The sequence below is a fragment of the Sorex fumeus genome, unplaced genomic scaffold (assembly GCF_029834395.1).
Source record: "Sorex fumeus unplaced genomic scaffold, SorFum_2.1 ptg000001l, whole genome shotgun sequence".
Classification (NCBI taxonomy): Eukaryota; Metazoa; Chordata; class Mammalia; order Eulipotyphla; family Soricidae; genus Sorex; species Sorex fumeus.
Genome location: NW_026606058.1, coordinates 9,835,875 through 9,980,053, shown reverse-complemented (window position 1 = coordinate 9,980,053; position 144,179 = coordinate 9,835,875). Strand labels below are relative to the sequence as shown.

General features: G+C 46.3%; 1 protein-coding gene across 1 annotated transcript; it reads left to right on the top strand.

The window, feature by feature from the left end:
• Positions 1-66,011: 66,011 nt before the first annotated feature.
• On the top strand, positions 66,012-133,048 carry LOC130032178 (tensin-3-like). Its single transcript, XM_056123862.1, has 6 exons — positions 66,012-66,022; positions 123,126-123,178; positions 124,607-124,778; positions 126,157-126,207; positions 131,398-131,441; positions 132,957-133,048. The coding sequence occupies exons 3-6, from the start codon at positions 124,629-124,631 to the stop codon at positions 132,988-132,990; spliced, it is 279 nt and encodes a 92-aa protein (XP_055979837.1). The 5' UTR covers positions 66,012-66,022; positions 123,126-123,178; positions 124,607-124,628; the 3' UTR covers positions 132,991-133,048.
• Positions 133,049-144,179: the final 11,131 nt, after the last annotated feature.

The window sequence follows — 144,179 nt, the reverse complement described above, 5'->3', positions numbered from 1 at the left end:
GCAGAGCATATGCTCTATTTCTTTGAACCATCACCCAGTTGGAAAATGTGTTCCAAGAGTCAGCCGGTGATGAGGAAAACTCTTTCTGTGGAATACTCCCAATGGCACCAATGATGTGCTCCTTTTAGTCACAGTCACCGTTCCGTGGAAGAGTTACCTGGTCCCATCACTTCCTCTATGTTCACTTGCTGTTGGTTTCGTTCCCTTACCAGAACATTTGTCTCTTGACTAGGTGGTTCGACAGGAACAGGTAGTTGTCATCTGGACCTGATCATTACCTGACTGTGCAAGTTAGGATTTTTGCCTCTATTTTCATAATTGGGCATTGAGACTCAGCAGGCTTGGGCGATTGCCTCTGTCGTGGGGCTGATTAGGACATAGGTGTGGAAGGTGCAGAGCCCGTGTCTATTGTTCGCCCATAGAAAGTGAATGTCCTCTAGGTCACTGGAAGCCTGGGCTGGAAACCTGGGACTTTTTGGCAAGTCCAGGTTCCTCCAGAATCTCTTTGCCAGCCGTGATAACCCCTTTTTATTTATTTATTTAACTTATTTTTGCTTTTTGGGTCACACCCAGCGATGCTCAGGGGTTACTCCTGGCTCTGCACTCAGGAATTACTCCTGGCGGTGCTCAGGGACCAGATGGGTTGCTGGGAATCGAACCCAGGTCGGCCGCGTGCAAGGCAAACACCCTACCTGCTGTACTATCGCTCTAACCCCGATCACCCCTTTTTAGGCTGCCTGAGAGGACTTCGGCTCCAGCTGGTGACACTTCCAGCCCCAGCTGCTTCCTTAGTGGCAGATTTGGGCCTTTCTTTTCTCTTCTTCCTTCCTCCTTCTGCTCTAATTATGGCCTGTGGAAAGCTGCCCTTCCTCTTCCTCTTCTCTGGGGAGAGATAATAGCACTCTTTCTCCCATTGCAGGAGAGACTCCCTTTCTCCCTTTGTTTCAAGCTTTGGAAGGTATCTGTAGGAATCCTCTCTCCAGCTTCCCACCCCACAAACACCCTTACTGCCATAGCACCCCGCACCCCCCTTTCACTGCATCTCTGTGGTCACCTAGTACATCTTTTTAAAAACTAGGCTCGGATCACACCCAGCAGCGCCCAGAAAACTGTGTGTGGTGCTGGACATCGAACTGACTGTGTGCACGGCAAACACCCTGCCTCCTGACCGACCGGGTGCATCTTGAGTATACATTTTCTGGAACTGGTTGTGCACAGTGAAAAGCAATTCTTCAGGTTTTTGAACGCACAAAAATGAAAGCCTTGCAGCAGAGTAAGCAGGCGAAGTCCCTGGAGAGTGACTGAACCACAGACTCTGTGATAGACGCCTGAAGTTGCTTTGCTTTTCCTGTTGAGGCTGCTGTGGGGAGCTGGTTATTTCACACTGGAGGGTTCAGGAATCTGATCTCTCCCCATTAACCCTGGAACACAGCTGCAATGTGTTGCTTCGCACTCATTGTGGAGCTGAATGTACAGGGAGCAGGGGAGCAGGCCTGCATCTGGCCCCGTAAGTCACCCTGGGGCCAGCCTGGCCATTAGCCGGGGTGTCTGTGTTCTGTACACATTCCTCCCTGCTCCAGAACAAAAGGGCTCCTTTGACTTGGTCCCGGCCTTCCTCTCTGCTCGTAATCCATCACCTTTCTCAGAGCTTTCTTGAGTAGCTAACCCCTCACCACTGGTGATTTTGGACGCAGATCAAAGGTGGAGTTCAGCCAGTGTACTGGGAGGAGAAAGAATGCTGGTGGCCACAGACCTGGGGTGAAACTGCCCTTTGTTGCGACTGTCCCCTGGGTTCCCTACCACAGCCTGGAGTCGTCTCTATCTGATGGAGTCTGTCCAGCTCCCCTTGGATTGAATTTGATTCATTTGCTGCTATTCTAGGTGCAGAACTTGCATAACTTCCCAGTCCTGAAAGTTCTGATTCCCCTTTGGGGATGCAGGTGTGATAAACCTGAGGACTTGGTGGATCGGTCTTGAGTTAGTTCCATACGGACGGGTGTGTTTCCAAGGGACAGCATCCATACTTGTGGCCTCTCTCCACTGGAGTGGCAGCGAGGCTGGAGGGGTGGCTGGCCTAGAGGTTTGCGGTGATTAGGAATGTAGCTTTTTCCTCCTGTGCTTGGAGGGGACTGGTATTTGTCATGTCTCAGCCTAGGAAGTAGTAGAAATTTCCCAAGTAATGGACATGTCTTCTTAGATGATTTTTGACTCTTTTTCTATTTTCAAAATATATATATATATATTTTTTTGTTCTGTTGCTTAAACTTAAACTTAAACTCTTTGTATATAAGTGCATCCAATTTCTGGCACTTTTTGGTCCCTGGAGCGCAGCTCGGAGCAGCCCCAGAGCACTAAACTGGGAATAGCCCCTGAACATCCCTGTGTCTGGCTCCAAAACAAACCAAAGAATTATTTAATGTAATGTGTGCTCATTGTAAACTTGAAAGGGTAAATTTTTCTGACATTCCCACCTCAGGGAAGTCCTCGGGGTTCTGTTTTTGAGACCATATAGATAATTATGTGTCCTGCATTTCGGCATCAGCATGGCAGGAGAAGCGTCTGCTCATCTGTAATAACGTTGCACACACACAGTGCTGCTGGCAGTGCGTTCCTGAGTGTGTGGACCAGTGGTGATGCACGTGAGAGGCCGTGTCCTCCGAACACGCTCGCCTCTGTGCGTTCTGGCTCAGAGATCACTGGGCAAGATCCAGGCTCGTCATGTCCTGGAAGTTACTTATGAGATGGTTCAAGATCAAAGAACACAAGCTTCTTTATTTTGATTATTGTGGTAACATTTGTGTAACTTCAAATTGATCATTGTAAGCATGTACAGTTAAGCATAAAGGACATCACATGCTGTACGGGCATCACCGCCGTCTCTATACAGAACTCTTTCAAAGATTCTTTTTATTCGAGCACTGTGACTCAGCACTCATCCTCCTCCAGTGGCAGTTTCCCTCCCACCCCAGTCTATTTCCTTTTTTTTTAATTTTTTTTTTCAGTCCGCACTCTGCAGTGCTCAAGGCTTACTCCTGGCTCTGCACTCAGAGGTCCGATGGGAGCCCCTGTGGGGTTTTGAGGATTGAACCCCGGTCAGCAGCGTGCAAGGCCAGCCCTTCCACACTGTGTTGTCTCTCCAGTCCAGCCTGCTTCCTTGGCAGCTGCAGCTTTGTTGTTGCAGCTTATGCCTCATGCTTGCAGTGTTGTTTCGGCCTGGGTGCCCCACATGACGGATGTGCCCTTGAAGTCTGCACCCTCTGACTCCCTTCCTCCCCTCAGTTTCTCTCCTTCTTCCCCTCCCTAGATTCTGGGATGAGTGGTGTTCAAGGTACCCTCCCTTTAATGCCTTGCATTCCCTTCTCCTGTTATTGTAGATATTGCGGATAAGTGAGATCATCCTATGTACAAAGGACTCACTCGCAAAACTGAAGACTGTCTTCCCATTAAATCCTCACTCCCCATTCCTGTTCTCTCACAATCACAATCACGACCATCCTGTTGTTCATCGATTGCCTCGAGCAGGCACCAGTAACATCTCCTTCATCCTAACCCTGAGATTCTAAAAAGTGCCACATTCAAGGCTCTTTCAGGGTTAGGAGAATGAGACCCATCACAGTGATGGGTCCTATTCTCTCAGCCCTGGAAATCATCATCCTACTTTATGCTTTTGACTCATATAGAAACATACTCTTAAGTGGATGATAAGTGTGCGCATGTGTGTGTATGTGTGTATGCATGCATGTGTGTATGCGTGTGTGTGTACTTTTTTCTTCATTGGGGGGCCTCCCAACAGTGTTCAGGGATCCTGGGGCCACTCCTGCATTACTCTGATCCAGATGTGAAGCTGCTTGGGCCCTAGTGCTAGGGACCACCCCAGAGTTACCCAGACAGTGCTTGGGGTTCCCAGGGCTTTAATTTCTCTACTGTCTCTCCAACCCAGGAATGTGATTTTTTTTTTCCTTTTGGTGATTGACTCATTCATTTGTGTTGTAGCACATGTCAGAATTTTCTTTCAAGACTTAACTTTCAACTTCTCAAAATTGAACTTCCAACTTTAACGTCTGAATTCTGTTGTTGGGAAAGATCTCATTTCGTTTGCTCACGTTTGCACTGACGGGGATTTGTGCTGCATTGATCTTTTGGACATAGTGAATAATGTGACTCTGACCAAGGATTTGCAAATGTACCTATTTAAGGCCTTGCTTTCATTTTTGTGCATATTTACCCAGAAGTAAGCAGTGACTTTTTGAAGTCCCTTAATATATGTGGCAAATTGCATTGGAGGGCCAGTTTGTTCATTGGATCTTCTTGATATCCGTCAGTATTGCTGAACACGAGATGGGATGTGCCCAAGGGGTAAAGCATCCTGGCCTGCAGGGAAGGAAGAGGGAGGCTTCTCACCGAGCTATTCTGACAGATTGTGTAAACTTAGTGATTAATGGAATGAGAAAGCAGGAAGAATGTCTTTTATTACCATATATATATATACATACATACATATATATATATCTTGGGGGTTGGTTGGCTTTATTTTCAATTGAAAGGGTCTGATTTTGTTTCTGGAGAATGGTTTTAATTTGGATAAACGGTTCAGTCTGGGAACCACATGCCAGAGCTCATGATCTATGAGTGTAATTACTCAGGATTTCCTCGGCTGCTTTTTTGGAGGAAGCAACAGCGACCAGTCCCTGCTTCGGTTTTGACTATGAAGCTGCAGTGCCCAGAATGGAGGCAGCATTTCTGATTAGTACCTGGAGCCTGTAGGGCCAGTGGAGATCTAGAAAACAAGAGGCACAGCTTCACAGACAAGGATTGATTTTTACTCTTTAAAAATGTGCTCACAATTTCAAGTCAGCAATGCCAACAAGAAGGCCCTCCAACCTGGAACCACTGAATTAGGACTGGCATTGTTCCCAATGTGGGCATTTGCAGAATTGACTAGGTTTGTCCGGTCACGAGGGTCCAGAGTAGGGGGCTGCTCCTTGCAGGAAGGGCCTGTAGGACTTCTTTTGAAGGGAATGTTGGGCAGATGGCATGAAGGAGGACGTTCTGGGCTCCATAAGAAGAGTCAGGTTGGGGGCAATGAGGACACACAGGGCAGGAATTGCGTGGTGTGTTCCTGGAACAGTAAAGGGACTCAGGAAGGTGGAGGGCATAAGACACAGGCTAGGAAACTCCATCCTTTATTTATTTATTTATTTATTTATTTAATTTTATTTTTTAAAAAATTTTTATTAGTGAAACCCCATGAGGTACAGTTGTAGACTTACAAACTTTTGTGCTTGGGTTTCAGTTATACAATGATCGAGTACCCATCCCTCCACCAGTGCCCATTCTCCATCATTTACATTTTTTTTGTAATTTTTGTTAGTGCAACACCATGAGGTACAGTTGTAGATTTACACATTTTTGTGCTTGGGTTTCAATTGTACAATGATCAAACACCCATCCTTCCACCAGTGCCCATTTTCCACCACCACGGGTCCCAGTATCCCTCCCCCGCCCCCCCCATCCCACCCTGCCTCTGTGGCAGGGTATTCCCTTTTGTTCTCTCTCTCATTTTGGGTGTTGTGGTTTGCAAAAGAGGTATTGGAAACTCCATCCTTTAGATCTGTCTTAAAGTCTGAATTTTCAAGCTGTTTGAACACTGGGAGTAGCAAATTTACTTAGTGACTTGATCGGATTGGTTGGGAGCTCTAGGCAGGTGTTTGCTTTTGGGCCACAGTGGCAGTACTCGGAGCTTATTCCTGACTCTGTGCTCAGGGATCAGCCTTGGTTGCACTCAGGGGACCAGTAAGCGGGACTGAGGATTGAACCCAGGTCAGCTGAGTGCTAGGCAAACACTGTATCTGCAGTACTACTGCTCTGGAGTAAAACATTTTTACTTTCATTTCTGTTTGGTTTTGGGGCCACATCCAGCTGTGTTCAGGGATTACTCTTGGTTCTGTGCTCAGGAATCACTCCTGGTGGGCTCGGGAGACCAGAAATGAAACTAGGTTGGCTGCAGATAAGGCACAGGCCTTCCCCTCTGTATCGCTCCAGTCCTGAGCAAGTGTGTTCGGAGCAGGCAAGGGAGTATATACAGTCTGTAAAAGCGTGTCAGGAGCACTCACAGAGGAGTGAGGTTGACAGCAGGTGCAGATGAGTTGTGAACCTGGACTGTACTTCAGTCACTTTGTCATTGTGGTAAAGACCCTGCAGCCCCATGAGAGACGCCGCGCGGGGGCTTGGGCCTGGCCTGGAGATGCAGCGTGGTCACTGTGTGGAGGTGTGAGGGAGAGCTGGCCAAGACCCCAGCCACTGGAGCCCCAGCATATGTGGCGTAGAAAATGCTACTCGCATCTCTGGAGCTACCCTGCTGGCAGCTGCCCGTGGTGCCTCTCACTCTTCGCTTGCTGCTCACACGTGAGACCATAATTTTAACCAGATTCCATGATGGAAAATTCAGGTGAAGTGAACTTGCACCAGCAGAGCAGATTTGTTTTGCCTTTTCCCTTGCCCCCTTCTGCTTAGGGAGTCGTCCAGCATTCGGTCATCTTTAAGAAGCTAATGCGATTCTTCTTGGCACTTGGTTTATTGCTAGTGACTTTTTTTTTTCATTGCTCCCACAGTGTGAGTGTTTGTGAATGATCGCCCATTCTCACACTAACACGCATGGTTATATTCCTCTTTTGGATGGGGTTTTTGTGAAATGCGTTAGAATAGTGTATGTGTGATTCTCATGCTGATTGATTCCTCAGATCTCTACCCTATGGAATGCAGTGTCCATGTGTTTGCATCTTTACTATTATAACTGCAACAACCTTTGTGTGTGCGGAAGGGAGGGTGCCAGAGCATGTGCTCAGAGCCTCACACTTGCAAGACAACTGCTCTATGGCCAAGGACCAGGATGCTAGCACAGTGGACAGGGCACTTGCCTTGTAGGCCACTGACCTGAATTTGGTCCTTGCCACCCCATATGGTCCCCCAAGCCTTATAGGAGTGATCTCTGAGCACAGTGTCAGGAGTCAGCCCTGAGTACCTCCAGCTGGACCCAAAAGCCAAAACCCCAAACCAGACAGTCAGGAGTGTTGTATGGTCAAGCTACATCCCTGATGGTGATAACCTCTTCTTATTTGAGGGGAATTGCCAGGCCCTCAGTGTGCATTCAGTCACTGGGCAGGCTGTTTTTATTTCTGGGCCACACCTGATATGCTCAGGGGTTACTTCTGGCTCTGTAACCCTCTGGGTATCATTGTATTACTATCACTGTCATCCCGTTGTTTGTCGATTTACTTGAGCAGGCGCCAGTAATGTCTCTATTTGTCCCAACCCTGAGATTTTAGCAGCCTCTCCTTACTTGACTTCCCCAACGATTGGAGGCTCTTTCAGGGTGAGGAGAATGAGACCTGTTATAGTTACTGGTTTTGGCTTATTGAATACGCCAGGGGGAGCTTGCCAGGTTCTGCCCCTGCGGAAGGGATATTCTTGGTAGCTTGCCGGGCTCTCTGAGAGGTATATATGTATATATATTTCTCTCTATGATTCGTTGCCTACTGTCATCAAACATGGTGTGGAAATTATGGAAAATGGGTAGGAAGTGTCTTATGATGTGTCACGCGGTCCGGAAAGGGGCCTGGAGTGTGGAGGATGTTGGGTAAGTGGAGATCGGCTGACGAAGCTGGGTCCCTTGGGGCGGGGAGGGCTCTCGCCTGCCCCCATCTGGGGCGTCCCAAGTGAAAACAGCCTGGTGCAAAGTCCCTCTGGGTACAATTCTGGAATTGCTCCTGGTGGTCTTTGTGGGGGAACATATGGATGCCAGAGATCACTCCTGGATCCGCTGTGTGCAAGGCAAGTGCCCTACCCACTGTACCGTCTCTTCGGTCTGGGACAGGCTATTTGTGATCAAGTGGTCAGAAAATTATTCAGTGACTCCCCTCAGCTCCTTCTCACTGATTCAATCTGGGTTTGTTTGATTTTACATGTGGCACATGGAGAGATTTCAGCAGTAACACGGTTCCTGCAGTGACACAATTCCGCTCTGTCCTGAGGGTCAGACCTGCTTTGTGAGAGCTGGTGGTTTGTGCCATAGTAGGTCTTCACCAACCGCTCTGGCTCTTCTTCGTCAGTCTCCCTGAGTCACCTCAGATAAGAGCCACCTAGCGAGTGGGCGGGCTGATTACTGATGGGCCTGCATATTCCAGACTCAGCTCTGTGGGCATTTGTGATCATAAGTCCTACCAGGATCAAGTTAGGTCTCGTCAGGATGCAGTTCAATTCTGCCAACCAGCACCAGTTCTCATGGAATCTGGATGGTCTGAACTTTTGGCTCTCAGTTCCAAGATGTGCTGACCCATGGACTGGAGCAAATGAGGCATTAGGGGTGGCTGGGTTCTGTCTTATGGTTTTCCTTTACCTCTTGGGTCATCGTCTTCCATCTGTGTGTACAGGTTCTGGCTTTCCGTTTGCTCTGGATTTCATCCTGGCCTGTGCTTGGACACACCGGCGTTGAGGCCATAAGCTCTCTGTATCCAGTTGTGCCAGGTGGTGTTGAAATTTCAGGGCCGTGACTGAGTGCTGTTGAGATCATACGGCTTTGCCAGTTTACCTGTTAACTCAGATTTTGGGTGCCTAATTCCACCTCTGCCACTGAGTGACACTGAGACAGTTCCTATGCGTCTCTGTCTGAAGTGTTGTCAACTCCAGGATTAATGCGGAGGACTTCACTGGGTCACTTGTGTACCCTGTGACACCCAGTACTTCAGGTCTTCTTGGTGTCATGATCTCCTCAGCCTTTTCTATCCAGGCTAGCCTCACACTTGCAGATGTTTCAGGAAGAAAGGGGGTGGGCCTGTCCCTGGACCTCTCAAGAGCATCACTGGAACCAAACAATCATAGGCTCTTTGAGGTCTAGTCAGTCTTGTCCTTAACCTTTAGGGACTGGGTCATGTATATTTAGTTCTTTTTATCCAAAGCTTACTAAAATTTGAGCTCTTCCAAGGACAGGAACCAAGGCTGCTGCTTGTATTTGTGCCTGATAAGAGCTTTGGAAGGAGCTTCGTCCATTTAGTTTTGTGGCCTTGGGCAAGGCATTACATCACAGCAGCCCCCATTCTGCTCTTTGGAAAGTGGGAGGGCTGGACCCCTGATCAAAGCCCTGTCTGGAGTGTTTCTCATTGAGGAGACAATTCCACACCACATGGAAACATTATAGAAGTTGATTATTTACTAGAAGGGAGGGAGAGCTTGTACATTTTCCCAGGGTTTCACCAACTGTTTTAGCCTGGGGGCTGGGGGGCAGCGGGTGGGTACTGGAGAGGAAAGCCTCTGTTTCCTTCTTTCTTGGTGTTTGGCTTTGCAAATTCTGTTACTTTCATAGGAAGGCAGTTTACACTTGTCTTACAGAATTGAGAAGCTAACGCGCTGTTATTTTCTTGGAAAATATCCAAGTTTCAAGTTGTCATATTACTGAGAGTAGATGGGAAATGCCTGCTCAGAACCCACGTGGCTCCTGCTAAGAGTTGCACATACAAAGCCTTTACTTTATTATTCCTGTAACTCAAAAGAACATTTTTGGACTTAGCATGTTCTGGGGTTTTCTTAAAATCCCCTGCAGAATGGTAGGAATTATTTACATGAGCTAGCAATGTGTAATCACTTGTCTAATATTTAAATGAAGGTTCAGTTCTTATAAAAATGTTGGACTTCCAGCAGATTCTTGTTGGGACAAGACTCAGCTTTCTCACTTCATTTCTGCTAGGGTTTCCCAGATAATGCTGACCAATTCCTTGTTTGGGGTGACTGAATACATTTAAAGTATGAGCCAAACATTGGAGAGCTGTTTTTATCTGGTCTGTAGTACCTTTAGACCTTGAAGTCTGCAGCTCCTTGATCTCAAGTTGTTCTGCAGCTCATCCATTCTGCCCCAGAGAGGCGCCTGGGGTGGGCCAGTTGGCATCTGGTCTTGGTGCTTGGTGGGGACAGTGCACTGGAGTCTCTCATCACTTGCCTGTTTCCTACCTTCAGGCTCTGTTACCTGCCAAGTGAATGAGCTGTGGGGACCTGTCAGGTCATAAACCAAACCTCGGGCTCATTGCCTGAATGGAAGGTACAGCCCTGAGGGAGGAGGAGGCAGGCGAAGGGGCAGGAACTGACATTAATTATTGACCATGGGAGAGGCCCCAGCAGAGGGAGATTCCTTTGTTCACTTTTTTTCAGTCATTGCTTTCAACAGTTTGAGTGCTGACTGTGTCCCAAATAGTTAGCCTTCGAATCAGAAGGGACTGGGATACTACCTGTGAGTCCTTTTCCTTCTAGGACATGCAAGAAAGGGGTTCCAGCAGCCTTTCTCTGTCCTTGGGCACCTGGTGTTGCCATCTTCCTTCTCACGGGACTCCCACTGAAGATGCTAGTTTCTGACTGGCCTGCCTTCTCTTCAAGCAGTAACACCCCCATCCCTCTCTGAGACTTGTTGCAGACAGTAATGGGACATGGAGCCCTAGGAGGAACAAACATGCAGCTGGAAGTAGGACCTGAGGCCCTGCTGATGCCCTGAGCTTCTCTCTATTGGGCTGTGAAGAGCTTAACTGCTAAGTCACCCTTGGGTGTGATGGAGACTGTCTTGCGATAACTGGGGACCCCAAGAACTGAGCGTTGACTGTGTTTTAGTGTAAAATGAAAATGAAATATCAATGATAGTTATTGTACTTAAGAAAACACTTTACAAATGTTGATTTCAATTAATTTCTCTTTTGTGTTTTGCTTTTGGGCTTCCATTCATCTGTCATTGTTGATTCTATATCTTAGCTATTGTACTGAGTGAAGCAGTGAATAATGGTGTGCGCATATCCTTTTGAGAGAGTGTTTTATGGTCTGGAGGTAAATTCCCCCAAAGTGGGTCATGTGGTAGTTCATTTCCAAGTTTCCTGAGAACTCTCCATACTGTTTTCCACAGGGGTTATAGCAGACAACATGGGAACATCAGCAGTGGATGAGAGGTCCAGAAAAGACATTTTAAAAAACAGTTTTGGGATAATTGGAACATTTCCAGCTATGTTGAAAGACTAGTGTAAAGATTGCTTATGTAACAATTGCTTATATTATTGCAATAGTATAACGATTGCTTAAATCATCTAGATTTGTGGGGGGTTTTAGCCATTTCATCACATTTATTTGATCTTTCTCTGTGTAAGTTGAGAATAAGTTGTACATAGTACATGCTTGGAGAGTCACTTACAAATGCTTTAGTTAGCATTTTCTAAGAATGAGAACATTTTCCTACATCCCTCAATCTCAAAGCCATGAGCACAATAAGAAATTTAATATTGATTGAGTGAGATTAGGTAGTAAGTCCAATCCTTACTGTAATGCTCCAGTTGGCCCCTGCGATATTCTGGTTTATAAGAAATGTGTATCGAGCCATTCAGTTAATTAAAATGTATTCTTAAAGATATTTGTTTATTGTCCATAAAGATATTTGATTTTGTCAGTTCCTGGCCAGTGGCTTTCAAAACACTTGCAACCTCCTGACTGCGGTGACCTCTGCCTGAAGGGAGCAGGACGGGACAGCAGAGTGGGTCATTTGGTGAATGGTCTTGCATATGTAATGAGTGCGCAATAAAAACTCAGGGAGATACATTTCAGAGAGTTTATGGATTGGTGACTTTGTGGGATTTGGCCAAAAATGGTGTGCTGAGTTCTATGGAAACTTTGTGCCCTTTCCGCAGAATTCTTTTATGCGGCTGTTCTGTTAACAATGAACCAGTGATCTAGAAAATGTTCTCTAGAATTCGGAGCGATGCTAACATGGTTACATCCGAGGAGAGGCTCCTATCTGTGGCTCGTAGGTTAGAAGTAGGGGGATAGCCTGAGCTTTCCTGAAGGAGAGGGTGGTTTTAGGAGACTGATCCCCTTACCTGTGGAATCTGGTGATAGTATTTTAATTGAGTTGAATTGCTGGTTGGTGTGTGGAATTGTCAAACACTCATGTGGGAATTAGATCCAAGAATCCTTTTCAACTCCCAAAGTGATTTCTTGTGATGCCTGGATAGTCTCCAAAGTCATAATAGTTTACTCGTTGTGTGGATTACCACATCCTTCATATTCTAAATGTTGGGACAAGTGCTCTGTTTTCTTTGTGTTAATCTTTTTTTTTTTATCATTAGGAAAACATGATAAACCTTTTTTGGATGGATTTTCAGATAGCACTGTAGCACTGTTGTCCCATTGTTCATTGATTTGCATGAGCGGGCACCAGTAACATCTCCATTGTGAGACTTGTTACTGTTACTGTTTTTGACATATCGAATATGCCACAGGGAGCTTGCCAGGCTCTGCCGTAGTGGGCGGGATACTCTCAGTAGCTTGCCAGGCTCTCCGAGAGGGACGGAGGAATTGGACCCGGGTCAGCCACGTGAAAGGCAAACGCCCTACTTGCTACGCTATCTCTTCAGCTCAGATTTTCAGATAGTTAAAAGAAATAACAGAGATTCTTTGCATCCTTGACCCAGTTTCTTTCTATGGAATTATCTTGAAAAATTATGGAATAAATGACAACCATGGTGTCACCATTGATGGAGTCAAGATCCAGAACATTCCACTCTGCCCTCACCCCTTAACCTTATCTGTTCTAGACCTCTCTGTTCTACATCTCTATAGTTTTGTTATTTACAGAATAAATATGAATTGAAGCATAATTCCTTGGAGATCCATCAGGATTGTTTCTGTACTAGTTGTCCTTTTCCTTACTTGATAACTGCTATTTCAGAGTGTGGATGGAACATATATCCAATTCCACAGAATATTATACACACATATGCATATATATACATACATATGTTTGGTTTTTGGGGCCACACCTGGGCATGCTCAAGAGTCACTCCTGGTTCTGCAGTCAGGAATTACTCCTGGCCTTCCTCATGGGACCATTTGGGATGCTGGATTGAACCTGGGTCAGTGACATGCCAGGCAAATGTCCTATTGCTCTGGCCCCTGGAATATCATTTGTCTACTTCTTTGAAAGACATCTTTATTGTCTTCAGTTCATGGTATGTCTCTCTAATAGTTTGTATCTTCCTTGATATCTTTCATCAACACTGTGTAGTTTCAGCATATAACTTCTGCATATGTTGAGTTAGATTCAAGTTGTTTGTTTTGTGTTTTTTTTTTTCCCCTAGAGCAGGGGCCGTATCTAGTGGTGTGTGACTCTGAAACAGTTGATTCGCCTCCCTGGGGTGTGTTTTCTGTAAGGAGGGAAAGCAGCTTGTCAGGTCTGTGGAGATGGTTTTGGTCTTTGAAGATCTAGAAACAGAGAGGAGAATAAATCTGGAGCTGACTCAGAGAAGTTGGTTCTCTCGGGGCACATCCATAGTCTTGTTAGTCTTTTTGCTGTCTGTGCTTTTGTCCTGGGCTGGGAACATGAGCGGCAGCACATAGGAGCCTTGGCACATCTGGACGGATGCCTTTCGACAGCAGATGTAAATGTGCTTGCTAAGTTCCTCCTTGAAATCTCCAAATCCACGGAATTTTAATTGTTTTCATAGTTTATACCCGGCCAAGTTCCTAAAATTATTGTAAGACCTTGCAGAATTATACATAACAGGAACAAATATTTAAAAGAATGCATGACACAGGGAAAGTCAGCCTGGACATCTCAGTGGCGTGTCAGAAAGTCTGAGGGAGCACATGATTTGACTGTGAGCTTCCTGGCAGCCAATGTGAGAAGGGAAATTTATTTTCAACTGTTTTTATGGTCTTCATGGAATAAAAACAAATTTAAACATAAACAGAAATGAACAAATAATGCCACAGAACATAGATATTAGTCTGGATCCTGAGAGAAGGGGCACTATAGAGACTCTGGGTTTTAACCACATCCCGCAGCTGACATGCTAGCAAAGTGGAATTCAGTTATCTCTTAATACCCTAGGTGCTGACCAAGAAATGCATCCTGCTCTAAGCACCCTGGATACAGGGAATTGTACTAGAATGCTGGGGGTCCTGACATGACACAAGAAGGAACTAGGATTCTCAGGGCCCATTTGGTTCTATGGGGTTCCCCTCTGTGCTTGCTCATTCTGCTTCCCCAGAGGAATGAACAGTGCTATTTATTTGTTTTTAAATTTTATGTATGCATGAGTGTATTGAGTTTTGGGTTTTGGGGGACAGCACCCAGTGGTTCTCAGTAGCCATTTCTGGCTCTGAACTCAGGAGTGTCCCCTGGTGGTGTTCTGGGGACCATCTGTCCAAACCCGACTAGCAAATCTTTTTGTACTCTTCACTCTGTGTGTCTTGTCATCTTTCTCTGAATCATGTTAGGGTAATGAATGGCTTCCTAAAGCCTGTGTTTTCAGAGCCAGGAGCTGCAGTCATGTACATAGATGTTCATTGTGTGTGTGAAGTGGAAGAGAATTCCAAATGCCTTTACAATGATAGTTTACTTGGACATAAGAGCAGTAGCAGTGTAAAAATTTGTTCCCCTTGAGAACTTTATTTTGGTAGACCTACATTTCACCTTAACTTGAAAATGTCGTGTCTATGTTGTGTCTAAGTAGAGATAGGCTTTGAGCACCAGGAAGCACTGCTTCCTACTTGGGGTTCACAGTCTCCTTTGGAGGTGCTGTGAGTGTTTCAGTGCTGCAATTTGTGTTAATTAAGCCACATTCAGGAGTGAGGCACTGACAGTGTATGTGCTGGCACTAAGAAACCAAATATGTAGTAGTGTGAATTATGGCTCTCCAAGATATTTCTGAGTTACTTTCATTAGATAATCGGCCCATTGCTTCCAAACTTGAGGACCAGCGTTTTCAACATGGAATCTCTCATGTTGAAGATGTGGGAGGGCATTGTAGAAGCCCAAACAGGATGAAGATCGGATGGGGGTGGGGGCATCCTTCTGAGACTGCACGATGTGATATGGGGGCAAGTTAGAGGTAATGCCCTTGACATTGACAAAGGCCCTGGGCAATAAAGCAGTAGGGTTGTTCTCTTCCAGAACATATGGAGATTACTTCTCTGTTGTGAACCTTTCCCCTGCTCCTGGCTGGCAGGAGACATCCTGCCTTTTGGTGTCCACTCTCTGCGAGAGCACCTGGCAGCCTGGGGTCCCAGCTGAGCAGCTGCTTCAGCTTCCTGCTAGAGTGTGCCCGAGGGCCAATTCTGCTGCCTTCCGAGGTTATGAAACATCTGAACGGGTCTCCAGGCCTTTTCCAGTGCTTCTCAGAGTGGGCTGGACTGCCTGCCTCCAGGGGTCAAAAGGGGTCAGTAGCAAGTAGCCTTGGGTGCAGTTGGAGGACCTCTTCTGTTTGTACATTGGTGAGTACCTTTTATTTTTCTGAAAAAGTGGGTAGTAGCTGAATGAATTTAGGAACCTCTGGGGTGGGGTGGTTGAGTAATGTGCTCTGTATATATATATATATATATATATTTTTTTTTTTTGGAAGGGTTTGCTCATCCTGGGACCTGCCTGAAGCGGGTCCTGGTTTCTGTCCCCCTGCACCTTCCACAGGCCCCTGCTGGGAAGTGTCTGCAGTTTGTCCTGTGCTCTGGTTGATGATAGGCTTTTAGAGGTCCAGCAAAGCCTCTTCCGCTGTTCCTGGACACAAACCTCAGCCCTGTGAGGAGACGTGCTTGGCCAGAGCCTGGTGTTTTTGCTGGGGTGCACGGGGAGCGCCTTGTTGGGGTGCTGAGTGGGCACTGAAGAACACAGGGTGCTGACAGCGGAGCCAGGGCCCTGCCCACCCTGCCTGCTTTGTATCTGGAGGGGGAGTTGCAGCGGGCGGGCCCTTTGAAGTCTGGGCTGATGGACAGTTCTGGAGAGGGGGGTCACCCTGACCTAGGAGTGCCTCAGCCAGGGTGGAGGATCCTCTTTGGAGTATCTGTGGGCCTGAAAGGAGGTGTGCCGAGCAGTAGCTTTGCTTTTTGCCGGAGGCTAAGAAGAGCGGAGAAACTGCGCAGAGGAAGCATTCCTGGGGCGGGGCCTGATTGTGGCCTCATCTTGTGTCAACACCACAACAAATTCCCTTTCTGCTTTTATGTCAGAATCTACATGAGGCTGGGGAAATGGAAGCTCTTCTTCGACCTTGTTGGTTGGGAGTATGTCCCATGAGCTGGGAGGCACTGGAAGGCCAGTTTAGCTCTGCTTGCTATGGTCGCCCCGGGGTGGGGGAGGAAGGGACAGATATCCTGAGGCATCTGCTTGCTCCCACCTCCCACAGGGAGTCCCCCTCTCCCCCCCCATACAACATGCTCCAGTCTGTAGAATTTCTCTGGAGGTTTCCTGATAATAACCTTTTTGCAGTGGAAGTGGACCCTTAGCTCACGACTTCTTAGCATTTAAGTAGAATCATTTTTTCACTGGGACATCACGACTTCTTAGCATTTGAGTAGAATCATATTTTCATTGGGGCATTTTCCCAGGGACTTTCGGGCCATCCACAGCCCTGGTAGAAGCTATGGCGACTCACCTCACTCTTGGTGCTGGTTAAGATGGTATGGCTCGAGGTTGAGTGCAGGTATGTGGCTCACTGCTGGTGGGAGCCTGCTGGTGACACTTGTGACATCTGGCACCACAGTACAAGTGTGCCTCTCCCAGTGCATGTGAGCCAGGTGTGTGAACACCACAGCTGAATGTGTGCTCCTAAATTATGCAATCACAACAAAGAAACTGGAGAAGGTTGTTTCTATTCCCCACCACCCGCAATAGCTCCAGTTAACTGAACAAAGAAATGAACCATTGCTTTAAAAAATGAACTAGGATTAGAATATCAGTGCCCTAAAAGTTGTTAGTACATTTGTGTAAAACCCTTTAGTTATTTCTATATGTAAGAGTTTTACTTGGTTGCTTATTGAAATTTTGCTGGCTGTAACTGCCTAAAGATTTGAGAAAGTTGTGGAAAGTGTCCCACGTTTTGGGTCACTGAGTGGATATTCTTTTTCTGTATTTGGAAGATTAAATGAGAGAAGACTTTGGGAAAGGAAGGTAGAGAATTTGGTTAAAATGGAGAAAAAGTTTTTCTGTTTTTCTTTTTCCTTTTTTTTTTTTTTTTGTTTTTGGGCCACACCTGAAGGTGCTCAGGGCTTACTCTGTGATCAAGGATCACTCCTAGCGGGGGACCATATGTGGTGCTGGGGATTGAACCTGGCTCAGCTCTGTTAGCAAGAGCCTTCCTTGCTGTACTATTCATCTTGACCCAAACAGTCTCTTTTGTGGACTCAGGAAAGGCAGAAGCCAGAGCAGCGAGCACTGTCTGAGGGCCTTCAGGCTTGTTGAGGGAGATGAGGAAAGAGGAAGGGCTGAGGAGGGCTTTCCTCAGCATCCTGACTGGTACAGTCCCAGCTGGAGATGGTTTGGAAAGAAATTTCCAAATTTATTTGACTCATTGCCTCCCACTTCAGAGAAACAAAACGAACAAACAAAAACCAAAACCAAATACTCATAGCTTCTGCGGAAATCTACCCCCTTTAAAATCAAACACAGAAAGGGCCCATCACCAAAAGCACAATGGAGAAAAGACACTTGCACCCCATGCTCCCAGCAGCACGATCCACATAGCCAAAATCTGGAAACAACCCATGTCCAAGACACAGTGGAATATTAGTCGGCCATAAGATAAAGGCATGCAGTTTGCTGCCTCAAGGAGGGCCCTGGAGAGGAACATGTGAGTGGTTAGTGAGAGGGAGAGACCAACACAGAACGATCTCTCATATCAGGGTACAAGATAACATAGTGGGGGAATAATAATACCCAGAGACAATGGAGAGGAAGGATAGGAGAGCTGGTCTTCAGAAGCCAACAGGCCACCTGGGGGGCTGGGGGATGGGAGGGGGAGGGTGGGCAACAGCTATGGAGGAAGGAAGCCTTCAGCTGGGAGGAGGAGGTGGTGCCAAAAGGTGGGAAAGGTGAAGTGTCAGGTAGGAAACCCAATCAGCACAGTGCAAAACCCTCTTATAGACCCTCTTAAGATCCCCGGAGGATGGGAGAGTTACTAGCGGAGGGAAGTGGGCACTGGGGAAGGTATTGGTGTTGAAACATTGTATGTCTGAAACCCTGTTATAAATAACTTTGTATTTTTAGGACGATTCAATAAAAACACTTTTAAAAAAGGAAGTGCCCCCCTTTCCACCCCAAGCTCCTGCCGACCCTCTGGGTCAGTCCAGCTCTCCCGCAGGGAGCTGAGCCTCTTGGATAAGGACAGGCCTTCCCAGATTTTGTTTGTTCGTTTGTTTTTGAGTCACACCTGGCCTGACTCCCTGCTCTAGGCTCAGGGATCTCTCAACCAGGCTGGGGGGACCGTAAGTGTTGCCAGTGATCAAACCCAGGCACACCCACGGAACTCTCTCTCCAGCTGGCCTCCGCCCTATTTGTTTCAGTGAGCATGCTTCCTCTCCTACTCTTAGGAGCTCTTGTGGGGGAGTCCCACAGGGGGGCACTTTCCAAGCCGGGTCTCAGGCACTACTTCCCCCGAGCTAATCTCTGCATCTTGGGGAGGCCCCAGATGTTTGAGGCAGGGGAGGTGACCTTCATTCCAGCTCTGCAGGGAGGTGTGGGGACATCTGCACTGGCCTCCCTTTGGAAGCCTCCCCACATGCCCGCCTGGTGATTCTGTGTTAAGAGCCTTAAGAGATTTTTTTTTCTTTTTGGGTCACACCCGGAGATGCACAGGGGTTACTCCTGGCTCTGCACTCAGGAGTTACTCCTGGCGGTGCTCAGGGGACCACATGGGATGCTGGGAATCGAACCCAGGTGGGCAGCGTGCAAGGCAAACGCCCTACGCCCTATCTGTCGTGCTATTGCTCCAGCCCCCTTAAGAGATATTTTGACTGAGAAGGAAAACTTGTTTGTAGCAGGGACCAAATGTTGGGGGGTGGAGGGTGGGAGGGATACTGGGATCATTGGTGGTGGAGAATGGGCACTGGTGGAGGGATGGGTACGCGATCATTGTATAACTGAAAGCCAGGCACAAAAATTTGTAGGTCTACAACTGTACCTCATGGTGTCTCACTAATAAACATTAAAAAAAAAAATTCAAACTGATGAATTAAAACATAAAAAAAAATTTAAAAAGCCAAACAAAGGACAGTTGAAATAATAGTTTTGGTTCTCCCGGCTTACACAGACTAGCCCTGTGGTAACCCCAGTGCTTCAGGAGGGCTAGGACAGAACTTTTATCATTGTTGGGGTGACTGAAGAGCAGGAGGACCTCATCAGAACAGTCAGCTTCTATTTTACTAGAACAGTAAAGAACGTGTTTTGATTAAAGTGTTGAAGTATATTCTTTGGTAGGTGTTTTTTTGTTTGTTTCTGGGTTACTTCCTGCTGCTCAGGACTTACTGCTGACTGTCTCAGGGGTCAAACCTGTCAGGCTCCGGGACCATATGGGGTGCCACGGAGTGAATTTGGGTTGGTTGTGTGCAGGCCAGGACAATAGCCGCTGGACTACCTCTCCAGCTCCCACACATGCAGTGCAGTTTGGACAGTGCGTGGACACAGGCACACTGTGAGTGAATCCGTGTGGACGGACGCCTGAGTGTGCACGGGTCACGGCGCTTCCCAGTGGAGACAGAGCAGGTCAGTGTCTGTATTGCTGTAGTTCATTTCCCTCCAGAGTGTTGTTTCTCCAATCACTTGTAAGAACGCAAAACTATTTCCCTGTTGGGCGAGATTCTAGTGGATGAGCTGGCCTGTGAAAACATCTTTAAGCAATCCTTTTATTTGTCAAATCCCTGTTATTTTGCTCGAATCTGTCTTGCAGTCAAAATAGCCTCCAGGGGAAAATAATGCAGAAGTAAATGGATTAGATGTGTCAGAAGAAGCATGAGGGGTTGGCGGTTATGCAAACAAATAAGCAAGAGTAACAGCCTATTAAATGCTAATAAGGCTTATTTAAATGTTTCCTTTAAAAAAATTATAAAAATGCCCCAGCAACTTGAAATGGCTGTGCGGAGGAAAGAAATTTCTCCACACCACCCATTGTCTGTCTGGACTAAGAAGCAGTGTCAAATTCCTCTGGAAACTCCAGAACATAACCATTCGTGTTTTTCTCCTTTTCACATGCCTTAGTAGAAACCATTCTTTGTTATTAGGGGGTCTCTGCAGGTGTAAGGATTAATGGTGCGATAATGTTGCCATTGTATAGATTTGCTGACTGGCTCATTTTGTTATGTCTGTGGGAAGCATTCCTTGTACCAGGTGCCGGTGACGGGGCATCGCTTGGTTCATTCACATCTACTTCCCGATGGCTGGACATACTGCCCCATCGTATTCCACAGTCTCACCATCCTGCATGGACCCTCTGTCCTAGCCCATCCAGATTGTAATTCCCAGGTATGGGGTGTCTAATGAGAGCATTAATTTTTTAAAACTTAGTAAACTGTGATTTGCTGAATTACCGATAGTTAAATCTTAGGCATGACATTCAATATTTCAACACCAGTCCCACCATCAGTCTCCACTTATCTCCACAAGTGTTCCCAAACTCCACCCCCCCCCCCCCGCCACCCCCCAGCTCCCCTTGGCACATTGGCATGACAGGCATATTTTGAAGATCTGTGATTGTAGTTTTGACCTCTTGGTTTGGTGTTGTTGAGTCTGTGGGTGTGTAGCAGTACCCCTCTCCCACACCACCCCCAGGAGGCCCGAGGCCCCAACCCTGATCCCCTCTTACTTCTTTTTCTCATCTTCCTTCCTCTACAGTTTCGTTCCTTCTCTGTCCTTTTCTTTTCCACTGATACTCAAGAATCAAGGGTGATCCAGTCCTCCCTTCTCTACATTTCCTCAAGTTACAAAGCTGAGGAATAGTCTATATATAATATTCTAGTTGTAAAACTGTCAGTTCTCTTTCCCAGGTATTTTCCCTAAGTTTCTGAGTGTGATGCTAGTCACCTCCCTTCTGGTGGGTCCCATCTCCACCCTCCATCCTTTGTCTCCAGCCTTCTGCTCCCACTAAACTCTCTGTTGACCCTTCTGTGCTGCTCCTCCCTTAATCCCACTCTGCTTTTGTCCTGGGGCAGTCAGAGGAAATGGTTTCCCTCTGTTTTTGCTATTTTGGACCACACCTGGTGGTGCTCAGAGGCTATTCCTGTTGGTACCTGGGCAACTGTATGGAGTATGGGGGATATGAACTCGGGTCAGCCTGGGAAGGCAAATGCATTTAACTTCTGTGCTGTCTCTTCAGCCCAGGACGCTTGGCTGGGAATGCGACTAAGTGATAGAGTACCTGCCTTGCTTGTGTGAGGCCCTGGGCACAAGGCCCTCCCCAAATATTATAAACCATGGCACTCCTTGCTCAAAACCTTCTTGCCATCAGAAAGAGAAGTGGGACACTGTTATGAGACATCTCCTCACGAGGGACCTTGGCTAGGGGCCTGGAACTTTTGTGAGTCCCTGGGGTTTTCACAGTCTTTGGAAGACCGAGCCCTTGTGTCTCGTTGGCTGAGCTTTTGCACTCCTGGACTGGGAATCAGGCCGAAAGTCCATCTCAGTCATACCTTGCCAGCGGCTTTGGGGTGATCTGATGTCTTGTGGGCAAGGAAAGATCAGCTGGAAATGATGGAAGCTTGGGACTGTTGGGCAACTTTCCAAAGTCATTGTATTTTCCATGCCAGCGAATACTGATCTGATTATTATTTTAATAACTGCCTGGTATGTATTATACATTCCTTTGTAAGAAAATTACCTGAGCTGGATATTAAAATACTCCACTTTTTCCTGATGTTTCGTAGTTCTCTGAAGATCTCCTCTGTTGAAATATCCCTTTGCACAAATGTTTCTTGGTTTACATACTTGTTTTTCATATAATATGCTATCTTCTGCCTCTTGTTCATGACTCGTCCCTCTTGTCCCTGTTGTCCCTGAGCTGGGGTCCCTGAGGTCTGGTTGCTGCTGGCACCAGTTAACACCAAGCTTCTGCACATCCTTAGCCTCCTGTGGGCATCACCTGCCAGGGTGCCCTGGGTGGCACCCTGGTGCTTATTTGGTTCTTCATTTTCCTTTGAGTTCAGTGAAGGGGTGAATTTTCACTACAGGATACATGATAAGGATTGTCCAGAGAACCAATGGCAGAGGGAGCACTGGGTGCCTCAGAGCTTGGTGTCAGGCGGTAGCATGCCTCGTTTCTGTGCTTGTAAGAGGACTCGCGGAGAATTGTACTGGAGTTTTGGGGTGAAACACATCCAAGTAGAGGGCTGTACTATTCAATTGTGAAGAGCCTTGAAGGGTCGAGGAAGCAGTTTCACTCACTCACTCACTCACTCACTCACTCACTCACTCTTTTTTTTTAATTTTTATTAGTGAAACACCATGAGGTACAGTTGTAGACTTAGAAATTTTTATACTTGGGTTTCAGTTATACAATGATCCAGTACCTATCCCTCCACCCGTGCCCATTCTTCATCATTTACATTTTTTAAAAAAAAAATTTTGTTAGTGAAACACCATGAGGTACAGTTGTAGATTTACAAATTTTGTGCTTGGGTTTCAATTGTACAATGATCAAACACCCATCCCTCCACCAGTGCCCATTTTTCACCACCACGGGTCCCAGTATCCCTCCCACCTCCTCCCAGGATGGGAGAAGCATGCTGAAAGAGAGAACCAAAGGGAATACTCATTCATTCTTTCACTCTTCATTCACTGACTCATTCATTCTTTCACTCTTCATTCGACTCACTCATTTTTTTCACTCTGCCCATTCTTAGCACTGGTTTAGTCCTGGGGATCCCTTATGTGTCAGGTACGCTGGGTTCGTGACCTCTTGGAGGTGACTTTCCAGGCTGGGGGCTGAGCAATCGATAAGGAGATCTAGCAGTGGTAAAGTACTGGAGGAGAGCAAGGTACCAAAGTGACCACGTGCTGATGGAGATGGTGGGGATCTTCCAAAGGGCATCCTGCAGAGCCTCCCTTGACATCTTGACAGAAATGTAGAGGAAGAGAGAGAGAGGGCAAGTCTCCCAAGAGTTTCAAATGAGGGAACAGTATGTGCAGATGTCCTGGGGCAGCAGTCAGGCTGGGAGAGGCCAGCTGGTCCCAGGTGCAGGGGGGCTGCTCTAACATGCTTGGAGCAAGGAGAGAGTCTGATTCTTTTGTTGTTCTTTCAACACGACACCTGAGTGCTGAGGGACCAGGCAGTGCCAGGGTTCAACCAGGGCTCACCCTCCGGCCGCTGAGCTCTCTCCCTATCTCTGGGCCTCTGTGCTGTCATGTTTTCATGCTTGTGTGAAGTGCCGTGTCCAGCCTGTGGGTGCAGAGGCGGCTGTAGTGGTCCGGGATCAGGGTGGTTCAGTGGAGAGTAGGGAAGAGTCTGGGTGGGGTTTGCTTAGCAGGGCTTGCAGAGAGAGGGGACTGGAGGAGAGCACATTTGGGAAAGGTCCCTGTGCTCTGACTTGCAGGCCTGAGTGACTGATACTTGGAAGCTCTCTGGTCTAGGTGTGGATCAGGAGAGCCTGGGACTCAGTAAGCGAGAAGGGAACAGAGGGGACAGTGGAAGTAGTGTGCATAGGAGAGAACCTAGTGCCCAGGAGACACAGGCCATGGGGAATGTTGATAGTTGCTAGTTCTGCAATGCGTGCGTTATGGGCAGTTGACATTGTGTCTAGCCACCCCTTGAAGGAGTTTTCCTGTGTGTGTGGCAGGGGGTTCGGGGTGGGGGGTGGGAGAGGGGCAGCAGGAAGTGGCCAGTAGTGGGGAGAGGTGGGTGGACAGAGATGGAATGTCTTGCAGTCCTAATCTGGGGAGAAAAACAGGCGAATCTTAACTGGAGAAGAACAAGAGCTGGTTGGGGCGAGTTTGGGGAACTCAGGGCAGGGCCGGGCTGCTGCAGGGTTGTGCCCTCAGCTGCCCCGCGTGCTTCATGGCACTCTCATGCACAGACACCTCTGTACCCCTGGGTGTCCCTGTGGATGCAGTGGGTGCCTGCGCCCACCTGGGGGAGAGTGACCCTGGCTTGCGCCCGAACCTTGCCTTCCCGACTCAAACATGGTGTGTAGTGGAATCATCTGGTGCCTGTGGCCCAGGCTTGTGTCTCCCACAGCGCCTGCTCACGGGCCTCTCTGAGCATCCGTGTGCACCCACTTCCCAGTACTCGGAGGTTTCAGCTGAAGCAGCGGTGCCAGGCTTCCCTGAGCCCTGGGGGTGAGAGATGGCCTGTTCACCGGGTCCCTTCCCCCTCCACCTAAGTGGTTCTCTCTCGATTCCAGTCCAGTGTAGGTGTTTGAGCGACCCCACCCTCCACTCTGACCGCTTTCCCACTCCCATCTGTCCTTTTCAGCAAGCCCGTCACAACCAGGGGAAGCCCTCAGCCCTCTCAGGACATCTGCATCCTCTTCGCAGCCCCCTCCCCACTGACAAACCTTTCACTTCCTGCTTTAGATGGAACGGAGAACTGAGTCAGTTAAGGATCGCCCTCTCTCCCTCTCTCTCCCCACTGCGGGTCTGCCTTCTGGGTCCTGATCTCATCCTTCTGCCCCCTCCCCCACCCTGTCCCTGCCCCTCAGTCACTGGAGGGCAAGACCGGCTCTGTGAATCATCAGTCACCAGTGAGAAATCAAGGTCAGCAGATAGAGGCCTGCTTGGGGCGATTGCAGGGCGAGGCAGGGTCAGCCTCCCGACAGCACTGCTCAGTCTATTGACTCGCTGTTATGCATTCCAGCAGTGCCATGTCAGTGGACACCGGGAAGCTGAGTGCTCCGTCGGCGCTGAGAGTCTGAATAGAGGTCAGAGACACATGGCTAGCAGCAGGGGCCCGCAGGACTTCATCTGCCCTTGGTGGGGTGACTGCTTTGGTTTTGGACTCTGCTTGAGAAACCTCAGTCCAGAGTGGATGGGAACTGGGGAAGCTTCAAACAAAACAAAGAAGGGGGCCCTAGAGATAGTACAGAGGGTGGGGCACTTGTCTTACACGTAGCAGAACTGGATTCAATCCCAGGCACTCCACATAGCCCTCTAAATCCTGCTAGGAGTGATTCCTTAGTGCTGAGTCAGGAGTTAAGTTCTGAGCACCACAGGGTGTGGCCCCAAAACAAACCAAGCAAAACCAAAATAAAAATTAAAAAAGAAGAGGATTTTCAAAAGTGTTATAGATATGTTTCACATATACTTAAGTTTTAAGTTATGATTAAGCTGATTGAATTGGACATGAACTCCACATTGCTTTTTTTCAGTATGCTAATTTTATTTTATTATTATATGATTCACCGTGAGATACGGTTACAAAGCTTTCACATTTGAGCTTCGGTCATACACTCATCAAATACTCATTCCTTCACCAGTGCACATTTTCCACCACCAAAATCCCTAGTATTTCCTAACCCCAGCCCCCTTCCAACCCTTCCCCTGCCTGTGTTGCAGACAGTTTCCCTCATACCCTCTCTCTACTTTGGATACTTGCTATATTTTAACGCCAGTCACACCAACACTCAAACCTGCCGAAAAGGCAATGCTAGACGATTTGTTCTGTATTGCTTGTTATGGATTGAGTATGATGTCCAGGAGATAATGTGTCGTTCTCTTCCAGGAGCTTTAGTTTATAGTCTCTGGGTCTTGGTCGTTGATGAGATTACATGGTTGGGGCCAGTTTGTGGATGTGACTGCCAAGCTACTGGAAAACTGGGGAGCTGGGGAGGAGGACCAGTCCCGATCCGAGCAGGCCTCGAGATCCGTCACAGGTTCCTGCATATCTGGGTTTTTCTGCTGGTCTGCTCTCTGGTGAGTTTCATCCCATCTTGGGTGAGGATCATCCGAGCGTGTAGAGAGTGGCCTTGGGCATGGCAGCAGTTGGGTTTTGGAGATTTTCGGCTCACAGGGTTCTGTTTGGGGCAGGGAGGGAAACTCAACTCTCCCTCCTCCTAGGTGTCCCCGTGAAGACAGCCTGATGGGGGGTCAGGACGTTCTGTGGCGCTATCTTCTGGGAGCTTTAGTTTATAGTCCCTGAGTCTTGGTGTTGTCCTGATCCAAGTGGGCCTGGAGCTCTCAGTCACGGGTTCCCGTCTACCTCTGTGCTACTGTCCCTAACTGTGTCTTTTGATCTCTTTCGAGATTTTTGGGTTCCTGAAATAAGGCCAATAAATGAGCTTATATAGCTGAGCCGGAGGTGGTTTGTGGGTGTGTCTCCCACATACCTAACTTTTGGCTGTTTAATTTCTTAAACTTGGTGTCTGGCCAAAGGCATAGCAGCAATTTTGGGGTATCTGGAAATCTGAAGGCACCATCAGGCTGCTGATGCACTCGCCCCACAGGTACAGGTTGACCAGCTGGTGGCACCATACCCCCTTAATTTTTATTGTAGCACTGTAGCATTGTCCTCCCATTGTTCATCGATTTGCTCGAGTGGGCACCAGTAACATCTTCATTGTGACTTTTTACTGTTTTTGGCATATCAAATACACCACGGGTAGCTTGCCAGGCCTTGCCATGTAGGTGGGATACTCTCAGTAGCTTGCTGGGCTCTCCAAGAGGGATGGAGGAATTGAACCCGGGTTGGCAGCATGCAAGGCAAACACCCTACCCACTGTGCTACCACTCCAACAAACAAACAAACAAACAAACACTGTCCTCCTATTGTTCATCGACTTGCTCGAGTGGGCCCAGTAACGTCTCTATTTTGAGACTTGTTACTGTGTTTGGCATACTGAATACGTCACGGGTAGCTTGCCCGGCTTTACCATGCAAGCAAGATATTCTCGGTATCTTGCTGGGCTCTTTGAGAGGGGTGGAAGAATTGAACCCAGCTCGGCCGGGCTGGCTGCGTACAAGGCAAATGCCTACCACTGTGCTACCACTGTGCTACCACTCTGGCCCCAGCGCACACAAATATATATAAAACAAATTGAAAGAAGGGATACCACAAATATGGTTGTTTGAGTGTGGCCTAAACATCCCCCCCCCCCCCCCCCAAATAAAACAAATAGGCCTATTTTGGCAAAGTATTTAGTAAAGCTACTTTGAGGTGTGGTGGAAGTCTCAAAATTTTGCATCTGTCACAAGTTTGGATACTTGGAGCCAGAGAAATAGGACATCAGGTAAGGAACATGGCTGCAGGTGGCTGACTGGGATCCTGAACCACATATGGTCCCTGAAAACCATCAGGGGTGATCCTTGAGCACGGAGCCAACAGCAGGCCCTGAGCACAGTCACGTTTGACGTTGTTTATTTGTTTATTTTGTTGTTTGTTTGCTTAATTTTATTATTATTTAAAAATTTTATTTGGACTCTGGGCTGGTGTGATAGCACAGCGGTAGGGCGTTTGCCTTGCACGAAGCCAGCCCAGCTGAGCTGGGTTTGATTCCTCTGCCCGTCTCGGAGAGCCCGGCAAGCTGGCAAGCTACCAAGTGTATCTCGCCCACACGGCAAAGCCTGGCAAGCTCCCCGTGACGTATTCGATATGCCAAACCCAAACACAGTAACAAGTCTCAAAATGGTGACGTTAGTAGGTCCGCTTGAGCAAATCGATGAACAACAGGAGGACAGTGCTATAGTGCTACTTTGACTCTACATTCAGTGATGCTCAGGGCTTATTCCTGGCTCAGGGATCACTCCTGACAGGGATTGGGGAACCATTTTGGATGTTGGGGATAGAACCTGGGTCTGCCACGTGTGAGGCAAGTGCCCCACCCACTATACTATCACTCCGGCTCCATTAATCTGAATTAAAAAAAGTCATTTGGGGATACCTCTCATGATGTTGTGGGTCCAGCGATGCCCAGGGGCTATGAGAGCCACATCTGGTGTATGGGAGGGGCACGTGTGGTGCTGGAAGCAAGCGTGGGGTCTTGTACTTACATGGCTCATACTCTAGCACTTGACCCTCATCCTTGGTCCTCAGCCTGAGGTTTGAAAATTTTGAAAGTAACAGGACTGACCTGGAAAGTGTGGGGCAGACTTGGTCTGTTGCGATTTCCCTATTCTGACAGCACTGGTTCTGGCAGCTGGAGTGGCCAATGTCTCCAGTGGGGCGGAGCCGAGAGTCCAGTCTGGTGCTGATGCAGCACACCTGGCGTGCACATCCAGCGTGGGTCGCGGCACCCTCAGGGCCTCTGTGCATGGTAGAAGGTCCAAATTCTCAGAATCTGTGCATGGAAGACCGGGGGACTGTTGTAGAGATGCAGGTGCGGGCTGGCCTCTCAGCTGTCAGAGGCTGATTTTAGAGGGTCCTAGTGATTTTTCTCTTCTTGTTGACAGACTGACCATGGTGGAGTGTTTCCAATAAAGCTGCACACAGGAAGCAGGGAGCCCTCTGTGCGCAGTGTTGGGGCCTTTGCATCCATTTGCCCATCTGGGCGCCCTGGTTCAGCCTTGGGGGTGGTGCTCCAGGATGGATTGTTAACAGTGTGCCTGTTCCCATGTCCTCGCCCTCAAGCCTTCTGGAATGTGCTGCAGATGAGACTTGTGGGGAATCTAGAGGAGGGCTGCGTTCCTTGATGTGTCCGACTGGGGCAAAGGCTGGGGACCCTGCAGGTGGGGACGCGAGTGCTGTGCTGGGTCTGAGGCCCCGTCCAGTTCCAGGTGTGGCTCAGTGTTACATGTTCTGGTCAGAGCGGAAGGCAAGGACTGGGGCTCAGTACGAGACCTGAGAAGGTGCCCTTTGGTGACAGACGGCGGCTGGCAGTGTGGCTGTTTTCCCATCTGTTCTTGCTTTTGGTCCTAAAGTCCACTTGAGGACAGATCGCAGAGGATGTGTCTGGTCCTGTGAATTCCAGGGATGCTGGGTCCTGTGTTCTTGTGCTTGGCGACCAGCCTCGGCCCCTGTACTAACACCCAGACCAGGGAAAATGCTGCCACTTGCAGGAGACCTGTGGCTTAGAGTCTGGCACTTACTGACCTCTGCAGGGACGTGGAGAAGTGGTGCTCATGGCGCATGGGCCAGCACTGGGCGCTGGTTAGACCAGTTCATGCCACTGACTGAGTCCTAACGGCATTGCCCTGTGTTCTGCATCCTGGGCAGCAGAATCCGTGCTGTATTCTAGGTCTTGTGGCTTTCTGGGTAAAGGAGGTGTCTTGGGACCAGCCTCGGCCAGTCCAAAGCTGGTAAAGCTGGAAAAGCACAAATTGGAGGTCAGTTTTGTAAAAGTTTTCTTATGGACCAGCAGTTCAAAGCTGGTGAAGAAATGGTTGGTGATGAGGCTTGGGGGCTGGGGCCAGGGAGGGGGACAAGGCAGGGTAGAGCATAGCCCCACTCCCTCAGTAAGACAAAGGCTGCGAGCTTCTGCCCGTTTCCCTGTTTTCTCACTGATGAGGATAGGCTTCAGCTGCTGTCTGCTCCTCTGAAGTACAGACTGTGGCTCTGCTCCTGCTCGTACCCTGAGGTGCTCAGGATCAGGGAGAAGTGCTGGCAGAGACGGGGGACAGGGGAGCAGAGAGCCCAGGCTGGTGTCTGAGTGTGTCCTTCCCCTCGGGTCCTCTCACTGTGGAGAAGACGTGGTTTCCATGAACTAGTCTCACTCCTGTACTCTCTGCTGTCTGTCCTACTCCCATCTGGAAGCATGAGATCATACAGGCTTGGGGTCCACACTGATCCCGGTAGAGCTTGCGTGAGTGTCATAGACAAGAGCATCTCATGGCAGTGGCAATAGCATGGCGGGAGGTCTTGTTGCCCTTTGGCCAGAAGCCAGGACAGAGCCCACCCAGCTCAGGGGCTAGGAGCTTTGTTCACAGGATGTTAGTATCTTCTGTCTGAGAAACAGAGGCCGTCTCTCCTGGCCCTCATCTGGCCTTTCACTCTGACCTTTACTGTTGCTCATCTCTGGGTGTTGGGAAAAAATATGTTGGTTTTTTGAGCAGGAAAGTGGGAAAAGCACAAATTGGAGGTCAGGTTTGTAAAAGTATATTTCTGTAAATAAAGCATTTTTTTCTCTTTTTGGGTCATACCCGGAATTATACAGGGGTTACTCCTGGCTCATGCACTCAGGAATTACTCCTGGCGGTGCTCGGGGGACCATATGGGATGCTGGGAATCGAACCCGGGTTGGCCACATGCAAGGCAAACACCCTACCCGCTGTGCTATTGTTCCAGCCCCAAAAATTATTATTTTTTTAAAATTGAATCACTGTGAGAACAGTTACAAAGCTTTCAGGTTTAAGTCTCGGTCATACAATGATCAAACACCCATCCCTTCATCAGTGCACATGTTCTACCACCGAGAACCCCAGTAAACCCCCCAACCCCACCTTTCCCCTGCCTGTGTGGCATATGATTTTAACCTTACTCTCTCTTTATTTGATTACATTCAATTTTTCAAGACCCACTATTATTATTTGGAATTTTCCCCCAACCTGCCGAAGAGACATCATTAGATAATTTGTTTTCTATTGCTGATTATGAAGAGAATATGATGTTCAGCCACACGGTTTTGGATTTTTGTTATTTTAGTAATTAAGTCCAGAGGAATTGCGGCCAAAAGCCGCTGGGTTCCAAGATTGGTTTGTGTGCTTCTGAGATCATGGCTGTATAGGAGGGGAGGAGCCGAGCCATTTGTGGGTAGCAACTCTGTAAAGAAAGCATTTTTCTCTGTACTTTTTGAAGTCAGGGAGGGCCAAGGAAATAAAGAGGAGACTTGAAGGGGATGTGGGAAAAATAATGATTTTCTCAGCATCGGCAAAAAGGTCTGCTAGGAAGATCAGGGCATGGTCTGTGTGTGCGTGAACAGGTCTGTGTGTGTGCCTGATGTTGGGAGTGAAACCCAGGACCTCTGGCTTCACTGCTGGGTCCTCAGTGTGACAGTCGTGGCATGAGGCCTCGGCTGGTGAGGCCTTCCAGGTCTCTCCACTCTGAAGCGGACTGCCTTGAATCTGGACTTTGAATGCATTGGATTACACTGGCTAGTCAAGACATGCTCTGCTTGAATCTGGGGAGAAGTATGCACTGGTAGGTTCTTGTCGTGAAGCTAGTTCTGCGGAAAGAGTTGGAGTTGTTCTTGTTGCAGTGATCACCTGCTTCCCCAGATTGCCAATCTCTAGCTCTCTCTGCCAGCACTGTCATCCTCTTGCTGCATTGCTGAGAGCAGGCCTTGGCACCTGGACCTTCAGGGCTTCCTCTGGGGATGGAGTGAGGAAGTGCCAAAATGTGGCAAGTGTTGTGGGCCTCCCCTTGGGCTGAGTCAGCAGGGGAAGGGAGGAGGTCTAGAGGGAGGATTTGCCCAAGGTCTGTGCTTGAGCATGGGCCAAGTTGAAGTCCAGCCCCAGCTTAAGAACCAGTATCTGGGCCCCAGAGTCCAGAGTGACTGGATAAAGGGGTAAGTCAGGTTTAGAGATTTCCCAAGATGCTGATGCCAAGAACATTTTTAACAATAAAATATTTTTCATTATCTGAGACAAAATGCTTTTGAAAGTGCTTTTAGGTGACAAAAAGCTCTCTGACTTTTGTTCTTTTGTTTCCAGAACCATTGACAAATGTGACCATCCTGCCATGGTCCTTTTGCATTTTTAGTGGGGGGTGGAGGTGAAGAGACAGGAGTCATCTGGTTGACCCCACCACAGAAGTGGGGCTGAGGGGCAGAGGTAGCACTGAGGAGCCTTGGAGACATGCTGGGCGCATGGGTTTGGATTCCGAGGCATTCACTGTGGTCAGGCATCCCCTGGGGATGACTAAGTGGTGAATCTTTGTAGAAACAAGGAGAAGAGCTGTGCCTTTGCTGAGAAGGTCCCTGTGAGGTCGCTGTCGTGGAGACCCCCTGGCTGGTGTGGCAGGGCTGTTGAAACACTAGAGAGATCACAGTACGATTTTCCCCCTTTCCTGGGGTGTGAGAGACTGCTGAGAAGTGTTCAGGGGGCCTGTGGGTCAGTCTTGGCCAGCAGTTTGGATGTCTCAGTAGTAAGGTCTGAAAATGCTCCTGAGTCCTGCGGTCTGAGGGACCACTTGGGACATCCTGGTGGTGCTTGGAGGTCATGAGGGCTATGACCTTGCTTGTGCTTGGGGGGTGTCATGCAGTGTCAGGGATCAACCTGGTGTTCTGTGTGTACAGAGCATACACCCCGGAGTTTTGCTTTCCCCTGGTCCCTCTTTCTTCTTTTGTCATAAATAGGAGGAAGTGCTTTGAGTCTCCAGAAAGGTGGGTTAGTGCCGTCCCCAGCAAGTTCCCATATGGACGCCATAGCTGCTATGTCCCTCAGAGTCCCTATTCCCCAGGGCTGGAAGCAGATGTTGTGCAGCCAACTCATTGTGTTCACTTGTTTATTGGTGGCAGTAAGATTCATGGGATCATCGACTGACCATTCATTCAATGGGCTAAGCTAATATTTTCATGATTTTCCTATGTTCAAGTTTTCCTAGGATTTTCCAAGGGCATCCTCTTTGGGTCGCCTCCAGCATCATAAAACAAGGTCATTGATTGTGTGGGCATCCCCTTATTTTCTAACTCCCCTCAAGAAAAAGATACTGCAGCAGGCTCCTTTCACTCTCTCCTGAAGTTGGCCTGTCTCTGAGGGATCCTGTACTGAGCCAGCTTTCAGGACTGAGAGGTGGGTGCTGGATGAGACCACAGCTGTGGACCCTCCCTTGCAGAGCTGGGAGAGTGCTTGTGATGAGAATGTGTAGACACATATGTACATCTATTTCCAGTTGCTCCTAAGTCCCATTTGTTGGGAACCATGAATGATACCAACATCTTGGATTTATTCTCTCATTATGGCATTTACTATCATTTCTATCCTTCCTTCTCTGATCTGGAGAAGGTGGCTCCTGTAATGTTATTCTAGGTGCTCCCTGGGTCCTTCCCACTGCAGCGACTAGTCTCCTTCACATTTAACACGAGGCCATCAACCAGCATTTTTGTTCTGATTCCAGGTCCACACCACAGACTATCTTACAGGGCTTCCAGAGGGACTCAGGGGCCCATGTTTTCAAGATGCAGATTTTTCTCACCTCTGGAGGTGCCCACTCCTGTGGGGGTCAAGCCCTGTTTTGCTATGAGAATATCCTTCCACTCGACTTCCCAGGATCATTCCCCCTGTATTTCAGGCCATGGCCCTCAATTAACTGCCTCCCATGTAACAATGACACACTTTGTCCTACACTGAAGCACCTTGCACCTTGCTTCGGGCTTGTAGCTATATTCCTGTCTTAGAAGCATCTACCTCTGTTCCAGGTTACGGCCCATCACCTTCATTCTCTGGCATTCCCTTGCAGTGCCCTGTGTGGATATTTCCACCGTCAGGAGTAAAGGGTGATTGTTTCTCACTTGACTCCTTGTAGAGCCGGTCCATAGACGTTTATCACTATTTCTGCAGAGATGAGTGAGCATCAGAGCCATGAACATTGGGGGAGCAGCTTCCTGTGGAAGAGCTGTAAGGCCCCCCAATCCCTCCCGAGCCCTTGGATCTTGCTGTTAAAGCACGCAGCACTGTGCTGCACTTGACCGTAGTTCAGTGTTAGGGTCTGCCCCAGCCTAGGGACACAGCCTCCAAGAGTGGTCCTAGAACTTTCCCTACCAGTCCGAACTCTGGTGCCCGTCAAATCCATCCTCCACAGGAGGAGCCTGGACTTAGTCTTGGACACCCCAGGCAGCCAGAGGTCAGTGAGGAGCAGGAGGTTTGCTGCCTGATGAGGTACAGGTCAGGCTGACAGTGTAGTTCCAGGGCAAGTCCAGCAAAGGGGACTTTCTGCACTGAAGCACTTCCTCGACTCATTTCTGCCCTCAGTTCTGGATTCTTCAGGGTCCTGCACTCGCATTCATGCTGTAGCTTGGTTCTGAGAGGGTAAGAGTGACTGTAAATTGACAGCATGGCTTTAGAGGAGAGTGCTTTCGTGTCCATCTTAGCAAGGCTTCGGGGGTTGAGGCCTTGCATGTATTGGTGAGCACACTACAGAGTCCATTCCACGCTCATGAGGTCGCTCCTGGTGTGGAGTGAGTAACAGACTGGAAGAGTCTTCAGCAGAGTCCAGAAAGGCTACAGTGTGTGAAGCATCTCCCAGTCCTGTGGAGAAACCCTTGGTGAAGTCCTGTGCAATGGCCAGAGGACACACATGGTGTGTGAACTGTAAGCAGGGCACTCTGGAAAAGTGAGTTTTCTTTTTTTGTTTTTCGTGTGTGTGTGTGTGTGTGTGTGTGTGTGTGTGTTTGTGCGGAGCACCCTGTGATGCTCAGGGGCTATTCCTGGTTTTGAGATCAGGAAGTACTCATGGTTGCACTCAGGGGACTATTTGGGGTGCCAGGGATCAAATCCAGATTGGCTGCGTTCAAGGCAAGCACCTTACCCACTATCTCTCGAGTGCCTGGAAAGCTTGGTTTTCATGGTTTAGCCCACAGTCTGGTATTCTGGACTTTGGTTTCAGTCACTTTGAGACTGTGGCCACTAATGGTGATCTGGCTTGTTATTATCTGAGAAGTATAAAGTGCCATGTGACCTATTATTAGACATATAGTGTGGGAATTTTCCATGTGATATGACTTCTAAGAAGAAGAGATAAAACTGTCTTCCTGTCTGGGAGCCATTGGGATTTAGCCTGTACTCATAACTGTTGTTTTGGGCAATCCCCATCAGAATGCAGAACCTGGTTCTAAAGTTCAGGGAGTGAACTTTGGGGCTTCCGTGTTCTCCCTTGGGTTTCGGATCCCTTCACTCTGGTCCCTTGGGCTAACCTGGTAGCAGATTCAGATGATTTGTGACAAAAATGTTTGTAGTGTGTGCCTTTGAGGGGGCTCACATGTCTTCATGAAGACACTGCTAGCGCTGAGTCATGTTACATGCCAGGGAACCAGAAATGAATGTGATAGATATTTTTCCTCAGTGATCAATCACACCATAACATGGGGTAGTTAAGTAGTGTGTGCTTGAATATGAGTACGTAGAAATAAGCACAGATATTTTGGGAAAAAAAAAAAACAAAATTAAAATTTGAATAGACTACAGAAAAAGTGAGTAATGATGAGAATGAATAATGATCTAATTTTGGGAGCAGAGGAAACAAGATCTGCCCACATGGCGTTTTCCTGGCTTCTTTGTGGCTGAAAGTTGAAGAACAGCTTTCTTTTTTCACTGTAGAAACGGAAAGTTGTCTGTTGAGTGCCAGTGAGAGGTTAATGCTGATGTGGAGTCAGTGACTGGAATCTGCACATGTGTTAGCCATAAAGGCTCTGCCCCAGCCCACCCAGACTGCTCCCCGGAGCTTCCTGGCCTAAGACATTTTAGTTGCATGTGGAGTTGCAGATCTGAAGTCAGTGTTGAATAGCTCTGGGTGTGGGGTGGGTTACAGGGCTTTTAGATCACCCTTGGACTGGGCACCCAGGAGGTCAGGCCGCTAAGAGTGCTCAATGAGCCAGCCCAACGGTGGAGGCTCCTGATACTCTCAGTTCCCTTCAGGGGTTCCCTTTGTAGCACCCCACAGAAGGAAGAGGTGCCTAGCCCAACATGATCAAGGCTGCCTTTCCTTCCTGTCTCTAGTTAGAGCGGCAAGTATGCCTCCTGGTGGAGAAGGTCAGGCTGCTGCCCCGAGAGGGTAGCTGCGGCCACTCAGGTTTGTGCCTTTGGCAGCAGGGGCAAAGGGTTCTTCAGACTTCCCTCTCTGCAAGCCCCAGCTATCAGCATCCTGTGACCCTTCGCCTCTCCTGCCTGGAGCTTTTTCTTCTTGTTTGGCTTCCCCAAGTTGGTCAGTTTCACCTCCTACACGCAGGCTTCCCCTAGGTTGGTCAGTTTCACCTCCTACACGCAGGCTTCCCCTAGGTTGGTCAGTTTCACCTCCTACACGCAGGCTTCCCCTAGGTTGGTCAGTTTCACCTCCTACACGCAGGCTTCCCCTAGGTTGGTCAGTTTCACCTCCTACTCGCAGGCTTCCCCTAGGTTGGTCAGTTTCACCTCCTACCCCAGGCTTCCCCTAGGTTGGTCAGTTTCACCTCCTACCGCAGGCTTCCCCTAGGTTGGTCAGTTTCACCTCCTACTCGCAGGCTTCCCCTAGGTTGGTCAGTTTCACCTCCTACCCCAGGCTTCCCCTAGGTTGGTCAGTTTCACCTCCTACACGGAGGCTTCCCCTAGGTTGGTCAGTTTCACCTCCTACACGGAGGCTTCCCGGTTCCTCCTAGAATTGCAGACTCTTGGAGGGAACCGGGACTCCAAAACAGTATGTGATGTCCTGTGCAGGGAACAGGACGCCCCTGAGGGAAATGGGTATGCAGGTCCTCACTGGCAGGTGTGAAAGGTTCTCAGCTACAATTTGTCTTGGAACCTCTTCATCCCCATCTCCCTCTGTTTTAGAGGCAAATGGAAGGAGAGCTTTCACTGTTCTTTCCTGTGGAACCCATCTGCGCCAGACCAGGTAGATACCTGGGGTATTGGCCAGTCTGGCTGCTTTTGATTTCCAGCCTCTGTCTGTATTTTGCAGCAGTCTCAGCCACAGGTCTGGGTAAGCCAGTTGGCTGAAGGCGGCAGGAGGTCTGCCCCCATCCCCCTGCACCCCTCCCCCTGCCCAAGGAGGCGTTTCTCCGCTTCCCTGTGGTATGGGGCGGGGAGGAAGGGCTAATGCATGTCAGATGGGGGGACCAGGGGTGCCCTGGGCTGCTGCTTGGCTTTTGTTCTTGCATGGACTTCTGAGGGCAGAGTGCACGTCCTTTGGTCCTCCCGGGTGGACGCAAGGGCCTGGGCATCCTTGCCCAGGGTCACGGCAGAGGAGGCTGCGCCCACGTCTCTGCCCTTGCTGCCGGTGGCCATGCGGCCGCCTGGAGGGTGCACGCTCGGGACTTCCGCACACCGCCACCGCCCACAGGTAAGTGGGTGCTGGATTCCGAGCCCAGGGTGGGTGCTAGGGCAGCACAGGGTGTCTGTGTGCAGGGGCGCCCGGGTCTGAGCTCGCTAGTGCTCCCTACACATGTGTGCTCCCTGCTCCCGACACGTGTGTGCCCTGTGCTTGTGCTCCCTACACATGTGTGGGCTCCTTGCTCCCTACATGTGTGTGCCCCATGCTTGTGCTCCCTACACGTGTGTGTGCTCCCTGCTCGTGCCCCAGGGTCCCTGCGCTCGCTCTTGTTCACACAGGCCCTTGCGTCTGGATGTGCGCGTTCTTTGTTTCGGGCAGTTTATTTTTGTTTTGTGCCAGACCCAGAGGTGCTTGGGGGACCCAGTGGGAAGCCCGGCTTGGCCTATGCCAGGCTAGTGCCCTGCCCACCGCTCTATCTCGGGCACTATTTGTGCACTGTTTGCGTGAGGATCCTAGTGCCTGCTCTTTGCACCATGTGTGCTCGCTGTGGAGGGTAGGGGCAAGTGGGGGGGGGGGGCCAAGGGGAGGCCATGGCTCAGGCTTGGCTTCTAGTGGAGCTATCTCCTGCATGAGCTGGGCATGTTCCCCGCATGGAAGGAGCACATTGTCCTTCCACAGGCTTGCTGAGAAATTCACTTCATTCAGAGGAACAGAGTTAGCGGGTGCTGTGAGAGGGCATGTTGGGCGAAGGCATGCTGCGCGAGGGTGTGCTGTTGTGAGAGGGTGTTCTGGGTGAAGGTGTGCTGTGAGAGGGCGTGTTGTGCTGTGAGAGGGCATGTTGTGAGAGGGTTGCTGTGTGAGGGTGTGCTGTGAGAGGGCGTGCTGGGTGAAGGTTGCTGTGAGAGGGTTGCTGTGAGAGGTTCGTGAGAGGGCTACTGTGAGAGGGTGTGTTGTGAGAGGGTTGCTGTGAGAGGGGTGCTGTGAGAGGGGTGCTGTGAGAGGGATGCTGGGTGAGGGTGTGTTGTGAGAGGGTGTGCTGTGTGAGGGTGTGCTGTGAGGAGAGGGTGTGCTATGAGAGGGTGTGCTGTGTGAGGGTGTGCTGTGAGGAGAGGGTGTGCTGTGAGAGGGTGTGCTGTGAGAGGGTTGCTCTGAGAGGGTGTGTTGTGAGAGTGTTGCTGTGAAAGGATTGCTGTTGAGAGGGCTACTGTGAGAGGGTGAGCTGTGCGGGTATGCTGTGAGAGAGTTTCTGTGAGAAGGTGTGTTGTGAGAGGGTTGCTGTGAGAGGACTACTATGAGAGGGTATGCTGTGAGAGGGTTTCTGTGAGGTGTGTTGTGAGAGGGTGTGTTGTGAGAGGGTGTGTTGTGAGAGGGTTGCTGTGAGAGGACTACTATGAGAGGGTATGCTGTGAGAGGGTTGCTGTGAGAGGGTGTGCTATGTGAGGGTTTGCTGTGGGAGGGTGTGCTGTGAGAAGGTGTGCAGGGTGAGGATGTGCTGACATCCTCACCCAGGATGTGAACAGCACAAGTTCACAGGTCACAGTACAGACTGTGCCCCTGGGAGTGCCTTTCCGAGTTTGAATGAAACTCAGCAGAATCTAGAGGTCGGTTGTTTCCCTTTATTTGAGTCTAATCATCAGGCATTTATCCCGTTCCTTTCTGGGGATATTTTTCAGGTCTGAGGAGAGAGAAATATTAGCTGCTTTACTCATTTTGAGTTGCAGTGTGTTCTGCTATTTAGTCTCACAGCCTAACGTGGTTTCTGGAAAGCTCTGAACTGTTGTGTCAGGGATGGCCTCACGACTGGGCTTGTTTTGGGCAGGAGAATCTTGTGGTATCACAGGGGAATGGGGCTATTTAACTCCAAAGGCTCGTTTGTTTGCTCAGACTGCCTCTTCGAAGGCTGCTGAAGGTTCCCTCTGGTGGGTAGTATACACTTGCCTGGATTTTCTCCCCCAGAGGAGCACAGAGCCTGGATTGTGCTGATGTAGCTGCTGCCTTTGTGTGGGCAAGTGTTTTTGCTACTGCAGCAAACAGCCTAGAGAACTAACAGAGAGGTCTGTGCAGTTGCATTTCCACAGAGCTGAGCCCAAGGCTGCCCTTTGGCTCTCTTGGGGAGCCCTTCCTTGCTCATAGATTTTTTCTTTCTCTCTGAAAGAACCCTCACAGTCAAGACCGGTGCTAATGACCGTGCACCCCTCAGGGAGTCCTTGTGGAACCAGCAGCTCTGTTCTCTGCTGCTAACAATTAAATGCAATTTAGATTCCTGGCTGAGCCCGAGGAACACTGCAGCCGCTCGGCTCCCCTCCCCCACGCCTAGGCCACCTCTCAGGGAGAACTGAAAGCGCAGACCCAGGTGGAAAGGAAGGCGGGCTAATCCTGCCTCAGTTCACAGTGGAGACGTTATGTACAGATGCAGTGCGAGCAGATGTTATTACACTATCTGAAATGAATTCCTCTGGACTGCAGCAACCTCTCCACCACCCCTCTGCTCTTTCCTCCCGCCAGTCTAGCTGTGGCTACGGGCAAGACAAAACACAGAACACAGCGCCTCTTTCTCCTGGCTGGAATCGAGATATTTGTAAGAGATACCAGGCCCCAGTACCCTGGATTCACAGATCGCAGCCGTTTGTTCAGATATTGAGAGTTCACTGTTTGCTCTACTCCAGGCGCTTTGCAGGGATGCCGAGGGCCCCAGGGAAAGACGCTTACGTCTTTCCCTGTGGAAAATTGCAGTCGAACATGGGAGAGAAAGCTTATAGACAAATAACTACAAAAGAGGGTGAGCGAGGTCTCTGTCAGCTGGGGGTTAGAGAGGATTGTGTGTCAGGCACACACACAATCCTCTGTCTGAAAGTCTGAAAGTCTGAGGTGGGCAGAGACTGGATCTGAACGCTTACTCCGGATCTGCTCACTGTGTGACCCTGTTTGGAGCAGTGGTGGTCCTGATTTTTTTTTTAAATTTTATTGAATCACTGTGAGATAGTTACAAGCTTTCATGTTTGGGTTACAATCTCACAATGATCAAACACCCATTCCTCCACCAGTGCACATTCCCCACCTCCAATATCCCCCGTATACCCCCCCCACCCTTTCAAACCCTCCCCCTGCCTCCATGGCAGACAATATTCCCCATACTCTCTACTTTTGGGTATTATGGTTTGCAATACAGACACTGAGAGGTTTGGTCCTTTATCTGCTTTCTGCACACATCTCCCATCCCGACCGGTTCCTCAAGCCATCATTTTCTTCGTGATCTCTTCTCTGTTCCAGCTGCCTTCTACCCTTTGCTCATGAGGCAGGCTTCCAGCTATGGAGCAATCTTCCTGTCCCATGTATCTACTATCCTTAGATGTCAGCCTCATGTTTTGTTGTTTTATACTCCACAAATGAATGCAGTCCTTCTATGTCTGTCCCTCTCTGACTCATTTCACTTAGCATGATACTCTCCATGTCTATCCATTTATGCGCAAAGTTTATAACTTCATCTCTCCTGACAGCTGCATAGTATTCCATTGTGTAGATGTACCAAAGTTTCTTTAACCAGTCATCTGTTGTAGGGCACTTGGGTTGTTTCCAGATTTTAGCTATTGTGAAGAGTGCTGCAATGAACATATAGGTACAGATGTCATTTCCACTGTGCTTTTTTGCATCCTCGGGGTATATTCCTAGAAGTGGTATTGTGGGGGGTCTATGGAAGTTCAATTTCTAGCTGTTGAAGAAATGTCCATATTGTTTTCCAGAAAGGCTGGACTAGTGGTCATTCCCATCAACAGTGAAAGAGTGTCCCTTTTTCCCCACATCCACACCAGCACTGCTTGCTTTTGTTCTTTTGAATGTGTGCCAGTCTCTGGTGTGAGATATCTCATTTTTTTTTAAAGTTTTATTAGTGAAACACCATGAGGTACAGTTGTAGACTTACAAATTTTTGTGCTTGGGTTTCAGTTATACAATGATCGAGTACCCATCCCTCCACCAGTGCCCATTCTCCACCACCACTAATCCCAGTATCCCTCCCATCCCCCATTCCCCCATCCCATCAAAAATGGAGTGACAAAATGAACAGAAACTTTCTCAAAGAAGATATCTCATTGTTGTTTTGATTTGCATCTTCCTGATGGCTAGCGACGTGGAGCATTTTTTCATGTGCCTATTGGCCATTTGTATTTCTTTTTTTGAGGAAACGTCTATTCATTTTTTCTCCCCCCCCATTTTTTTTCTTTTTGAGTCACACCCGGCGATGCTCAGGGGTTACTCCTGGTTTTGCACTCAGGAATCACTCCTGGAGGTGCTTGGGGGACCATATGGGATGCTGGGAATCGAACTCAGGTCGGCCGTGTGCAAGGCAAATGCCCTACCTGCTGTGCTATTGCTCCAGCCCCCTCCTCATTTTTTGATGGAGTGGTCCTGCTTGTGTGGAGGACCCTGCTAATATTGTGAGCTTCACTGTAGTCCCCACTCCTCTTTTTGCAGGCATTGAATATAGAATCCCCACTATCAAAATACGTGCAGTTGCTCTGCAAAATACCAAACACGAATGAATGAATAAAGCATATAACAACAGTGCCTTTCATGCATATAAAATCATTTATTATGTAGTGGTGGCCCAGCTGCATATTCAAGTCATTGGGGGTACTTTGAGAAAAAAATGTCTGGCTCCACCTCCAGATAATCTGATTCAATACGTTTTGGATAGAACTGTTTTAAAAATTCTGCTCAAATGATTCTCATAGATTACCAGTGTTTGCAGCTGGTATGTGGTAGAACATTGGTTGATTTATAATAGCTCCTTTTTTGGTTTGCTTTGTTTTGGGGCGACAGCTGGCACTACTCAGGGCTTGCCCCTGCACTCAGGAATCATTCCAGGTAATGCTTGAGGGACCCTACTCCCATATGCTGGGGATTGAACCCAGGTTGGCTGCAAGAAAGGCAACCTTACCCACTGGACCCACCTTACCCACTGTGGGTTCTCTCCTGTTCCATGTAATAGCTCCTTTAATAGGCTGGAGGGGTAAAGTTTTTGTTTTATTGTTTTAAATTTCTTTGGAGAGTGACTGATTTTCTCAATAGCACATACAGAGCTCCTTCAGGTTGGTGGGCTTTGATCCACTGCAGAATGCTTTCTTCATCTGATTGACAGGAGACATGTGACTAAGAGACAAGACAATTGTAGGTCTGCTGAGGCACTTGAAATGGGCAGGAAGGACATGATCATTTTAATAGAAAACTACAAGTTGCTAGCATCCCAGAACGATTAGTTTGTGTAAAGCTTTCAAAGTGGGAATGTCATAACAGGTTCTTTTTCAGAATCAGGTCTGCTAATTCCTGCCTATCAGTAGTTCCTTCTGGAGAGACTTGTAAAGGCTGCCTGGGGATGAAAGCCATGACTGATTCTTTATAGCTATTGTAGGTGAGGGAATAAGGAGCATACATATATGCTGTCTTTGATAGATCTCAGGGAAAAATTGGCTTTGTTGAAAATTAGAGCTTAATGTGTATTTTCAAAACCCTGTGCTTGTTAAAAGGATCTGGTTGCAACTAGTTTGGTGTCTTTACACTAAAGGCGTATATAATGAACAAGTATTAAATTTCACAGTTAAGCATATGCAGACATTGCCAGTTGTTTTGGTAATCCTAAATATCTAAATTTTGCAAATTAAAAAAAGCCCGCAAATTAAAAAAAGATATTGTTGAGATTGTATAGGGAAGAATTGCATCTTAATTATATTAAATCTACCAATACATGGACATGATCTCTCTCTCTATTAGTTCTTAATCTCTTCACACAATGTTTTTAGGTCTTGCTAGATTTTTTTTTTAACATAGCATTTTGTGTGCTATTGTAAATGGCAATCCTATAGGATTTTAACTTGTAAATGCTTATGTAAAAATGAAGTTTTCATATTGATCTTGTGCCCACTTCGCAAAGCTTATTTATTCTAGGTGCATTCAAAATAGTCTTTTGAAATTTATTGGGTCAGTGTGAATTACAAAGTTATTCATTATGTTGGGTTGATAGTACAGCAGAGAGGGCATTTGCCTTGCAGTTGGCCCACCCAGGTTCTATCCTTGTCATCCCTTATGGTCCCCAAAGCACCCCTAGGAGTAATTCCTGAGTGCAGAGCCAGGAGTTACCCCTGAGTTATCACTGGGTGTGGCCCCAAAACCAAACTAAACAAAATTAAAGTTATTTATGATTGAATTTCAGGCATACAGTGTTCAAGCATGATTTCCTTCCCCGTGTCTACTTCCATGTCTCCAGTTTGCTTCCGCCTTCAGAGTCTGCCTCTATGGCAGGCACTTTTTCCTTTTAGGTTTTGTGTTTTGCTGAAAGGGAATCATGCATGCCTTCGTTTGGTACCCGTTCTTGACAAGAGTGACCACTTTCCCCTATCATTGTCACAGTGGTCCTATCCTAAGCCCCTTACCCCGCTATGGCATGTTTCTTACTAACGACCAATTCTCTAGCCCTTCATTTCTATTGTCTTTGAACATTAATCTCCTATTGTGTTTCTTTATTTCTTGCAAATAAGTTAGATCATTCTGTGCCCTTCCTCTGACTCATTTCACTTAGCATGATACTCTTCAGGCCCATCCACATAGGAGCAGATTTCACGATTTCATCTTTTCTAGTAACTGTAGGATTCCATTGTGCATATGTATTACAGCTTCTTAACCCAGTCATCTGTTCTGGGGCGCTTGGGTTATTTCCAGAATATGGCTATTGTGAATAGTGCTGCATGATCATAGTAGCGCAGATGTCTTTCCTGCATTGTGTTTTTGTGCCCTCGAGATATATTCCAAGGAGCGAAATTGCTGGGTCATATGGAATCTCAATTGCTATTTTTTTGAGGATGGTCCATATTGTTTCCCAAAGAGGCTGGACCATTCGACCTCCCCACGAGCAGTTTCACCTCTTTAGTTAAGAAGATTCCTAGGTACTTGATGTTCGGAGGCCAAGTTGTGGATGGGATTGTATTTTTGATATCGTTCTTCTATTTTATCTTTTGCATATAAAATAGATGTATGTAAACTATTTATATTACACTTCTCCACATAGAAAATCATGTCATTACTAACAAGTCAGTTTTACTTCCTCCTTTCCCAATTGGATGCTTTTTATGCTATTTTCTTATTAAAATGACAATGTTAAGCAGAAATGTTGTTTTAGATATATCCTTGTCCTGTTGCTGAAGTTAACAAGAAAGTAGTTAGTTTTATTAAGCATGTAAGATTTTGCTGTAAAATTTACATGGATGTTTATCTAGCTGAAGAAGTCTTATTCTCTTTCTCTTTGAGGTTTTTAGAAAAAATAAGGAATATGGAAAAAATTAGAAGTAAGGAATCATAGAGGTATTCTTATCCCCCTCCCCCCGCTGCTTTGATATCATTATTCTTCATTTTTAATATATAATGTTTTAAAAAATGTTTCATACATTTTATGTGTTTTTTAGATTTCAGATATGAAGATAATTCTTTTCCCTCCATCTTGTTCAGAAGTGGAAGTTCCTAAAGATAAAAGTCTATTCCATAGTTTAACATTGTTTTATTTATTTTAAGTGCTATATTACCAATATCTTTCCATGGTTATTTCATTATTACTAGATATGTCTTGTCTTTAATATAGGCCTTCGGACAGAAAAATGTAAAATATGAAGCACACAGATTAATGATTTTAAATAGGTATACCTCCTGGGTAACTCCATTCAGCAAATTGCCTTCATCCCAGAAAGTTTTCTCATGCCCTTTCAGCCAGCCAGTTAGTCTCGAGAGGTAACTCTTATTTACCCTGAAACACAGAGCTGTCAGCTCACTCAGCCCTGTGCTGTGAAGGAAATCATTCACTGTGTGCTCTGGAGTCTGACTTCTTCGCTCAGCGTGACGATGCGTTTGATGTTCACCCTTATCATTACCAGTAGCTCGCTCTCTGTACCCCTTAACAGTATTCCATTGTATGAATGCCATGGGTCGGTCACTCGGTCTTCTGATGGAGGGTTCTTTCCTGTTTGGAATGCTCTGCATGAGGTGGTTGTGACTATCGTTATACAAGTCCTTCGTGGACTTTATCTTTAGGGATGTAAATGCTGATTTTATGTGCATGTGTATGCATGTATTTCATATATATGTTTGGTCATAGACAAAATGTAAGAAATTGTCAAACCATTTTTCAGTGTAGTTTTACCATTTCCTGGTAGAGCCTGGCAAGCTCCCCATGGCATATTTGATATGCCAAAAACAGTGACAATAATGGGTCTCATTTCTATAACTCTGAAAGAGCGTTCAATACAACACCGTTGGGAAGGAAGAGTAAGGAGAGGCTGCTAAAATCTCAGGGCTGGGATGAATGGAGACATTACTGGTGCCTGCTCAATCTATGATGGGATGACAATGATACAGTGACAGTTTTACCATTTGTTTCACATTCTTGGTAACATTTCACCTTCTGAATTTAACTCTTTTGTTGGTATGTTATGGGCTCACTGAATCTATATGGGTATGTTATAGAAATCTGTTATTCACTGTCACATATTTGCAAATAGGTATATTGATGGGATATTTATTTCCTTTCTAAGGCAATCTGAAATTTTACAAGATTGTCACATATGATTGAGTCTTAACTCTACAAACATTAGTCGGGTAGATGAATGGCTCATTTCCGAGTTATAATGTGTATAGGAACGTAAAGGCCCTCCCGTTGATCATCGATTTGCTTGAGCGGGCCCAGTAACGTCTCCATTGGAGACTTTGTTGTTACTGTGTTTGGCATATCGAATACGTCACGGGGAGCTTGCCAGGCTCTGTCGTGCGGGCGAGATACTCTCGGTAGCTTGCCGGGGTCTCCGAGAGGGGCGGAGGAATCGAACTCGGGTTGGCCATGTTGGCTGCGTGCAAGGCAAACGCCCTACCGCTGTGCTATCGCTCTGGCCTAATGTGTATAATTTGATGCTATTCCAGACTTAAGGACCATACATCTTATCCTGGGGTCTACAGTGAACTACCCCTCTGTTCAGAGTACTCATGGCTCAGGGGACTGAGGAGCCAGGAGCATCAGAATTACAGTAATTCTGTTCACTTAGTCATTTCGTTCAGAGGAAAAGCACTAGACTCCTGGGAGTGGTGGGGGTACTTTGGTCATAGACAGAAGTGGTGCCTATTGGTTTCCAATCTGGAATGAATCCATCATCCTGTGAGGCTCCTGCTGCTGCCACCCTGGCCATGTGACCCTGGGCCAGTCTCAGCTCCTGTGTAGGCTGTGGCATGGAGAACACCAAAAGGGTGCCCTGGACTCTTCTGCAGTCCCAGTGCTCCTGGCTTCTCCTAGGTTTGTGTGACCTACTTCCTATTGTAGGTCTTCACAACTCTGCTAGGTTTCTTATCTCTTGAAAGAGAAAAGGAAGAAACAACTACTGAATTAAAGTGCTAATGATTTTTTTTATTTTATGTTTTTCAGTCAGAAGAATTTACTTCAAGTGTGCACAGCTTTAAGAATAAGACTTCTAAAAAATCCAAAGTTTGTGGGATTTGCAAGCAAATTATTGATGGTCAAGGGATTTCATGTCCAGGTGAGTCCATTTTGATCATTTCTTACCTCATTGAAGTAGAAGCAAGCAAGCTAACAAACAGAAACCAAAATTAAAAAAATCACGGAATTCCCCTCCTCAGGCTGTGTTTATCCCTTACTGGGCTCACTGGGCAGACACGACTGTATTTACACAGAATGTGACCCTGAGGAATTTGTTCCAGAAAGAGCAGTTACTCAATTACACGGGAGAGCAAGTGCCAGTTTATGACTTACCTCGTTGTCGGCACTGTGGTGAACACAGGTGGTTCACTCTTTCGTTCTGACCTCTTTCCAGTTTGCAGGAGAGAATTCTTTACCTCTTTCACAATTAGTGCTCGAAGTGTTCATGCCCCTACGTCTCTAGTTGGGCACCACCTCTGCTAGTAACCAGTCAAAAGCTTCACTGTTTGATTCCTGAACTCCTGGTAATTTATGCATCGTCACCTGTTAGAACTCTCCCTTGTCAGGCTGCTGTGATGGTTACTCTTTCTGATGCATGGGCCATTCTCATGGGGTTAGATCCATGCCCTGAACTGGCTGCTCCACACATAAGCAGGTCATGGGTATTGGCCACGATGGCTTAGCTGTCATCCAGTGGAAGGACTGCTTGGACGACAGCTTTGTCCCCAAGGCTGACAAAGGGTCGCGATGCATAATAATTTTGTTGGAAGAGTCATCTTTCCTTGTCTTTTCTATAAGTGAAGCTTGACTTGACTGCTTCTTTCAGTTTCTTCCGATCACTCACTAGTCTAGTTTCCATCGAAAATCCTTTCACAGATCCTACCCAGTTCATGCGTAGATGAGCTAATGGATGGCCTGGACAGGAGCGTGTGGCACTCAGTTGGTGTTGAGAATTGTGAGGTACGGGGGGATTTGGCCCCAAGGTCAAAGATTCAGAGTCAGATCAGGTGTCAGAAGAAATGGGAGATGTGTCAGAAGAAATGACTGGAAAGGAAATGATCGAAACAGCGTCATAGAATGTGCAAAGGTGAAACTGTAAGAGAGAAGACAAGGGAAATCAGAGCTGAGAAAAGGAACAAAAGGTGGCAAGATAGAAAATGGAATGGAGGATTTTTTTTCGGTAAGAAATATTTGACAATGGTTTTATTGATTCAGTTACCCAAATGCAAGGTAAGCGCTAGTTGGAAGAAAAAGATGTGCGAGATGAATCCTGTTTCTGCAGCATTACAGGCTTTCCTGTGAGAACTCTGAGTTGTGGGTACTGACTGGCCACTCCTGTGCTGGAGGGAAGCACTCTGTCTTTATGACCATCACACTCCACAAGTTGAAGATTTAGAGTAGATGGGCCTGTCAGATCTTATGTTTTCTAGTGCTTCATGCCTCGTGCTCTGTGTGAACCTCAGGAAGTACGGGACACAAAGCAGTGAGTATGGCTTTGGGAAGACCTCTGCTTGACCTCTGGCTCCTGTATTGGGTCGCTGGTTAATAGGGATATGTAGGGGCGGGCGCTCTGAGGAAAGAGTAGGGAGAAGCGGACGAGATCCTTGGAGCCCATCTCTGACTTGGTAGTGAGTGTAGAACGTTAAAGAAAAGGTTCCATCTGACAAGCAAGAAAATGGTGACCTGAATTCTGAGACTCCCGGAGACTTTTGGAAGAATAGCAGTTCTCTGACTACTCTAATAATGTCCGGGTTTCAGAGCCAGACACTAGGTAATTTCTTCTGTGGCAGGAAAGTTCTTAGCATTGATTTTGGAAATCCCCTAGTGACAAGAAGAGCTGATGTAAGGAATGCAGATGCTCACGTGGAGACACTGCACAGGCAGGAGGGTCTGTGGTGCTGAATCTGGAGAAATGCAGAAGCGCAGTAACTGGGTGCTGGGTCAGGTCTGGGCCGGGGACAGACAGGCTCCTGGCAGGAGTCTCCAGCGGAGTCAGCTCAGAGCAATGCACTGTTGACTTTTCTATTTGACACTTTGCCAGTGTTCATTTTTGTAAGTTGGTGGATCAAAGTGGCATCTATGCCTTTATTACCGTTTTCATTCATTGGTTAGCATGGACGTGGTGCATCTAAGAAATCCCAAAAGTGATATCTTTGGCATTTATTTCTGTAATCTGAAAATTACAGAATTTTTGATTTCTAGAAATTTTATATATATATGTATATATACATACATATATATATATATCTCGGAGAGCCTGGCAAGCTACCAAGAGTATCTCGCCCGTACGGAAGAGCCTGGCAAGCTACCTGTGATGTATTCAATATGCCAAACACAATGGAGACGTTACTGAACCCACTCGAGCAAATTGATGAACATGGGAGGACAGCGCTACAGTGCCATCTATATATACATGTATGTATATATACACATATACGGATATATACACACACACATATATACACATACATATGCACACACAAACATACGCACACATATGTGTATAATACATACGCACATATATGTATATATACACATATATACATATATACACACACACACACACACATATATATCACTGTCCTCCCATTGTTCATCAATTTTCTCGAGCGGGCCCAGTAACGTCTCCATCTTGAGACTTGTTGTTACTGTGTTTGGCATATTGAATACGTCAGGCGTAGCTTGACAGGCTCTGCCGTGCAGGCGAGATACTCTCGGTAGCTTGCCGGGCTCTCCGAGAGGGGCGGAGGAATCGAACTCGGGTCGGCCATGTTGGCTGCGTGCAAGGCAAACGCCCTACCGCTGTGCTATCGCTCCAGCCCATATATTTATATATATATATATAACATATATATATATGGTTTTCTTACTCCTGGCTCAGTGCTCACGGATCACTCCTGGCAGGTGTGGGGGACAATATGGAGTGCTGGGAATCAAACTTGGGTTGGCTGTGTTCAAGACATGTGCACTACCCATTATATTATGGCCCCACTCCTCTAAATATATACCTTTTTTTTGTAGGGATGGGTGAGGTTTGAGCTTTGCCTGTCACACTGGGACTTACTCCTGGCTCTGAACTCTGGAGACTCAGGACCCTATGTGATACTGAGGATTGGAACTGAGTTTGCCACATACAAAGCAAGTGCTTTACCAGCTGTACTATCTGTCGGGCCCTGTAAATATGTCATTAATTTGTTAGGATTAAGTTTCATCAATTTTTTTTTAATGTAGGAGTACTGCTATTTATTCAGCCACTGATTAGCTGATTAAATTGGGCATGGACTCCATAATTTTCATCAATTTTGATGAGTTTTGGCATACAGAAAATGTCAGTCTTTCCTACCAGATGTTATGCTCTCGACCATTGCTTATCTAATTTTTTTGTGTCATGTTTTCATACAGAAGTTTTAAAGGTTAGGCTTGTTCAATCTACCCAGCGTTCCATTTAGCTTTTGATTTTGCTCCTTATTTAAGATTGTCTTTCCAGGGGGCTGAAAAGATACTATGATGGGTGCCATACTATCCCATACTATGGTGGGTGCCATACTATAGGTGTGCTCGTCTTGCAGGTGCCCAACTCAGGTTCTATCCCTGACACCTCCTATGATTCCCTGAACACCTCCAGGAGCAATCCTCAAGTACAGAGTCAGTAGTAAGCCCAGAGCACTGCCAGGTGTGACCCAAAAATAAGAGCCACCCCCCAAAAAAAGTGGGATTGCCATTCTAAAACTGGCTAAGTACCAGTAAAGTGGACCTGTAACTCACACCGTGCACAAAATTAACTCCGAGTAGGATCAAACTGAAAAATTCTGCACGATGGGAGAAATTATTACTAAAATAAAATGATACTGTATTGAATGGGAGAAAATATTTGCATGTCATACATCTGATAAAGCACTAATATTCAAGCTATAGAAAGAATGTACAGAACTCAGCTATGGTAAATAGCTTTATCAAATAGAAGGGAAATACGGAGGAGCTGCCTCTCAGAAGGAAAGATCCCCAGAGGGCCATAGGCACACGTGAAAACACTCTCTATCACTGCTACTGGAGACATGCAGATGCAAACGATAATCAGGTCACTTCACACCAGAGAGAATGACATCTATTGAAAAATGCCAGAAAACAAGTGTTCATGGGGATGTGGGGAAAAAGAACAGTGCCTGCTTTTGCTGGAAATGTAAAGCCAGTTCAGCCTCTATGTAAAACAGTGTGGAGACTTCTCAAAAAATAAAGAATAAAACTCCTGTATGATCCAGCATCTGTCTCAAGAACACAGAATCACTGATGCAAAGAGCTAAATGTAAGTTATGTTGCACGACTTAATAACAGATAGTATCTGTCTGTTTTCACTCGGGGCGCCCAAGAGTGGGGTGGGTGAGAGCCCTCCCCGTCCCAAGGGACCCAGCTCCAGCAGCTGACCTCCACTACCCAACCACCGCCACGCTCCTTTTCGGACTGCATCTCATAAGATACTTCCTACCCATTTTTCATAATTACCACACCATATTTGATGGGGTTCAGACAGTAGGCAATAAATCATAGAGAGAAATATATAAATATATGCCGCTTGGAGAGCCCAGCAAGCTGCCGAGAGTCTCTCCCCCTCACGGCAAAGCCTGGCAAGCTCCCCGTGATGTATTCGATATGCTAAATACAGTAACAACAAGCCTCACAATGGAGATGTTACTGGGTCCGCTCGAGCAAATCAATGAACAATGGGAGGACAGTGCTACAGTGCTTTTTTTTTTTTTTTTTGGTCGTATTCAGCAGCATTTAGGGCTTACTCCTGCTGGTGCTCCGGGGACCAAATGGAATGCCAGGGTTAGCCTGGATTAGGTACGTGCAAGGCAGTTACCTTAACTACAGTATTATCTCTCCAGCCCCTCTACCAATATTTTTTTTATACTCTACTTATACAATCTGGTTGGTTCTTAATCATGCTTAGAGGAATAAATCAGAAAGGCAAAGACAAACACTGGATAGTCTCACTTCTATGTAGTATATAAAGAAAAACGTAACGGGACAGTGGCCAGTGAAGCAAATTCTGACACCCCCACCACAGAGCTGAGGTTACCGTGGGCTGGGCATGCAGTTCATCAGAGGAGTGCTTGCCTTGTATGTGTGAAGTCCTGGATTTGACCCTCGAATTGAAAACAAGTTCCCCAAAGCCAACCTTCCCCCAAAATGAGGTTATCAAAGAGGAGAGGAAGTAGAAGGTAGTGTTACGTAGACAGTGATGGAGGGATCATCTTGGCACTTTGGTGGTGTTATGATGTAATAACATTTTACCCCCATAACATATAAAAATTTACACTCCTGTAAATCAAATTTACTTAAATAAATAATATAACCACGGAATATGTAATTTTTTTCTCCATGCTCATAAAAAATTGGTGATATTTCATTCAATTATTAGTTTCTGCTTTTTTATTCAGATCTCATTTGTAGCTAATTCATATGGAATTCATGTTGTTTTATAAATGAGCTAGTTTTCTCTCCTTTCCTCCCTCCTTCCCTCTCTTCCCGTTGGTATGCAGGGGTTATTTCTGCAGTGCTCAGGGCACCATGTGGTACTGGCAATTGAATCTGGACCTTCCACATGCGAAGTTCTCCAGCTCTTGGAGATTTCTCTCATCCCCTAGCCTTTCCTCTATTGACTGAGTACTGACAAAGTCTGTTTCCTATGCCAAGTATACAGTAGTGGGTGAGCTATTATATATCCGTCTTAGATTTTGTGCAGTATAGGTCTTCTTTTTATCTTTTATTTATTTATTTATTTATTTATTTTTTGATGCACTTCCTAACATCTGGTAGTGCTCAGGGATCACTCCTGGTGGACTGGAATTGGATGCCTGGGATCGAATCCAGGTCTGCTGCATGCCAGGCCAGTGCCCTGTCACCGTTACCCTAATACATGGTTTTATATCCTTTCTCTGTACCTTGTCATTACATGCTAGCAGTTAGGTATAAGAATATTAGAAATACTGATTTCTTTCAGTAGCTATCCGATATTTTATTTGTGAATATATACTTTCTTTTTTAATGCTTCAGTAACTTCCTCATGGCAAAAGGGAATCTTTGATGTCACTGTATTTTACTCCTCATTACCTGCGTAAGGAAAGTGACTCTGAGATGTCTGTAGGCTGCTGTCCTAAGCTCAGCGGCTCTGTTGATGATTTCAGCAAGAGCAAATGGAACTCTGGCTCTGAAGGGCAAAGGGGAATAGGTCATGAGGCAAGTTTTTTTTTTGCTTTTAAGAAAAGGTACATATTTGCCTTTATGAGTCATGAGATTCTTTTCACATAAAAAAGTGAAAATGACCAGACGTTAGGGACATTACTATGAATGTAACTATGTGGCACACAATTTTATACCATTTAAATTTAAAACCACCAACAGTGATTTTAGGAAGCAGAACCTCCTTTATTATTATTATTATTATTAGGAAGCAGAACCTCCTTTATTATTATTATCATCATCATCATCATCAAATAAATAATACAATAAAACCAAGCTCCCAGAAGACCTCTTACTGTCTAGTTCTCGCTCTCAGAGAACCCGGCAGGCTATGTAGAGCATCCTGTCCGCATATATGCCTGACTGGGAACACCTGTAAAGGTGATTAGAGGCTGCCCCAAAAGCCTCCATCCCTCTCGGAGAGCCCGGCAAGCTACTGAGTGTATCCTGCCCGCATGGCAGAGCCTGGCAAGCTACCCGTGGCGTACTTGATATGCCAAAAACAGTAATAATGATGGTCCTCATTCCCCTGGCCCCGAAAGATCCTCCAATATGCCATCGGGCTACACTAGCACGTGGCAGGGACAAATGGAGACGTTACTGGTGCCCACTCGAGCAAATGGATGAACAACTGGATGATAGTGATAGTGATTATTCATAAGTATTTTTTGGGAGGGGGGCTTTTTTGGATCACACCCAGCAGTGCACAGGGGTCACTCCTGCCTATGCACTCAGGAATCACTCTTGGCAGTGCTTGGGGGACCTTATGGGATGCTGGGGATTGAACCTGGGTTGGCCGCGTGCAAGGCAAACACCCTACCCACTGTACTATCACTCCAGTCCCAGAGCCTCCTTATTATTTTTTAATTTTTTTTGGCTTTTTGGGTCACACCCGCCAATGCTCAGGGGTTCCTCCTGGCTCTGCAGTCAGGAACCACTCCTGGCAGTGCTTGGGGGACCATATGGGATGCTGGGAATCGAACTCGGGTCAGCTGAGTGCAAGGCAAACGCCCTACCCACTGTGCTATTGCTCCAGCCCCAGACCCTCCTTTTTAAAGGGCTGTCATGATGGGCCCAGAAAGAGTGCGCTGAGCATTTTTGATTTCACCTATTTGTAGTCTCATATTTTAGGTCCTGCTCCAGCATCAAAGGTATTTTTTTAAATGACTTTTTGTTAACTCTGAGTAATTCAGAGAATGAAAGTTTTGCATTTAAATCAAAAGATAATAGAAAACCCTAAAGACTATGCAAAAAAAACCCTTTTGGGAGTAACGCATGAATGCAGTAAAGTTAACAGGATTAAAAACTCAGTAACAGAAGCTGGAGAGATAGTAGAGCTGGTATGGCTCTTGCCTTGCATGCGGCTAACCTGGGTCTGATCCTCCGCACCACCGAGGATGTTCTGAGCCCCACCAGGAGTAAGTCCTGAGAACCACCTGGTATGGACAACCCAAATTAAATAAGATCAATAATAGCAAAAGTCAGTTGTTTTTCTGTACACTTAATAATGAACTATTTTAAAGAGGAAACAAGCAGTCTAATTTCCAATTAAATACTGTCCTCCCATTGTTCATTGATTTGCTCGAGTGGGCCCAAGTAATGTCTCCATTGTGAGACTTCTTGTTACTGTGTTTGGCATATTGAATACTCTCGGTAGCTTGCCAGGCTCTCCGAGAGGGGCGGAGGAATCGAACCTAGATCGGCTGGGCTGGCTGCAAGCAAGGCAAATGCCCTACTGCTGTGCTATCGCTCCAGCCTAATTTCCAATAGCATAAAAAAAGTAGAGTATTTAGGAATAAATACCAAGATGAAAGATCTGTTCGCCACAAACTATATGACATTGATAAAAGAAACTGAAGATGCAATTAATTGAAGGCTAACTTGTATTCCTGGATTAAAATATTTAATATTATGAAAATGATTATCCTACCAAAATTACTTATAAGTTCAATGCAATCTATCAGAATTTAACAGTGTTTCTCCTTTTAGAAAAAGAGCCTTAAAATTTGTGTGGACCCACAAAAGACATAATAATCAAAGATTTGAATATCTTTAAATCTTGAAAGATAATAAAATGAGGCATTACAACTCCCAATTTTCTAAGCTATTGTATATAAGTAGACATATAAGTCAGTGAAACAAATAATGAATCCTTAAAACAAAGCCATGGATAATATAATAATTCATGACTGAATTTTAAAAAATGTTTTATTAGTCACTATGAGATACAGTTACAGATTTACAAACTTTCATGCTTATGTTTCAGTCATACAATGATCGAGTACCCATCCCTCCACCAGTTCCCATTCTCCATCACCAATGATCCCAATATCTCTCCCACCATCCCCACCCCACTTCCCCCACTCCCCCCTGTCTCTGTGGCAGGGCATTCCCTTTTGTTCTCTTTCTCCTTTTGGGTGTTGTGATTTGTGATAGAGGTATTGAGTGGCGCAATTGTGTTCGGTCTATAGTCTACTTTCGGCACATATCTCCCATCCCAAGCGGGTTCTCTAAACACCCTTTACTCGGTGTTCCCTTCTCTGTCTGAGCTGCCTTTCCCCCCAGCATCTGAGAACGGCTTCCAAGCTGTGGTGCAAACCTCCTGGTAATTATCTCTACTATTCTTGGGTGTTAGTCTCTTATTCTGTTACTTTATATACCACAGATGAGTGCAGTCTTTCTATTCCTTTGTTCCTCTCTTTCTGACTCATTTCACATAGCATGTTACTTTCCATGTTGATCCATTTATATGCAAATTTCATGACTTCATCTTTTCTAACAGCTGCGTAGTATTCCATTGTGTAGATGTACCAGTTTCTTTAACCAGTTATCTGTTCTCAGGTACTCGGGTTTTTTCCAGATTCTGGATATTGTAAACAGTGCTGCAATAAGTATGCACGTGCAGATGTCATTTTGACTATACTTTGGCATCTCCAGGATATATTCCCAGAATGGTATTGTCGTGTCAAATGGTAATGTCGTGTCAATTTCTAATTTTTTGAGAATTGTCCATACTGTTTTCCAAAAGGGCTGAACCAGTTAGCTTTCCCACCAGCAGTGAAAGAGGGTCCCTGTCTCCCAATATCCACGCCAACACCGTCTGCTTTTGTTCTTTTGGATGTGTGAGGTGTGAGGTGTGAGGTGATATTTCATAGTTGTTTTGATCTGCATCTCCCTGATGATTAGTGATGAACAGCATTTTTTCATGTGCCTTTTGGGCATTTTCATTTTGTCTTTGAGAAAGTTTCTGTTCATTTCATCGCCCTATTTTCTGATGGGGTTGGATGTTTTCTTCTTGTGTAGTTCAACCAGTGCATTATATATCCTTAATATCAATCCCTTATCAGATGGCTACTGGGTGAATGTCCTTTCTCATTTTGTAGATTGTCTTTGTATTCTTGTCACTGTATCTTTTGAGGTGCAGAAGCTTCTTAGTTTAATATAGTCCCACTTGTTAATCTGTTTCCACTTGGTTGGTCAGTGGAGTGTCATCTTTGAAGATACCTTTAGCTTCAATTTCATGGAGGGTTTTGTCAACCTTGTCTTCAGTGTACCTTATGGATTCTGGTCTGGTGTTGAGGTCTTTAATCCATTTGATCTGACTTTTGTGCATGGTGTTAAGTCGAGGTCTCAGTCGATTCTTTTGCATGTGGTTGTCCAATTATGCCAGCACCATTTGTTAAAGAAGCTTTCTTTGCTCCACTCCATATTTCTTGCTCCCCTATCAAAGATTAGATGTTCATGTATTTGGAGTTGTGTGTAAGGATATTCCACCCTCTTCCATTGGTCTGCAGCTCTTCCTTTGTTTCAGTACTATGCTGTTTTAATTATTACTGCTTTGTAGTAGAGTTTGAGGTTGGGGAGGGTGATGCCTCCCTTCTTTTTTTTTCCAAGAATTGCTTTAGCTATTCTTGGGGGCTTGTTGTTCCATATGAACTTCAGGAGTGTTTGATCATTTCTTTGAAGAACTTTATGGGTATCCTTATAGGAATCACATTGAATATGTATAGTGCTTGGGGGAGTATTGCCATTTTGACCATGTTAGTTCTCCCAATCCATGAGCAGGGGATATGTTTCCATTTCCTCTTGTCCTCTTTTATTTCATGAAGTAGCATTTTGTAGTTTTCTTTGTAGAAGTCCTTTACCTCCTTAGTTAAGCTGATTCTGAGGTACTTGATTTTCTGGGGCACCATTGTAAACAGGATTGCTTTTTTCATTTCATATTCCTCTGTCTCGTTATTTGTGTATAGAAAGGTCAAGGATTTTGGGTATTGATTTTATAGCCTGTGACTTTACTGTACAAGTCTATTGTTTTTAGAATTTTCTTGGTAGAAGCTTTAGGGTTCTCTAAATAAAGTATCATATCATCTGCGAATAGAGAGAGCTTGAGTTCTTCCTTTCCTATCTGGATGTCCTTAATATCTTTTTCTTGCCTAACCACTATTGCAAGTACTTCCAGTACTATATTGAACAGAAGTTGTGAGGGTGGTCATCCTTGTCTTGTCTCTGATCTTAGTTAGAGGAAAGGCCCTTAGTTTTTCCCCATTGAGGATAATGCTTGCCATAGTTTTGTGGTAGATGGCTTTGACTATGTTGAGGAAAGTTCCTTCTATACTCATTTTGGTGAGAGTTTTTATCATAAGCAGGTGCTGGATCTTGTCATCTGCTTTCTCTGCATCTATTGATATGATCATATGGTTTTTATCTGTTCTTTTGTTGATATGATAGATTATGTTGATTGATTTCTGAATGTTGAACCATCCTTGCATCCCCAGGATGAATCCCACTTGGTCGTGGTGTATATCTTTTTGATGAGTTATTGGATTCTATTTGCTAATATTTTGTTGAGGATCTTCTCATCCATGTTCATCAGGGACATTGACCTGTAGTTTTCTTTGTCAGTGGTGTCTTTGTTTGCTTTTGGCATTAGGGAGATATGTGCCTCATAGAAACTGTTTGAGAGAGTTCCTGTTTCTTCAGTTTCCTGGAAAAGCTTGAGAAGAAATGGCAACAGGTCCTTGTTAAGTGTTTGGATGAATTTGCTAGTGAATCCATCTGGACCTGGACTTTTGTATTTGGGGAGACTTTTGATTACAGTTTCAATTACCTTGATACTAGTGGGTCTATTGAGGTATTACATGTCTTCCTGGTTCACTCTTGGAGATTATAGGAATTCAGGAATTTATCCATTTCTTCTAGGTTCTCTTATTTCGTGGCATACAGACTTTCAAAGTCTCTGATAATCTTTTGAATTTTGTTTGGTTTCTGTTGGATGTCCCCCTTTTTATTTCTGATTCAGTTTATTGCATGACAGAATTTTATTTTATTTTATGTTTTTTTGTTTTTGGACCACACCTGGCAATATCAGGGGTTACTCCTTACTCAAGAATCACTCCTGGCAGTGTGCTCAGCGGATCATATAGGATGCTGGGAATCGAACCCTGGGTACAAGGAAAGTTCACTACCCTCTGTACTATTATTGCTCTGTCCACAGAAATTTACATTTTATTAGAAAATTATTATGATAGATAAAAACATACATAATATTACATAAAGCTATAATGTAGCAGCATTGCATTATAATAAATATAATTATATCATTATAGCATATATTTGTGTCATGATTATATGTTGTATACCATATGTTAAAGTATAGAACAATTTCATAATTATAATGATCTATGTTATGATCATTATATGTTATATTAATATAATATAGTATGTCATATGTTATATATTATGTTATATTAATATAAGTTAGATTATTATATGAAAATTTAAAATTACATCTTTTCTATTATGAAATTATTATCATTATTATAAAATCATAACTAATGCTAAAGATCTAGAGACACTGATGTGGAAAAACCCATGCTTCAAAAATCATGTTGGAAAAACTGGATGTTCACATGTAGAGGAAACTAAATATTCATACAGAGGATGAAGCTGGACTCAGATATTATATTACACTAAAAATAACTGGAACTTGAGTAAAGACCTGAAACCCTGAGACTCTTATGTGAAAAAGTAAGGAGAGACAGGGGTTTTATAAAACATGATGCACAAGATGGCACAGGAAGAAAGGAAAGGAATAGGAGGAGAGTGAATGTATAAATAAGGGAAAGATCCATGGCACTAATCTTGGTGATGAATTTTTTTGCACAGTCAGCTGATGAAAAACTCAGAAAAGATCTCTAGTTCACACCATACACAAAGATTGATTCAAAATGGATTAAAAACCTCATTAGATCCCAGTCCAGAGAAGGCACTGAAGAGAGTTGGGTCAGAACACTCCATGATCTGACTTTGGAGTTGTTTTTAATGATTCAGCTCCACTGACAAAGAAAAGCAAGACAAGTGCACCATAAGGACAGTGGTGGAGGGTCTTCATCTCTTTGCTGTTTAAATTTGTAAATGCTAATGATATTACAACTATGTTCCCTAAACTGTCACCATTAAAAAGTAAAGATATTCATTATAACTGAATGAATGAAAAAAGGACTGTAAAAACACAAAAGGTTTTGGACTAAAAAAAACCCACCCAAACCAACAAACAAACAAAAAATCCCCAAAATAACAGAAACGACAAAAAAACAGCTAAAAAAAAAAAGGCTCCCAGTTGTGAATGGGAAAAAAAATTTGCACATCATGATTTAAGAGAGCTTAAATCAAGATATAGAGAAACTCACAGATAAATCTCAGAAGAGATCAACAAGCTGAAAAGATGCCTCCAATCATGCTAGGCCGAGTCTCATCCAGGGCATCCCAGAGGGAGGTGGGTGAGCCCACCACCCGCCCAAACAGAGCTCCAGCAGCTGAAAACATCCAGAACCCAATCACCACCATGCTCGTGGCCTATCTCCACAGGCTCAGGGTAAGCCTCATCCATGAGCAGGTTTTGTGACTGCAGTCTCCAGGCTCTCACAGAGTTGTGGATGGGTGGCCTTCCCCCATCTCCCTGTTCTTCTGGGAGCTTGGCTATCACACCTATGAACGCCTCTGGTGCCACATAAGGTCATTAACGGCCATGATCCAGAGATGCACAAGTAAATCTCGAAAGAGATCAACAAGCCGCGGAGATCCCTCTGGACTTCAAAGATTCCATCCAGTTAAAGATGTAATTACGACTGTATCACCCTATTTAAAATTTTGGAAATACTTTAGTGCAAGGCTGCAAATGCATCTGCTTGACATTTCATACTCTGCTGATGTACCAGGAGTAGCACATCACATTGGATGGGATGTAAGGTAGAAGGCAGCCAATCTCAATTAAAACAAAACAAAACAAAATAAAACAAAACAAAACAACTATATATTAGCACACAAGGCTTAACCTGTAACATGTTAGTAATCTCTTATGCAAAGGGCTTAATGGATCCAGGGTAAGATATACCAGTCTTCACACACTTTTTTTTTTATTTTTTTTAATTTTTTTTTATTAGTGAAACACCATGAGGTACAGTTGTAGATTTACAATTTTTTGTGCTTGGGTTGATTATACAATGATCAGATACCCATCCCTCCACCAGTGCCCATTTTCTACCACCATGGATAATGTCCCCCCCACCCCCATCCCCCCATCCCCCCCTGCCTCTGTGGCAGGGCAATCCCCTGTGTTCTCTCTCTCCTTTTGGGTGTTGTGGTCTGCAAAAGAGGCATTGAGTGGCAAACATGTTCAGTCCATAGTCCATTTTCGACATGCATCTCCCCTCCTGGGAGGGTCCTCCAAACACCCTTTATTTGGTGTTCCCTTCTCTGTCTGAGCTGCCCTTTCCTCTAGAATGCCCGACTGGCCACTAAGCTATGGAGTAATCCTCCTGGTGCTGATCTCAGCTATTCTTGGGTATTAATCTCATATTTTGTTGCTTTATATCCCCCAGATGAATGCAATCTTTCTATGTCTATCCCTCTCTTTCTGACTCATTTCGCTTAGCATGATACTTTCCATGTTGTACCACTTGTATGTAAATTTCATGACTTCATCTTTTCTAAGAGCTACATAGTACTCCATTGCTTCACACACTTTCTTTTAAGGAAACTTTTTCTTTTATGATTTTTAGCAAATATTTCATAACAAGAAAATAAATTATTTAGGGCTCTGCTATTGAGGGCCGGCTTGGGTGGTGGTTGTGGAAATTGGAAATAATGGTGGTGGGGAGGTGTAATGGTGGTGGGATGGTATTAGAATATTGAATGTTATGAATTATTGTGAACAACTTTATAAAAATAACATTTATAAAACAATCCAAGCTATGTAAAGCACAGAACCTCAGCAGCAACAAAATGGGAAGGGGAGATGAATAGACATTCCCTCAAAAATGAGTACAAACGTAAACATGTTCGTTGTCCTTGATTATCATGGCAGTGCAAATCTAGGCAATAGGGCACTATTGCACATGGGGAGAATGCCCTATTTCAAAAATGCTAATTAAGAACAAGTGCTGGTAGGAATGCGGTGGAAAAGGAACATGTGGTGAGAATTTTAAAGTAGAACTTTCATATGATAGACTCATTGGCATTTATCCCAAGTACACAAAAGCATTAATCTGTGAAGACACAGCATACCTAGTTCATTGAAGCTCTATCTATAACAGCCAAGGTCTGCAAACAACTCAGATGCCCTATGACAGATAAGTGGATAAAGACATTGCATATATTTACACTTTGGAACACTATTCAACTTTAAGAAAAAATGAGACCATTCATTTTGCCGCAACTTGATTAAAGTAGAGGGTGTCATGCTCAGTGAATGGAGTTAGCAGGAGAGCAAGGAATAACAGATGATGTCACTTCTATATGGAGTATGTAGAAGAAGTGAGAGAGTTGCAGTGACCAGTGAGATCAGACTCTGAAACTGTCTCTGGACCAGAAGTGACAAAGGCAGGGACAGGCACGAAAAGGGATATTAACTAGTGATGGGTGTGGTGCATTATCTTTGTAAATCTAGAACATGGCTGTGAATTGTTGTAAATCATGATTGTCTCGTTAAAAATAGTAAAAATATCTAGAAAACAAAGAGCATAATATACTTCAGAAAAATGAAATTAGAAACTTAATAGAAATCAAAATCGAAAAAAAATAAGCTATAGAGAAAGTTAATGAACTCAAACCATTGTTTGAAATACCAGCACGGTTGCTGAAGCTCTTAACAAGAATAAAAAAAGGATTAAAAGATATGAGACAAGTTATCAGTCTACAGAATTGAAATGGAAGATCTCACTATTAACCTCTCTCCTGAAGAAGGTCATAAGAAACTTCTATAAATTTAAAAATCTGAGTGAAATGAACCTTATCCTTGAAAATGAAAAACTATTAAAACATAGCCCAAATAAAAGAGGTAACTGAAGAGTCCTAAACTTTTTAACAGAAAATAAAATCTTATTTACTGTGGCCACATCCATCAGTACTCAGGGCTTACTCCTGGCTATGTTCAGGAATCACTTCTGTGGGCTCAGGGGACCATTTGTGGTGGTGTAAATTGAACTGAGTCATCTACGTGTAAGACAAGTACATTACCTGCTGTACCATCTCTCCAGTCCCAGAAAAATAAGATTTATTTTAGGTGAACTAAATACAGAAGGAAATGAAAAACTAGACTAGAAGTAACAAAAGGACATTGGTGACGTGTTTTTAGTACTATATCAAATCCATTAACATGAACACTACTGTAAACATATGACTGTAACATACATTTTTACAGAAAAACTAAATATAAATTTTGGAATGAAAATATGTACTATTTGAAATTTAAGCTTTTAAAAATTTAACATAATGCAGATAACAAGGAGCTGAAGTGATAACTGCCTTGCACGCGGTCGACAGAACCTACCCGGGTTCGATTCTTCCATTCCTCTCGGAGAGCCCAGCAAGTTATCAAGAGTATCTTGCCTGCATGGCAAAGCCTGGCAAGCTACCCATGATGTATTTGATATGCCAAACACACTAACAACTAGTCTCACAATGGAGACATTACTGGGCCCGCTCGAGCAAATCGATGAACAACAGGAGGACAGTGACAGTGACAGTGACAGCAGATAACAAGGAAAGAATCAGCATGAAGGAATCCTCATTATTCTCCCTTTTCCCCACTCTTGAAAAAATTAAAAAATAGGGGAGCAATGGCAGGTGGGCCAATGGTGGAGCATTTGCCTTTTATGCATAAGGCCCTGGGTTCCATTCCAGGATCCCACCTCCCCCCAACACACACACACACACACACACACTCATATGCCCACGTGCACAAAGGGAAACAGACTGAGGCATCACTCAATAGGGTAAGCGTGTGCTTTGCATGCAGGAGGCTTTTCATTGGGTCTCTGGTACCACGTGATCCCCTGAGTCCAGAGCCAAGAGTGACCCCCAGGCAGCCCTGGCTGCGCCCTGCGTACCACCATCACCCTACAAATGAAAAAAAGATAGAAAATTATTGATGAACACAGCACAAGAGTGGTTGCAAAGGAGAATTGTTGGGTAAATGGGGTAAATGGGCAGATTGATTGGTCAGAGATACATAGTTTATATGATGCATATGCCCTGAAGGTAGAATGGACAGAACTGGAACTGTCATTAATATGGTAGTTTTAGGAAGCAGATCTTAGATGCTGAATATCTTAATTTATTTGCTTGTAGTCACACAGTCAAATCATTGCATTGTATGTTTTAAATCATACAGATTTGTCAGTTATATCCCAATGAAGCTGGAAGAATGCAAAGTCAGTGTTTTGGCTTCCAAGAAGAGCAGTGGGTTAGAGAGGCTGATGGTTAAATCAGCATGCAGATTTGTCCTTTTGGGACCTTGGAACTTGGAGCTGTGTTGTGTTGGGCAAGTTCTGGAACCTTCTGTGGCCTCCCTTTTTCTTGGCAGCTTCACCACCCAGAGTGGTGATGAGATACGGAAGGTCCTCTGTATCTATCTCACTGGACCCACGCTCTGAAGGGAACTGTCAGTGCACAGTGACCCGGGAGGGAACCGTCAGATGGCTCCTCTGAGGCAGAAGATCTGGAGCCCTTTATGGGCGCAGTAGCGGCTGAGAGTGGGGACCATGAAAACTTGGATCCTCCAGCAGGTGTCTGCATGTGGGTGCTTTGGTCTTTAGCTGTTTTCTTTTCTGTTAGTGTCATGTTATAGTAGCTGGGATACCATCTGTCGATGAGCCTGGCTTATTTAAGAGAGTGAACGCACATATTACTTTGAGATGAGTAGTCAGGCTGTTTCCAGAATGTGTTTGACTACACTGACCTGTGTGGAAGAGCAGGCTAGGGAGCTTCCTGGTGGAGGAGGTGACTCCTGTCTTAAATCTTAAAGGAAAAAGGCAGCCTGACACAGAAGTGTGGGTAGAACTTTCAAGGGTCAGAGCGAGCATGACTGAAGTGGGTTCAGATTCAGGGATTTGGAGCTGCTGGCCCAGGCCATGAAGGATGTCAGGTCCATGACAAAGAGTCCAGACTTCCTGCTGCATGTGTTAGGATTGGGATCCGTGTCTGGACACTGTTTGCCAACTGTAGCGTTGATGTTGTGTCAGAAGCATGCAGCAGAGTGAAATCAGGGCCTGAGTTGTAGGCAGTGAAAGCCCAGCCACAGGGACTATGACTTGACCCACTCACCTTCACAGTTTCTTCTTCTTGGGGTTTTTACAAGGATCAAATGCAGAACACACATTTGACCAGGATCTTGCCACAGTGGCCGGGTGGCTTATGTGAATTCGTAGTTAATCATAATATGTCTAATGAACCAGCTTACCCAGACTGTCTGTCAGTTCCAGACCACGGCTGGCCTACTGTGCATTACTCACAGAGTACTTTCATGGACCGGAGTACTTTTTAGGATGAGTTGGCTATGATAGTAATTATCTGTGTTGTATAATAAATGATTCCTCAAATTAGAGGCTCAACAAGAACAATAGCTTCTATTATTTCTCATGGTTGTTGTGTTGGGAATTGAGGTGTTAAGGGACACTGGGCACTTCTGTCTCAGAACTGAAGGCTTGTCTGTGAAGTGGCAGCTTTATGTGGCTGCAAGTTGGTGCTGGCTGGTGGCAGTCTCTTCCCCTAGCTCCTCAGAGGGGATCCGAGACATCAGGGCAGAAATCCACACCTTGCCCTCGCCACTCTGTGTTGTCAAACTGAGCCGCTCTGAGCAGCTCTGTGGGCAAAAGTGCCAGGAGGATTAATGATGACGTACTTCACTTTGCAGTCTGGCTTGCCCAATTAAGAGGGTTCAGTGTAATGCTCCTTTACCTGAAGGGCGTTTCTCCCCTGCCCTCTCCTGTCGCAGTCCTTCTGGCTGGCCTCTGGCCCAGACTGTTTTTCTGTGTGTTCTTAAATTGGCATACAAAACCTTTATATTTTTTTCTTTTTCAGTTTTTGGGCCACATCTGGCAGTCCACAGGACTTACTCCTGGCTCTGTGATCCAGGGGCTCTACTGATAGTGCTTAGAGGGATCATATGGGTGCTGGAGATAGAACCTGGGTGGGCTGTTTGCCAGGCAAGTGCTCCTTGCTGTCTTGCTGTCTTGTCGCTGACTCAAGAAGCCTTTGTTTTGCCTTCTATTTTTATTCCAAAGGCAGGCCCCTCTTGCTCACCAACCCACAGGCTGTCTTTAGAGTACATATTTGTCTTTGCGAGGAACCTCACAAACCTCAGAGGCATAGAGAGAAAACTCAGAAAATAAATCTTGAAAAAGATAGCAGTACTAGCTGTTCTCTTTTTGAGTTGCAGTGACTCTGCCTGCTACTTGCCAGTCTGTAGCCACAGATGAGCCACAGGCTGGTTGTCCATCCAAGGGCGTCCTCTTGGCACTGCACTAACCCCCAGGAGAGACAGGAGACTGGGAGCCGTTTTGGCGTCTGTACCAGGGAAGCCGAGCTGGGGACAGACCCAGGCCGCCTTCATGTCACTTGTCCCCAAGCCCAAGCTTTTCCCCTCATGACACAGCTGACCCCTAGGTTCATCTTGGGAAAGCATATCGGATGCCCTGTTGAAGACTCAGGGGAGCCCACCATGGGGGTTTGGTGCCTTTGCTTCATTTTCCAACATCTTCCTGCATTGCCTCCTGTCACCATTGTGGGAAGAAGCACAGCTGCAGCCTCGGGTGTGACAGTCCTGTGAAATCGCATTGGTTCTGGCACTCAGTAGGCATTGTCAGGGCAGGGGACCTGCACATGCTTCTTGCAGTTACACAGTGCGCCCAGTTGGAAGATCCCCCATAGGAATTTAGACGTAGATTTATCTTGACAGCCATTCAGATTGTCCGGAAACGGAAGAAGGACAACACACAATTTAGAGACATCGATTCTGATTCTCATGGGGACATTGTCTAGCTTCTTTTCTTTCAGGAAAAACTATAATTTCAGGCACATGCTGATGCTTTTTGCTGTTCAAGACCATCACATTTATGGTTTAGTCAGTTGGCTGTATGTACCCTGGAGAAATTGATCTTTGTGAGTCTGCTTTCTGGAACAACCCCCTGCCCCATCAGTGGGATAGGTGTGGAATGGGGGTAGCTGGATTCCTGTCACCGTGTCCATGCTACAGTCTGTCATAACTTAGCTTTGTGTTACAAATAAATAACCCCCGACCCCTGCCCAAGTCTGGACTTATGCAGGGATTGAGAGAGTTTGATGACGCAGAAACTCTTGTTGTGGAGACAGGCCAACTTTCACATTCTCTCTTGTTTTCTCCTCTTTTCCAGCCTGCAAGTATTCCTGCCACAAGAAATGTGAAGCTAAGGTAAGGGTCAAGTTACTTTCCCATGGGGCTTTTTATAGTTGAATTGGTCTTTGATGAGTGATACACACAGAAGAGGGACAGTCTTTAGCCACAACCCCAGAAATGAAACTTCTTGAGAAATGGCTACTAAATTCTTTCCCTTAGGACGTATATGTTTCATCTAGGGAATGAGTGGAGGGGCTTAAACATCCATGTTTTTCATTACAGAAAATAACTCTTAAGAATTTGGTTTCAGATGAGAAAGAACAATTTCGTTTGGCCGCGTCTCTGTGTTCTCTCTGTGAGAGATGACCCTTTGTTTCCAATTACTCGACAGGCTGCTTCTTGGGTGCCTTCGGGAGTGAGGGGTCGAAATAGAGGTTCAGGCCATGAATCTGGCCCTGAGACTCTAGTTTCTTTCAGAAGGTGTTTGTGGGTTGGTTGGATTTCAGCCTGTGGTAAGCATCTGGGGACCCAGACTCAGGGTTTGGTTCTTCTGCTTGCAAATTCTCCTGCGAAGTTCTCTTCCCTTTGGAAGCAGTGGGGCCTGCTGGGCGTGGCTGCACATAGGTTTCTGCTGAGGAGGCCTGCAAACACCCTGCACGTGTTAAGTGGGGAGGAAGTGCAGGCTTACCGGGGTTGAGCCCTGGGTCTGCGTCTCTCACACTTTCTAACTTTTTTTTTCTTTTTGGGTCACACCTGACGATGCACAGGGGTTGCTCATGCAGTCAGGAATTACTTCTGGAAGTGCTCGGGAACTATATGGGATGCTGGGAATTGAACCTGGGTCAGCCATGTGCAAGGCAAATGCCCTACCCACTGTACTATCACTCCAGCCCCATCTCCCGCACTTTCTATGCATGAAGTCTCCTTCAATGCCCAGTGGAGCCAGAGTGCACCATCCTGAGTGCTAGCTGGGAGCCTGTCAGTGGTCCTGAGTGATTTCTTCATGACTGGAGCTTCAGGAAGATGGAGTTTTAGAGCAGTGGTTCTTAAATCACTGGCCTGGGCACTGAGTGTGAACTTGTCATCCTTAGAATTGTGTGGAGGTGAGTCTCCTGGGTTTGATGTGTGGAAAGTTCCCAGCAGGTTCTCTGGGTATCAGATAAAGGGAGCTGGGCAGACAGACCCCTGTGGCTGTGAGCTGGCTTCATGTGGCACATTCTGGACCTGGGAGCTGGGGTCTGCTTTCTCCACCATCCCACCACCCCGGGAGACACATGCAGACATGCATGCAGACGTACGCACATTCATGCAGATGCATGCACTTCACATACATTCATACTTGTGCATGTGCATAAGTCACAGTTGGAGACATACATACTCACGTGTGCATACAGCCATTCACACATGCATTCACGGGAAAACTGCAGGCTCTCCAGGCCTGATTCTGTTTTCTTTTTATAGTAAAGATAGAATGAATTCAGAATTTTATTATGAAGAACATGGAACATGCAGACGTCATGTCTGGCATGGAGTTACTAGTGTTACCCTGCAGCCAGCCTCCAGGCCTTCTCTCAACCCTTTCTGTCGCATTTGTGTTTGGTCCTTGCTTATTGATGTTGCATGGGAGATGGTGTGGTTCTGTAGTCGTTGGTTGGCTGATGGATTTCTCTAGTTAACCAGAGTGTGTGAGTGGATGATCTTGCCTGGACGGGAATTGACCCAAGCCTCCCACATGCAGTGTGAGTGCTCACACCTTTGAGGTATCTCCTGGCTCCCATTTCCTTAGTGACATCACAGTCTTCTTGCTCTCCTGCACTCTCGGGTATGGCTTATTTCTAGACCATTCTTTAGTTCTGTCTTGTCCTCAGACACGCTCTGCTCTCAGGTATGCTGTGTACTTTTAGTCTAAGTGATTTTGTTGGGGGCTGGAGCGATAGCACAGCGGTAGGGCGTTTGCCTTATAAGCGGCCAACATGGCCGACCCGAGTTCGATTCCTCCGTCCCTCTTGGAGAGCTTGGCAAGCTACCGAGAGTATCTCGCCCGCACGGCAGAGCCTGGCAAGCTACCTGTGACGTATTCAATATGCCAAACACAGTAACAACAAGTCTCACGTTGGAGACGTTACTGGGCCCGCTTGAGCAATCGATGAACAACGGGAGGAGCGTGATCACCGTGATTTTGTTGGAGTAAGAGCCCTTTGTAGTTCCCACATCTGAGGGAATGTTTCAGGTTACAGTAGTTTTTCATACTCTCTGAGCTTTTAGAAATGTCCCTCCAGTCCTGAGCATGGCCTTCCCATGCACACAAGGTGCTTAGACACATGAACAATGTGGCATTTTCTGCATAGCTGGTGTCTCATCCCCACAGTGGGCAGAAAAAGGAGAAGCATCTCAGTATCTGGATGTCATGTGCCATTTCTGCACATATGTGTGTGTATGCACACACACCTATATGCAGAGTGTGTGCATGTAGATAAAATGTGTACATGTGAGTGTATGTGAGTATGCATGTATATATGCACCTTGTACACATCAGTTGTGCATTTGTGCAAGCACCTTGAGTGCGTGAATGTGTGTAAGCACTTTGTGTGTGAGTGTGCCTGTGTCTAAGCCTGTGTTTACATGAGTGTGCATGTGTGCATCTTGTGTATGTGGGTGTGCATTGTATGCACCTTGTGTATAAGAGTGTACATGTATGTGCACCTTGTATATATGAGTGTGTGCACCTTGTGTACATGTGTATGCATTTGTGTGCACTTTGTGTACACGAGTGTGCATGTATGTACCTTGTGTGCGTAAATGTGCTTGTGTGTGCACCCTGTGTACATGAGTGTGTGCACCTGTGTACTTGAGTGTACATGTGTGCACCTTACGTACATTGGTGTGTGTGCACCTTGTGTACATGAGTGTGCGTGTGTGAACCTTGTTTCTCTGAGTGTGTGTGTGTCTGCATGAGTGTCTGTGTGTAAGCACCTCGTGTGTACATGTGTGCCTGTGTGTGCACCTGCGTCTATGAATGTGTGTGTGTATTTGCACCTTGTGTATGTGACAGAGCCTCTTGCTGTGACTGTATGGCTGGCTCAGTTATTTCTGACCTCATGCTTTTAAAAAGTTACTAGTTTGTCAAGGGGTCCCAGCCCCAGTTACTCATGGCGTTGAATTTCTTGGTTTAGAGGTTATTCCCAGAGACTTTACTGTTACTGACTCTGACATTTGTCTTTAATAACTGGTGATTTGCTGGTAGCTAGAAGAAGTTTTATTTTCATTAGACACTGGCAGGAGGGCACTGGTTGCAGCCCTATGGCTCAGTGGCAGGAAGGCCAGGAGCAAGGATGACCATGCCCCTTTTTACTCTGAAGCAACAGTGGCAGTCCCCTTGCCCCCCAAGATGAGCTGAGATGTGGCTCTCAGGTGGTAGGGTCTTTGGTTACCACAGCGTGGGGGTCCTAAATGCAGGTTTGACTGGTTTTCCTGGAACTAGGAAGTGTGAGTATTGCAGACAAATCTAATGTTCTTGCTGGATAGGTGGCCTGACCTGCTGATGGGGTGAACCATGTTCAGCAGGTGCCCTCTGAGTGGGACCCACAGACCTCGTGGACAGACAGTTGAGGAGTGTTTGCAAGGCCTTAGGACTCTGCGAGAAATGTTGCAGCTAGTGGTGGACTCACGATCATCACAGTGGCTCTGTCAGAGGCTCCTCGCCGGGCCTCAGGTACCTCTTGGATAGACCAGAAGCTGTGGCGAAACTGTCTGCAGAATGGGGGCTGAACCTTCGTGGAGAAGGTGGACAGTGAAAGGGAGACGTCAGCCTGGCCCTGATGCCCCAGGGTCATGCTCCCTGGGTTTGGAGCAGCATGAGGCTCTGCAGGTGAGGTCAGGTAGAGCACAGACGTGCCTGGGATCCCAGTGCAGTCTGCTGAAGCGAGGTCAGTCCCCAGAGCCTCCGTTTCTTTATGTGGACAGTGGGTGAATATTCCCATGACCGTGACACTCCTTTGCTGTTAATTTGATAATATTATCTAGGTCTTAGGAAAGCCAAATAATGTATAATTACTGAACGTTTGGGATTCCAGATTGTGGGACTGTGTATGCTCAGGGAGACGCAATGTCTGGGTGCTGTGATTTGGATTATTCCCGACTTGACTCATTGGCAAGGGGAAAAAGGAAGTTTCAGAAATAAAGCTGATTCAGAAGCAGACAATGGTGAGCTGCGCATGGTGGGGGAGGGAGATAGGCCCCCCTCTGTTCCCAGAAGCATGCACTCCCTGTCACTCCTGGTGACAGAAACTCCAGCTTTGCTACTGACGCCCCAGTCATGGCCCTTCCATACCTGCCCTCCCTGGGTAACAGCTCAGGTGTCCTGACCACTGTGTGCCCACCCCACCGCAGGACCCAGGGCTGTCTGGGTGAGCATTCTGGGGAGCCATGCGGACCAGGCTGTGGGGCTGCTCTGGCCTCAGTTTGCTGGACCCTGCTCTCAGAACTCAAGTGAGGCTTGTGATTTGTCCAGAGCCGCAGTAGCTTCACGGGCCAGTCTCCCTGCCGTGTCTTGTGTGGACACAGCTCTAGATCTTAACTCTGCCATGAAGTTCAGAGTCCAGAGCTGAACTTCCTTGGTGCTGGGGGCAGATGCAGCTGCCCGGCTTCTGCAGGTCGCCCTGTTGACTTAATCATTAACTGAAGTCTGGCCATGGGCGTTCATCTCCAGACTGTTTCTTTCTCCAACTCCAAGCCATAACTTGCTGTTGGAGGCTGCTGTGCCCCAGCTGTTTTCAGTGGGTGAGAAATGAATGTCTCTTGTCACAGAGCTCCCACGTGCCACCGGTCGAGGGTTGCTCCGTGCCGCGGTCAAGTTTTTGCTGTTCTCAGTGTTCTTTGTGTGGGTTCTTATTTCCTGGGGTCCCTGGTTGTGCCACCTTGGTGCCACTGTCCATGGACCCTCCGGTGACCTCTAGCCCTGATAGTGCATCTGGTACAAGGACATGAAGAGGGTGCCCTCACAAAAACGTCTGCTTCTAGGGCCCCCACCCTGCTCCATGTCTCCCCACAAGTTCATTGTCCACCAGTCCCCCCAAGCTTTGTTCAGGTCCTATTCACACCCAGAGTGCACTCTTTGTTTGTTGCTCATGTCTCTGATATTTTTGGGGGCGGGAACACTCAGCAATGCTCAGAGCTGACTCCTGGTTCTGCACTTGGAGATCAGTTGTGGCGTTGCTTCGGGACCATGTCAGGTATGGGGATGAAACTCCTATAGGCTGTGTGTGAAGCAGGCACATCTCTGAGACCCCAGCCCTGCTCGTGGGCAGGGACACTTCTCCCCTGAGTCCTTTCCCCTTATGAGCATGAGCTGTCTCCTGTGCAGGTTTAGTCATGAGTACTGGCTTCACCCCCAGACTCTAGCTACAGTGTTGTGAAATGGAGGTGGCTGGGTGCCCCCCAGGCTGAACAATATGAGAATTCTGTGCTGGCTTTTCTTCGTGTCTTTCTTTTACTATTCCCCAAGGTCCCCAGATTTACACTCCTAGGAGCATTGTGGCTGGTGTCCCTCTGTGGGGTGCAGCACCCTGTTGTTCCAGCCCCCTGGGGAACGGCTCTGGTGAAAGAACAGATGCAGTTTCCAACCTTGTGTTCCTGATGCTGCAGACGCCCTTTGCTGGCTTCTATTCTGAGGGGCGGTGACTGCAGGGGGCCTGTGGGTGGAAGGGGTGAGATCTTCTCCACCCCAGACAGTGGCAGGGGAGGCACCTTATGCCTCCTTGCACTGAGGAACCAATTACATTTTAGGTTGAAACATATCTTAGTTTATCTAGCGTAGCACTGAATCGTGGGGCCCAGGTATATAACTCCCTGAGTGTAATTCCCTTCTGTCTAGAGTGCGGCTTCTCAGGGACCAGCAGAGAGTTAAGTCTTCCTGGGGATCTGTTTGCTCTCCTGCCAGATGCTTGCTTGTGCCATAGTGTTGACTGCTGCTTGTTTGTTTTTAAAACCCAGTAGAGCAGTCTTAGGTCATAGCAAAATTGAGAAAATTCGCAGGTACAGATATAGAGAACCCCTTTTAACATCAACTCTCTGCATCTGCAAAGATGCTGCATTTGCTACAGTTGAACCAGTACTGATAGATACTGGCTAAAGTCCATAGGATACATGATGGCTCACTTTTACGTACATCCTGTGGATTTGAATTGTGGCTACTGTTACACTATCATACAGAGTGTGTTTCTGCCCTGAAAATTCTCAATTCCACCTCTCTATCCCATTGTGGACACCATCCCACTCCAGCCCCACCTGGCAATCTCTGTCTCCATAGATTTGATTTTCTAGAATGAGAGAGAATTAGAATCCTATGCTGGATAGACCTTTAGATTCATTTGTTTTACTTAGTAATAGGAATCTCTGTCTTTTCATGACCCAAAAGCCTTTTTGTGATGATAGAATTCAATTGTCTTGACAGAGAAGCTTGGTTGTCTGCTAACTAAAGGGCAGCTGGGGAGTTTCCATGCTTTTCATGAATTGAAAAAACTAGGCATTTTGCAGTTCAGTTTTTGGGGGGCATTCTTCCAATCCCTGTTTCCCTAAAGTTCCTTTCCTGGTAGACTGTCCTTACCAATATCTTTCAGACTCATTGCAATCAGAAGAAAAGCCACTTTCCACCCTTCTTACTTTAAGGTCTGTTTTAGGGTTGGAGAGAGAAAACAGAGGGTAAAGAACTTACCTTGCATGTGGCTGACTCAGGTCCAGAAGTGACTCCTAAGTGCAGAGCCAGGAGTAACCCCAGGCACTGCCGGATGTGGCCCTCCCACCCCGTCATGGTTTTTACTTTCTGGGAGCTACTGTGGCCAGAATTTGGAGATAAGCCTCATATAGGGAAGCCCTGTCTGGCTCTGGGGGTGCTCTTGTCAGCAAGCATTGTTCTGGAGTGCTATTAAAGGTATTACTATTGGATGTGACTGGGTTTCGGAGGTCTTCAGCTGCCGGGGCTCTGCTTGGGGCGAGGAGGGAAACTCAACCCGCCCCCCCCCTCCAAGGAGCCCCGGGAGGGGGGACAGCCAGGCACGGGGGTAGGAGACTTTGCGTTGTTCTCTTTTGGGTGCTTGGTTTTATAGTCTCTGGGTCTTGGCTGTTGGGATTACATGGGCATCTGGCAGCTGAAGACCTTCGAAACCCAACCACAGCCATGCTTAAGACCACTCTCCACACACTCGGATGCGCCTCACGCATGAAGGAACCGGCAGAGGAACCCAGGTGTGTGGGACCTGGGGCTGAGATCTCCAAGCCTGCTTGGATCAGGACTGGGCTTCCTCCACCCAGATCCCCCATGTTCCAGTAGCTAGGCAGTTACACCCACCACCTGCCCCCCCCCCACCCCCGGCGCCATGTAATCCCATCAACGGCCAAGACCCAAAGACTATAAAATCAAGCTCCTGACCTTATTGTCTAGTTTTCGCTCTCGGAGAACCCGGCAGGCTACTGAGAGTATCCTGCCTGCATGGCAGAGTTTGGCAAGCTCCCTGTGGTGTATTAGATGTGCCAAAACCCATTAACAATGATGGGTCTCATTCCCATGACCCTGAAAGAGCCTCCAGTGTGGCACTTGCCAAAATATCAGGGCTAAGACGAATGGAGACGTTATTGGTGACTGCTCAAGGAAATTGATGAACAATGGGATGACAGTGGCAGTGACTGTTTGATGTAAGCCTGGTGCTTTCCTTGAACAGGAAATGCCCCAATGGTCTTGACTGTGAATGAGGGCATTGGTTGTGGTTCTTGGAGATTTCTCGGGTTTGTGAGTGGCAAGGATCATCTCGGCCATGCATGCAGTGCCTGGTTTACAGCATGGTCTCTTCGCCAGGCTGAATCAGAACCGACAACAGCTCAAAATGATTTTGTTTTCATTAGTGGCAAAAATAATTGGCGTGTGTGCTTCTTAGTATTATAAAATGATGTTTTGGGGAGTTCACATCTGTCTGTGCTCAGGGCTTACTCCTGATTCTTTGCTCAGGAATCATCCTTGTGGGGCTGAAGGGAACCTATGTAGTGTGGGGGCTTGAATTTAGTCAGCTGCTTGGGAGGCAAGTCCCTTACCCATTGTGCTATCTCTTTGACACTATAAAGTAACACTTTTGAAGTGTTTCAGTTACTTAAATGTGTGCATTATTCTTTAAGAATAGCTGGTGTTGCTTGACCATATTCTGAGAGGCTGACATGACAGATGCTCCGTGTTCTCACATTCATAGAACATGGGACTGGAGGAATGGTTATACTCCACTCCTCCGAGAGACACATGCCCTGGAAGGAAGGCAGATCTGCAGTTCCCAGAGAGATGCTGTGACAGACCTTTGCCAGAACATCCTGGAAGTTGCAGGGCAGACGAACACCACATGCGGGAGGGGCCTCTGGTGTAGGCCAGAGCAACACACAACCAGATGGCAGGCACAGAGGTGGCTGCCACACTGACCCCAGCCTCAGGTGCAGTGTGAGAAGGAAGCTGTCTAAGGCTCTAGGAAGTGTGCAGCTTGTTGGCAGGCCGGTGGGGGCAGAACTGCCAGCTGCCAGCCACTTGGTGTCTTGGGATCTTGGCACATGACCTTGGGAGCTCCTTCACTTTCACTGGTGGTATATTCCATTGTTTCTTTGAGCTCCTTATGCATCCTTATCGGTTCCTTTCTAAATTCGTTGTCTGAGACGGTCAATATTACTGCTCTGGTCAACAGGGCAAGCTCTTCACTAACTAAACCTTATGGGTTTCTGTGACCTTTATGACCTTTGTAGTTTGTTGTTGTTTCTTGCATGTTTTTGTGTGATTATGTTCTAATGTTTATGTTTGTTTATGTATGTATGTTTATGCTAAGTTATGGGGCGATGAAGAAATGTGCAACTGTGGAGCAAAGCTGTGCTTCTCGTGTATCAAGGAGGCGAGTTAATGTGACCTCTAAGAAGTGAACAGACATGTCTCAGAGGAAGACAGGCAGGTGGCCACTTGGGTCGTGAGAAAGTACTCACTGTCACTGTATCCTTTGGGAAATCTAGATTGAGATGACAATAAGATCCCATCTCACACACTGAGAATAGCATGTGTCAGAATTAGTGGGGACAGTCTGTGTTGGTGGGGATGTGGTGAAAAAGGAGCTCTCATCCACTGCTGGTGGAAATGCTGTCTGACTTAGCTTCTGTGGAAAACAGGATGGAGTAGAATTGAGTTGCCATATGACCCATCAATTACACTTTTTTTTAAAACTTAGGAGTATTGCTTTTTATTCAGCCATTGGTTAGGCTGATTGAATTGGACATGAACTCCACCTTACTTTTATAAATTTATTTATTGAATCACCATGAGAGCAGTTACAAAGCTTTCGGGTTTAAGTCTCAGTCATACAATGATGAAACACCTGTCCCTTCACCAGTGCCCATTTTCCACCACCATAAACCCCAGTATACCCCCCATCCCGCACCCTCCCCCTACCTGTGGGGCAGATGATTTCCACATTACGCTCTCTCTACTTTGATTACATTCAATATTTCAACACCAGACCCACTATTGTTATTTGAGATTTTACCCCAAACTCAGATCTGCCGAAAAGGCAACAGTAGACAATTTGTTTTCAATTGCTGATCATGAATAACATATGATGTCACACAGCTGCAGTAGTGGCCACATCATTTTGGAATTCCGAAATTTTAACAATTAAATCTGGAGGGATTTCTGCTAAAACCTGCTGGGTTCCGAGATTTGTTCCTGAGTCTCTGAGATCATGGCCATTAAGCAGCTTGATCAGGAGCCAGAGGGGCCGTTTGTGGGTGGTAACTCGGGGTCTCATTGGGGCAGGGAGGAAAGGGCTGGTTCCACCCCTATCCCATGAGGCCCTGCATGTCTCGTCACTGTGGGCCCAAACCTGACTGTCCAATGGCCTCTGGAGAATGGCGGCCACTGAGCTGCCAGGGGGAACAGGATGAGGCACGAAACCTATTCCCACATGGGGTGGCCCGGAGCCGGTAACCTACTGCGAGGACCAGACACATTTCTTCCAAAAGCTGCTGGGTTCCGAGATTTGTTTCTGAGTCTCTTGGATCATGACTGTTAAGCAGCTTGATCAGGAGCCAGAGAGGTCGTTTGTGGGCAGCATCTCAGGGTCTCATTAGGGCGGGGAGGAAAGGGCTGGCTCCACCCCCATCCCGTGAGTCTCAGTGTGTCTCATCACTGCGGGCCCAAACTTGACTGTTTGATGGCCTCTGGAGGATGGTTGACACCGAGCCGCCAGGGGCAATAGCCCAGGGCACGAAATCTATTCCCACCTGGGATGGCCTGGCACCATTAACCTACTGCGGGGACCAGACACATTTCTGCCAAAAGCCGCTGGGTTCTGAGTCTCTAGGATCATTGCCATTAAGCAGTTTGATCAGGAACCAGAAAGGCTTTCCAATTATATAGCTGAGCCGGAGGTGGTTTGTGGGTGTGTCTCCCATATACCTAACTTTTGGCCATTTACTTTCTTGGTACACTTGGCACCAAATTGTTGGGGTCTGGCCAAAGGCACAGTGTCAATTTTAGGGTATCTAGAAGTCTGAAGGCACCATCAGGCTGCTGATGCACTCGCCTCAGAGGTACAGATTGGCCTGCTGGCAGCACCATACCCCTGGCAGCAATTCCACTTTTGGGCATTTCCCCCAAGAAAAAAACAGTCATTCCAAGGGACATATGCCTGTCATTATTCACTGAAGTACCTAGTACAGTAGCTAAGATCAACCTAGGGGTCCAGTGACGATGATTTTGTAGCTTGTTACTTTGCTGTACTAGTTTATTTTCTATGAGATTTTCAGTGGAGTTCTGAGGCCTACTGTATGTAAAATTATGGCATCTACAAATTTTTTTCTTGCCCAATTGTTATGGCATCTACAATTTTTTTTTCTTGCCCAATTATTATGGCAATAATTTCCAAAACTATCTTAAGTTTGAAGTGGACATTCTTGTTTGGTATGTGATCTAAGAGGAAAGATCTCTCTCTCTCTCTCTCTCTCTCTCTCTCTCTCTCTCTCTCTCTCTCTCTCTGCCATTGAGAGTTTGTTGTAAATGGTCATTGCTACTTTGAGGCATGATCCTTTTATTACTATTTTCTGAGAATTTTTATCATTAATAATGTCTTTATTGATGGCTATTTGTTATTACTGGTTGGGTCAACTGGGCAAGCTTCTTCTCTAACTGAGCCTCATGAGTTTCTCCATTGCTTTACCATAGTGACCTTTGCAGCATGGAGTTGGTGCTTGTGTGTTTAGGAGCCTATGGTAGAATGTCTTTGTTTATGATGAGTTTTGGAGTGGTGAAGAAATGTACAGCCGTGGAACAAAGCAAAAGTGTTCTGTATCAGTTGGCATGATTATATAATATTTCTCCCTGGTTTGTGGTATTCTAGCTGTGTCTAGGGCTTCCTCCTGGTTTTGTTCTCAGGGATCGTTCTGGTCTGTGTTCAGAGGACATTATGCAGTGCTGGAAATTGATTGAAGGTAGACCATATGCAAGCAAAGGCCTATAACACGTGTAGTGTTTCTGGCTCATGAGCATAGTGTCTCTGTCTGTCTGAATCATCCCTGTGAGTTTTGTCTTTCCTTTTGTTGATGTGGTGTATTACATTTACTGATTTTCATATATTGAACCATCTTTGCATGTCAGGAATGATTCTCTCTACCTTGCTATGTCATCATTTTTTATATTCTTGGATTTGTTTTGCTAAGATCTTACTAAGAATGGTTGTATTGATGTTTATCAGAGATACCTTTCTGTAATTTTCATTTTAAGTTGTTAATCCTTTCTGCTTTTAGGAAGGGTTTTCATTATAAAACGTTTGGGAAAGCTCGAATATAGACAGTAAAATCTTTCTTGGGAGAAGAAGGATTAGTAGAACTCGCTAATGAACTGTGTGGATCTAGGCCTTTGTTCTTGGGGAGATTTTAAATTACTTTTCCAGTTTCCTTACTTGTGATTGGTTTCTTTAGGTTTTCTAACCCATCCTGATTTCAATCTTTGGAGATCATATGATTGTAAAAATTCATCCATTTCTTCGAGGTTCCTGAGTTATTCTGAATAGAGTTATTCATAATAACCTATGATGCTTTATATTTTTGATGTATTTCCTGTAATTCCTGCTTTTTCATCTTCAATCTGATTTATTTGAATTTTATCATTTTTCTTATGAGTCTAGCTAAGGGCCTGTCAGTCTTCAAAAAATATCAGATCCTGGTTTGACTTTTGCATTTTCTTCTTTGTCATTGATTAATGTTAACCTTGTACTATTTCTTCCTTCTACTTGGTTTGTATTCAGTCTTTCTTATTCTTCTAGTTTCTCAAAGAGTGAGGTTTTGAGCATTTGAACATCTTCCTATTTCCTGGTGAAGGCTGTACACTTTTCCCTTCACAGTGCTTGCTGTGTCTCATAGGTTCTGATACTTTGTATCTTCCTTCTTCAGAGGAATCTTTTTTATTTCTTCCTCACTTTTTGGCCAAATGTTTAACAGTACGTTGTTACAGTTTGCAAGTGTTTGAACTTTCCCTAGTTTTGCTTTATATGGTTAATGCCTATCTTCATCCTGTTATGAAAAGATAACTGCTATGATATTTAGTTTCCTGACTTTGATAACTGCTATGATATTTGATAACTGCTTTGATAACTGCTATGATATTTAGTTTCCTGATTTTAGTTCTCTTCCATGTGGTCGATCTTGAGAATATTCCATGTGCATGGAGAGGAATGAGGGTTCAGCTGGTGAGTGTGGAGGGCCCTATACCTGTCTATCAATTCCAGTTCATCTAGTTCCTCATGTAGGGCTCTTGTTTCTTTACCAATGTTGTGTCTGGTTAATTTACCCAGTGACCCCATGTGACGTTAATGTCCTCCTCTATTGAGTTGCCCTGTATGCTTTGATACACTTTCTTCCCTGCATTTTGTACCTATATGTTAATCAAAGTTGAATCCTGTTGATCTGTTGGCCCCTTAACCAATGCCCACCCCTATCTCTTATTACTCTCTTTAGGTTGAATATTATCGGTCTGATACAAATTATGGGTGGCCCTGTCTTTTTTCAATTTACTACTGGCTTGTGTATTTTCCATCCTTTCATTCTGAGCCTGTGTTATTTTGTGGCTTGTTTAAGGTTATCTGTTGGAAACAGCAGAAAGGTGGATTTTGTTTTCTGATCTATCCAGTTACTCTGTGCCTCTTGATAGAGGAATTTAGCTCACTGACACTTAGATTATTGATATGAAGGAATTTGCTGTCATTTTTCTAGGAGGATTTAGCATTTTGCTGTTTGCATTGAATGTTTTGTTTCTTGAATAGGAAGCCACTCAGTATTCTCTTTGCAGAGCTGGCTTGGATCTAACAAATGCCATCATCTGTTAATTACCAGGTAACGTTTTATATGGCCCTTTAATCTGAGTGACAGCTTTGCAGAGTAGAGGAACTTTTGGTTGAAAAGTTTCTCTACTTTGAATCTGTTATTCCATTTCCTTCTTGCTTATAAACTTTCATTTGATAGACCTAATGTGAATTTTATGTTAAAGGCTTTACCTCTATTGTCACTTTGAGTAATCTGTATTTCTCTTTGGTTCTTGTCATTTTGATTACAGTGTGTCTTGGTGGTATTCTGTTAGAGTTGATTTTGTTGGCATTCTGGTTCTCCTAGATCATTGTAAGAATATTCCTCAGACTGGAGCAGTTCTTAGCTATTACTCTCTCAGACAGACATTATTCTGTTTTCTCTTTACTCTCTTGGAATTTTTATGATTTGGAGATTGTTCCTCTTGCTGTTGGCTATTACGTCTCTCTCTGTGTTTCTGTCTCTGTCTCTCTCCCTCTTTCTCTCTCCCCTTCCTTACATTAATCACGGCAGGCTGGAGCCAGAAAGTGTGATTTTTTTGTAGCACTGTAGCACTGTCATCCAGTTGTTCATCAAGTTGCTTGAGTGGGACTAGTAACGTCTCACAACAAATTGTGAGACTTGTTGTTACTGTATTTGGCATATCGAATACGTCATGGGTAGCTTGCCAGGCTTTGCAGAGTACTGTATTTTCTCCGGGTAATCAGAGAGACTTAATTGTTTTCAGAGTTCAGTGGGAGAATGGAATTTCCTGGAGAATGTGAACCTAATTTGGGATTCCAGGGTCAAGCCTGATATAGAGCACTCAGAAGAAATATTAAAGTAAAACTCTGGCAGGAAGAAAATTATTTAAATAAGTCTTCAATTAATTAAATTTTGTTGACAACATTGACGAGAAATATGACCGACTGGTTCAGCACCTCCATGATTATGCGAGGAACACCAAGAGAGAGATAGCCACAAAAATACCCTGTCTTCGAAAATTCTTGAGTTTATTTGCCAACGTGGCTTGGCGCAAGTCTCAGGCAACCACAAGCGAACGTCCGAGCTCACAAAGCAGTGATGAGATGTGATAAAGGAAGACCTCAAAGAGAGAAGAGCAACAGTGCTGGCAGATGTGGCAGAAGCTGGGAAAAGCATTCGCAACCCCTGCCTGTCCTTCGCCAACTACAAGACCAAGATGACTGTCCTCCAATGTCCTGATGGATCTATCACATCTTCCAGAAGGGCAATGAAGAAGATTATCCACGACTTCTACTCAGATCTCTTTGATAGCCACGTCCACCTGCCCACATACCAAATTCCGCATGATGGATATGTCATTCCCAATGTTCTCCCTTCCAAAATCCGACATGCCATTTCATCGGTAAAGAATCGAACAGCACCCGACCCAGACAAGGTCAGACTCGAACACCTGAAGAACCTGCCATCAGTACTCATCAATACACTGGCTTGGCTCTTCACATGTTACCTGTCTGAATGTAAGGTTCCGTCCCAATGGAAAACCAGCTGGACTGTTCTACTGTACAAGAAGGGAGACATCCACGACTTTGGCAACTATTGAGCTGCCTTTGTCTGTCATCTACAAGCTGTTCACTCGAGTCATCCTGAATAGGATTGGCAGAACACTAGATGAAGGACAACCATGCAAGCAAGACGGGTTCCGAAAAGGATTCAGCACGATTGACCATATCCACCACGATAACCAAGCTCATTGAGGTTTTTCGGGAGTTCAAGATGCTGCTCTGTTTAACGTTCATTGATTTAAAGAAGGCCTTTGTTTCTGTTGAGACGGTAGTGGTCATCGAAGCTCTAGCCGAACAGAGCATTCAAACTCAATATATCAAGATCCTTTGTGAGCTGTATTATGGATTCACTACCAGGATCTCACCATTCTACAAAGAAGTGATCATCCATGTCAAGAGAGGGGTTCGACAGGGTGATACCATTTCACTGAAACTCTTCAGTGCCACCCTCGAGAACATCCTGCGACAACTGGAATGGGAAGAATGGTAGTGAAGATAGACGGTTGGCAACTACACCACCTCTGCTTTGCTGATGATATCACTCTAATAACACCAAACATTAGCCAAGCAGCACAAATACTGGTCAACTTCAACCGTGAGTGTGGAAAGGTCGGACTACAGCTGAATCTCATGAAGACAGTGTTTATGAGAAACGGTCTCGCTCCTGATGCTCCATTCACTCTCAATGGAATGACCATCTCCGAATGCAACAGTTATGTGTAATGTGTACCTAGGTCAAGAAGTCAACATGACGCGTGACCTGGCATCTGAGTTGCGCAGGAGGAAGAGAGCTGTTTGGAACGCCTTCAAGAGTGTCGAAGAAATAGCTAAGAGGACGAAGAACTTCCTGCTCTGGGCACATTTCTTTGATTCCACTGTTCTTCCTGCATTAACATAGAATTTTGATGACCTGGGCCTCAAAGACCTGGGCTCTATGAAAACAGGATGAGAATGCTATTTGGGTCTCCCAAAGTGGAATCGAAAGAACTATGCTTGGGGTATCACGCTTCATTCAAATGAGAGAAAGAATCTGGAGTTCCAACCTCCATCCATGGTCAAGACTCAGGGATGCTGTCTTATTTGCCAAGGCGTTGAAAATCAGATGGGCTGGATACGTAATGAGATTTGGAGATGACTACTGGACTAGAGCCATTACCGACTGGATTCCACGGGATGTCAAAAGATCACGTGACCACCCACCTACAAGATGATCAGACTTCTTTGTTAAGATCCTAAACGATTGGTTTGAGGATCTTCGTGTTTCTAGAACGAGCAGATGCCATTGGAGTACACTAGCACGCAACAGGGATGAATGGAGATGTTATTGGTGCCCGCTTGAGCAAATCAATGAGTAACGGAATGTCAAGTGATCAAGTGATCAAGTGAAGTCTTCAATGTCTGCATTTTGTATAGTGGTATTGCTGGGTCAGTGGCTTTAGGGTCTGGAGGCATCTCTGCAGCTTGCTGATCTCTTTTGAGATTTATTTATGAGTCTCTGTATCATGGTTAGTTTATTGAGTTTATTTAGCACCAGAGGCAGTTCATGGGCTTGATGCCAGGCACCCGGAAGAATAGGGAGACGGGGGAGGTCACCCATCTTTTTGTGAGATCCTGGAGATTCAGTTACAAAATCTGCATGCCTGCAGCTAATGTTCTTTATCTGGGACTTGATATCTGTAAAGGTAAGGTAAAGGTAAAGGCCCTCCCATTGATCATCGATTTGCTCGAGCAGGCCCAGTAACGTCTCCATTGGAGACTTTGTTGTTACTGTGTCTGGCATATCGAATACTCTCGGTAGCTTGCCGGGCTCTCCGAGAGGGGCGGAGGAATCGAACTCGGGTCGGCCATGTTGGCCGCTTGTAAGGCGAACGCCCTACCCGCTGTGCTATATCTGTAACACTGAGAAAGTATATTCTTGTTGAGTTTGGCAAGGTCTGTGGCATTTTGTTTTGGGGCTGAACCTGGAAGTGTTCAGGGTAGACTTTTCACTCTGCACTCAGGGACATTTTTCTCATAATTATAATAAATTATAATAATGGCAATATAGATAGTTGGACAGGTTATCTTTCTCAATAAAGGGCAGATGCAGACATCTTCCGGGCTGGGGTGATAGTACTGAGGGTAGGGCACTTGCCTGGCATGCAGCCAACTTGGGTTCAATCCCAGCATCCGGTATTGTGTGAGCACCACCAGGAATGTATTCTAAGTGCAGAGCCAGGAGTACGCCCTCCCTGAGCATCACTGGGTATGTCACAAAAACCAACCAGCCAAACAAAAATGATCCCCCCCCAAAAAAAATCCCAGATATCTTCCCATTTTATTGTTCAGTAATGTAAAAGAAGTGAAAGCTCTGAAATGATGGAAGTGCGCCTTAAGCACTCCGAGATAATGGGGCGGGGAAGCCCACACTCTTCAGAGGACTGGTATCAGAATGTGGTATACTTGAAACCCTGTCATTAATGTTGACAGTGCTGTAAGTTCGGTGTGCATCAGAAGAGTGCCCTGGAGAAATTCCCTGCAGTGAATTGCTGCTCCTAGCAGACAATGGCCCAGTTACCCACACCCTCCCTCCTATACAGCCCAAAGCCTGGGTGCTTTACAGTTTATCTGCTTCTTCAGTACCCTGATCTAAGCATGAGAGGGAGAGCATCATAGTTGTGATTGTGGTTATTATTTGGGAAAATGAGTGCTAGAATCTTGACTCTGTTATCAGTTTCCTTAGTGCGTATAAAGCGATCTGTTTATTGGACTTAACTCAGCAAATTCTCTTTTGACCTCACTGTGTAGTTGTGTGACTCACCTTTCTTCTCTCCCATGTTTGTGCTTATTTTGCATCTGTGTGATGGTGGGTGGGCTTATTTCTGGCTTGTGTATACTCTTTTAATGTGTTTTAATCACTGGTGATTGGCACTGATGAGGTAAACCACCCTTCCAAGATTCTGCTGTGAACAAGAGTCTTTTTTTTTTAAATGTAGGAGTATTGCTAATTATTCAGCCACTGATTAGGCTGGTTGAATTGGGCATGAGCTCCATCTTATTTTTTTTTTTATTGTATGACCGAGACTTAACCCCAAAAGCTTTGTAACTGCTCTCACGGTGATTCAATGAACAAGAGTCTTGATGCCAAAATGGGAGGATTCACTTGTGTACACCTGGGAAATAATAAGAAAAAAAGAAAGGGCAGGTACAGGGATGGAGCTCCCAGTTGTCATTGTGTCTGAACATGCCATGTCTGCCAGGGGTGATTTCTGTGGGATTCCTTGGAGTTCATTCATGGTGAGGATTTGTGGCTACTAAGAAATGTCCAAACCAGAACTTAATTTTCACTGTAAGATGGCAGTCATGTTCAGACCGTTTTACACTATTTTTACGAGATGATTGTGGGAACTGTGGGAAAATGTGCTTTGTTCAAAGTAAAACTTTGTAAGAAACGAGTTTATTGTTGGGGGAACAGTGTGAAACAGGCTATGTAGTACTACTGGAGAACTAAGTTAGAGTTGTGCTTTCATTTGTAGTCACTTTTAATCAAGCTTCCATCTCCAGTAAAAGAGGACCCTCAGCTTTAGAAGTGATTTCTTCCTGGAGAAAAAGCCCTATTCAGTACTGGGGTGTTGCTGTCTAGGGTCTTGACACTTGGTGCAAATACCTTTCCAGATGGAAGTGAAACACCCTAGTTTACATTAGGGCATAAAGCTTTAGGGTGGGCTTATTGTGTATGTGTGTGTGTGTGTGTGTGTGTGTGTTTGTACTTGCATGTACGTACACGTACTCACTCCTGCTCCCACTAACTCAGACACACTTGTGCATTAAGTTGCAGCCACCTGTTCAGATCCACCTCCCCTCACTCATTCTCGCGCGCGCACACACACACAGACACACAACTCATGTTTGTACACATGCTTGTGTATTTACTCATATTTTTTCTCACAACCACTTACACATGAATTCACAGTCCTGTGCCTACCTGCACAGACTCTTGGATATTCACAGTTCAGTTACACAGCCAGACACAGACATGCTCGGCAGTCACATAACGTAAAACACGGACACACTCTTAGACTCATGCCACACACTTATATTTGTACAACCCACTCATGCATACCTGCTCTTATCCACATGCACGCTACACTCACATACGCACACTTGTGCACTCACTCATGCACATATGCTCTCACCACTCACACAGTTGTCACATGTCACATTTGCCTGTTTTTACACATTCATATGTACTCATGCCCACCCCAACACAATCACTCTCGCACCCTCACACTCCCCAGTGTCAGTGTCACATACTCATGTTCTCATCCGCTTACCCCAGGACAACATTCGTAGTCACACTCACTCTTCTGGGGTGTGATCACCTCAGGTGGAGTTGACCTCTGCCCCACTTCCGTTCTCCCTCTGTCTATTCATCTGTCCACCTGTTGGCTCAAACAAGTTGTTAGAACCAGCCCGCTGCAGTGCCACGTAGCCAGGTATGACTGGGTGCAGCACTGTTTGTTTGTGGTTGTCCTGGTAACAGTGATTTGGCTGTGAGCCATGACAAAGCCAGAAAGTATTTCTGGATTGTGCTTCTTTGGGCCTCTTGGAGCTTTTGTTGGCCACGAGTGGGCACTAACTCCTTTCCCTGTTCTTTGTGCTTCTACCTTCCCAGTGCTCCCAAGTGAGAGAGAGAGCTTCTTTTGGAGAAAGTGTGCCTTTCTCTGTAGGAATCTCCACAGTTCTGGGATTCCGAAACACAGAGCTTCATGTAGCCATGGGCTGCCCACTAGTTTTCCGGGGCCAGATTTAGGGAAACAGTGCTTGACTCTGCTGTGACTTGGATGGCTATGGGCTGGGCATCATTTCTGAACATTCTTGGGCCACTTCCTGGAGCGAAGAAGATTTTTGTTGAGAGTGGTGGCTGCCCAGACCACAGGACACTGCTTCTCTCTCATACCTGGTCGGGTTCTTGAAGGTTCTGAGTCAGGGCTGTGTTGGGCAGGAGAAGCACGGGACCCGCCCACAGCCCACACTGTAGTTCGTGTGCCTGTGATTTTCAGTTTCATCGGAGGGCAGGACTGGGGCCTAGAGAACTGGGAAACGAAGGCTGTGTCAGCTTCTTCCTGGTTAGGAAAGCCGGGCGCCCCAGGGAATGACCAGGAGCCTCGCATTTCCTCCTGTCAAATGAAAGTAGTGGGAGAAGCAGATGGCCATGAGTGTCCACGTGGCCCTGGAGATGGGACAAAGCAGGTGAGCATGCCCTATTGTTACTGACTGACTGAATCCCTGGATAGCCACCTGCAGAGCGGGGATGCGCCACAGATGCGCTGGCCGAGAGCAGGGGTGTGTGATGGATGGGGTGTGAAGCCAGGTGGAAGTGGAACTGCTGCGTGGGCCCCAATGTCCGAGGAAGCTGTCCTGTCCTTTGATCTGACAGGCGTCTCTTGGAAGCCTCTTGGAAAAGTCACTTGCCACTTGATGACGGTGTTTTTTTTTTTTTATAGTCAGGGTTAATGGAAATATGAATTTTTTCTTACCCATGGGAGACTTTTCTCTCGATTTTCTAAGTTGGTGTTTGTGCGTTTTCCATTGCAGATTCTACTAAGGTTTATTAGAGGTCATCTTTTGTCAGATATTTACTGCATTCAGTAACACTCTGACTGTGGGAATCCAGTAGACTCTCTGAGGGCAGGCTAGAGCAGAGATGAATTTGCAGACTGAGGTGTCTTGCTCAGATGACCGTACCCCGGCTCACTTTTTCAGGAGAAGGACCATTCTGTGGACATATCTGTTGTGTTTACTAAGTGCATCACTTTGGAGAATAGACCCAGTGCCGACGGGATAGAGTGCCAACTGTTAGGCAAGATCCTGAGTGCAAGTTGTAAGCTTTGTATTGCTGTCTCTGAAGGGGGCTTGCTGCCGGGAGTCCAGTCTGTGGCATGTCCTCTGCTTTCCTGGAGGTACCTACCCCTGGGCCAGGTGGGGTAGGGTGGTCTCTCTGTATTCTGGGCTGCAGGAGGTGTGAGCGTCTTTAGCTTCTGACTAGAGCCCTCTATGGCTGGTGTTTCTTTGTCATGGGGGCCTCTCCTTAGTCCTCTCGTGGAGTGTGCATGCTTCTAGACAATGCTTGTTTAAGAAACCATGAACATATTTTATGTTTTAGGACATTACTGCGTTTACAAAGAATTTAAACAGACGGCACAGAGGATTCCCTGTATCCACTGTCTTTTCTTTTGGGGTTTAGGACCATCTTGGTTTGGTACTGTACTTTTGCTACAGTTATAAGGGAATATCGATGCATTCTTGATACATCACATCAGCTATGTAATATTATATCTCAATTTGATAAGATTGAAGTGAGGCTCATAGTGTACATCAGCATTCATTCCCAGTGTTACTCTGGGGATATATATGGCAATATATAATGGCATGTATCTGCCATTACAGTATCACATCAAAATTTTCACCGCCTTGGGGCTGGAGAGATAGCACAGTGGGTAGGGTGTTTGCCTTACATGCAACCAACCCCGGGGGTTTGATTTCCAGCATTCCATATGGTCCCCTGAGCACTAACTCCAGAGTAACTCCTGAGTGCAGAGCCAAGAGTAACCCCTGTGCATGGCCGGGTGTGACCCAAAAAGCAAGAAAAAAAAATTTTCCCTGCCTTAAACATCTGTGTTCCACCAACTCATCATTCCTTACCCCCTCAACACACACACACACACACACACACACCACCAACAATAACGACAATAACGACAAAGCAAGCTCTGGCATCCAGTGATCTTTCCCACTTAGGGACGTGCTTTTTATCTGTAAGATGTAGGTTCTTCCATGTCTTTTCATGGCCTGATGGCTCATTTCCCTTTATGAGCTTGGTAATGCTTCATAGTTTTCAAGGACAGGAGCTTGGATTTCTGGCACTTTTTCTATTAGTGTGTCAAACTTAATGCTGCCCCAGGAGTCATGTGTGTGCCCAGTGGTCTGGAAGAATGTCACAGATTTCTTTGGTTGCCGCCATTGTAATTTCTAACTCATTCAAAATTGGTGCATGTTGGTTTTACATGTGTCTGTTCACTTATTCCTTCGTCATTCATCAAATATGACCACATAGATATAAATATAAATACATATCTATTTATGTTCAAGAGGAGGTAAAAGATTGTGTTTCTACTTTCCAGGATTCTTCGGGGTAGAGGCAGTCAACCATCAAACCGGTGGTTCTGGGCTAAGAGGGCTATTATATGTGTTGGATGGGGTTGCTCAGTGGGAGAGATGGGGTGTCAGGAGAGAGGGCCCCTGTCCAGACGGGGTCATGAGTCAGACCCGATGATTTACATGTCCTAGACAAGTGAAAGGCTGTGTATCATGGAACTTTTTACTAAGAGAAGTGAGAGACATATAATTGGTCACCAGGACAGAGACCAAGGTCACCAGCTATCCATGCCAGATTACAGGGAATTAGTCAGATGTCCCGAGATTTCTCCTTTCTCTGCATTTCCAGACAGGAACAACACAAGGCAAGTGAAGGGAACTAAGCATTGGCAGACACAAGGTACTGGCCTGCTCATGACGCAGGTCTGATCCTCCCTTGCACTGAGAGCTTGATATAAAAATGTGGGCACACCTGGCCATGCTCAGGGCTGACTCTTGGCTTAGGGATCACTTTTGACAGGTTCAGGGGACCATAGGGGATGTCAGGGTTCTAGTGCCCTCTCTGCTGTGCTCCCCACTCTGGCACCATTGCAGGTCTTGTGAGGTGGTGACTCACCTCTGTGTCCATGGCTGTGAAGAACAGAACTCCTTGGCATTTCGTTGGAGCCACTCTCCTGTCCTGTCGTACTCAGTTTCTTTCCTTTGGCTGCGACCTCTTTGGGATACTTTCAGCTCCCTTGAGGGTTTGCTCCCTCTGTCAGAGCAGTAGCTTCGACTCACAGAGCTCTTTGGGGGAGCCATGGCTTCTTTGTGCCAGTCCTTTACCTGCTTTCCTTATCAGGAGTGACTTGCACTAGGTTGTAAGAACTTCCTTTTGATTAGCTACCAGCAGGGATTCATTTCCTGGACTCCAGGTTTGCTTTGCTTTAAAGTCCATGTATTCTAGTGATAAACATGTGGGAAAGTGGTCGTGGCATGGTCTCTATTTGGAACACACAATGCAGTGGCTCTAGGTACCAAAAACTCAGATAAATGCTTTGTTTCACTTTAAAGGTAAACATAATGAGAGCGTGTTTTCTTTTTTTCTTGTTTCTGTGAACCACCATTTATTTTTTTCTCTTTTTTTTTAAAAAAATTTTTATTAGTGAAACACCATGAGGTACAGTTGTAGACTTGCAAATTTTTGTGCTTGGATTTCAGTTATACAATGATCGAGTACCCATCCCTCCACCAGTGCCCATTCTCCACCACCACTGATCCCAGTATCTCTCCCTCCCCTCCATCCCCCCCATCCCACCCTGACTCTGTGGCAGGGCATTCCCTTTTGTTCTCTGAGAGCCTGTTTTCTTTACCTTGATTTGCAAATATAAGTTTCTATCTGCTTTGTGAATGAAATTTCCTAGTGACCCAGCTGCCACTCACCATTGCAGGCTGCAGGTGAGTTGTTCAGCTTTGATTCTGATGACTTTCTGATTGCTATGTGTCTGCCTTCTCAGTGCACTTCCAAGATAAGAGGGTCCTGAGTACCTTCTTCTACTTATTTTTTTTTCTTGCAGGTGTGGGGAACACCCGATAGTGCTGGAGGGCTCTGCCCAGTGCTTTGGGCTCACTTTTGGTGGTGCTTGGGAGACCGTGTAGCTGCAGGGATCAAGCCAGACTCCCAAGGGCAGAGCATTGCCTAGAGGACCTCTGGCCCAGAGGACCTTCTTATCACAAATCAAAAGTGACTCATTGTGGGATTCATTGCTGCACTTGGTACAATAGCTAAGATATGAAATCAAACTAGGTGTCCAATGACAGATGAATGGATTTTGAAGATGTAGTATATATACACAGTTTAATACTATGCATCTGCAAGGACCAATGAAATCATGCAGTTGACTGTGATGTGGTTGGAATGTGAAGATACCATGTTGAGTGTACTAAGCCAGAAGAAGAAAAACAACACAGGACGGTCTACCTCACTTATCAGTGTTATATAGAATACTGCGACCACGGTTGACTCCAATGTTTAAAGAGGAGAAGGGCAGAGAAGAAAAAAAATCAACGGGGTCAAGAAGAGAATGGGAAGTAATGGGTGAACAGGCTTCAGGGCTTCAGTTATCCCAGTGATATGAGTAAGGGATATACCATATACCCCAAACACAAACTCAACAGAACTCAAAACATGAGCTCTTAAACGACTGGGACTTTGTAAAGTGACTGTCAAATTGACAAGCCGGGATGGGGTGACGGTTGGGGTGGGAGGGAATAAGAGAACCCTGGTGGAGGGAAGCTGACGCTGATGATGGGATTAGTATGCCTAAGGTGGGATATATGCCTAAGATTCATCTACCAATAACTTTGTAAATCACAGTTCTTTAGTAGAACTAAATTTTTAAGAAAGTGACTCCTGGAGATCTAGCAGACGCCTCTCCAGCCTCACCTGTGAGAGGAGGCAGGTGTGCATCCCCTCCACACACAGTGCACACTGTGCCCGTGGCGGTGCTGTGCAAAGGTTCCAGAGTTCTGCTAGGAAGTTTCGTGCCTTCTTTCTCCCAGTGTGTCTGATGGTAGAGCAACGGTGGCCTCTAAGCCCAGCACTAAGCCCTTCCCCGTTGCAGCAGGGGATGAGGGGCTTGCTCTGATGGCTGTCCTACCTGTGACTTTCTTCCTGAAATGGGACGTGGGCTAGTACGGGCAGCCCAGCTTGCCTCCTTTGAGCTTCCATGGGCAGGGTGGCACGATGTCAAGGGTCCTGTCTCAATTAGGGAGATGTGATGAAGAGCTTTTACCATTGTTACTCCCCAGAGCAGGAAGCACAGACTTTCTCTGCAGGCTCTGCATTGGCTGTTAACTTTCTAGCAGCATACAGTTCCAACATTTTGGCTTGGCCTGGACCTGCCTCTAGGTAACATAGCTCAGACATCCCCTTGGGAATTACTTGGGCCGTTGTAGGTCTTGTCTTGGCCATTTGAGCCTGTTTCTAGTTCTTTCTTGGTTACCTAAATTGAGTACCTAAATCTCTGTCTGATGCTCAATTGGACATTTACGCGAAGATCACCTTTTAAAATTAAAAAGAAATTACTGTTTTATTTATTTCGAGAGATTAAATAATTCATTTTTATTGAAATGTGAGGCTTATTTAGTCTGGCAAACTCCCCGTGGCGTACCCAATATGCCAAATACCAGTAACAATGATGGGTCTCATTCTCCTAGCCCTGAAAGAGCCTTGAATATGGCACTTTAAAATCTCAGGGCTAAGGCGAAGGAGACGTTACTGGTGCCTGCTCGAGGCAATCGATGAACAACAGGATGATCGTGATCGTGATCGTGAATGTGAGGCTTAGCATAATAATAAAATAAGCAAAATTTACAATTGAACATTGTCAGTGTTGTATTCTAAACCTCTGTGTGTTAGACTTGGCAGATATTATTGTTACCTAGAGAATCAAAGAGCTAATTGCTTAGCTATTGCTGGGGGCAGACTATATTCTTTTGTTTAAAGATTTTTAAAAATTTCATTAATGACCATACACAATTGAGTTTTAGACGTAACAGTATTGCAGCACTGATCCCACCACCAGTGTCAACTTCCTCCCACCAAAGTCCCCAGGTTTCTTCCCATCCTCTCTTCTCTTCCAGTCTGCCCTCTTGATGGGCACCTTTCAGTTACTGATAGCTGAGTGTTAGGTTGACTATTTCAACACTAACTAGTCTCATTGCCTTGGCGAGCATATTTGGTGGTTATACTTCGGATCTCATGTTTTCAGTGTCGTTGAGTCTGTGCTTTGGATGTACTGCTCTACAACTCTCCTCATCACCTGTACATCACCTGGGTCTCCCCCATGCCTCGGCCCCTGTTCTTCCATTACTTCCATCTCTTAGGTATTTCCTCTCCCCCTTAATTTCTTTCCTTCTCTGCCTTAGGTACCCCTTCCCCTTTCCTATATTGCGTTTTACATCCAGTTATTCTGCATACCACAGGCAAGTGAGATCATCCTGTGTTTGTTCTTCTTCTGACTTCATTCAGTATATTTTCCAGTTCCAACAAGGTTGCAGCACAGTGCATGGTTTCATCCTTTCTTGCCGCAGCGTAGTATTCCATTGTGGATATATATCACATCTTCATAATCTGTTCATCTGCCATTGAACACTTAGGTTGATTCCATGTCTTATCTACTGAGTGCAGCAATGAATAATGGTGTGTATATGCCCTTTTGAATGAAGGTTTTGTTTTGTTTTTTTTGTTGGGGGAAATGGGGAAATGTCCCAAAGTGGAATTGCTTGGTCATATGGCAACTCAATTCTTTGTTTACTGAAAACTCTCCCTACTGTTTTCTACAGGGGTTGAACCAGACAACAGTCCCACCAGCAGTGGATGAGAGTTTCTTTTTCACCACATCCCCACCCACTCAGATTTTTCCTACTCTTTCTGATATATGTTGTCACTGGTGTGAGATGGTATCCTGTTGTTGTTTTGATTTGGATTTCTCTGATGATAAGTGACGCTGAGCATTTTTTCTTATGCTTACTGGCCATCCCCATCTTCCTCTGGGAAGTGTCTATTCGTTTCCTCTCCCCATTTGTTGATAGGGTTCTTGAATTTCTTTTTATTGATCTTTGTGAGTATTTAATATATCCTGGATAACAAACCTTTATCTGATGTGTTAACTGCAAATATTTTTTTTCCCATTCAGTTACCCATCTTTTAGTTTTAGCCCTTGCGTTTTATTTATTTATTTATTTATTTATTTTTGCCATGCAGAAGCTCTTTAACTTTATGTAGTTCCAATTATTTATTTTTTATTTTGTTGTCTTTGCCATTGGTATCAGATCATTGAAGGCAACTTTGAGATCCAAAACTTGAAATGTCTGTCTTCATATTCCTCAGTGTACTTTATACTTTCTGATCGGATCCAGAGGGCTCTTGGAGGAACCTTATAGATCCAGGTGACCTAACCTGACGTGGCAGAAATGATGGGCTGGAATGCAGGTTGGCACCCTGGATATACTTGGATGACAAAAAAGACATGCGTCAGCTTTCTGGGAGGCTGCACAGGGTCCCAGAGGGCCTGGGAGAGGCGTCTTGGGTCCAGGAGATCCAGCTCAGGGTGGCGTGGCAGATAGTGCAGAAATGGCTCTCTCATCGTCACTGTGATCTGGATTTCCCTAAGGTTAAAGTGACACTGAGCACTTTTTCATGGCCCACTGGCCATCTGTCTGTCTTCCTCTGAGATGTGTCTGTTCAATCCTTGGAGGTCACTGTAACTCGCCTCCTTGAGACTTGAGAAACTTGGGGCTGAGAAAGTGAAGGAGCTTTCAAGGTTATGTGCCAAGATCCCAAGACATCAAGAGGCTGGCAGCTGGCAGTTCTGCCCCCACCGGCCTGCCCACAACTGCATACTTCCTGGAGCCTTAGACAGCTTTGTTGACGCTGCTTCAGGTTTAAAGTGCCCCATTTTAGAGTCAAGGAAAACGTCGTTCTCCCAGCTCTAGAGGAAACCTGTTGCAATGTAGTGTGTGGGCTTTTAGACCCCGCGTTGGTATTTCTGAGTGTCTGTCCCTCAGGTGTTCTCAGAAGGGGATGTGATACAGACATCGGAGCATGAGTAGGTTAAGTGGCTTCTCCAAGGAGATACCCAGTGGTTGGGGTGGGGTGGGGTGGGGGCACTGAGCAGGCTGTGAAGTCGGTGGGCACGCACAGGGATCCATAAAGCAGCTCTGTTCCCGTCCCTCCCATCCCTGCCTGTGTGTACTCTGTGTCCAGGGCAGCTCACCCGCTTTCCAGGCTCGGGAACAGATCCCTGCTTCCTTCTCATGCTACACCTGAGACTGTGGTCAGTGTGGCGGCCACCTCTGTGCCTGCCTTCTGGTTGTGTGTTGCTCTGGCCTACACCAGAGGCCCCTCCCGCACATGGTGTTCGTCTGCCCTAGGACTTCCAGGATGTTCTGGCAAAGGTCTGTCACAGCACCTTTCTGGGAACTGCAGATCTGCCTTCCAGGGCATGTGTTTCTCGGAGGAGTGGAGTATAATTTCCAGGTCCCAGTCATGACTTCCGTAGGATTTGATCAGTTCCCAGAGCATCTGGTGGTGCTCTGCTCTGCACGGGCCTTTGCCAGGCAGGATGACTTCCGAACCGTCCAGGGTATTTGGGACCCATGAGAGTCCTGCAGTTGTTTTTATCTTCGGGTGGATTTCTGGGAGCTGCTCTTGCATGACTTTCCTGGTGACGTGTGCGTCTTGTTCATTGCAATGGCATTCACAAGTGTGGCATGAAGTTCGATGAATGCCCAATTATACACAAATGGCAGGTAGCGGGGATGGGGAGACAGACTGCCTTTGTGAAGATTAATAACTTAGCTCAGGGAACATGCAAGAAAACTCTGCCATTCCTGAGTGCCTGTATGATGGGAAACCACAGCTTTTGGCTGGAACTTATTAGCAAGGAGAGAAAAATAATTGGTGGAGAGTGTGCCCTGTGGGATGCTATGCCGGCGTATGCCTGGGAAGTGTCCTGAACCACACAACCCAGCAGGTGTTCCTGTGATGGGTGGGCCCCCACGAAACTTCGTGTGTGAGCTGCACCAGTGGGTGCTGCCGTGTATGTGAGGCATCTGGAGATTTGGGTGGCAGTGACCTGGACAAGTTGCAGCTGCACCTCACCTGCACTTCCTCTTAGAACAGGGTTTGTTATTTCATAGGTTGGATGCATCACTATTGTTTTAGAAATTATGGTCCTTGAGATCAGTGAGGTGGTCAGGCTCTTTACCACTGAGTTGTGCGTATGTTCCAACTTTTTTTTTAATGTTTATTTATTTATTTATTTATTTTGCTTTTTGGGTCACACCCGGCGATGCACAGGGGTTACTCTTGGCTCATGCACTCAGGAATTACTCCTGGCGGTGCTCGGGGAACCATATGGGATGCTGGGAATTGAACCCGGGTTGGCTGCGTGCAAGGCAAACACCCTACCCGCTGTGCTATCGCTCCAGCCCCTCCAACTATTTTTGTAGCCCTGCATGTGGACATCAGCCACCAGTGCTCCTGCATCCATGCAGGTAGAGTTCAAGGTCGCATTCAGGCTACCAGACAGCTGTGTGACCTTGAACCAGAGCCTCTTTCTCTGGGCTGCACTTGGCTCTTCCTGTAAAGTGCGAGTGCTCCCTTTTTCTTTCCAGGTAGAGATGAAAAGAAATACATGAAAGTTCTTAGCACTGGCCACGGCACATAGTTCAGAATGGGGAAGGCATTGTTCATTGAATCCAAGAGGGCAGACAATACTGGCCTTTCAGTTCCTGCACCTTGCTGGCTCTTTTTGTTCTTGATCTTTGTTCTTTTGACATGTGGTGGGAGAGAACCAGTTTGGTTGGTAACAGATTGTGCCATCTGCTGCATGCCCATGGGGCTGTGCAGCAGCTCCTTACCAGATCGTCATTCTGGTAACCATGCCAGACCTCAGAGGACGCCCAGCGCCTTATAGAGGAGGTCGGGGCTGAGGAGTGGAGCTTGAGCGTCTCTGGTTGGTAGCCGGTGCGTTGCAGGGTCTTTGTTATGACTTTGGTCTTCTATTGCTATTTGAGGCAGAGTATTTGTTTCCTCTGCCTTGTAGGGCCTTTCAGACGCCATCCAAGGGAGTTTGCAGGTGCAGGTGTGCCTTTTGCTGGGTCACTGTTGATCGCACATTATTAAGACTGCCAGGTTTGTGGCAGCGCAGTGGTTTCTGCTCCTGGCGGGCCTGGAGCAGCTGTTCTGGAAGAGACCCCCTGTTCTTCTCATAGTGGTCACTGTCCTTGATAAGGGCTGTTTCTTGGGAGGTCTTCAGGGTGCCAGGGTAAGCCCTCACCTGGCTTCCAGTCCTCACTCAGTCATGGGTGCCTTGTGCTCAGCCAAGCCAGTGCAGGAGAAGTTGCAGAAGAATATTTTTCTGAAATCTGAGTCACTGAACTGGTCCTTTCTCCTGGTTTAATAAAAGTGTAGGCAGTGGCTGGTTTGAAACCTGCCAGAGGTCACATTTGGAGTCAGATTATACAGGCTGATGCTGGGATTTTCACCCTGGGTTCACTGACCTACACCTTTGTATCTGTGTGTGTCATAAGTATTTGTGGTGTATGTTTATGTGTGCACATTTGCACTTTGAACAGGTGTGTATAATGTGGTCAGGTGTGTGTTTGACTGCTTTCCTTAGTGTATTTCCATATATGTAGGTTGCACACCTGTCCAAGTCTCCATGGTATATGTGTATATCTATATGTGCATTAACAGTGCACATATGTATATGTGTGTCTTGGAATGCAACTTTAATATCCTTTTCTTAAATTCACAAAGGTAGAAGAATTGATTGATTTGTGAGGTTAACCCAAGGGCTGTTGTGACTTTGTTTTGGTTTTGGACCACACGTAGCAGTGTCAGGGTTACTCCTGGCTCTGCACTCAGGAATCACTCCTGATGGTGCTTAGGTGACCATATGGGATGCCGGGATTGAACCCAGGTTGCCTGTGTGAGCCATGCACTCACTTTGCTATATTATTTCTCCAGTCCCAAGCTATGATTCTTTAGGGCACAGCACATGAGCTAAAGTTGTTCACGTTGCATTTCTCACTCATGTTTTATGACAGATTGTCTCAAAGGTATTAAATCATTTCAGAAAAAAATGCTTATTAAGTTAAATAATTGGAAGTTTGAGATGAATGAAAAGGAATCTCCTTTAATGCAATTCCTTTTAATTCTGTTGTATAATTAGATAGCAGTAACATATTTCAAGCCTTCTACCTGTCAAGCGTATATTTCAAGCCTTCTTTCTATCTGGCAATCATTGGGTGAGAGCCTTGTAAGGAAGATGCATTGACCAGTATGGTTTTTTTTATATCCTGCATATGAGAGAGATAATTCTCTTTAAGTCTCTCTGACTAACTTCACTCAGCCTGAGACTCTCTAAGTTCCACTTTGTATCGGCAGATTTCATGCATTTATCTTTTTTTTTTACAGCCGAGTAATATTCCACTGTGTATATGTGTCATAGTTTCTTTATGCAGTCATATATTCTTGGAAATTTGGGCTATTTCCAGAATTTGGCTATTGTGCTTTCTTTAAGTTTAAGAGGGAAATCTCTTCACAAATTAAGGAAAATAAAACCACTCAGCTTCATAGTAAACCTTTTGTGGAAGACTTTCTGCAGGTAGAGGAACAGTGAAGACAGCTCAGCAATGAACATACATTGGCTTCTCACCTGATGATGAGCACAGAACCTTGCCAATGAGCCAAACCCACCCAGCTCTTAGCAGCAACATATGCCTGTCCTTGCATTGTTTGCCGGTTACTGGCATTCCTACCATCTCCATGACCATGAGTGTGGTTTCCATGAGTGTAGGAATCAGAGCTGAGTTCCTAAGGATCTGCTTACTAACTATTGTGGGTTCGGGTGCTTCTCATTGTGGCCTAACCCTGTCTTGGAGTCCCACTTATGCCTGGGTGCTTTGGTGTGATGGCACCAGTTCTGGAGATAACCGTTGATTCCACATGGAACACACTGGTACACAGTAGCTCCATCCAAGGTCCTTAGAAAGATGGTTTCAGTGAATGTCTGACCCCAGGGCCAAAGGGTAGAAACCTGGGTCAGGTTTCTCTCTTTGCTTCTTTAGCAGTCACACGTGTTAAAGACACTTAACACATGGCAGTGATCATGTGTGTTGATAGTAACAATTAGTAAAAAGGAAAAATGAAATGCTGAATTTTTCTTTAATGTCTTGAATTGGGGCAAACTATATGAAAACGTGGCAGTTCAGATCTCCAATCAGCAGATGCAGTGTATTGGCACAACATTTAATCACGTGAGTATATTTTACTTTCAAGAGGATGCCCACAAAAGAATGCATGCATTAGAAACTCCTTCTCGCAGGAACGGCCGAATTTCTGATTGGGAACAAAGATGTGGGGTGGGAGTGGCACTTGCTTTCTGTTTTGGAGTCCAAGTTTCTAGATTTAGGTTCGTGCTAGTGTCTAGGTGACCTCGGTTTTCAGTGTTTTCTTTTCCCTCCCTAAATGTAGGGATGTATGTACAGTGTCATCCTATACCTCAAAAAGTCATTCAGGGAACCAGTGGCCTAGGGCAGTTTCTTTCCTCAGCTTCTGGGCGTACCATGAGCTTCTAGGAATGTCCCCATTTGTCTCTCAGGGTCTGAGCCTGTGGGCCACAGGGCTGCTCATTCTGAAAACCAGAAGTACCAGTAGTTCATGACCTTATCACGATCTCATCCCCTAATTCTCATTCAAACGAAATAACAGGTTTGTTGACAGTATGTACTTGCCCTAGAGAATCAGAAGATAATGTCTGTAAAAATAATGAATAGTAATTTTGCCCTTACTGAAAACTATTTTTCATTTGAAGACTCCAAAAATAGAAAATTATACATAGTTGTTTGGGCTTCTTTTGCATTAGTGAAAAGACTCTCACTTAGCTGGTACTTTTGTTTTCCAGCAGTGTTGAATATGTCCCACCTGGTCCAGTGGTAGGAGCATGTGGTGTTCTGTTTCTGCAAAGAGCTGGGGAGCTTTTAAAAGTTACCTTGGATCTAGTTTAAGCAACATGTAATCATATGACATCGAACTGAGATGTCTTTCCTTATACATATCATAGACTTTAAAAACTCCTTTCAGAAAATGAAAGTAAAGCTTAGCTTTCTTAGGGGAATGCCCGGAGCCAACTCATACAGAAAATTCACAAAGAAAAGCAATCAAGCATTTAACCTCTTCTTTCATGACCTGTATCTCAGGATTTCCAAATACACAGCTTAAAGGGGGGCACAGTTCATGTAGCAAGGAATTCTGGTTGACAGATATTAAGAAAGTGATAGAATAGTGCCAGGTTATAGACAGCTAATCACTGTAGGCAACAACAATGACCCTCAGTAACCTTCATGGTCTTAAAGAGGAAGCTGGTCCGGTCATGTGCCACCAATGAAAGGACAGACTGCACCTGTGCTGAGTCCCTGCCAGAAATCCAACCAGAACCATGGAAAGCTCAGACCTGCCCTTGATGGAAACACAGGGCTAGAAAGTCTGCAATGTGATTCCAGCAGGGTCAGTGAAACCCAGAATGGAAATTCTAATAAGCGCAGAGAACCTCTACTATAGTTTTAAAATTAATTGCAGTAGAACTAAGAACTTATATTGCAAAGAAATTGTAGACACACATTAAAGGAGAAACATATATCTTTTGTGTTTTTGAGGTACATACCAAAGAGTAAAATTGCTGGATCATCTGAAATTTCTGTTTTTTAAAATTTTTTGACAAGTATTTATACTGTTTACCATAGAGGCAGAACTAGATACAGTATCATTAACACGTTAAAACGAGTTTTAACAAACTTGTAATGTGTGGATTCTGATCCAAAACACCAGACAAAAATAAAAGATCCATATCAAAACAAAGAAAGAAAACCTTCAAGAGATACATCTGAACATGTATAGATCAGTGTTTTCCGGTTGGGGATCATGATCCAGAAGGACACAGATGAAAATCAAGTAAGTGAGGGTTCCCTGGCATGGGACTGTAGAGACACTGACAGCCCAGGGTGCAGGTGGACAGGCTGGGAAGGCACAGCAGTGGGTGAGGGGGATTGCTGGCTTCCCTGGGTGATGGCAAGGGATCAGTATCAACAGTATTGGTCTTTTGTTCTATTAAAAATATATTCTCTCGGCCTAATCAATGGCTGAATAAATAGCAATACTCCTACACTAAAATTAAAAAAATTAAAAAAATAAATAAAAAATAAAAGTGCATTCTATCAAAGTGCATACTTAAGTATTTATGGACCAGGTGAGGTGGTGTCTGGGGTTGACTTTAAATGACTTTCTTGGACTAACTCACCCACGTCTAAGGTTTCAGCTCTTTGGACTACAGATTCATTTCTGTGCTATAATTGCATTATAAATCTATAGCAGGTTGGAGTATTTAGAGCCATTTCCCATAATGGGAATTTGGGCTAGCTATTTAGTAATATTTGCTTGGTTATATTTCATTGTGTTATAGATAGACTCTTGATGGTATGAATCTTAGCTTTGCAACTTACTGTAATGTGAACTTGGGCAAGTTGCTTCATAAATTATGTTTGTGGAACACATACACACACACACTCACACACGCAGTGACGTTCTTGTGGGTGGTGAGGGTGCTATTTAAAACTGTGGGTGCCATTCTCTTGGGAATGATGGCTAAAGAGCCTACAAGATTCTGATAACCAGGACTCCCAGGCCCCATAGCATGGCACTGTTGTGTCAGGGGCAGTTGATGTTACCAGGCATGGCTGTGACAATAGTGACTGTAGTTGTTTTTATTATTAGGCAGATTGCCTACTAATTTATCATCATTATTATTATTATTATTTTTATTATTAAGCAGATTGCATCTTTCCTATCTGGTGGCTTAAGATGCATGAGACTGTCTGACCTTCCTTACTGGAGACTGATGATATCTAGAGAGATATTGTGCCTGCCTGAAGGAGAGTTTCATAGAAAAATCTGCTTTTAAACAATCATTCCGTGCATGGTTTGTTTCAAAGTAGCCAAAGTGCATCTCACTCTTTTTTCTGGGAAAACTCCCTAAAGGGGTTACCTTTTAATGTGATTTGCTAATGGAGAGAAATCAGGCAAAGCTTGGGTAAGATCTTGGGTGTGTAATGAAGAACTGTGGATGCTTAAGAATTAAAATTGAACTTAGATAAAATTGACTTATTAAAAAACTTATTAAAATTGTATGAGATAGTGAGCTTCCTGGCATTTTTGCTGTTCTGGTTGTTCCCAGGGTTGATTGGTGAGACACTAAGTGATGGTGAAAACCAGGAATTCTTGAATAAAGGCAGCCCCCTATGGGGAGGAAAAGTTTTTAATATCAACTAAGCAATACACTAATAGCCCAGACCAGCATTTCCCAAAGAACGATCCTGGAGCAAGATCAGCAATAAAAACCTGAGAAGCTGAAGAATGTTCTCTGGCCACAGCCTGCCCCTGTGATTCTGAATTCTTGTTGGGGGCCGCAAACCTCTTACACTGTTTCTTTTACTTGGTCATTTCCTATTCCCTTACTTTGTTTCTATATACTCCACATTTCAGTGAGATTATCCAGCATTTCCCCTCTAACTTATTAACATCACACCCACTAGCTTCATCAAAGTTATGATGAAATATGGCTTTTCTTTTTGTAGCCAAGTAACACTCCACTGTGCATGTATGCCATGATTCCTTTACTCACTCATGGATTGTTGGGCACTTAGGTTTCCAGTCTTGGTTATTGTATGTAGTACTGAAATTAACACAAGGGCTGCATATATCTTTTTGAAAATGCATCTGTGTTCTTGAATTACATGCCAAAGAGTAAAATCGCTGGGTCATCTGAAATTTATGATTTTAATTTTTGACAAATGTTCAGACCGTTTTTCAATGAGACAGAACTAAACACAGTCACAGCAGTACCTTACTCATCACAGTCCCCAGCCTTGGGTGTTTCTGGACTATTTTTGAGTGTTGCAGAATTTATTTTTCCTTAGACTTGAAGGGAGAAAGTTCTTTAAGGATTTGTATTTTATAAAATGCACTTGTGCACATGTGTTTATTGCAGCATTGCTCACATTAGCTAAAATCTGGAAACAAACCTAACATCCAAGGCTGGATAAAGAAATTACACACACACACACACACACACACACACACACACACACAAAATGGAATACTACTTGGCTATAAGAAAAGACAAGATAATGCAATTTGCCAGATGTGGATGGAACTGGAGGGTATCATGTTGAGAAAAGTCAGCCAGAAGAGAGACAGATACAGAATGACAGGTCTTATATGTGGAATATAAACACCCATAGGAAGAGAACAACAAATGACCCAAAGCAACAGAATTTGAGAACTGGTCTACAGAATGGAGCTTACCAGGGACATGATGCATGGAGAATGTGGTAGAAGGTCTGGTGTTGGAATGTTATATGCATGAAACCCTGCCATTGTCAGTATTGTAAAATTGTGAACCACAGTGGCTAAAATAAAAGAGAAAAAAAGACATTCTCTGGACTTGGGGTGAGCTTTGGTTAAAGATCATATCTTTGGTACGTGTATTTTGACTCCTGGCACACAAACATGAGTGCATGCTCACAACCCCTCTCCCCTATTCTATATAAAGAAACGGAGTCACATACGAATACTATGGCTAGATTTGACTACAGTCATTATGCTTTTAACAATGTTACTATGACAGATTTATTATTTGAATTAGAAAAAAGTCTTGAAGATGATTGAAAGTTTTCTTATTCAGTCACTGTGAATGTTATTTCTAATAGCGTTTCAGAGATACAATGTTCTGAGGTGTCCATGTGTCTGACAGGGTCCCAGTGAGCCAGTCTTTCCTCCTTTTTCTGATGTGCGTATCAGAAAGACACTCGGGCGCTTTTTGTCTTTTTAGAGCCTATTCTGAGCGATTCTTGTATTAGTTCAAGAGATCACAATGGGAAAAATCCATGGGGTGACTTTTTGGGTGCTAGAGAAATCATGAAGTTGCTGATGAGGCGAGAACTCAGTGTAGAGCCTAGCTCTGCCATTCTAGTTGTGATGAGCTTCAATTTTGAGCTTCTGTTTTCCAGGTGTTCCCTTGGCTCTTTTTCCCATTGGCAGTGCAGAGGGCTGAGAGTTCCCAACTGAGGAAGCTGCTGTAAGAGCTAGCCGAGAGAACGCACAGAAGCAGCTTGATGAGCTAGAAGCATCATTTAGACGTTCATCAGTCTGGGCGATGTTGTTCTACTGTTAGTATTTCTTCATATGTCAATATGATGACAATCACTTGCAAGTCACGTGCTATTTACTTCCATATGTCATTTAAGGTGAGCAGTATTTGTAGGTGGTTATTGAATGAAACAGCAGCAGATCGTGGAATCCTGTTTATTTTTCTTTGGATTTAATCATGTCTGAAAATAGACAGAAGTGGCTGTCTGTATTTTATGTTCTGATCTGCCCTTTCTTTTAAGTTGAGTGAAGGGACTGTGGTTTCCCCAGCTTGTAGGTTTGCATGATGTTAACTTAAAATGAATTCCCTAAAACTACCTATTGGGGTTTCCATGAAGTGCAATGAAGCTTAAAGCTTCTCCTGAGGTACTGTTGCCCTGGGTCTTGGAACTGTCTTCCACACCGCAGTTAAATCAGGCCTCTGGTGATTTTGCCATTCCCTGTCTAGGGAATGCCATGGAAGCAACACGAGACCGCTATGTTCAGGCTCACATTTTATGATTTGTACGATGATTAGTTAAGCTCCGCAGGGACAGCTGCCAGTGTGTCTGGCACGAGTGGGTTAGGGAGCCACCACCATGGCTGTTGGTAACCTCCAGGCTGAGAGGAAGCTTTGAAAGGATGCCTCTATGTGTGCAATGTTTCCAGGTCTGCCCTTTGATAGACACCAGGTGGACTTCGGATCTTTTCACCCATGTGTGGGGGCAGTCGGACCTTGCGCCAGAGCACCTGGACTCTGACCTTGTACACTGTGACTTGGGTTCTAGTGGTGAGACTGGAGACTGCTACCTTGGAGAGGTCAGTTCAGTGCCATAAAGTTGGTTTCCTTCACCTGTGAAGAGGAAACTCTTTGAGTGAGGATTTGAGAAATCTCATACAAGTGATTTTTGTCCATTGTATCCTGTGTAATTAAAAAATGAATATGGAACTGCGGTACTGTCTCGCTGCCTGTGGTTGGTGGTCTCGGGCTGCTTCCCACACCCTAGATAGCCAATGGCAATGGGCAGACGAAGGAGGAAACGAGGGCCAGGCTGGTTGGTGATCAGTTGCAGTTTATTCAAATCTCGTCTCCCTCTGCCTCCTTCCAGTCTCACCCACTCCTGTGTTCCTCCTCTGTCCCCCTTGATTCTCCTCCTCCTCCTCCTCCTCCTCCTCGTCTTTCTCGCTTACAGCCTTAAGTTATATTCCCAAATCATGAGGGGTGGGGGTAGCAATTACACATAGGTATGATCAACAGATGGAAAATCCTTCCTTCAGAAGAAACTTCTTCTAGGACAAATTCTCATCCAGCAAGATGACCTGCCTAAGGGCAAAATACCACCTAGGGATGTGTTTCTCCTTTCCTTAGTTCAACAACCATTTAAACATTCATTCTCATTCTACTTCTTAATAATACTTATCATTTTGTATAGACACAGTAGGAGATACATTAAGCTTGTAGGGCGGCTCTCCTGGGGACATTTGACTATAGATCCCAGAATACAGTGCTGCTCATGCCAGATTAGTCTTTCCTAACCCTAGCAGGGTCCTAATCCAATTGTTACTCTTTGGATCATGACAGAATTTGTCCCTGACCATGCTCTTATATTTAAGTATTATGGCGCTTTGGCCAAGCCCATTTCGATGCCAGGGTAGCTCACAGCTTACCCTGGGTCCATCCAGTCCCTTGTTCGGACCCTGCTTTTGTCATGCTAAGAACTGAGGGCAACTGAGGCTTAAGTCAAGTAAACAGATGTCCAGGAGTAAATATTATTCTGAGTCAATTAACTCCCAAGTTACAAAAACACAGCATTAGCTGTCTTCCTGTGTCTATACATGAAGGACATTGCTCTAAAGTAAACTATGCAAAAGGACATAAGGGAAAGAGAAAAGCAATATTTCACTTACAAATAAAAACCCAGAGTCCTTAGAAGCGTTACAAGTCAACAGAGTCTGATTTGGGGATAAAGGTCATTGACCGGTTGGGGAAGCAGAGCACAGAGAAGAGGTTACCGATAAACATAGAGGAATAGGAGTTCCTCGGGAGCACTGTGATGGGTATAACCCAGAAAATTTAAACTCCCTGCAGCCAAGGAGAAAGGATAAACCTATGTTATCCTACAGTATCCTATTACATATGTGGAAGATTGTCGTTATTTTGGGGTGAGAATCAGTGTGTAGATGGCTGCTTGCATAGTTGATCCAAGAAGACTGTCTCCTTGGTTCATCAGGGTCCTTTGGATATTTGACAAAGGTGTTCTAAAAAAATAAAAGAAAGAAACCTTTCTTGTAGTCTCTTTTTTCTTTTTTCCTTTTGGCTTTTTGGGTCATACCTAGTGATGGTCAGGGGTTATTCCTGGGTCTGCTCTCAGGAGGTGCTCTGGGGACCATATGGGACGCTGGAGATTGAACCTGTGTCGTCCGTGTATAAGACAAAACGCCCTGCCTGCTGTGTTATCGCTCCGGCCCCCTTCTTTGTAGTCTTAGATAGGTTTATGTTATGTAAACTTCCTTCCTTCCTTCCTTCCTTCCTTCCTTCCTTCCTTCCTTCCTTCCTTCCCCCCTCCCTCCCTCCTTTCCTCCTTCCTACCTCCCTCCCTCCCTCCTTCTTTCCTTCCTAGGGAAGCAGGCCTGATGCTGCTCAGGGCTTCCTCTTACCTTTGTGCTCAGGGATCACTTCCGTTGGTGCTCAGAAGACCATATAAGATCCTGGGGATCAAACTGGGATGGGCCACATGGTTAAGTGGACTTAACCCCTGGACTCTCTCCACTTCCTTTGGTGCTCATCCTTAACCCTGTACTATCTCTCAGGCACTGGTCATGTTTCTGGATGTTCTTCTCATCCTACCCACATGACTTTGGAGGTTGGCAGTGGGAGGGGTGTATACTCCCTGCAGCAAGACTCAGACTTACCCACAGACATATTCCAGGGTATGTAGCTGGTCCACTGAGTGGCCCCACTAAGTTGTCTGCTGTGTTGTGATCCTCCGAGAAATTTTGCTGCCACTACTATGAAACATCCTCCACTCCCCTTAGTGCAGCGTTTTCACCCTCAGGGTGTGATCTGACCACCTTCCTGGGTTTTATTCTCCTTGAGGTCAGGCTGAACATCTCCTTCTCCCTTTTTGCTGCCCTGCGCGTGTTCTAGAAGCATCTTCCTTGCACCCTGGACTTTGCTTACACTGGGCATCTCCACATGACCTTCTCCACTCTACCCAGGTCCCTTTGGGAGCTGCTGTTCTGTGCCTTTTCTTCCCCGCGGCCCCTTTTCTGGCAGATGCTTCCCACCTCGTGTACCCTGCAGACTGTCCCAGATTTTGCAGCCGGAGGTGAACTCTTTCCTTTCTGCCAGTCCATTATAGATACACACAGTGATTTTGCTTTATAAAAAAATAAATTGGATCTTAACTCCTTGTGTATGCAGCATCTCTAGGACTGGTTCATGTTTAATTCAATTTGAGTTGTCATCGTACCTGCATTCAATATATTGTGCTGGGGTAACTGATTCCGTTCTGAAAAACACCTGTTTGCTGTTTGGCTTGTGAGATGAATTAAAACTGAGAAAAACAGTGATGGGTTTGAGACTATAGGACAAGGGACTGGAGACTCCGCCCAGCAGACCTGCCTGTCCCTTGTCCCCCGCTTCCCTGAGGTGGAGAGATGCGGTTGCACGTGTATTTCCAGGAAGAGACCCTGCCTTTCCCTCTGGCCTGGTTGTACCTTCCTGAGCAGTGCCTACTGTGGCCTTCTTCCTTCCTCGGGATAGGCCCTGGGGCAGGGCTTGGAGTGGAGTCTCGCTGCTTGCTTCAGTGTATACCCCACATCGTTGGCTCCGGCCTCCCCTTGTCAGAGATGCTGGGTACTGCTTGCGAGGCACAGTTGGATGCTTGCAATGCAGCATCACAGTCTAGCATACCTGGTTTTGATTTGAACACCCTCTGGTGCAGGGCACAACAGCTGTTGACAGACATTGGTGAGTTGGCTGAGACAGTCCTGCGGTCAAGGTCACTCGGCTGGCTGGGACCTCTTCAGGCCATCTCTGGGCCATAATGGTTCCAAGCCAAGCTCCTTTGTGATTTACCCTAAAGCCTGGGTTCTGCCCTACCCTTCTTGGTATTGTCGGGAAGGTGTAGGTAGTCCCAGCGGCACAGCGCTATCTTCCCTGGGATGTGACCCGCACTCAGGGAGCTCGCCGCAAGCCTTTCAGAGTCCCCAGTGCCAGTGCTGTCTCGGAGGCCCTGTCTGTACACTCGGCTCTCCTGGGGCTGTCGTTGGGAGGGCTCGGCGCCAGGGCAGGGCAGTGAGCACCCCTGGAGTAGAATCGCCTTCCTGCTGCCGAAGCCCTCTTTGCAGAGAACCTTCAGTGGTCAGCCTTCTGCGGGCAACATCCAGAAGCTTCTTCCTCAGAAGAGCTTGTCCTGCTGTGGGGCTACTGGTGTCCTCTGGGATGGCACCTCCTTCGTTCCTGCTGGCAGTGGCCCTGCTGGCCATTCAGTGCCATTTCCCAGTGCTCTGGGTCTCCAGGCTCGGTATGCTGTGTACAGTGGGGTGTGAGAACTTCTGGGTAGCACAGGAGTCTGGTCTGTCCCTCAGCCTGTGTGTGGTTGTCTTCCTGCTGTCATCTTGTGGGGTGTATGAGGTGAACTAGAACCTTCTCCTTGCAGACAGGCAAGTGATGGAGTAGGCGTAGGAGTAGGTATAGGATCACCCTGTGTGAGCCCAGGAACCCCCTTTCCCACTGATCTTCCCCCCTTCCCCCCAGCCCTCCCAGGTGCTTCCTAGGAGTAACAGCCTGGACCTGGGCCATGCTGACATCTGTCTGGCCAACCACCTGCAGGCACACAGCCGCTGCTGAATGCCCTTCCCCCAGGAAGTCTCTCAGGACACTGCCGTCTCCCATTAGATCTGCTTGGGAGAAGACTGCTGGCAAGGACTGAGGGCAAGCTGCCTCCCCTGTGGGTCCCCGTGGGGAGAAATATGCTCGTTGGAGCGATAGCACAGCAGGTAGGGATTTCCCTTGCACGTGGCCCATGCCGCCGACCCGAGTTCGATTCCTCCACCCCTCTTTGAGAGCCCGGGAAGCTACCGAGAGTATCTTGCCCAAACAGCAAAGCCTGGCAAGCTACCTGTGATGTATTCGATATGCCAAACACAGTAACAAGTCTCACGATGGAGACGTTACTGGGCCCGCTCGAGCAAATAGATGAACAACGGGAGGACAGTGCTACAGTTCTACAGATTAAGTGATACAAATAAACACGTATGTGCAAGGTGCATCTATGACATGAGCCCCCGTGAAGCTTCTTCTTAATTTGGGGACATAACTGACAGATGTATTTAATAAAATACTCTATTTATGTAATAAATATATGCAAATGTGCGTCCTCCCTGTCTTGATGGGCTGCTCTTCCTTTTCCTCCTGGGATGAGCGTCCAGCCTCAGCAGACGGGAGGGGACCGGGCCTGGGGCTGAAGCCGCCCTTGCCCAGGGCCCCCGGATGTCCAGCAAGCCCCTTTTGCTGTGGGCCTCAGGCACAGCAGAGCAGGTATCTTTAGGCGCCCACTGACATTCCAAGGTGCCCATTCTGTCTGTTTTGAGCTGGCGTTTGTGTTTGGTTCTGGGTTTTGCATCAGTTTAAGTGTTAAATTTATTGGCTGAGTCCTCTGTAATTGCATTTCTTTAGTTTTGACCTAAAATCAGCTTCCACGAATTCTGTTTGGAATGAGGTAGAAGGAAGGAAGTGGAGAGGCACTGAGGGGGATGGAGGAGGGGTATAGGCAGATGAGCTGGGGGGAGGGGGAGGCAGTCGCTGTACACAGATGCAGAAGAGGGACACAGTTCTAGACTGCCCTTTCTGGAACCCACCGTGGGCGTCTGTCCCCAGGCGTCTGGGGGTGCTGGTACTTCCTCCCTGTGAGGCCACAGCCCGAGCAGTCTCCTGCTCTGTGCAGCCCCAACTGGTCTCCCCGGGTTCCCGCAGGCTTTGGCAGGGCTGCCCTCAGCCCGAGGCCAGCAGTGTCCTGTCCTGGCGCAGGCATGCGTGCTGCACCGGGGCCTCTGCTTAGCCGGGCTGGCCGCGCTGCGTGCTCTGGTGCCACACACAGCCCTGAGTCAGTTTGCCTGGCTTCCTGCTCTGCTGCCACACTCCCTGGTGCCTGGAGAGGCACGCCTGAGCGAAGCCGGACAGAGCACGTGGTCGGAGGAAGCTGCCTCTGGACAGAAAAGCGCTGGGCTGGACTGTGAGTTCCCCGAACACTCTGCTGTGCTCCCAGGACTGCCCCACACTTGGCTCTGGTGTGGCTCGGCAGGAAGGAGCTGGACTCGGCTCCAGCCCGGAGGCTGCCTGTTCAGTCACCTGCCCTGGGGACTGCTGACTTTCTGGAACTGCAGGTCTGCCAGCCTCTTCTGAGGGCAGGGGGTTCTTGATTGTCAAAGCTCCCATCCTGCCTTTCTGGAACTTCCTGTCTTCAACCCTGCTGATCTGCAAGCCTTCAGCACCCTCCTTTTCCCATATGGTTCATGCAGCCTTCTCCCCTCTGGCAGACAGGCGGGCTTTCCTTCCTTCCTTCCCTGACTCCCTCCCTCCCTCCCTTTCTCTCTCCCTCCCTCCCTCCCTCCTTCTTTCCAGAGCCCTTGCTTCTCATAGTTGAACATGGGGGCCCCGTGTTCAATTCTAGCAGGCATATTTGTTCTAGCAGTTCACGTGACAGCTCACCTTTAAGTACATTTAGAAAATTCACTGTGGACTGTTCTGATAATGCATTTGTGTCTGCCTTCTCGTTCTAGAAGGGAACGGTCTGCTAGCTGGGGACTTCCTTGCTTTCTCTGAGTCTTTTCTCACGTGCTGTTAGCACTGCAGCCCCAGCTGGCTCTGTTCCAGCGTGTGCCTGGGGGCCTGATCTCTGCCCGGCACCTAATATTTACTGCGTGGATGATAACTTCTCACTGTTCTCAGTACTTCCCACGTGTCTCATGATCCGTTTTCCTACTCAGTCCCAATACCTCCGCTTCCCGGACGGGGAAACTGAGTCCCAAAGTGGTTGGATAAGTTCTCCAAGGGCCCAGCTCTGTGGGCTCCATAGCCTGCGCACTGGACCCTGTGTCCATGCCAGGAGGTAGCAGAAGTGTGAAAGGATAAGCATAGAAAAGCCTCTCGGCTTGTCAGTCGAATGTGCAAGATTGTTGCTTAATTTTTTTTTTTTTTTTTGCTTTTTGGGTCACGCCCGGCGATGCTCCGGGGTTACTCCCGGTTCTGTACTCAGGAACCACTCCTGGCGGTGCTTGGGGGACCATATGGGATGCTGGGAATCAAACCCAGGTCAGCTGCTTGCTAGGCAAATGCCCTACCCGCTGTGCTATTGCTCCAGCCCCAGTTGTTGCTTAATTTTACTTGAACTTTTTCTTGTTGCGGTTTTGGCTCACACTGACCAAAGGTGCTCAGGGGTTCCTCCTGGCTCTGCATTCAGGGATCCCTCCTGGCAGGTTTGGAGACCATGTCGGGTGTGGGGACCACCTGTGGCCCACAGATGCTTTATTACTGTACTGTCTTCTCTGGCCCCTGCTTACTGCCTTTTCAAAAAGGTTTGTTTATGTTTTTTTTTTCTTGATTATTTTTTAGGGAAATAAAATCACACACGCAGGGGTGTTTTGGTTGGTCTAGTTGATTCGTCCCGGAGTCCTCCGCCTGGTAGCTATGAACTGTGCCCCTCACCAGGCATTATTGTTGGTGGTGGTGTTGCTGTTCTTCCCCCTCCTCCTCCTCTCCTCCTCCTCCTCCTCCTCCTCCTCCTCCTCCTCCTCCTCCTTATGCAAATATTCCTTTTGTTCCTGTTTGCAGAACTAGTCCCTGCATGGGTGTCAGGTCTGGTTAGTACAGCCAGAGCAGACATGGCCTGGTGACTGGGGAAGCTGATTGTTCTCTCTGTATTTCAACCCTTTCAAGATTCCTGGTACGGCACTCCCCCCCCCCCCAACTACCACCACCACCACCATCACCACCACCCCCAAAAAAGAAAGTAAATTCTCATTTCTCTGCACTTAACCCTAAAGCCCGAAAGGGCAGGGAGAGAGGTGGAGAGCAGGGGCCAGATGTAAAGGCAAGCCAGGCTACAGTGGGTTGTGTCCAGTGCTCAGTGATTGCCCGGAACAGAGGAGAGAAGCACAGGACACCCCTGCTGCTCCAAGTTCCCCCTCCCTGTTGGGGGAGCAGCGTGGGGTGTCCATGAAATTCTTGGCATGCGGTGCAACAGGAGAACGCATTAGGAACATGGGTGTCGATCATGCTTGGGCAGACAGAGCATGGGGTGTGAAAGCCACTTGTACAGCCAGCCGTGTGGAGCCGAGTCATGGCCTCAGTGTGCCTGCTTGTCTGAAGCGGACTGACTTCTCCTGAGCCAGTTTCATGGCTTCCACGGGGCCTTGCCAAGACCCAGAGAGCCGCTTCTTTGCTTCCTGCTCCTCTTCTGGATGGTATGTCTGTTTAGACACACAGAGACTTTCTTCAAATGAACTAAATGTAAGTGTTAGTAAATGGTACCCTGTGCCTTTTAAAATGACGGGGCCGTCACTCAGGCTTTCAGAGAGGTGGGCTGTTGACCTCTCTGGGGCTTGCTTGCAGGGTGCTGCTCACAGCTTGGCATTTCTGCCATGCCTTCCAGGAAGATGTAGAGCTTAGGTAAGAACTCACACACTAGGTATTTCTGTGCAGTCATCAAGAGTGGTGGGGTAGATGGGACCTATTGAAGGAACACTTGCGTGGGGAGGTGATATCCGAGCTACACGTGCTAGGGTACGGAGGAGGTGAGTGAGTTGGGTGCAGGGCAGAAGGGAACCCATGCTAGAGGCTTTCTGAGAGGTGGAGGGCTGGAAGACGAACGGTTAGCTGACTAACTAACGGTTAGCTGACTAATGGCCTCAGGCCAGACCAGACTCTGCATGTGTGAGAGTACCTGTTCCCTCCCCAGGTGACACGAGAACACAGCTTACTGAGTGGTTCTCATTCAGACGCCTTTTCCCTCCTCCTCCCGTTTCTTTCTTTCCATTTTGTGGTTTACCAGAGAACAGGAGAGACTGCCCTCATAGGTCACAGTGAGTGAATAGTAAAGCATCTGCTCTTGTTGGCCTTATTCTGGCTGGTATGCAGGACACCTTGGCCAGTGTTTTCCACAGGAACCGTGCAGGGAAGGATGGACTTACCTCCTGATGTTTGGTAGGAGCCACAGAGCGACGGGTTCATTGTCCAAGGTCACCTAGCTGGACAGGGCCTGGTGACGTGGCATAATCAGGGCCACTACTCCTGGCTTTGTCTTCCCTTTGGCTTTCCCTGCTGCTGAACAATAAAGGGATGAAAGGTACTGTGGAGTCATTGTGTGTGTGTGTGTGTGTGTGTGTGTGTGTGTGTTTGCTATTATCACTACCCCAGCCTGTCCTGACTTAGTTTTGAGACCTCCAGGGGGTCCTTCAGGCTGTACTTGGGAGCTGAGTTATCTAGTAGGAGCCTGTAGGCAGGGAGTCATCAGCCCCTCAGTGCTCACTGGAAATGCTGATGTCAGTTGAGGCTGAGCCCTGGCTGTTGGTCCCTGAGACTGCAGTAGGGGCAGTTTCTCTCTTCCTAAAGTGAGTGCCACACCACTTTTCCTGCCACCATCACCTTTTGCATCTCTAAGGTCTTTGCTGTCACTGCCTCATTCTTTGGAAAGTTGGTTATATATAGTGGCCACAAGTTAGAGTTGTTGTCTGTGAAGGAAACGGCAATGTGGATCTGGATTATCGATGTAGGATGTTTGCAGGAGAGAAGTTGGAGCCATTGTGGCCTTCTTCCAGCTCTGCCTGTCTCTTCTGTCTGTCTCTGGAAAAGGCCCTGAGCTGTCTACAGACACTGGGAGGGGGGCAAACCTGCCACTGCAGCGATGACAAGAAGGGGTGACGGGCGTGCGAGGTAGAGGCACTCAGAGTCTGATCCTGCCTGGCAGGACTTCTCTGCTTTCCTGCTGACCAAACCAAAGGCAAGATCAGTTCTTGGCCACACAGCAGCCATCTGTCAGGAGACAAAGCCAGAGATCTGAAAGGTGGAAGTTAGGATGGGCTGAAAATGGCACAGAGAAGCCCCAGAGTTTCAGGTACATCAGGGACTGCGTCTGAGCACTCGAGGACATTTGGACTGCTTGTCACAGGAGGAGGCAGTGGGCCAGCTCAGGAGAAGTGCCACTATCAGAGACCCAGAGGGACCTCCGCGGGCAGTGAGCTTGCTCTGCCTCTTGCTGTCATTCTAAAGCAGACTCACGGGCCTGTGTGTTCTCTGGCTTTCTGCTGCCTCTGAGGGCATTGCTCAGCACTCCAAGCTCATGGAGCCTGTGCTGTCTCCCATTCTGCCCCTGGGTCTGATGCTTGGGCGACCTCCCTGGGAAGAGGTGAGTACTTTGTGGCAGGCAGACGTTGGAAGGAGAGCTGCCCTGTAGGCCTGTGGATTCTCTCCCTGACCTACTCGCAACCTTACAGTGGAGACAGTTTAATGCTGATGACCTCACTGAAGTTGGATATCTTGATCCAACATTCTGTAGCTGAAAGTGGAACTCTCATCGTACCAGCTCAGCCCTCAGCCAAATTCTGTGGAAATATTTTATTTACAAGAGTCATCAGTCTTCGCTGCAGCACTGTTCCCAGAAGCCACAATGTGGAAACAACCCCTGTGTCCAAGAACAGACGAGTGGACCAAGAAACTGGTCTATCTATTCGATGGAATATTACTCAGATAGCAGACAAGATGAAGTCATGCAATTTGACGCTGTGTGGATGGATCTGGAGAATATCATACCGAGAGGAGTGAGTCAGAAGGAGAGGAAGAGATGCAGAGATCTCACACACGAGATCACGATCATGATCACAATCATCCTGTTGTTCTTTGATTGCCTCGAGCAGGCACCAGTAACGTCTCCTTCTTCCTAGCCCTGAGATTTTAAAAGAGCCATTTCAATGCTCTTTCAGGGTTAGGAGAAGGAGACCCATCATTGTTACTGGTATTTGGCATATTGAGTATGACATGGGAAGTTTGCCAGACTCTGCCGTGCGGGCAGGATACTTTTGGTAGCCTGCCAGGTTCTCCAAAGGAAAAATAAAATAATAAGATGTCGCGCGGCCGCAGATGCGGCCACGTGCTTCCAGGAGCTGGGTTTTATAGTCTCTGCATCTTGGCCGTTGATGGAACCAACCTGGCGCTGGTGGCAGCTGGTGGGTGTGATGCCTACCTACTGGAAGATGGGGGTCTGGGTGGAGAAGGCCCAGTCCCAATCCGAGCAGACTTGGAGATCTCTGCCCCGGAACCCGCATGCCTGGGTTCCTCTGCCAGTTCTTTCATGCATGAGGCCTGTCCGGACGTGTGGAGAGTGGTCCCAGCATGGCTATGGCTGGCTCCAGAGGTCCTCAGCTGCTGGGGCTCTGCTTGGGGTGGGGGGGGGAGAGAAACTCAACCCTCCCCCCTCCAAGAGGCCCCGGTGAGGACAGCCAGGCGCGGGGGCAGGAGACTCATGAGATATGGAGAAGTATGGTAGGGCAACAGCTGCCCACAGGCAGCAGAACCAGAGACCTGGTCTGCAGGAGAAAGCGTGGGGGGCGGTGGGGGCAGGGAAGTGCTCTCCCATTAGCAGCATGGCAAACCTCAGCACCTAAAATAGCACTGTAGCACTGTCCTTCTTTTGTTCATCGATTTGCTTGAGCGGGCAGCAGTAACGTCTCCATTGTGAGACTTGTTGTTACTGTTTTTGGCATATTGAATATATCACAGGTAGCTTGCCAGGCTTTGAAGCGCCTAAAATAAAATTTAAAAAGGTAAAAAGGTAAAGGCCCTCCCGTTGATCATCGATTTGCTGGAGCGGGCCCAGTAATGTCTCCATTGGAGACTTTGTTGTTACTTAATCACTTAATCACTTAACTTCCCGTTAGTCGTCGATTTGCTCGAGCGGGCGCCAGTAACGTCTCCATTTGTCCCTGTCGCGTGGTAGTGTAGCCCAATGGCATCTGTTCGCTCTGGGAACATGAAGGGCCTCAAACCGATCGTTCATGATCTTGACGAAGAAATCTGACCATCTGGTAGGTGGGCGGCCATGCGGTCTTTTGACATCCCGTGGAATCCAATCAGTAACAGCTCTAGTCCAACGGTCGTCTTTAAATCTCATTATGTGACCAGCCCATCTGATTTTCGACACCTTGGCAAATGAGACAGCGTCCCTGATCCTTGATCGTCGACGGATGTCAGAACTCCGGATTCGTTCTCTCATTTGAGTTAAACGTGATATTCCAAGCATAGCTCTTTCTATTCTTCTTTGGGAGACCTGAATAGCATTCTCATCCTGTTTGCGTAGGGCCCAGGTCTCTGAGGCATATGTTAATGCAGGAAGAACAGTGGAATCAAAGAGATGTGCCCAGAGCCGGAGGTTCTTCGTCCTCTTAGCTATTTCTTCGACGTTCTTGAAGGCGTTCCAAGCCGCTCTCTTCCTCCTGCGCAGCTCGGGTGCCAGATCATTTGTCATGTTGACCTCTCGACCTAGGTACACATAGCTGTTGCATTCGGAGATGGTCGTTCCATTGAGAGCGAATGGGGCGTCAGGAACAAGGCTGTTTCTCATAAACATTGTCTTCGTGAGATTCAGCTGTAGTCCTACCTTTCCACACTCACGGTCAAAGTCGGCCAGCATTTGTGCCGCTTGGCTGATGTTTGGTGTTATTAAAACAATGTCATCAGCAAAGCGGAGGTGGTGTAGTTGCCGACCATCTATCTTCACTCCTATTCCTTCCCATTCCAGTCGTCGCAGTGCGGGCGGAAGAGCCTGGCAAGCTATCCGCTGTGTATTCGATATGCCAAAACCAGTAACTACAACTGGTCTCATTCACCTTGTTGTTACTGTGTCTGGCATATCGAATACGTCACGGGGAGCTTGCCAGGCTCTGCTGTGCGGGCGAGATACTCTCGGTAGCTTGCCGGGCTCTCCGAGAGGGGCGGAGGAATCGAACTCGGGTCGGCCATGTTGGCTGCGTGCAAGGCAAACGCCCTACCGCTGTGCTATCAAGAAAAAAATTGAATTATCATTAAAAATGACAAAAATAGGGGCTGGAGAGATAGCACAGTGGGTAAGGCGTTTGCCTTGCACGCGACCGACCCGGGTTCGATTCCCGGCATCCCATATGGTCCCCTGAGCACTGCCAGGAGTAACTCCTGAGTGAAGAGCCAGGAGTAACCCCTGTGCATTGCCGGGTGTGACCCAAAAAGCAAAAAAATAAAAATAAATAAAAAAATAAAAATGACAAAAATAATCTACCCAGATACCTGTGAGTGATATGTCAGTGAGAGTCCACCTGTAGATCCAGGCCTGAGACTCTCTGTGCTGATTCCCGACCTGTGTCTGTGCAGCATGGCCTGGGCAGGATTGGCCAGATGTTCATACATAATTGGATCCCCTGTGACACTGGATCCCCGTTTCGAAGGCAGTCTTTCATCTACACCCAGCTAAGCATGCATTTTGTTTGTTGGGGGTGGGGTGGGGGTGGGAATCCGGACAACTGGCAGTGTTCAAGGCTTACTCCTGAGGGTCCTCAGGAATCCAGGGATCATGCCTAGAGGTGCTTGGGAGACCATTTGTGGTGCTGGGGGTTAAGCTTGGTTGGTTGCATAAAAGTGCCTTACCTGTTGTACAACCCTCCCCCTGCCTCAGCTCTCTTAAGAGAAATGTGTGTTGTCAACATACAGAATCTCCTGGTGGTTGCAGCCTTTTCTTGAAATATTGCTCTGGAAGGGTCTGTGTTCCAGGACTGCAAAATTGTGAATTATGGGGCAGCCGTTGCTGCAGAATTCTGATGCTGGTCCTGCCTCTGGTATAAAAGCCGCTCCAATAGCAAGAGAAATGCACGTTGAGAATTTTAAACCTGTCCTTCATCACCCCTTTCCCATATACTTTCACTCAAAATTCCAAGTATCTTGATTAGGGGAGGAAAGAGGATCTTCAACTCACTCTGTCAGTTGACTTTAATGCTTCGGGATCCGTTATTTGGTAGAGAGAAAGGTAAAAGTGGAAGGAGTGGTTTTGGAAGATAAACATGGGTGGTCTGAAAGATGAGTTCAACTCCTTAAAGAGCTTTGCATGGTGCTCTTTAAGAGGTTGCTCAGTGAATATAGGGTGCTGTACCTCCTACAGAGGCTCTGGATTCACCCTGAAACTCAGATTCTCATCAAGAGCCCCTGCTACACCTTGTGTTGTTTCCATGTACCTTTCTAAGGGTTAATGAAGACCCACTATGGGAAGGGCTATCACTGTAGAACTGTCCTTTGACCCGGGACACCCACAGAATCTTTTTCATTTTTATTTTTATTTGTGAGACACCATGTGGTACAGTTGTAGACTTACAAATTTTTGTGCTTGGGTTTCAATTTTACAATGATCGAATACCCATCCTTCCACCGGTGCCCATTTCCCACCACCACGGATCCCAGTATCCCTCCCACCCCCTATCCTCCCCATCCCACCCTGCCTCTGTGGCAGGGCATTCCTTTTTTTTTTTTTTTTTGCTTTTTGGGTCACACCCAGCAATGCTCAGGGGTTACTCCTGGCTTTGCACTCAGGAATCACTCCTGGCGGCGCTCGGGGGACCATATGGAATGCTGGGAATCGAACCTGGGTCGGCTGCGTGCAAGGCAAACGCCCTACCCGCTATACTATCGCTCCAGCCAGGGCATTCCCTTTTGTTCTCTCTCTCCTCTTGGGTGTTGCACCCACAGAATCTTTCCAGAGTATGTGTGATGGGCAAACCTTTGCCAGTGACAGAGAGTTGTATCATTCAAGGGTGTGTGTTTCACCTACCTTAACCAGTGAATGAAAGCAGATTGTATTAAAAACCTAGGTGGTCTTTTTCTAACAAAAAGATCACTTTGTACCTCAAAAGGAAGACTGTCACTGTCACTGTCCTCCCGTTGTTCATCGATTTGCTTGAGCGGGCCCAGTAACGTCTCTATTGGAGACTTTGTTGTTACTGTGTTTGGCATATCGAATACATCACGGGTAGCTTGCCAGGCTCTGCCGTGTGGCCAAGATACTCTCGGTAGCTTGCCGGGCTCTCCGAGAGGGGTGGAAGAATCGAACTCGGGTCAGCCATGTTGGCTGTGTGCAAGGCAAACGCCCTACCGCTGTGCTATCACTCCAGCCCTCAAAAGGAACAAAAGATTTCAAAGCTGTGTCAGTTCTCGGGCTAGTCACTATTCCCAGGTAGAAGCTTGGAGCAGAGATGTTTTACATCAGAGGAGGCTGGTGCCTGGGGCTGGACCTGAGAGGACACAGGAGGCCTGTCGTTGCTGTGACCACTGCTGCTGGCGCCCGAATGAAGCGCATGGAGCCACAGTGCCATCTTGGTTTCCCTGGTGCAGGTCTGGATGCAATTGCTCTCTCCTCTATCCTTTCTTTTTTCCTCTGGGCACCTTCAGAGGCTACAGGTGTGATAAGCAGGTACCAAAAAGAACACAGGGGGAGGGAGGCTCAGCTAGGCAGACGTGGGCAGTGCACCCCATCTGGATATCAGGCGAGAGGGCAGTGTGGTGCTTCTAGTTGGGGTGGTCACTGCAGAGAAGTGGGCCCTGGGTTGGATGCGTAAGCCCTTCTTATACACCTGCCGCTCTGGGCTCTCAGTATAGCGACTTTCTTAGATGTCTTCCATGAAGTTGGGTGTAAGCTTCTCATCACTGCGAGTCAGTTGGCACATGTTTCAGTAAAACATGTGTATCAGGGGCTGTCCCAGAGCGGCGGTGCTTGGAAAGGTAAGCAGAGACATCAGGCCCCTGTTACCTTCCTGCTCTGCAGAGGGCTGTGCAAAGGCCCCACTCTTCCTCCTGGCCCTGCGGTGTCTCTTGTTATTTGAGGGCATACAGAACTTTCTGGACAGCTGTGGGCTTCAGCCAGGCAGCTCTGGCTCCTGTACACTGTCCTGGGTTCCAGATGGAGCCCCTGATGAAAATTGTTTCCTGTGAGGGGATTTCAGTCAGAAACGGACTCCGAAGGGGCAGGGGCTGCTCCGTCCCCTGACTCTCTGTCGCACTGCTCCCCTTAAGTTTGGGTGTCTAACGTTACAATTTGGTTTGACCCTGGCACAGACCAGGCAGGACTGGCTAGGCTGGTGTGAAAAGTGTCCATAGTTTGGTGTCAGAAGTTGCCGCAGTGCCTTTCCGGTGTGATTGAGACAACTTAGTCTTTCTGAAGGATACTTCCTTAAACTGGGGTTCAGCAGAGGTGCTTTTCTCCAGGGTGTTCCGTGGAACCAGGTGGGGCACTCTTTGCTGACCTTCACCTATTAGCAGCAGTATGGGGGTGGGGTGGGGATCACCTTGCAGAGGGAGTCCAGAGGGAACCCTGGTATGCAACTGGGTAGCTGGAGGGACCCAGGCCCTTTGGCTTGAGGAATCTGCCCGTTGCTATGGAATGAGGAGCCAGAGGGCAGGAAAAGGGTGCAGGACTGCTCTTCTCTCCGTCCTGTGGGGTTCCTGCTGAGAAGGTGGGTGGGCTGGCCCCTTTTGACTCCCTTAGTCTTACTCTTCCTGGGCCTGTCCTGACGACAGTGGTCCCTCCTGCACACAGGTTGTTTTCGAGAAGCAGCCAGTCCCACTTTAGGGCCTTCGCACAAGCCCTGCCTGCAATGCCCTCTCAGCACATAAGCCCCTTTGCTCTTCCTTCCACGATAGGGGCGCATGCCCCAACAGAGGGACCATGTGAGGCCTTGCCAACATGAGTATCAGGCAGTGGGTGCTGGCAGTTCCAGCTCTTGTCACTGGGGCAGGGGAATGGGGCTGAGAGGTGTGATGGGCTGAAGAATCACTCCTACTGTGCATGGTTCATGTGCATTCATTTGGAACCAGGGCTTGTTTGTATGGTGGGAATTGACCTAGGGTACAGTTGTGTGACTGCAGAGGAAACGAAGTGGGAGCGGGAGTTTCAGCCTGGCTTTCTGAGTGCGTCTAGTGCATGCGAGCATGGGTAGGGATTTGCGTGCATGGATTTGCTTCATTATCTCCGTTCATCTAGCTGATGTCCATCCATGCTGGGCACACTGAACAAGGCTTCTTGGGGCAAGGGACAGTCAGGGATCTCCAGGGAAGATTCAGGGCTCTGGGACAGCTGCAGGACAGACACTGCCCTGAGAAAGCCTCTTCACTGCTCTCCTGGGTGCTGGCGTTTCTGGGAACCTGGAGGCTACCCAGTGCTTTGTCTTGAAGGCAGGCAGAGTTGTGTATCTGTGAGATAATGATGGGGACACTAGGAAAACAAAAATGGCTCGGGTGAGCCTTCAGGCAGAGAGAGGAGAGGGCACGTGGAGGAGCCTTTGGGAGGTGACTCCACTCTCTCCTTGCAGCTCACCTGCGGCGGTGTCAGGAGTGACTGGGAAACCCTTGGATATCACTGGTGCTGGGTCTGGGCCTGGAGGCCCTTCACACTCTGAGGTGTGGCTGGCTTCTCTCCTGCTTGGCGTTGGCACTTAATACTTGCACATCTTGGTGGGTCTGAGTCTGCATTTTCTTCCTGAACAGGCCAGAGGATTTGAAAAATTCTCAATTATGGAATCAAGTCCCTTGGAGCTAGTTAATAGTTAAGGGTGGCTCTGGGGGTCATTGTCTGCTTGAAATGTAGTGGTATGTGCCGTTTCATGCTGTGTGCTCATCTCCTTACAGATTATGTGCTTGGGGCATCTTGCATTCACAGTGGTGTGGATGGAAATCAGGGGCTAGGCGCAGGGGGCCAATCGAACTCATTATTGGGTCTGTGCCAGAGACACTGGTTCTGAAACACTGGGCTAGACTGAGTGCAATGAACAGGCACATCGGGGCTTTGGATGGTCACTGTGTTGGTCAAGGAGGAAGTACAGTCATTTTGAGAAGGGTGGCCTGCAGCCCTGCAGTGGCCAAGACCCTGACCCTTCCCCTGAGGAGCACGGGGGCCCCTCTGAGCCACTGCTGCCAGCTGTCCATGGCTGCCCTCAGAGGGCCAGAGACAGGCTAGTTTCGATGTCCAGTGTTCTCTGCCTCTGGTTTCTTCAGGGCTAGCACTTGGCTGAATTCTTTATCAACTCTTGTCTCTGAAATAATTGGGCCTTTGGTTAGTATTGGCACTCGGTTTTGGTAACAACCACCATTATCTGCAGAGCTGTGACATTTCCTGTTGGATCCCTTCAACTCATTTAATCCAGGCATGTGATGGAAATCTGAGGCTGTTCCATAAACAATTGTCCAGTGTATAGGGTTGTTCATATAGACCAGAGGCTCACAACTTATTTGACTTACTGTTCCCTCATTAAAAATCAATTAAAAATCATTCTGAAGCTCCTTGAAAATCCACCTTCTTTTATTTATTTTTTGTTTCATTTTGGGTTTTTTTGGCCACCCCCATTTTGCTCAGGGCTTGCTCCTGGCTCTGTGCTCAGGGATCATTTCCGGCGGTGCTTCAGGGCTGTATGCGGTGCCAATGGGGACTCAAACCCAGGCTGGCCAAGAGCATGGCAAGCATCTTCTTGGTGCAGTTGTATCTGGCCCTGGAAACTACCTCTTTGAACAAGGTCGCAGAAGGCATCTTGATTGTTCCAGAGCTCCAGGGAGAGGAGTTGGAGTTGTCCAATAATATAGATGAATTTTGTGAGTGATTTTCCCAGAAAATGATGCTTGCATTGCCAAGTCACCTGCTTCCCGTGTTTTAAATGCTTTTCATCTGTTTTGTCAGGCTGTCCTTAAGATATTAGATTGGTGCATGTCTCAGGTTATTATTCCAAGTCATTCTTGGAGAAGGTGCTCAGAGCTCTTTGGCCGAGTGCACAGCTGGGGAAAGAGCACCTGGAGTGGTCAGGGAGGAGGGAGACAGCAGCCGAGTCCACCCTAGCGACTGATGGGGTGACAGATGTCATAGCCAGAACGCCCTTACAAACTCTTAAAAAAACCCAAAAACCAACCAACAGCAAACCTTTTTATATTTTATCTTTGCTTTTCCAGTAGCTGCAGCCAGATCTCATTGTTCATTGTCTTTCTGCTCTGAGACATAAAGGTTTGGAGCTGAACTCTGAGAAGGTCAGCGGAATCTGTGAGGCAGCCCTCAGTACTACGGGCTTGCTAGGGACTGTGGCCATGGGAGTTTGGGGGACCCGCACCCTTGGAGGGCAGCACCTGCTCCTATTGTCTGGGGGCAGGGAGCTGTGGTAGGTGAGGTCCACACCGCAGGACTGAGCTGCACAGCCCCAGTGCCACTGTGACAGGCCCTGGGAGGTCCTGCTGGGCATGTGGAAGACGGCCGGCTGTGTCCATGGTGTGAGGAGGCGCTGAGCCAGTCTGTGAGTGGAGGATGCTCCCGCCAGCCCTTCTGTGTAGTACTGTCTCAGGTCACTGGTTCAGACATGGTCTGGCCAAGTGTGGACTGTGTTGGCATCAGGAAAACCGTCGCTCTCCATTCGGCATTGGGTTTCCTGTCTTGTTCCCTTGTTTCATATTCTTGAAGTCCTGGGGACTCCAAGTGAAGTCAGGACTGCGAGGTTATGTCTGAGAAGGGTCCTGAGGTCCAGGTTGGAATGGGGGTGGGGGATGGAGAGCCAGCGTCCCCAGGTCCTGCTGCACTTTTAACTCAGATCACTCACTGGGTGTGGACTCAGGATGGTCCAGACGCAGGGTCCACAGACACAGTGGCCTAGAGGGAATTCCCAGAGAATGGAGAGGAAGGAGGCAGGTGGGCGGAAGGGCATCAAGGCCTGTGGAGGTTCTCTGGGGTCCTCCTGCCCTGCCTGCTTCCACAGGCCCTCACCCTTCCTCCTGAAATGTGGGAGTTGACTCTGACTCACACAGTTGCTGGTGCAGCTCCTGAGACAGTGACCAGAACCACTCTTCGGTATCATCTGAATGCCAGGATGGGACTTTACGCATGATGTAGCCCATTTAGACATGGAGACACGTGCATGCACAGCGGTGTGAGAGCAGAAGAGACATGTAATCTCTCATTTCAGCCTCCTTGTTGGTTAAGGTTTGAAACAGAATGAGTAGATATAATCAAGAATCCTCTTGCAGGTGAACTCGATCGATAGCCATGCTGATGGTGCCAGCACTGACAGAGATCTCCCGGGTCTGACAGACAGTTGCCTGTGCTCAGTGACTAACTGTCCTCACTGTGTCACCACAGAAGTCTGTTCTGCAGCTGCTAGTTAATAGCATTGGGTCACTTGAGGTCCTCGGTTCTCGGGGCTGAATATCCTCATTCGCTCTGGACACTAGCAGGTGATAACCACGGCAGTAGCCAGAGTGTTTGAGTTCCCATTTATGATTAAACCGGCAGCAGCTGCCTTTGTTCCCTCTCAATGGGACCTGCTGTGTGTGACTGGCCGGCGATGGGGACATCTGAATGATCGTGTTTGCTGTTTGCAGGTTCTGCGGCTTCCCCTGCCACCTGCAACTCTCATTTGTCACAAACCGCTCAGGTGAGTCTGTGTGTCTGTTTCTTTGTCCCAGTTTCTTCTCCGGTCTCTGACTTTGAATTTACCCCTAGAGTTAGGTACTACTATTTGATAATCTAGTTCTCTTTTCATCTCAAAAATTAATTGGGGTGTAGTTCAGCAGTAGGGCACTTGCTTTGCATGTATAAGGCCCTGAATTAAATCCCCCAAATAAAAAGTAACTGGGAGGCATCACACACTATATTCATGCTGCTTTTCCTGGCGGATGCATCCTCCTGCTCTTATATGCCCCATGTAGTGGGTAAATCTTGTCTTTCAGTCAGCAGCTATACTGCCATGGCTCGATTGTGAAGAAGAAAATTCTGGGAGGAGGTTCTACTAGATTCTTAATTGAAGAATGTGTCCCTGAAGGGCTGCCATCAGGGACATTATCCATTTTTTTTTAGCTCATTGTGCAAAAATTCAGATTAAAAAAAAATTTTTTTTTGGTGGGGCACACCCAATGGTGGTCAGAACTTCTTTCTGACTCTACACTCAGGGATTACTCCTGATGGTGCTCAAATGGGATGACAGGAATCGAATCCAGGTTGGCCACGTGCAAGGCAAGTGCATTACCTACTGGACTATTGCTTGGGCCCTTGATCTGATTTTTAATGTCATCAGAACCGGCTTCCTTCCATGTCTGGCTCATTGGGAGAGAAAACTCAGATGCAGGGGTGCATTGGAGAAAAGTTCATGCATCCCTCTGATTTAATGGTGGCTGTGATTGTCATGGGTTGGACATTTTCCTTTTGTCCTGCCACCACCTGGAGCATTGCAGATATGGGCCTGAGTAGTGAACCTGTGGTCCCTGTGCTGAGGGCGGCAGGACGGGAAGCCCTGCAGGGCGTAGCCATGGTTTCCCAGACCCTGGGACTCCTCTGCTCTTGACAGCGGTATCCGTCCTCCTCTTACTCCTTTCTGGGCCCGGAGCTCGTCAGTAAGTGTCTCTCCCAGGGAAGTGAGGGTCCTTCCACTGCCTGCTCCGCTTGCCTCAGGGGGTCTCATTTCCTGTGGTTGCTTCAACACTCACCCCTCAAGCTGCAGGTGGACAAGCTGGTCTGTCTCTGCTGGCATATTTCCTCTCCCCAAGGTGCTTCTTGCAGCTGTTGACTGACACTCAAAGCTGGGACAGGTGCTCTGTGGCTACTGCTCTGACCTTCCTCCTGGCCAGGCTGGCCCAGAGTCCGCACGCAGCTTGCTGGCCAGCCTCTTCTTAGTTTTCCTGACTGCTGGCTTGCCTTGTCCCAGCTGAGCCTTGAAGGAAATGAAGACTTCTTCCCTCTAGAGGGAGGAACAGTTGAGAGAGGAAATTTCAGGCCTTGATGCGTGTCCCCTGCCCTGTGCCCAGAGATGGTGACCTGCACGTCCTGTGTGGCTCCTGGCCCCGTCTCACAGAGTCCCTCTCTCCAGGTTGCCAGCTCTGAGTTGCACCATGGAAAACAGCCACGAGCTGGACCTCACTTACATCACTGAGCGCATCATTGCCGTGTCCTTCCCTGCGGGCTGCTCGGAGGAGTCCTACCTGCATAACCTGCAGGAGGTCACGCGCATGCTGAGGTCCAAACATGGGGACAACTACCTGGTGAGTGGGGGCCGTGGCCGAGACGGTGGTTGAGCAGGTATTAGCTGCCCTCGCCCCAGGCACCGTGTGGGGGTGACTGCAGCCCACCCACCTCTGACCTCTGAGTCCAGCAGCGTTTGCAGGGTTTTGGCGTGCACCAAGAATTGTGCAGGGACTCCTGTCCCCTTGGACGTGACAGGGAAGCGTCACTGTTCTGCAATGTGGCTGCCCCACCATCACCATGTGGGGGACCCCCACCCTGTCTTGCTTCCCCAGCTCCAGCACACGGCCTCAGACTGTCCCCCTGGCTGGCAGGCAAAGTGCCACCTCCCTCCTGTAACTGGAGGGTCATGTGAGTGTCCCAGAACCCGGTGGCTAGTGCATGGGTCTGAGGAGCAGTGTGGAGGGCGCTGTCTCATGCCAGGATCTGCCACGTGTGCCCCGGAAGACCTGGTATCTGGTGGCGGTGGCACTGTCCTGCTCACTTTCTCGTGTGGTGATCCCTGTGGGGTGAGTCAGCCTTCGGTCCGCCCTGACCTCCCTGTGAGACGCAGCTCGTCTTCCCCCTCTGTCCACATGTTCGTCCCAGAGGACTGCATGGCCCTGTCAGACTTCTGCAGCCTCTGTTGGGCCTGAGCTGGTGACCATGGCCGGCTGGAAGAGCTGTGGCCCTGGGTTCCTCTGGGAGGAGGACGTGTGTGAAGGCCCACCCGGCCCTGTTCTGAGTCTCCACTGTCTGTTTCTTAGAACTTTGCCCCACCCCCATGCCTTCCTGGGTAGTCACCTACTCCAGTCCACAGAACTCTGATCACCCACAGTCCACAGAGACCCTGGCAGGGCCCAGGGCTGCCATGTACTGGGCTAGGGTCGGCCAAAGTTCTTTCCAGACCATTCAGGGCCTCCTTGGGGCCAGAGTGCCCTTGCACCGTCCTGTGAGGGAGAATCATGGCCTGTTTTGAAAGAAAGGCTGAAACTGGGTTGTGCATCTCCTGAGCTGCGAAGCCTGTGAGAGTGAATCCCCCTCAGACCATGGCTAAGAGGATGAGGCCCGCTCAGAAGGGAAGCTGGGGCCCTTGTTTAGTGGCGCCATGGCTGGGGCTTCTCTCCACTCTGATCAGCATCTGGCTCTGAAGTGACGGGGGCCTGGAGCTGGATTTCTACCCCCCTCATGCTCCCATGAGTTTCTCTTTAGCTCGCTCAGGATGTGCTTCGTCCGGGCTTGGCGCGTGCGCCCTGCTCGGCTGTGCGTGTTGGTGACTCAGCAGGCTGTGCTCTGTGCCCCTGCTTGTGCCGGGTTGCTCCTGGGCAAGCTAGACTTCTCTTGCCACCTGGAAATGCCTGTTCTATTTTGTGTTTATTTCACGATAATTACATTTCTATACGTTTCAATTTTTTGCAGGTATTAAACCTTTCAGAGAAGAAGTATGACCTGACAAAGCTTAACCCAAAGGTATGGACGTGGCAGTTTTGTTCTGTTTCATAAACTCTCCATGGACATTGTTTCTGCTGCAAAAGCTTCAAACTTTGTGTGATGTGACTCAGTAGTAGGTTAAGGGTTGGTCCTGGTAGGGATTCTTGTTTAAATGAAATACTGCTTTTTTGGTTTGAAATAATTATAAATTCACAGGAATTTGCAAAATGAACATAGAGATTTCCCTATATTCTTGACTAGGTATCCCCATGGTCACACCTTGCATGTTCAACAGTAACATAGCAACATCTGGAGTGCCAGAGAGTTGAGCCTATGTTGTTTGCAAGCAACCTACCCATTGTACGAGTGCAAAAGCCACGAATTGCATTCAGCCATGGGAGTTTTATGGGGGTAGGGGGTTGGGGAGGAGGGAGAGAGAGAGAGAGAGAGAGAGAGAGAGAGAAGACCATTGGGCAAGCTATGGTATCTCTGTTCGCACACAGTTGACCCATGTACTTCAAGTGTTTGAACTGTGTAGGCCTATGTTTATGGGGATCTTATAAGCAGATATCATAAACTTAAGGTATTGATAAATAAAGGACAAAACTGCAAATGTACGTTTTTTAATGATTTCTCTCTCCCTCTTTTGGGGTTGGGGGACACACCCAGCAGTGCTCAGGGATCACTACTCACTCCTGGCAGGCTTAGGGGACAATATGGGGTGCCAGGGATTAAACCCGGGTCATCCACATGCAAGTGCTACCTGTTGTGCTGTCACTGTGGACCCTCTTTATGATTTTCTTGATAATGCTTTCTTTTCTCTAGCTTACATTATTCCATGAGTACAATAATCTTGTATTACAATGCAAAAATACTTGTCTTTAGCTTTTAGTTGGCAAGACTTAGTTGTTCAAGATTATATTTATAGTATAGAATAATAATACTATAATAATACAATAATATAGTATAACTATATTTCATATGTTGAAATATTTTCCAACCATTATGATAAAGCAAGTAAGAAAACAGGGGCTAGAGAGAGTACAGCGGGTAGCCTTGCATGTGGCCAACTAAGGCTGGGTCTCCAGCACTTGGAATTATGGTCGCCTGACTATACCAGGAGGGACCCTGAGCACCAAGCCAGGAGAAGACTCTGGCCCCCCAAACACAATATTCACCAAAAACAAACAAGCAGTTAGTGGCCTGTTTTAATGCTAGCTGAACGCAGGATTTATGCTTCATGTGCTTCAACTGTGCCAAATTTTGACTTAGAAGTAGTCCAAAGGGATTCAACAATGTTAACAACTATGACCTCAAGGAAGTGCAAGGGGGTTATGAATTTTCCTGCTTTCTGGCAGTTTTCTGTGTTTTCTGTGAATTTATGCTATTTCTGTTGCCTTTATGTTAAGGTTCCTCTGAACCCTTTAATTAGAGGGGACAGGAAAGGGAGTAGTGATCAAAAAGTGTCCTAGGATCTGCATGTGCAGGTCCGGATGCTTAGAACTGCTAGTCTCATGGCAGGTCCACTGAACTCTTCTCACATAACTCATGTCAGACCCACTGAACTCCTCTCACACATGACTCATGTCAGATCCACTGAGCTTCTCTCATATATGACTCATGAAGGTACACTGAGCTTCTCTCACACATGACTCATGTCAGTCACACTGAGCTCTTCTCACATGAGTCATGTCAGACCCACTGAACTCCTCTCACATATGACTCATGTCAGTCACACTGAGTTCCTCACATGACTTATGTCAGCCACAGTGAGCTTCTCTCACACTTGACTCATGTCAGTCACACTGAGCTCCTCTCACATGACTCATGTCAGACCCACTGAGCTCCTCTCCATTGACTCATGTCAGACACATTGAGCTTCTCTCAGACATGACTATGTCAGTCACACTGAGCTTCTCTCACATGACTCATGTCAGTCACACTGAGCTTCTCTCATGTGACTCATGTCAGTCACACTGAGCTCCTCTCACACGACTCATGCCAGACACACTGAGCTCCTCTCACATGACTCGTGTCAGTCACACTGAGCTCCTCTCACATGACTCATGTCAGACACATTGAGCTTCTCTCAGACATGACTATGTCAGTCACACTGAGCTTCTCTCATGTGACTCATGTCAGTCACACTGAGCTTCTCTAACATGACTTGTGTCAGTCACACTGAGCTCCTCTCACATGACTCGTGTCAGTCACACGGAGCTCCTCTCACATGACTCATGTCAGACACATTGAGCTTCTCTCAGACATGACTATGTCAGTCACACTGAGCTTCTCTCACATGGCTCATGTCAGTCACACTGAGCTTCTCTCATGTGACTCATGTCAGTCACACTAAGCTTCTCTAACATGACTCATGTCAGATCCACAGAACTCCTCACATGATTCATGTCAGTCACACTGAGCTCCTCTCACACGACTCATGTCAGACACACTGAACTCCTCTCACATGACTCATGTCAGACACATTGAGCTTCTCTCAGACATGACTATGTCAGTCACACTGAGCTTCTCTCACATGACTCATGTCAGTCACACTGACCTCCTCTCACGTGACTCATGTCAGACACATTGAGCTTCTCTCAGACATGACTATGTCAGTCACACTGAGCTCCTCTCACATGACTCATGTCAGTCACACTGAGCTCCTCTCACATGACTCATGTCAGACACACTGAACTCCTCTCACATGACTTGTGTCAGTCACACTGAGCTCCTCTCACATGACTCATGTCAGACACACTGACCTCCTCTCACGTGACTTATGTCAGACACATTGAGCTTCTCTCAGACATGACTATGTCAGTCACACTGAGCTCCTCTCACATGATTCATGTCAGTCACACTGAGCTCCTCTCACATGACTCATGTCAGTCACACTGACCTCCTCTCACATGACTCATGTCAGACACATTGAGCTTCTCTCAGACATGACTGTCAGTCACACTGAGCTTCTCTCACATGACTCATGTCAGTCACACTGACCTCCTCTCACGTGACTCATGTCAGACACATTGAGCTTCTCTCAGACATGACTATGTCAGTCACACTGAGCTCCTCTCACATGACTCATGTCAGTCACACTGAGCTCCTCTCACATGACTCATGTCAGTCACATTGACCTCCTCTCACATGACTCATGTCAGACACATTGAGCTTCTCTCAGACATGACTATGTCAGTCACACTGAGCTCCTCTCACATGACTTGTGTCAGTCACAGTGAGCTCCTCTCACACGACTCATGTCAGACACACTGAGCTCCTCTCACATGACTTATGTCAGTCACACTGAGCTCCTCTCACATGACTCATGTCAGACACATTGAGCTTCTCTCAGACATGACGATGTCAGTCACACTGAGCTTCTCTCACATGACTCATGTCAGTCACACTGAGCTTCTCTAACATGACTCATGTCAGACCCACTGAACTCCTCACATGATTCATGTCAGTCACACTGAGCTTCTCTCACACGTGACTTATGTCAGACACACTGAGCTCCACTCACATGACTTGTTTCAGTCACACTGAGCTTCTCTCACACGTGACTCATGTCAGACACACTGAGCTCCACTCACATGACTTATGTCAGTCACACTGAGCTTCTCTCACACATGACTCATGTCAGTCACACATGACTCATTTCAGACCCACTGAGCTCGCTCACACATGACTCATATCAGACACACTGAATCCTCTAACATGCCTGACTCATATCTGACACAATAAGCTCCTATCACACACACGACTCATGTCAGACCCACAGAGCTCATGTCACACCTGACTCATTTTAGAGCCATTGAGGTCTTCTCACACATGACTCATGTCAGACCCACTGAGCTCCTCTCACATGACTCATGTCAGACCCACTGAGGTCCTCTATATGGAACTCATGTCGGACTCAGTGAGCCCTCTCACACATGATTCATCAGACCCACTGAGCTCCTCACATGTGCTATGACTCATCAGACCCACTGAGCTCCTCTCCCACATGACTCATGTCAGATCTGTGAGCTCTTCAGCACAGCACAGAATTCTCTCTGTGATGTGCTGTGATCAGTGTTGAAGGTTCTCCCAGAAGATGTTTGTTCTAGACACGTGCCCTCTGGCTGCTCCCAGATGCTTCCTGGGCATGCCTTCTGCATTTCTCCAAACTGTGATTGCGTCTTTTAAGAGGAATTTGGCAGCAACTATGGCCAAGAATTTGGCTGGGAGTCAGGGGCCTGGGGGGTAGGGTTCCTGGAGTCCCCTAGGGTTCCTGACAGTCAGTCACCATCCTTATATGCCCCACAGGCCAAAGGGCTGGTTCCATCTGAACCCTGATCCTCACAGAGCGAGAGACTACACTCGGAAATGGAGGATTCGTGGCCTCTGACCTGGGGACTGGGCAGCTGAGCAAGGGGAGGCCGGGCGCCTGGAGCCTCACACTCAAGCCTGCATCTCAGAGAGAGGTCATCGCCAATCTGAAAGGACTCGTGCGATGCCCCTGAGTCCTGTGGTTCATACACACCTGAGAGAAGCAACAGAGAGTGCCCAGGTCCCAGGAAACAGCAGAGTCCCCGATGCAGAAATGCTCTGGAGGACCCCTCAGGCTCTCTCTCACTCAGAGCCCCGGAGGCAGAGGGTCTCCAGGATCCACCTCAGAGACACATGCAATGAGACCCCAGTCCACAGGGCGATGGGCTTAAGTCTCTTAACACCCCATGACCCTATACCTGGAGCTCAGATCCTGGCCCAGGGTCCCCCTGCTCTCTGTGTGGCGCCCCCTGTGGCTGCGGGCGGTAGTGCAGTCAGGCAGGGCTGGGCAGTGGAGCTGTGAGGCCCAGGGACCCTTTCTCAAGCACTCAGTTGTTTGCTTCCATGGAAAGGAGATAAAGCAGGAGAAGGAGGCAAAGGGGAGCAGCTGTGACTCTCTGCCAGAGAGGGAGTAGAAGGTGCCCTGACCATTGAGAATGGACAGAGGATTGGGATTGCTCCATGGGACATGGAGCAGGAGGTACATGAAGAACGTTCTGGTGGAGCGGCTGCTGGACCGTGTCAGAACGGGGGAGGCTGCGTGAGCCTGATGGAAGAAGGGTCCTCTGTATGCAAACTCCTAGCCCCTTCCCTAATCTTGCACCCCCAGAGTGCTGACACCTGTCCCTGCAGGGCCTTTCTGAAGCCCTTCTGAATGTGACCAGGGAAATGTACTTCTTCTTTTTCTTTCTTAAGAAAGGAAAAGAGAAGAAAGGAAAACAAAAGAAAAGAAAGAAAAGGTAAAAAGGAAGCCCCCATGGGCAAAGCAAGAGGGATTTGCAGAGGGCGGGTGGGGGGGAGGCAGAGGGCGGGTGGGGGGGAGGCACAGCTGACGGGGACGCGGGCGAGAAAGCCTCGCTGCGAGGCGGGGCGGGATCTCTTGGGGGCGGGGCCTCGGCCGCGCGCAGGCGCAGGCGCAGTCAGGCTCAGGTCGCCGCCTCCGCGCCACTGGGTCGCCGCTGCGCGTGCGCAGAAACTGCGCCGCGCGCGCCGAACCAGGTCTCCGCTGCCGCCGCCGCCCCCGCTGCCGCCGCCGGTACCTGCCGCTGATGCTCCCCGGCGCTCCTCTCGCAGCGCCTCGCTCTGTCCTCTTGTCCCCCGGCTGCGGGACGCCCTCCCCGGCCTCCGAGCTGCCCGCACCGCCCTCCCGTCCTCAGCGCTTCGCCCAGCGCCCCGGGAACGGCGCCGCCCCCACCCCGCCAACGGCTCCTTTCCGGACGGTCCGGTTAATCCGCACTATCAGAATTACTTAGTTTATTTTGCTTTTTGGGGGGTCACACCCGGCGACGCTCAGGGCTTCCTCCCGGCTCTGCGCTCGGGAATTACCCCGGCGGTGCTCGGGGGACCCTGTGGGATGCTGGGAATCGAACTCGGGTCAGCCACGTGCAAGGCAAACGCCCTCCCCACTGTGCTCTCACTCCGGCCCCCCAGAATTGCTTTACGAATTTTAGTTTTGGGGCCACACTCTGCCTGCGTGGAACCACTCTTGGCGGGCGTTGGGGACCATGTGGGGTGATGGGGCTCCAACCTGGGGTCGCCATGTGCACGGCAAGTGCCCTACCCACAGTGCTATTGGGGTTTTTCTTTGTCCCAGAATTATAATTTAAAACAAAATCATATTGTAGCCGGATATCTTACACTTTTTTCTACATGTGACCTCATTTCACCCAAGGCACTTATGCACAATCCAGGCATATCAAACATTTAGTATCACGGTGATGGTCACGGTCCTCCCGTTGTTCATCAGTTTTTTCGAGGGGGCCCAGTAACATCTCCATCTCCATAGTAACTTCGTGGGCTGGAGCAATAGCGCAGGTAGGGCATTTGCCTTACAAGCAGCCAACATGGCCGACCCGAGTTCGATTCCTCCGCCCCTCTCAGAGCCCGGCAAGCTACCGAGAGTATCTTGCCAGCACGGCAGAGCCTGGCAAGCTACCCGGGATGTATTCAATATGCCAAACACAGTAACAGTAAACATTTAGTAATAATTACAAATTTATTGTGAAACTCGTTTTGCTACATTTACATTTGGTTATGCAACCCCATACTGTGTCATGACCATATGGGACGATGATCTGTTTTAAGAAGCTAGGCTCTATAGTCATATCGGTTTTATTGGGTGGTCCATTGGCTATGTACTTGCCTTACTTGGAAACGAGAACTTGATTGTTCTCTATTTTGTTGTAAGCGGACAGATTGCGGTATTCATTCTCTTTTAGTTATATATATTTTGCTTTTTCTTGGGTCACACCCAGCGATGCTCAGTGGCTACTCCTGATTCTGCATTAAAGAATTACTCCTGGTGCTCAGGGGACTCTATGGGATGCTGAGGATCGCCGTGTGCAAGGCACATGCCCTATCCGCTGTACTACCGTTCCCACCAGTTAATTTTTTAGATTAGAGTTTTGTCTTGATATTTCTTGATAATATAAAATTGGAAGTCCTAAACAAAAATGATTTTTTTAATTTAAATTTTTCTTCCTTTACAACTGAGAACACTTCTGATAAGATTGATGCAACAAAAAATAGATGCCTGTATGTTCACTGAATAGTGAAAGATTTAGCTATCTAAGAAAAGCTATCTGATATAGCCCTTAGGTAGTATTCAAATGGTTTAGAATAAGTACAATTGATTATGATGCATATTTTAAAAGTATTAAAAACCTTTAATTATACCTCTGCCAAGTTTTAAAATTGCTGTACTTAACACATTTTGGAGGCAATTTTATGTCACCTTCAGTGTTTAATGTTTATTTAAAGCAAGGCATAGGAATAGAAGAAGAAACAGGCGGCTCTTACTTGTTTTTCCCCTCTCAGTGTGGAGAATTTTCGGAAACTATCACAACTAGGTAGTATACTCTGTCTCTTTTGAAAAGTAACCACAGACACGTATACTTGTTTTTATTTGTAGTGCCAGTCCTCCATCTGGAAGTGAAGAGGAAGCTGCTGAAAATGGTGTACCTAAACCGGTAACATAAGGCTTTGGAATTCAGTCGCTTCCGTATTTATAATCTGTAGATTTCTAGTTAAGAAGAAAGTCTAAATTTAGCTAGACTTTTGAGTATCCTGCACAATCTGGTTGTCAGGTATTTTTATTTGATGCACAGTGAAAAGAAATAGTGGGAAGGTATTCAGATGAAATAGAGTGTGTGCGGAGGTTTATTGCTTTCATTTGAGTTCTGTTAGATTATCACAGTTCTTTTAAAAAATAATTGGTTTTTTTGGTTTTGTTTTTAAGCAAGATGTTATTTATATGTTGGTCTCTGACCTCATTCACCTTCAAAGTGATGTTTTGCAGGATTAATTTACCATGGTCTTTTGGAGATTTTAATATATTCAATTATGGAGCGATAGCACAGCGGGTAGGGCGTTCGCCTTACAAGCGGCCAACATGGTCGACCCGAGTTCGATTCCTCCGCCCCTCTCGGAGAGCCCGGCAAGCTACCGAGAGTATTCGATATGCCAGACACAGTAACAACAAAGTCTCCAATGGAGACGTTACTGGGCCCGCTCGAGCAAATCGACGATCAACGGGAGGGCCTTTACTTTTTTTACTTTATTTCTATGAAACAAGGAGATTGGTACTCTGCAGGATTAAACTTGTCCTGGTAAAAATGTTTTTCCTAGGTTCATGTTTTTCCGTCTTTTTCAGACTCTGGCCCCTTCCAGCCTTTTGTTCCACATGTGGCCTGGTGGCCTGCCCTCTCCTGCTAATGGTCCTCTAGTCTCCTACTTTCTCCCACCCATGGGAATTCTGCCCGTTGCCCCTTGGAACATCCTGGTCTCATACTGTCTCTTATTGATAAATACTGGTTTAAATGGTGCTTTTTTGAAGTTAACTAATAGGATAGTATGGACAAAATAGCTGTTTAGAGCCAGAATAACACTTTCCTAAGTATGCTGATGTTTTTTAGTTTTTCAGATAAAATATATTCCCAGTCATTATGTGGCAAGACCTCTTCTAGCTATAAATGAATGCCATGACTGGTGAACTCTTTGGTAACATTTTGTTGCTTTTCAACCTAACACTGTGCCCAGTATGATTTTTTTTTTCTTTTCGGGTCACACCTGGTGATTCAGTAGCTCTGCACTCAGGAATTGATCCTGGCAGTGCTCAGGGGACCATATGGGATGCTGGTAATCGAATCCAGGGTCAGCCGTGCTCAAGGCAAATGCCCTCCCTGCGATGCTATCGCTCCAGCTCCATAATTAATTTTTCACTCTTATCTTCACATTCCTTTTGCCAAAAGTTCTTCAAATACCTACTTTTTATGGTTCTATCTGCTGGATATCTTAGCACATTCCCTTAGATCTTTTTTGCAAGAGAGAAACCTTTAAATATAAAGATATATTAGGCAGTCATAAAAAAACTTCTTGAAAGCGTCTTTTTTCACATTTCTATCACTTTTTTAGGTTTTAAAACACTAAAGTTACAAAGAAGAAATGGAAACATTGGTTTCATAACTCTAAAGCCATAGATGAAACAAATTGGTTACTTTTTCAGATACTAGACGTTGAAGGTGGATTATTGAATGTATTTTATTACTGTTTATGTTGGTATAGAAAGTGACTGAAAATGAATATGATAGTGGCAGTGACAGTGATGATGATGAGGATGATGTTCATGTCACTATCGGAAACATTAAAACGGGAGCACCACAGTATGGGTAAGTTTTTAAATTTTAAATTTCAAGTCTTCTGGTGCAGGGGATGCAGGGAATTGATCCCAGGACCACATACATGTGAAGTATGGACTCTCCCACTGAAGTACATCCTTTACTCCTTTAACTAACAGTTCTGTATCAAAAACTGGGTGCCATTATTAAGACGTTAGTGATAGATTCTGTTGGTTTTACATTTTTTATCATGATATGAAAGCATTCTTATTTAAGTTTTACTTTCAGTTGCTAAAACTTGTACATCTTAAACATTCTTATAAGAAAAAAATGAAAACTGTGATGATGAATGTTAACTTGCTGTGATTAGCATTTTACAGTTTATATATATATGTATATGTATATCAAGTCATGTTGAACACCTAAAACAAATACTTTGTTATTTATATCTCAAAAAATATTTAGCCATGGAAAACATTTCCTTCCTAATGGTGAATTGAATTATAAAAGTTGCATGGAATCAGTAATTTGTAATTCTAGAACTGAAAGTGTTTTTGTAAAATGAGTGCTACAAACTTTTGGATTTAGAAACTATTAAATTGCTGCTTGCATTCTCCCAATCTTGAGCTTTGGTTTTTTATATATGTTATATGTGTATATATTTTAAAATAAGGCCAAAATCTTGTGGTGTTGGGGATCCTTTCAGTGGTATTCATGGTACAGGATCTGACATGTTAGGCATGTACTTTTATTTGAGCTATTTTCTTAGCTCTAGGATTTTAATATTTTTAATTCAGTTTTTTAATTGATTTTTAAATATCAGAAGGCTTTTGTTTTAAAACTCTCTATCGCTTGTTTCTTTAGTTTGGGGGAGTAGGAGCACACCCAGAGATATTCAGGTGTTACTCTGGAATCGATCCTTTAAAAAATACATATTTAGCAGGGGTGAGGGTTGGAGCCACACCCAGCTGTGCTCAGGGCTTGCTCCTATCTCTGTGCTCAAGGATCACCCCTGTTGGGTTTTAGGGACCATATGGGGTGTCAGGGATCAAACCCTAATCAACTGTGTGCAAGGCAAGTGCCTAACCTGCTGTGCTATCTGTCTGGCCCCGAAGTTTTAAAATATTTTAAAATGTATTTTAAAAATATATTTCAGAGTTTATTCCAGATTTTTCTGTAGCTTTGAATGGCTGTCTGCGTGGGATGCTGAATCCAGAGTAACCCAGCAGCTTCCCTGTTAAAGAAGATACTTTATGAAAATTCACTTAAAAAAAGACTAAATCTCCTATCTTGAATCTCTGCATACAGTGTAACTTGATAGTATATTTTTTAAAAAGTAAGTAAGGCCCTCCCGTTGTTCATCGATTTGCTCGAGCGGGCCCAGTAACGTCTCCATTGGAGACTTTGTTGTTACTGTGTTTGGCATATTGAATATGACACGGGGAGCTTGCCAGGCTCTGCCGTGCAGGCGAGATACTCTCGGTAGCTTGCCGGGCTCTCCGAGAGGGGCGGAGGAATCGAACTCGGGTCGGCCATGTTGGCTGCGTGCAAGGCAAACGCCCTACCGCTGTGCTATCGCTCCAGCCCCAATAATTTAAAATGATTTTTAGGGGCTGGAGAGATAGCACAGCGGGTAGGGCGTTTGCCTTGCATGCGGCCGACCCAGGTTCGATTCCCAGCATCCCATATGGTCCGCTGAGCACCACCAGGAGTAACTCCTGAGTGCAGAGCCAGGAGTAACCCCTGTGCATCGCCGGGTGTGACCCAAAGAGCAAAAAAAAAAAAAAATGATTTTTAGTCATTAGTTACAGACATTCAGTATTCCAACACCAATCCCACCACCATTACCCCTTCTCACCACCATTATTTCCAATTTTCCCAACTACCACTTGAACATGCCCCCATAGCAGACCCACTATCATTTATCTTACATTGCTTCTTATAAATAATTTGCTAAAAGGATGATCAAAAGATGTTTCCTTAGAAGAAACATTGTGAATTTTTTTTTATTTTTTTATTTTTTTTTTTGCTTTTTGGGTCACATACAGTGATGCACAGGGATTACTGCTGGATTTCCACTCAGGAATTACTCCTGGCTGTGCTCAGGGGACCATATGGGATGCTGGGAATCTAACCCGGGTCGTCCATGTGCAAGGCAAACACCCTACCTGCTGTGCTATCGCTCCAGCCCCAGTAGTGAAGATTCTTCTATCTCAGCATGGAACCTTTCAACCCTTGTGTAAGAGATTACTAAGACATTACAGGTAAAGCCTTCTGTATATAGATTTTGTCAATTGAAATTGGTTGCCTTTCATATTACATACCATCCAGTCTGGTGTGCTACTTCTGGCTTAACAGTGTTACAGAGTTAGAGATGTTGCGTAGCCAGAATTGCATCCACACACTCCAGGGTGTCCAAAAGTGTTGACGGAGTAACAGATGGAGTGAAATTCTTAACTGGTGGCTTTGGGGCATAGGCCTGACGGCTGGGATTCCAGAAGCACAGAGGGTAGTCTGTGCCCGATCTCAGAAAGCTGATTGTGGAATGTGGAGGTTTTTGGCTGCTGGCACGCTGTTTGGGTGGACGTGGGGGTTCACCCGTCCCTCTCTGGGTTGCTCCTGGATGACTCAGCCTTGTGCAGGATCCGAGAGAAATTCTTGATCTCTTTCAAGATTTATTTCTAAGTTTGTTATTCTAATTTAATCTGGATCATGGCCTGTGAGAGAGCTCACATGGTGCTGGAGGTGTTCCTGCCGGGCTTCCAGAAGAACAGGGATACATGGAGGGAGGGAACCCTCCCTGGCCTCATGAAAGCTGGAGATTTCAATCACAAAACCTGCATGCTGGAGCTTTTCAAAATTAATTTCTGGATGAGATTTGTCCAGATAGTGGAGTCCGGCCAGGAGCAAACTGATGATTGTGAAACATCCAAAAATTTTTAAAAAGAATTATCAGGAGGGGTTGAGTGAAAATGACCATGAAAAAGAGCTGTGGAGAGACAGTTTTTGTGGATGGAAGTTGCAGAGTTGGGCTGTAGAGGGTGGAGAGGTAAGTGGAAAGTGAGGGAGGGGTCCATTAGCACAGACCTCTCTAGAAGGCTGACTGTGAATCCATGTTATATTCTTTGATCTAAATTAAAATAGGTGGATAAAGAAGATACATTTGAGTACTAAACAGAATTATGGGTAACTTGGAGAACTCAATGGCTTCACGGCTTGTCGAGAAGTTAATTGAAAATATAACTGATCTGGTTAATGTGGGAGAAGCATGTTAAAATGAAATACTTTGACATACTTACTTGAAATTCCTTTGGACTCCCAGGTATGTGGGATCTAGCACTTCGTGGCTATCTAAATTACTGTTAAGGAAAATGTATACAGGTCTTAGGCCAAAATTACATAAGTAATATTGGATAAACCTTGAATGTGAATGGGGTTCTGGCTCCAAATTTTAGCTTTTCCCTCTGTTTTCTGGTATATTTTACTACTCTAAATGAAATTGAGTTCATCTTTACAAGAGTTACGTTTTCATGTAACTTCCACGCAGATCAGGATATGGAATGGTACTCGCATTCTAGAAACCTGTTCCCTATTGTTTTCTCTCCGTCATTAACCACTTACACCAACAACCACATTCTGGTTTTGGTTTAGCTTGATTTCATTTTATGAATTTATTTTATGGACAAAAGTAGTCCATGTATTTGAAAGACGATCTACCAACAATATTGAATGCAGTGAGAGCCTAAAGGAGATCATTGGATTATAAAACAAGGACTATTTCTTATTACTTCTTTCTTACAGGATTGCTGACTACTGAATTAAGTAGGAGGCAAAGAAATGAGGACAAGGTGCATATATAAATGTATTACTTACCCTTTAGGGCTGGAGTGACAGCACAGTGGGTAAGGCGTTTGCCTTGCATGTGGCCAACATGGCGACCTGGGTTCGATTCCTCCGCCTGAGAGTATCTCGCCCCCAGGGTAAAGTCTGGCAAGCTACCTGTGATGTATTTAATATGCCAAAAACAGTAACAACAATTCTCCCAATTTGTTGTGAGACGTTACTGGTGCCCGCTCGAGCAAATCGATAAACAACGGGAGGACGGTGCTACAGTGCTACTTTCCCTTGACCAGCTTAGTTTCTTGGGAAGTGTGTAACAGTGGGACATGTACTGGCAGGTAGATTTTTGAAGAAAAAAACAGTTCAACTTTTAAGACCCCCTTTTTGGGGGGGCACGGGGGAATTGGGGAGTGGAGTGGCTTCCTAAGTGGTGTTCAGTGCTAATGGCCTGGAATGAATTTTTTTAGGGATAGGCCTGCCAGGTGTTGCTCCAGGGCCCCCTTGCCCTTGGGGATTTCCTCCTGTTCATTCTTGGCTGTTTGAGCAGCAGTGACAGTGCTTGGGACCCCTGAATAATAATCTGGCAGTGTGCGAGGGGTCAGATTGTGTTGGGGATGATGCCCAGGTCATGCTCATATTATGTATGTGCCCTAACCCAAACATATAAGATGTAATTGTTTCTTTTGTGGAAGAGTCCTCCCTTTGTTCAGGTGGCCCAGGCCTCACTGCGAGTGATTCTCAGCCCAATGGTAGGTGGTTTAATTTGAGGGCCAATGTATGTGGTCTGATTTTTCCAGTGGTGCTCAGGTGCTCCCAAGGCCACATCTGGCAGTACTTTTGAAGGCCTTCTGCACTATCTTTCTTGATCCCAGAATTATCTGTTTTTTTAATCTACTGTTTAATAAGTGACAAAAAATTAAGACTTTTTTCCCCCCTAGGGGCCAGAGAAATAGTACAGCGAGATAAGTAAGTCACTTGATTTGCCTGTAACCAGTTTAGTTTGATCCCCAACACCACCTGGTCCCCCGAGCATTACTGAATTGGCTCTGAAGGTCTCTGAGCACAACTGGGGTACTCTAGATAATCCTTGGTACTGCAGTGCTTGAAGAACATTGCATTCTCAGACCCAGGCATTGAACTGCCGACCACAGTAATGGCAGGAAGGGACCCTTAGGTCCCCTAATCAGCACTTCGGAACCCTCCCCCACACCCACTTTTTTAAAACATGTTAGTCAATGTCAGTCTATATATGTATAACTTGTATACATGGAGTATATTGCTATTTTTGTTTAGTTCAGGATTATCAGAATAATTTTTGTTGTTCTTAGGAGTTACGGAACAGCATCAGTGAATCTTAATATCAAGACAGGAGGAAGAGTTCATGGAACTACAGGTAAAATTTGTATTTGCCAGTGCATCAGTAGGAAAGTAATGACTATAGCTGAAGAACGTACAGACTATAGTAGCTGTCACAGGTGATCTGAAGAGTGCTTCAGTTCAATTCAAGAGAGTCGTTTAAACTTGTGTCTCAAGGATGGGGAAACTTTTCTCTGTGAAAGGCTTTGTAAAAGAATACGTGTTTGTAAAGTTTGTGGGTCACGAGGTTTCTTTTCCTCTTTTGATTTTAACTTGTTTGTACAACCCTGTAAGACCTGTTATAGTTCACAGCATATAAAAAGGGATTTAACACCTGGAAGTTATTGGTACATATTGGTACAGGAATTTATTTGAATGAGTTAACAAGTTCCTAATCCGTACACTTTATCTTAGAGTTTCTTCCCTAAAGTTTAAACTTACTGTTATTGATAACGTGCTTATTCCTATAGTATGCCTGACTCTAATGTTCTCATTGAAGCCTTTGTTTTATTGAGAGCTATCACTAGTAAAATGGTGTTTTCTGTTTTTCTCTCAGTATCTTGCTCATGCCATTCTTTCTCTATTTTGTATTTGTTAAAAAAGGAACAAAAGTCAAAGGGGTAGAGCTCGATGCACCTAGAAGTATTAATGGAGTTCCACTCTTGGAGGTAGATTTGGATTCTTTTGAAGATAAACCATGGTGTAAACCTGGTAAGATGATAAATGACTCCATACCCCTCCCTGGGACCAGCCTCAGTGACCCTCAAGGTCCTGGGGCACTCAGTGTGTGTGATGCTCAGTCTTCTGGGATGAACATTGTGGTACCCGGGAGTGTGCTCCAGGCCACTGAGCATGTGCTCTAATACTCGAGCTGTTTCCCCAGCAGAAGAGGACTGGATTTTTCTTGGGAATACGTGATGGTGCTTGAGGTCTGCTGGCAATGACTGGTTACCTTGTGTGCTTGTGATCAAACCTGGGCATCTATATTCAAAGCATTCATTCTAGCTCTTTGACTTATCTCTCTGGATTGCAGATTTTTAAAAGATGTTTCATATTAAAGTCATTAGAAAAATATCTAACTTTCAGTATCAATAGTATTCATAGGATTTTTGTAAATGTCATTATAAATGTCCTAAGCATAATTCGCAGTAATGACCTGTGTTGCTAAATTGTAACAGTAGCTTAGCATTATATTAGTCTTGCATAGCATAGTATTTTCTTATAATGCCATTTATAAAGGAAATTTCATTAAAAACATAGTTTTGTGGTGCTAGAGTAATAATCGGGAGAACTAGTAAAATTTGAAGAAGTATTTATACTTATAGAACTTATCATTTACATTTTTATATTTTATTTGCTGCATAAAAATAGGATTGAAATACTTGCATACAAAAGTTGTGTCTTCTTTTTAGGCACTGACCGTTCTGATTATTTTAATTATGGGTTTAACGAAGATACCTGGAATGTTTACTGTGAAAAATGAAAAAGGATACGAATGGGGCTTGAAGTTATACCAGTTACCTCAATTACAAATAAAATTATGGTATTTAGTAAACATTTCAAAATACCCCTGTCTTTTCTATTTTCTATTCACTTTTTTTCCCTAATCGCTTTTTCCTCATAAAGGTGATTTAAATACTGTGTGATAGTTTAAAATTCCGTTCTTTTTATCGTATTTTTTCCCCTTCTCTTTCAGAGTTCTATGTTAATGCTTATCTGATATTTAGCTACAAGTCAGTGACTAGTGACAGCTAGTTTGTATTTGTATGGCCTATCAATTCAAAATCATGGTATCTGAATGGGGAATATGTGATTTCACTTAGGCCAATGACTGTTCTATGGAAGTTACACCAGGTGCAGAGATCCAAGATGGCAGATTCAATCTTTTTTTTTTTTTTTTGGTTTTGGTTTTTTGGGTCACAACCAGCGATGCACAGGGTTTACTCCTGGCTCTGCACTCAGGAATTACTCATGGTGGTACTCAGGGGACCATCTGGGATGCTGAGAATCGAACCTGGGTCAGCCGCGTGCAAGGCAAATGCCCTACCTGCTGTGCTATTGCTCCAGCCCCAGATTCAATCTTTTTTTAAGGTGAATTTTAGTAAATTATCCTTGCTTGCTCTCATTTTTTGTTCTTTAGTCTTCTCCCATGCCACTACTCAAGGGACAAGATTAGAGTGGATATAGCTTCTTTTTTCCCAAACCTTCAGCTTCCTGGTGATGTACAAGTTTGCTGATAGTTGTTTCATCTCCACTTTTGCAAGCATGTGAATTTGTACCCTGTTATACTAACAAATGCAAAGTAAAGTTCTTGCTCTATGTTGTGATTTTATTTTGAGTCATAGCCTATGTTTGTTTGTTGGATATAAAAGTTCTTCCGACAGGTTATGCTGTTATATAGACCATAATATAATCTATCAAAATTGGAGGCTTAAATTTTCCTTGTTGTTTTTTTTAACAATGGTAAGGAAAATGGCAATCTGAATATCTCTATAACTTTGAATGTTGTATGTATTGCAGTTTGGGCATTCTTTAAGAAAAGAGTCTCTTAAAAAAATTGTGGATTTATTATTATTTACAATGACTAGAAACATTTTCTGGAAAGTGAATTTTTATTTTTACTGGTTCTTTATATTTTCCTTGAATAGAACAAAGAAAGTTCCTTTGTAAACTTCCAGCTTCCATATACTTTTGTCTCTTTGCAGTAAACTTCTAAAAGTAAAGAATATAAAGGAAACGATGGTTTCCATTGAAGGTAGCCTTCATGAATACCTTGCTGATATGTATACTGCTTTACTGCAAAGTTGTTTTGAAGAGTTTTTTTCTGGTTTGGAGTAGAGGTCATTTTTCCATTTTCATTTGTGATTCTGAATGAATAAGGGTTTGAGTTGGATAAGTATAGTCTGTTGGTTTTTTTACCTTGATAATGTGCTTAAATATTGCTTGTCTTGTAGAAATACTGATTAGGGAATAGGGTATGTATTTTTTGTTTGTTTGTTTGTTTCGGGACCACATCTGTTGGTGCTTGGGGAATACTCCTGTCTTGGTGCTCGGGGGGACTTCTTTTGATGATGGGAACTTGATGGTGATGGACATTAAACATGGGCCTCCTGCATGCAAAGCATGTGGTCAGCCCATTGAGCAATCTCTCCAGTCATTCAACTTCATTACTGTGTGCAGCTCACGTTTTTTTTTTTCATTTTGCTTACTGTTGTCTGTAGGATCTTTTAAAATAATGAAAATGTGTTTGAGCGCAGTTGATATTTTTAAGCTGCAGTTTAAATTTCTGAAAGTGCCATGTTAAAGTTAAGATTTTCAGAGTTTTGTGGAATATTTAAAAAAATGATTACTTGTCTTTTACCATGTATCATGTAAATGGTGATTAGTAAAATGTTACAAAGTTCTTATCAGTAATGCAAACACAAAGAGGTAAATGTGTGAGGTCCTAAGTGTGAAAAGGCATATTTTAGATAAAAATATTATCGTTTCTAGGGAATTACAAGAATTAATATGAAATCAGATATTACTTTGGTATGTAAAATTATTGTGATGCTAAATATAGCTTGTTTCAGTGCTTTCTTATTAAAAAATCTTTAACTATGTCAGTTTTATTGTGATACCAGGATTTACAGTATCGTAAATCATTGATTTTGTGCATACCTCTTT

Excerpts from the sequence above, each read along its gene's own strand:
- LOC130032178 (XM_056123862.1), top strand. The coding sequence starts at position 124,629 with ATGGAAAACAGCCACGAGCTGGACCTCACTTACATCACTGAGCGCATC. Across the intron at positions 124,779-126,156 it reads AACATGGGGACAACTACCTG|GTATTAAACCTTTCAGAGAA; the intron begins GTGAGTGGGGGC and ends AATTTTTTGCAG. Across the intron at positions 126,208-131,397 it reads TGACAAAGCTTAACCCAAAG|AAAGGAAAAGAGAAGAAAGG; the intron begins GTATGGACGTGG and ends TTCTTTCTTAAG.